The sequence below is a fragment of the Aptenodytes patagonicus genome, chromosome 1, assembly GCF_965638725.1.
Source record: "Aptenodytes patagonicus chromosome 1, bAptPat1.pri.cur, whole genome shotgun sequence".
Classification (NCBI taxonomy): Eukaryota; Metazoa; Chordata; class Aves; order Sphenisciformes; family Spheniscidae; genus Aptenodytes; species Aptenodytes patagonicus.
Genome location: NC_134949.1, coordinates 45,870,678 through 46,014,856, shown reverse-complemented (window position 1 = coordinate 46,014,856; position 144,179 = coordinate 45,870,678). Strand labels below are relative to the sequence as shown.

General features: G+C 37.4%; 2 protein-coding genes across 4 annotated transcripts; one reads left to right on the top strand and one right to left on the bottom strand.

The window, feature by feature from the left end:
* Positions 1-35,704: 35,704 nt before the first annotated feature.
* Positions 35,705-100,295, bottom strand: METTL25 (methyltransferase like 25). Of its 3 annotated transcripts, XM_076333796.1 has the most exons (13): positions 99,777-99,791; positions 98,987-99,687; positions 92,121-92,285; positions 87,199-87,299; positions 81,023-81,655; positions 77,509-77,653; positions 58,686-58,780; positions 56,139-56,168; positions 54,941-55,014; positions 52,367-52,460; positions 38,248-38,322; positions 37,557-37,628; positions 35,705-35,976 (listed from the first exon to the last, which is right to left on the bottom strand). In XM_076333796.1, the coding sequence occupies exons 2-13, from the start codon at positions 99,006-99,008 to the stop codon at positions 35,878-35,880; spliced, it is 1,605 nt and encodes a 534-aa protein (XP_076189911.1). In that variant the 5' UTR covers positions 99,009-99,687; positions 99,777-99,791; the 3' UTR covers positions 35,705-35,877. The 3 variants fall into 3 exon arrangements, with proteins under 3 accessions (XP_076189911.1, XP_076189902.1, XP_076189920.1); XM_076333787.1 differs by lacking the exons at positions 98,987-99,687; positions 99,777-99,791 and adding an exon at positions 100,037-100,295; XM_076333805.1 differs by lacking the exons at positions 35,705-35,976; positions 37,557-37,628; positions 38,248-38,322; positions 98,987-99,687; positions 99,777-99,791 and adding exons at positions 50,171-50,433; positions 100,037-100,295.
* A 132-nt stretch (positions 100,296-100,427) lies between these two features.
* Positions 100,428-107,491, top strand: CCDC59 (coiled-coil domain containing 59). Its single transcript, XM_076333820.1, has 4 exons — positions 100,428-100,572; positions 102,001-102,223; positions 104,648-104,747; positions 107,246-107,491. The coding sequence occupies exons 1-4, from the start codon at positions 100,443-100,445 to the stop codon at positions 107,405-107,407; spliced, it is 615 nt and encodes a 204-aa protein (XP_076189935.1). The 5' UTR covers positions 100,428-100,442; the 3' UTR covers positions 107,408-107,491.
* Positions 107,492-144,179: the final 36,688 nt, after the last annotated feature.

The following is a 144,179-nucleotide window of genomic DNA, read 5'->3' as shown; positions in this document are numbered from 1 at the left end:
TCTTTTTCTCCCCTCACTGTCTCTCATGTACACGCATTCAGGTATTCATTTTTATTCACACAGTGAATCCTTTATTTCGCCAAGGGAAACATAAAGAAGAGTTTGTGTCAATGAGAATAAAATCTTTGGTGAAAACAAAGCACAGGGCAAACAGAATGGGAGGAAGGGGAAACTGAAGAAAGGGGCAGCCTGAAGCAAAGGGTGAACTGTGAAGGGAGGCAGCGCTCCATGGAGGTGATGGTGCACATGGGCCAAGGCAGAGCGAGGACAACCGGAGGGGGCAAACGCGGCTGAGGCTTGCTGGCTTCCACCGCTCGAAAAAAAGTGGCAGTGGCTGGAAAGACCCCAAGGAAAAAGGCGGGATAGCTGGAGGAGGTGGGGAGAGGGAAGAATGATGACAGTGGGCACGAAAGTCTCCCACTAAAGCTCTTGGCTATGGAAGGGCCTGACTAACCCCTTCCGTCTTCCCACTCGCATGGGCTGATCCTGGCTCTCTTTTCCAGCTGGCCTTCTGCATTGGCCAGAAGTTTTACTGAGATGATAGTCTGCAGCTTAAGCCTTCTCATGAGTAATTTAAATTTAATTTTCAAGATGTCTCCCCCTTATCTCTCCCCAAAGAACATCCGTGAAAGAATGAACAAACTCTTTGATGTACGTTTCATTAGGAAACCTACTCACCTCACAGTCAACATCAAAGGAAAACATCCATGAAAATACAAATGACAGTGTAATGAGGCCCAACAAAAGTGCATCGAATAAGGCAGCTTGGGCCACAGGTGAACTAAAGGAGGAAAAAGGAAGAGAGGGAGATGTAATAAAGCACTCAAGCATCCATAGAAAACATGTGCAGCTCGAGAACCTACATGCAATAAGTCTTCAAAAAAGGGATATTGTGCAGCTTTACTGAGCGCTTCCAAAGCATTTGGAAATGATACGTGATGAAATAGAAAGGAGGAAAAGGCATCCATGCTCAAAATGGTTATAAAACTGACAATGTTAGATCACTACAGTATTGAGAACAGGAGGAAAAGAAGTCAAAGAAAGAAGAAATGTTTCAAAGAAAATATACTGATTACTCTTAAACTACCCATGCCCAGTTTGCAAAGTGGAGAAAATGAATGAACTAGGACAATTTTCATGTTCAGGACTCAAGCAGGATATGGTGGTAATCTGCAAGTTTATCTTGTGACTAACAAAAATTGTAGGAAAAGAGGAAACACATGATCCCAGAAAACCTAATGAAGAAACCTTAACAATGAAAAGTTAAAAGAAATTAGCATGACAACATGTTTCATTTGAATAAAATAAGAGATATTCACATACTGGAAACCCTAATAAAAGTTTATTAAACAGAGAGCTAGCTGTGAGGCTATTCTTTCCACAGTCATCTGTCTTTCTGGTGAGTCACACTGAACTTCTCCAGAATGTATATATAGCAATTTTTATATCCTCTTATTGAAAAGATGAAAAATTGATAACAGGGTCAGTTCTAAAATGTAGCTATATGATATCAGTTTGTGGAGATCAAGCAAATGAAACAAGCATAGTTACTGACAAATTGAAAATATTTTGAATAAGGCTGTATTTGAAAAATATGCAAAACCTGTTGTTAAATGAGCAAATTAACCCTTAAATTATATCAACTGCATAAATCAGAAAGAGTGTGTCAGTCTCCTTTCCTTTGACCATGCTTGTATGTCACACTTCTTCTAGCTCGTCATCACTCGAAGTACTGTAGGTATCTCAACTGACAGCAGTTTTCCACACTATAAACCTCAATAGTATACAAGTTCTCTATGTAGCCAGTGTAAATAATAGTCACAACAAGCAAAAGTAATAATAATTATTATAAATTAATTAACCTTTTAAACTTGGATAGAATTTTGCATTTGAGAGACAAAAGATAAATGGAGAAATAATGACTTTTTTACTGAGCTGAGTAGGAGTGGTCACTTATTAAAGCAACATGTTCAACAGCTCTTGCTGAGCTAGTAAGCCTGGCAAACTTTAAGAAAAGCATATTTTCCCAAACGCTCACAAATCTAGTTAACTTCTTAAAAATGCTTTCTATAAAACACATATAGCTCCTTATCAAAATGATTTCAATGTAAATGCATTCTCCGGAATATCTAAGTAGAAAAATCCTTATATGTCTAAGAGATTCCAACTTAAGCCCCTTTATTCATGATTTCAGCTAGAGGATAAGAGCTCTTCTGTATGCAGTTTTCCTGCCATAGAAACTCAATGATGAAATGTGATGGCAGGGAGGGTGGTTCTGATGTGTCAGAAAATATTAAAATGTGAAAAGCATAACTATCCTGAAGTCTTTTGAAATCTGTGTCTCTCTCAGATTTCTTTTTACTATTGCCAGGAGATACTTCCTCGCTGAGTAGCTGGCTTTGACATGGGATTCAAATGATACTTTGGCTTGTACTTTTTAGGGCTCACACTAAATGCAATGTACCTTCTCTTAGAGTGATACTGATGGGAAATTAGTATAAAAATCTGACTTCTGGAAAGTATTGCATTCCAGCATTAGAACATTGCTGGCAGGTTTGTTCACTGTCTACAAGGAAAACATTTTTTACCAAACGCTGGCCCTATGGATAGCCAGGCTTCCTGATGGTGGAGTCACCTTTTTTCAGCCACACCATATGGGCTGCTAAAAGGGAAAAGGCACCTTCTGTGCCCGGTGAAGAGGTTTGTTCTTTTTAATGCCCTGTCCCCAAAGCGCCATGAAGGGAGTTGGATTCATAAGATTTCAGGCCAAAAAGGAAACTCCAGAACTATCTAGTCAAGTCTCCTTTGGATCTTACATTTCATGTGCTTACCTTGGGTCAAACCAAGTAACTGCAGCTTAACAGAAGCCTAACTTCCAGACACCAATTTCTCTTGTGTTTACTACTTCCGTTTTCCTGTGGCTTGCTTCAGACCAAAAGAACCAAAGAACAGAGAAAGAGTAGATTTCCATATGACTCTTGCCTCCTTTTCCTAACTAGAAGAAAATGTCATAAAGTAACAGTCATGTTGAAAACCACAGATGAAGAGATGATAATTTTTTAAGTGTGGTTTAAGGAAGTATCTCTCTTCTAATTCTACTCACAGACTTGCCTAGCACTAAACCTACCTATGTGAATCTGAATTAAAGCAGACTAAATCCAGGGACTTCATGGAGTTCTTCCATAATACAAGGGATTTGTTTTCTATTTCATTTTGCAAAAGTGTTTTTTAGTACCAATCGAAAAGAGAGTAAGTGGAAAAGAGGAGCACGGTAGCGCATACGAACTTAGCACAAACATAGCAAACAGATTATTTTCTTTGTGATTCTATTCATCTATATAGGACTAGAGAGATGACCTAAGTATGTCCCATAGAAATGGACATAGAAGAAATCTACAACAAAATCAACATCAGTTGACAACAAGGGTGCAATTAAAAGATACAATCAAGAAATAGTTGAATAAATAGCCACTGTTTTCAAACAAGCGAACACATAGATAAATAAGGCCCTTTCCTGTCTAATGCACGTATTTAGTGTTGTCAAGAATATAGATTTTTTTTCCAAGGTCTAATGAACTGTAAGGGTTACAAGACTAGGTTCACATTGTTATTCTGCTTGCCTTGAGTAGCTAGATCATATACAGGCTTCTCTGGGATATTTTCATTAGGAAAACAAACTCATGATGGATCCAGATATTTCTTTATAGGCAATAGCCAGTAGCAAGGAACATGCTTTCACCCACATTTGTTCAAAAGGTTTTTTTCTCTCTCCTCTTCCAGTTTTTCCTCAGAGCTCTGCACTTGAGCCTATTTCATCTGCAGATTTGACTTTCGACTGATTCTTTGGTATTTCTTATGCTTCTTTCTTCCCTTTTTCTCTCTCTCATCACAGAGACACAGGCAGACAAACATGTGACAAACAGGTACACAGAGTAGTAATCTGTCCTGTGTCTTTCCCTTCTCTCCCTCTCCTTCCCACGCTTCTTAAATTCAGGCTCTCCTGGACCTGCCCAAAATAGTTTTCCATTGTTTCTTCTTTTGTTATAGGAAAAAAGAGGCAGCTTTTGGGCCTCTCATTTACTCAGAAGAGGATGTAGTTTTCCTTCCTGAAGGTCTCAGCATAGCAATGTGCTGCCCAGCATCCCTCAGTGCTGAATGCATTGCTTCACTTCTGCAAGTTAGCTGTAACTTCAGGAATCTTAACTGCACTGTGGTTTCTGTCTGATGCTAATTTATTAAAATTATTAAGAAATTGGGTTATTAAAATAAGCGTTGTTATGTCTTTAAAACAAATACATTTAATATTACAGAAAAAGCTGGTTTAAGATAAAGATAATGTGATAATATTAAGATGAAGGTATTTCAGTTAAAAAGAACCAGAAACCACAATGTCCTTATCTTATGTAAATGCTACATCGTGAAAATCCTCTCAGGCTTAGTCTGACTTAGCCTGTGTAACATTTCAGCTGTTATATTTCAACTGTAATAACAAGCAAAATGTAATCTTAACAGATCTTATCAAATCACCACAATACTTCCACACTCAAGGACAAAAAAACTCCTCATCAATGTTATGTTCTCTATATGTAGGGGGTTCTTTTGGGGTTTGGGACTTCTGTCTTCCCTTCCCTTCCCTTCCCTTTCTTTTCTGAAGGAACGAGAAGAGTATTTGCTAAAAAATAGCCCAGTCTATGTTCCTAGGAGCCTAAGAACGCTGTCTCCTTGTGGATTACAGCTGGCAGCTGTAAGGTGTAAAGTTTTACAATTTACAGTGCTGGGATTTCTTCTTCTTTTTAATCTCTGGTACGCAAAAACCTTTCGTTTTCTTGGCGTGCTGTGAAACTTTAGATTGCTAGTTAAATAGAATGTTCTGCCTGCAAATATTATAATGTATATATGGGCTAAAGGGAATGTATAGTAAATGAATGTAGAATGCATTAATATTGTCTACTTTGGGGAGAAAGGGTGAACTATAGGAAATGTTAAGCAGCTACAAGAACTGTCATAAGGATGAAGGATCATTTAAGATGTGAATTAACCTTTTTCTCTATTTATAGAAAAGTCCTGTTACAGTCAGTATAGAATTAGCATACACTTTTAGCAGAATGGGCATATTTCTCCATTAAATTCTTTAGATTGATTTTAGATATCTTTAGAAATGAGTTCTATAATCTTTTAAAATACTAATTTTATCAGAAAGAGTAATTTAATTTCTGTGGCATTCCACTGCATTTGTCTCATTAGATTCATTATCATTATTTTTTTAAATTATGTTTTATAACAGCTGGACCACATCATCCCCTTCCACGCTACAATCCTCAGAAGAGAGTCCTAGAAGACTTGATGAGGGCCTTTTTGTAGAGATGCATGCTCTCCCACTGGAGGGCCCAGGTTTTCCTCAGTCCAAAAAGGGCACTGCACTATTAATTTGTTCAAATTCTTAAGCAGCTGACTTTGTCTATTCCTGCTTGCTTTGGCCTCAGGCAAGCCTTCTGGCTTATTGGCAACGTTGCTGTATTGTACCTGTGCTGTATGGGATTTCCTCTGGCTCTGCCTGACCCTAATAAAAGCCCAAAGAGCCAGAGCGAAATAATAATACCAGAACCCTAAAGCAATTGTGGCTAGAATGGATGCTTGCCATTTCCCTAAGCCCCATCCAATTCACTTCTCCTTCAGCCTGTCCTATCTTTCTTTAATCCCCATGTAGGAACCGTGCCTCCTTCTGTCAACCCTGTCAGCAAATGAGTGTGTAGGACAACCTATCACTTAAAGAAAACCTCTGCGTGGAGATCCCACGTTCATACAGTAGGTGTCCAATCAGAGTTTTTCAGTGGAAAAACAGACATGTGTCGTCCCCCCGCTCCCCTTCCTTCTTTAGGAAAGAGATCCCACTAGTTAATTTCTACAAGTCTAAACTGATTGTTAACAGACTTTGCCCTGATCCCAGCTTTACCTTCATTTAAAGGAATGTTTCAGCGGTGTGCAACCTGGGGTTACTGCAATGGCCAAGCAAAAAACACTGGAGACAGGAGTTCAGAGAGGGTGGAACCAAATTGTTACCAGCCATTAGGTTTTGCATCCTTCTGCTCTCAGCCACAAAATAGATATGAAGCAGTCACTGTCTTTGTTAAAACACTTCACTCACGAACCATTTTTAAAATAACTTTCATAAATTAGCCATGGCTACAAATCTCAAAGTTAATCTCTGTGTCTCTGCAACTACTCCCTCAAGGTTCCTCACTGACACGTGCTTGGTCACTCCCTCTTCTTCAGCCTGACTGCTGTGCTTCTGCGCCAGTGTCAAAACTCAGCATAACCTAAGGACAGAATTTCAGCTGTATTTGCAATTGCCTCATCTTTATGAGATGAAGCCACACCTTCACTTCAGTTTAAAGCTTGATCTTCTTTCATCTTATGCTTGTTTAAAAAACAAATGGAGAAGCCACTTCAATCAAAAGAATTAGAAAAGATTACATACAAAATGCTTCACTCCAGTACTTTCAGAAAACATAAACCATAACAACTTAGTGTTAACAACATTTTCATGGCTATTGCATTAAATTATTGAGTTCCCCCCTTTAAACAAAACATAATGAAAACAATATATTGGACCTTATACCTTGACAACTGGCATAATATCAAAATCAGGAATTATTATATAATATAAGACTAAAGGAAATAAGGCACAGCTACAATGATTTAACCTTCCTTTTCTATTCACTGTTTTTTAAAATTGCCAAACTCATTTTACCTAATTTTAGGAGAAAAGTTCTTTCTATGTTCAAACTTGCTCAAAGTTACTCAAAACTGTTGAGTATGTGTTTCAGTCCATTTACATGGCACCACAAAAATGTTCTAATGTTGAAATAATGACTCTGAAAGCAGAATAATAAAGGTTTAATAAAAATGCATCATCCACACAAAGAATAAGGTTGAAATTGCAGTTCTGTTAAGTCAATATAGCTTCTATTGACTTCAGAGGGGCTCAAGATGCCATCCTATTCATTTTATAAATAAACCTGCATGCTTTTGCCATTCTTATGGATGTGACAGCATCAAAGCACAATTTACAATGGAAGGTATGAAGGCATGAATTTTCCCTATAATTTGTAGATATATTAAAGTCCTATGGTTACTGTTGTCCTTAGCCTGAGAACATCTCTTCTACAGACTATCCATGGAAATATCCAAACACAGCTGGGTACATCATGGTATCAGCAGGAAGTTGTACACTGTTCAGAAGGCAAGATACAATAGGAGAAGTCATAAGTTTTCAACTTTGTGAGCATATGTGCTAGTAAACATAGTTTACCCTCTTCTTCACCAGCTGGACATCTGTACTTAGCATCATGCTAGTTCATATATTACTTGTAATTGCGCTCAGCATGGAGCTTGAGCTTTACTTCAGAGCTAAAATGAACACATTTGGATTTAATTTTATTATTAATGAGTTTTAAAGGGCATGGATCAGTCATTTTACAATTTCTTTCAGAGGCACTGGACAAATTACAGGGACTGGTATAGGATGATTAGTTAAGCAGGGTAGTTTTCAAAAAAGTTTCAAATTCATGGCAAGCATCTTGAAATGATTATTAATTACAATCACTTTAATGTTTGTATTCTTTTTCCTGAAGTCAGTTATTGCTGCAGCACTTATAATGTCCCTCCCACCACATGTGGCCATTTGCTGTCTAGAACTCTTCGAGTTTTAGATCAATTTGAGCCAACGTCATGGGAATTGATGCCGAGCCCAGTTCCTAGCTGAAGCGTTGGAGGCTGGTGGAGCTTGGTGCATGGTGACCTCTGCTGCTTGTGCAGTGCTATAGTCGTAGAAGGCTCAACAAAAGCAGAGCACCGCAACAACTGTGTGTTTCATTGTAGAAACATAGACAGAATACTTTTTCTGCAATGCTAGCTTGGACTACTTTGAGACAGTCTCAGATAACCAGCTGCACAATAAGCCACTTGAGTCTAGAAAAAACAGCATATATCAAGGGGTGTGTGTCTCTCTCACAGATTTATAATGGAACTATATAATTTCAGCTGAAATGCTATTTATTGTAACTCCAGATGTTTGGCTGCATCTACTGTTTACCAGGATGAACATTGTGCACTTTAATGGAAATATACTATCTGTCATTTCATTTTGCGCAAAAAATTTACATTTATTGTTAATTTCTAAATTATAGATGCCAAGATTTAGCATGCAATAAGATATAGAAGCATGCTAGAAAGTATTTTCTCTGTGCAAAATGCTATCAACACCTTAACAGCAACCCGCAGATCCTCCGTACAACCCTCACTCTCACTTCACAATATTACCGTGGAAAGATAGCTGTACCAGTACAAAATTAGGACACCAAGGACTAATACAAAGTCTGACACAAATTAAGGTGACGCTTGCCAGATCCATGACATGCACTCACATATGTTCTTTTGCAACTTTCAGACTTTTTTCTTTTTTAAACCTGAAATGACAGCTGTATTGGAAGATGGGAGTACCCTAGTCAATATAAACGGTGCTACCATTTTCACCCTCTTCCTGGAACAAAAGGCTTTTCCCAGGCTACCTTTCTTTGTTCTTGTCCAGTCAGTAAAGCTATTTATATCCTTTCCCAGAACGTATGACACCACCCGATATTGAGCCAGATTCAGTAGCTGGGACTGTGACGTTTGTCCAGGACCCTTTGATAGATTCAAGATCAAAAACAACTTCTCTCGTGTTATATCTCTTCCAGGCACATTTTGTCATGCAAGGCCTGGACAATGTCATTTGATGTTTGGTAGAGCCCCAGAAAAAAAAAAAAAATTGGATAAAATTTGGTTCAAATCAAAACATTGTGAAGAACTGATGTTGCCTTTAAATTCCCAACTTTGACATTTGCCAGCTTTCTTCTTCTACCTGTTCCTTTCCCCTTTTTAAGTTACAAAAGAGAAAATCAAGAGAGCCAGGAAAAAAGGGGAAAAAGACAAGAACATTTCTAAGTCCTGAAACTCCCAGCCTGGCTAAGAGCTTGAGGTGCATGAAAGTTTCCACAATTTGGTTGCAGGTTAGTCCTTCATCGGTGTTTTAACTCCAGCCCCACTTCATCCAGTATAAAATAATGCTAAAGGATTACAACAAGGGCACCTCAAGATTCTTGTAAGACCCCGAAGGAGACTTCAATTGTGCAGCACCTCTAAAGAGCTAACAAAGGGTGCCTGGGACAAAGTTGCATCCCACAGATGATTCCATGCTGCACCATGGTTCATGAGAAAGCCTGGCCCAGGAGCCCTGGTGCTGTGTGCGCTACGGTATAGCCGGCTCAAACTGTGTGAGTGTGCTATGGCATAACTGGGCAACGCAGGGTTGAGAGCACATAAATACAAAATTTCAAGGTATGTGCTGTACCCAGAGTTTGCTTGTGGGGTTTTTGTTTGTTTGGTTGGTTGGTTTGGTTTTGGTTTTTTTTTTTAAAAGAAAACATTCACAGTATGGGAGAGATAAGGAAATATTTCCTTTAGAGAACCTGTAAGGAGGCTTTAGTGGAAGAAAGGAGTGTTTTTGCAGCACTTCTTTCTGCCCAAAGATTGGATATGCATAGGGTATATCACATTGTGAGAGGTATAGGGAAAGAAAGGTATGTTGCACTGATACAGAGGTATAACTGGGAAGAAACTGCTCACATCAAGATACCCTCTGAGCAACAACTGTAAATGAAAACTGACCAAGAAAACTTGTTTTGTTCAAACCTATTACAAATGTACAGTATCACACCTAGAGGATAGATAGTTTAATCAGGGTACTAAGCAAAATTGTGTGTGATTGTTATTGCTTCTGTCTTACAGAATACAAGTCAAAATTCTCTAGGGCTTTCCATAAAACATTGTACAAGTCAGTGCAAAAGCACTGCTCTAAGACACTGTAGCTACTTTTGATTAATAGTCTGCACTTAAATCAGGAAAAAAAAAACCAATTTTGGGAACATACAGTTATAATACAAGTGCTCATAGTTAAACTCAACAAAGAGATTTTCTTAAAGAGAATTTTAAGTCACTTTTAAAATAATAATTAAAAAAAAAAGATAGCGAGACTGTTCCTGTTAAGCTTCCCATTCAGACTTTCTCATGCCTGCTACTGTTTAGGCAATGAATATTCATGAACATAAACATGATTTGTAACATCTGTATACCAGTGGTAGAGTGTTAGCAAGATATTTACACTCCTTTGTTTGGGATATATACATGTATACAAAAAAAAGGAACTTTCCCTTGTGATCTTCTCCAGAGATGATTTCACAGTCCAAAGTCTGGCCTTAAAAAATTATAATGTATATCATATGATTCTGCAGGAACAGAAATGGAAGCAGAGTGTCTTTCAGCCCACAGCCAAACCCTTCTACCTTGCCAGAAAACAGAAATAAAAGTTTAGTTTGTGAATCCCTTTAGCAGCCTTCACTGCTCTTAAAAAGGTAAAAAAAAATGTAGACTGCATCTGTGTTTGTCAGTACATACAAAAAAACATCTTCTGAGTTAAAATTCCCTTTCTATATGGCATTTCTTTATTCCAGTTAGCCCAGCTGAGTTAGATGAGGTGGCAGGGCTTGTCACATGAAAAAGTTACACTGATTTACTCAACCATCCTTCCTTTAAGAATCACTTGTAACCCATGTGAAGTCTACTATTTCAGCTTCCCACTCCTTGTTTTGGTTCGTCTTAAATTAACTCAAAATTATGAACTTAATTCACCATTTTAAATTAACGCCTACCCCTTTGTGACAGGTCCCACAGGTTTAAATTTGCACTTTCAGTTAAACTAAGAGCTTATCTACATGGAAAGTTCCTCGAGGTAGAAATCTAATCTAAACCAATCAGTTAACAATAGCAAGGAAGGGTGGTATAATACTTCACGGTGTGAGGTGCGTTCTGTGATGTTCTTCTAATACAGACTAAGAAAACAACCACCTGTGACCTCATGACAGTGTCTTTGTGGGCTTCTGGTTCCAGCTAAACCGCTTAGAAAGTTTTGTCAGCTAGATAATATCCTCCCCAAACATAGGTGTGCATACACATACCTGAACATCTCATCTGCTGATGGTTATTTAAAGCTACCTGTCCAGAACAGCAGAACAGCATCTTGCTCAGTGGCTTCAACACACTTTCTTACCTTCTGGTCACTTTGTAATTATGTTCCTCTGCCCTGTTTGCATGTAAGAGCATAAATAATTTTGATAATTTTTTCCTCCAACTTACCACTTCCTTTTTTTTCTTTTTCTGGGCTAAAATAGAAAGCAAAGAATTGCATATTCGTACAAGACTCAAGTTTCATAAATGGAAGTTAAACTGGTCCTGAGTCAGCTGCATGTCTCAGGATCCTACCCTGTATAGAATTCTTTACATGTAGGTCACCCAGGAGTTCAAAAGCAGCTCTGATTTGTCTATTGACTTTTAGCAGTTCAATTGCTAACGTGAAGTGAGTTGGTAATTAAAGGTCAGTCACTCAGCTGGCAATCTCTCCTGACTCAGAAGTGAGAGAGAACTCACAAATTCAGGATTCATGGAAACAGAAATGCATGGAGTTATAAAATACTGATGGCAGAAGGCACAGTATTACAGAATAGTTAAACACTTTTTATCACTTGCCTGCATAGAATGAAATATAGTCTGTGATGCACCAAAAGGCTTCCGTGAGCGATTTGAAGTTTTACTGCAAATGTATGTCCGTGAGATAAAAAGCAGTCTTCCTGTGGTTGTTTTGTTTGATTTTTTTAAATCAAACTGTGCCTTGTGTTATTGTGGTCTACTATGTGATTCTGCAGTCAGCACATCCAATAGTCTATCCAATTTCTTTGCAAGGAGAATTCTTTATTGAGGATTAATCTTTAATTGGTAGCTGAAGCATTCCTCTTCTGGGATGAGGGCTGTCGCCGATGTGCTGAAAAACACCATTAAAAATTTCATCTGTCATATTCCTAAATCTTCATGTAAGAAATTGTCACATTCAGACTTCTCAGTCAGCATGAAAACAGTCCATCTCAATGTCTGTATAGATAAGATAGGTAGGCTTGAGTGGAACATTACATCTCTTTCTGGTCCTTAAGTGTTGCTACATACAAAATACAAATTCTTTGCTAGATATAACTACATGCTATGAACAGTCAAATGGCTCCAGTTATCCTACTGTGTCCACATTTCAGATTGACTCAAACCTCTTCTGGAAAGCCTGTAAAAGAAAGATTAATGGCAAATAGGAAGCTTTAGAAAACACAGACATCTGGAAGTAAAGATATCATAGTGGTGTAAGCCACAGTGGAATAAAACATTTGTTTAATTCAACCTTTAGACTCAAAAGCCAGTCAATAGTGAAAGAGAGCCAACAATTTAATGGCACACATTTGTTTATGTAAGGTCTGCTGTGTAGAAGAGCCATCCAATTTAGTTTGCAAACTCTCCAAAACAGCAGGTGCTGGGTGTGCTGAGCTGTCAGAGCACCCAGGTCCCGGGGGGTAAATACACGTCATTGCTCACATAATCCTTGAACCTCTTCTGTCTGGCTGATGATCTTTGTCACCTGCATAAGCCCCTTCTTGCTCAGCCTCTTGCATCAATGCAGGGCCAGAGAGGGACAGGGAGGAAACCAGCAGCACCGATACCATAGGGATGGCCCACATCTACTCCCCACTCCTGCCCAACACAAATCCTACAGCATATCTCATCTGGATGTGCAGCTGCTGCACTATGGTAATAGCTGGTATAGGTTGCTGCAAAAATTCAAGTGTGGATATGCAATAGTGTTAATATAAAAAGTTAGTAGCTTTGAATATTGGGAGCTATTTTGCTGGTGATGTTTACATTGTGCTGATTTTAATTTCCCACTCAGCAGGTTGAAATATTTTCTTCCAGACTGTCTTCCTCCTTAATCATATAAGTCTGTTTCTAACTGAAGCTGATATTAAAAGAAAGTGATTTTTTTCCCTTAATGTCATTTCATGCAGTGCATTAGTATTCTCAAACATCTTTTCTTGTACAGTAGCATCGTCAATAGGTAACAGAACAGCTATAAGTACAGTATTTCTTAGCATCCTGGTTTGCAACCAGCATTGCACCATGAGAAGAATCTCCAAACTCATTTGCACCGTGTGATCCTTTAGTGAACTGTTCTTCAGGTTCAGCTCAGTATTTTGCAGACTTTCTAAAAATGAAAAGACTTTATCTAGTAGATGACTTGGTAATAGAAAGTACATTAGAACATCAATAAATCACACTGATGGATGGAACCTTGTCAGCTACTGAATTTAACTTGTCTTAAAGTTAAATCAATTTAACTGTGTGTATAGGTGTTAACATTGCTACTGAGTACTATAAGATTATGGATCAAAAGATTATGGCCATTCTGGTATCCTTAAATAAAGAAATAGAGAAGCAACTGTGGAGCAACTGTGGAGCATGGTGTGATAAATGAGCCAAAAAATCTCTTTGCAAGGCATCTTTACATATGTGAAAGAACCACAGCAGAGTCTATTTCTTTTTGAGATGAAGACTGAAGAACTAGAATCGTCCAAGGTTTCCTCTTGCAAAAGATGTCTGTCACACAAACAAGCATTTGTATTTGTATGAAATCCTACAGCAGTCAGGGAGCGTCAGCTCCAGTCTCATAAAGCCAATTGCAAGCTTATGATTAATCAAGCTAAACTGTAATATGTATATTCAGGTTGGGAGGGAGAGAGGGTAAAAATATGCAAAAAGAGGAAGGATGCAACAAAATTGTATGGGGGGAATACTGAATGGGCAGCAATTTTCTAGCCTGAAGCTTGCAACAGAAGTTAGCAAATTTCCAGTGTAAACATAAGACTGTAACATAGACATAAAATCCCATTTCCTTTGTTCAAAAGCCTCCCAGCTGATTTGAAACTTTTCCTTTTATTAATTTAATGAAAAGGAAAAAAATAGACTACCAATAGCAATTAAACATTTTAGCATCCTAAACAAGTTCTACTTTATCTGCAAGAATGAGAATTTTTTTGTTTGAGAATATTTCATTCCAGAATATAACAGAAGACACAAGTAGCAAGAAATAACAAGTTTCAAAATGTATTAGGATGGACTGTAAACGATCTGTTTTACATTGAGCAATGACAGGTTTCTCAAAAGCATTGAGAAATTCCCAGCAAATGAAAGACAAGTATCATACACACTGAAACAAATGTATCATAACTTATACCTCTTGGTCAATACATATTTCAAACTATGGATGGAGACAATTTAGTAGAATTTCTGAAAGACTGAAACAACTTCTTCCTGAGACTTTATGTACACTACACACTTCTAGGGTAGCACATGGTTAAATTATAAAATGCCTTGGTGTTATCCATCTCTTTGAGAAACAGTGCTAGAAGGAATGTGATACATTTCCATTTTAAAGGCTCGAGAATGTCTTTGGTTTTTTTTTTACTTTGCTGAAAGGACGGTCCTTACCCCACAGCGAACAGAAGAGACTGTGAGACCCATCCTACAAGGAATGAGTTGCTGCCTCTTCTGGTGTCAAGCAGTCAAAAATCTTCTCTTGGAAGGAAGTCAAAAGTGCAATAGATAAATCAGATAATTTCATGATATAAGCAGGATCTCAGTAGAAATGTTATTGCTAATCTTCTCTGCTGAGTAAAAAGTCCAGTTTTATCTCCTTACACAAAGACTTAGTAAGTAGATTCTCCCTCCCACTTTTCTCACAGAAGTCCAGCTGAGACTGCTGTAAACTAGAAAAAGTAGCGAACACATTTAGAAATTATTTTTACACTTCCTCTTGCTTCATTCCCCTTCCCTTCTGTAACATTTCTATCTGCATGAAAGTCTTCCACCATCTCTTGAGAGCTATTCTTGGGCTTTATCTTTCCAGAAGTGCTTATATCACATGCTAATTGGCTTAATTAACTACAAGTCATAGCTCCAACAAAAGCATTTCCTATCTAGTCAATGTGACCATTAAAAAGTGATTTGCATTACATTTGGAACAGCAGACACTTAGCTTGTGAAAGGGGCTAATGAAGCATGTGTTCTGGGCACACAAATCAGGTGCTAGAGGTATAGAAAGCAATACACAATTCCTTTGCAGAAGCAATTTAAAAGATTTTAACTAGTGGTTTTCCAATAAAGACTGACATAATTTTTGGTAATGATAAAATATTTAAGAGGAAATGGAGAACATCTTCCTCAAGCAATTTGACAATTATAAGAAAAAATGCAGTCTTTATTTGTAGTAATTCACAGAAGTGATTCAGCATGTACTAGGTCAGAAAGATATTCTGTAAGTTATATTTTGAAAACAGAATTTGGAAGGGCAAGTGCAGCGTTCAAGTGTTGATAATGACCTGCAGAGCAAACCAGCACAAACACAGGGCTCTGCTCTTACATGCAGTAACAATGCAGCACCGCAGGCACCAAAAAAGGGCACTGTTTCAAGCAAAATTTAGGTCACATATAAGTGCCAATATACAAAAATATAATCCTGTAAATCTCCGCACAGCTGCTAACAGACCTTGGAATTGCTTAAGCTCTGTAGGCACTCTTGTTTTCAACACAGACTTTCCATCGATATATGTAGCTCTTATTCTTGGCATGTGCATATGTATTTCATGTTGGCAGGGCTGAGCAGCATTGCCTGCGCCTGGTGCTAGATCTAAATTAGGATTAGAGGGATGGGATTCGGAGCCCCTGCCCTAGGCTCCGGCACTGGTCTGGGAGGCATTCTCAGAGCACATCTGAAATGCCTGCACTCCACACAGCACACGAGGGAAAGCAGGAAACCCCTTCAGAACACGGCCAGGAGAAAGAAGTGTTTGATTGTCTCCCCCTCCTCATCTCCTTTTGCCATTGTTTGGCAGTTGTTGCAGCCCTGCAGATGTGAAGAAGGCTAAACTGAATTCCCACCACCTGCAGAACTCAAGTATTCTGGCCACTCACTCACATTATAAATGGAGACTGCTGCATCTTCTTCATTTTAGCTTTTATCTGACTTTGACACTAGCTCTGCTTAGGGGGCAGACCTCCAGAGGTCCCTTCCAGCCTAAATTATTATGTGATTATATCATCTGCTATTCTTATTTTAAAAAACAGCAGTAGCCCTTGCTAATTTTCTGCAAGAAAAACTGTAGACCTATTTTGTGAGGTATAGCCGGAACGGATAAGGGGTAAGTATGAATAAAGAATAAGAAAGAATAAGGAAAGTAAATCCTGTCTGTGGACTTTTCACACTGGTGGACTGTAGATGGGTGTACGATTCAGGCATCCCTTAACTTTTTCAGGTACTGCTTAGGCACCCAGATGTCCTAAATTCACTCACGAGCCAAAATTTCAGTCCCTAAAATTCAGACATGACACCAACAGGATTGCCTCTGGGGAAAGGGAACTCCAACTCCAGCTGCTCTGGTACCAGCTAATGCAGCTCAGTTTCTCACAGAGATCCATTATTCAGCAAGTCCTTTTCTGATTTTGCAGACGAAAAGCCTGGCAGAGAACTCTTTCACACCTGCCCCGTTTCGAGCCGAGCAGCAAGCCATGAACCAAGTCCCCGTGCCCAGAGGTTGTGGTTCTGGTTATAAAAGAGTTAATTGAAGTTTTAATTCTTCACCTCTCTTCTTCCCCAGTTGAACATAAACTGAAAATCAACAACTGAAAATCACGTTAATGCAGCAGAAAATTTCAAATTCTTGTCCAGCCTATCTGTAAGCTATCGGCAGACTGCAACTAGACTTGAGACCATGTCTGTGTTAAGAGGCAGCAGTAAGAGGACATACGTTCATGCTAATTTCTTAATGAAGCAGCCCTGGAGTGGTGTTGGACTGTGCCAACTGTCACGGTTTCAGATACTGTTGAGGGTGCCAGGGTGCAGGGGGACACTCGGGCTCCCAGGGGCAGCAGGGCAGGGCCTGGCATCAGGCCCCATCCCACCACCCCAGCCAGAAGCAGGGCAGCCAGGAGCAGCCCCAGCCCCGGGCATCGGGCACCTCCCTGGGGATGGGGCTGAGGCTGAGACATGGGCCTGCGGGTTGGCCCGGCTCACTGGGGCCCATGGCTGGGCAGGGCAGGGCTGTGGGGAGCTGGAGACCGGCCCTGCTGCGGCATCGCTGGGGCAGGGGCTGACGGCCCCAAGGGCTGATGTGGGGTCCTGGGTCATGGGCAGGGAGGGGCAGCCCTGGGGAGGGGGTCAGGACCCTAAGGACCCTGGTGCCCTCAGGACCCTGAAACATGGCCATGGACCATTCCAAATAGGAAAGGATGGATGAGGTTGTTTATTTCGGGGCAGAAGAGAAGTTAGCCTTGTGGCTACAGGCTTTGCAAACCTTCTTTTCCCCAGGCCTGAGCTCTCCCTTTTCACTAGAATGAAAAATAAAGAGACATAGTTGAGATATCATGTGGACATGTCCCGTGACAACAGCTGTTGCCTGTTGTAAGTTATTCTGTCATACATGTGAAGAAATGATCTTCTCTTAATAATCCAAAGGTTTGTGCCCTTAGTCTCATAGCACCTTAGGCCTGGGCCTTCTAACAGTTTTTAGAAGCCTTGCAAGGGGCTGCCTGTGTGCTTTACTGTGTTCATTCCTTGCTTCTGTTCCTTATGCTCAATTTAAATTGGGAGGTTTTAGATCTGTATCTTTGGTACTGTCTGGAACAATACAAAGCTTCTGGTCTTGCTCACATGTTTATTTCTGCCAGCTAAGATGTCTTGCGTGGATCCCTAACAGTAAGCAGATCTTTGCTGGAGGTGTGAACTGACAGTTCTGCCAAGCCTGGCATGTACTCCTTTGGGAAATACATTATCTCCTGGAAAGCATCCTTAAACTCCTCCTCAATATTTTGTTTCTCTCAACAATGCATCTCCTCGAGAAGATTATTTAAAAAAAGGAAAAACTTTTTTTTTTTCCCCAGAAACTGTGAAGTTTCCAAGTTATTTTTACCCACATACTTAGTTTTCTTCCTTTCTTAATAGGGGAAAGATCACTCCTATAAAACCCTGACTCTAACCATTTGCCTTCTACTAACTGTGGCTTTTCTTTCAGTGATAATATCATGGTTTCTGGCAGCACACAGGCTTGTGCACCTGTGTCCAACTTAAAATGAATAAATGTTTCATTTGCTTTTGGACTGGTGGTTAATTCATGTTCTGTTGCAATGATGTCCAAAAATTCCTGTTTCTTCATTCTCTCTTCAGACTCTCCTGGCACCGGTAAACTCTTAGAAAGTGATGTAATTACTTAGAGTTTCTGCATTTTCTTCTGAAGGCCAGGCATTGTGTTGTTTATTGCAATGCATGGAACTGTTTCATGTATGCTGATTTTCATCTCCACATTTTTTCCTTCCCCCTTATTGCAGTAAATTCATCTTCTTTTTCATCTTCTGTGTCAAAATTGTCTTCACCCCTTCATGCAGCTCAGCCCAGACTGGATGATGGCTTTGCATGCTCTGTCGAAGTAAAAATCTAAGTAAATTTTTAGAGTTGAAACTGGATCTCCTATTAATTACTGTCTTCTAATTCAGATTTCAAACATGATTTACCATACAGAAACTTAGCCTCCAAGGTTGAGGTGTTTCAGTCCTATGTAAGTTGGAAAGTTTTGTAAGTTCTCTTTTCATTCCGTGATTGAGAACACCTCTCTCATTTCACGTAACATGGAAGAGAGTATTCCTCCATTTCTGTGAAAGAGTTTCAGAGCTTGCCTTCTCTGTCCCGGTGTTTGTAAAGACAGTGAAGTTCTGCTCAAAGTACTCCACATCTCTTTAGAATTTCAGATATTTTTAAATAATTCTATTTATTATTCAAGTATTATTTTTAGTTTGCTTCCCTCCTGGCATCCTGCATCGATTAGGAATCATAAGAATCAAAATGCTTGACAAATGTCTGGCTGAGGCTGTAGTATCCCAGTCATTAACACTTGACAGATGCATTTCCAAATCAGCCAGTAATACATTTTTGATCCAGATCAGGTGTGGGCATGCAAACACTGTTTCGTAAGATTAAGAGCATGCAACATAGTGTTAATGCTGTCTTTACACTGCAGGGTTTTTGATCTTGCACTATAATCTCTAAACCTGTCTTTAATGTGTAGTCAGACCATGACCTCAGCGCCCGAGTTGTAAGCGTAATGTGAACCTCAGCAGAACACAATGCATTCCCTGCGGCTTTTGCAAGAATATCTGAAGTGTGTAACTCCCCATTAGTTTAGATGAGTTACACAAAGGAACCATGGTCAAAGATGAAGATGTGTAACCATGTATTTTTGTCCATACACAATGATATAGCACCTCTTGATACTAAATTTAAATATTTTTAAATTTTTTTTATTTTCTATTATGTTTCTCATTAGTCTGTCAATTTTTTCCCTGCCTACATGTTTCAGAGTCCAGAATCACATCATCACAATGAGCTTTGGGTCTGAATGCCAATTTAAATATACATTTAATGAATGTCAGTATATATTTAAATTGACTTTCAAACCCAAATAATTAAAATGCTCTTTAAATATTACCAATTTACTCTTACCTGTGAGGTATGCCTTTAACTTATATTGTAGTTTCAATCTATGAAGTCACTGTTGTAGACGAGCAGAAGGTTGCAGGTTAACCAAAGAACATTTTACTTCAGAAATCCTGTCATGAAAAGGTGTACGTAATTGTCCTCAAAGTGAGCAAGCTGACATACAGGAGGAGAGCACCTGTTTCTTTTTTGTCTCTTCTGCAGAGCACAGTTTATAATATTTGTCTCCATTCTCTCATTTACTAAACAAGTGTGGAAATGTATTTTAATATGCCTAGGGTCAGAATCTGGGAGGAAACACCTATGAGCATATTCTTTATGTCACTGAGAATTCCAGTACTAACCTTATTTCATAATTTGTGAAAGTCCTCAGTTATTGATTGGGGGATTGGGAAGATCTGAAACCTGACATTGTGGAAATTGCTGCTTCCAACAAGGAAAGTAAAAGTTTTGGAAGATGATACGCTGGGACAGAGACATAAAAATACGGGTCTGGAAAGGCTCTCAAGGGATCATTTGGCCCATTTGTTTCTAGTGGGTGAAGGTCACCTATTAGATTGGATATCAAGCTTCCCCAGAGCTGTGTTGGCTCTGTGCTAACTTATCACCTTCAGTGACATCATTTGTGCATAAAAGCATCCTAATGCAGTGGAGCCTGAGTGCCCTTGGATGCGTAGGATCCAAGGGGGACGGATCTATGCGTATGGATTCAGTGGGGGACAAGGATGAAGGGGTGGCAGTCTCACACGTGGAGGTAAAGTGGCAAGCAGGATGCAGAGACAATGCTGAACTGGAATAGGCTGAAGTGAGCACTCATCCCATATTAATGCTCATCTTCCCAGCGGCTTTGGGCTCATTACCGTATTCGTTGAAAGGCTGTATGCTGTGAGTTACCGTGGACAGAGCTGGAAGACAATTTTACAAAATATGGGATAGGAGGTGTGGAACCCTGCACCTTTGGAGCCGGATTGTATATAGAGACATGGGAGGCCTGGGGAGTAGGGTAGAAAAATCTGATTATCTATAATCACCAATGATCTACTGCACACATCACTATAAAAATAATTCTTTCCATCCCTTGTTAGATGGTCTTGTAACATCTCCCTTCCTTACTCTCAGAGGACAGCTCTGCAGATTTTCTCTGAACCTTCACAGGTATTCTGCCTGGATTTGGGGGAGAGAATTTGTGGATTTTGAACAGGAAACTTTCAGTTGTGAACAAAATCCATGTGCAAATGCTAAAATTTATATTCTGTGGGGAGCTAAATGGATTTCCGAGGTCTGCAAGCTTAGAGGACTGGAACATTGCCAGAAACCTGGCAAGGTGACATCGTCATCATTCTGCAATTACTGTGGTATAACATAATCTAAGTTTTCTTGAGGGGAAAACAATCCATACTGAGCTTGTACAATAAGCCTCTGTCAAGCACTTCCATTTTCGTGCCGCTGCAGTGTAGACAGTGCTTTGAACTGGAGTAAGCCACGAGGTTAACATGGAACCTGAGACCACAGCTGAACAAATTCCAGTGGACCAAGGGCAACCTCTAGTTCAACACTTTGAATTCATAGTTTTCTTTTCCAGTAAGACTTTTAAAGTCCAGGTAGGACTTTAAAAATATATAATAATACCACACATGGTTACACATACATAGGCACAAATGTGAAGTCTGAAAGAAGGGAAACCTAGCAGACAGAATCTAAGCTTCTTTTCTTGGCAGATGTAAGGATTTTACTTTTCTTTTAAGATAACTGTAACATTCCTTAGTTAATGTGGGGGGGGCAGGGTGACTTTAAAAGTTGATGCCTTGAAGGCTTCATACTCTGACACTCAAAATTTGTTTTATATGTTGAAAAAGATACTGTGCCAACGGGTTGATTTTCTACTTTTTTCTACTTATTATGACAATAAAAAGAGCATTTGTATTAAAAAAAAAATCCTTAATTTAACTTCCTGGGAAAAATGTATGAGAACTCGACTAGATTTTTGATACTTGTTTGTAATAGAAAATGTACTGGTGTCCTTGCTATATGCCATATAAAAGGTATTAATATCAGGAAAATTCTTTATATTTTCCACTGAGTAAAGGAGGTTTTGTTTATAGGTCACACAGAAAAGAACCATGTCCTCATCAGTTCACTTTTTCCTTTTGCATAGGCTGTACAGGAAATCCTGGACTGGTAGGAATACAGGTAGGAATGCTGATTATTTGGCTGGTGATTAATTTTCATACCAACAAAGGAAAATCTAAAAATATTTTAAGAAAACTCTAACAAATTCTTGAAGAAGAGCATGCACACAGAACTACATGAAAGGAACATCTTTCATAAGGTTCAGAAATCTCCTTTCAGTAGTTACCTAACTGCAGGAAGAACCTGAACTGAGGAATTCAACGACTTATCTCTGTTTCCCAAAAAAATACAAAAATCTTTGTAACTGGTCAAAACTTTGAAACTAACATGTATCCTTCATGCATCCTTGGTAGAAGTGGTTATAAAATATTACCACAAACATTCTTGCCTACAACTTGCTAACATGGAACACTTCATACATCAGGAAAGTCAAGGTGACTTTCCTGGTGCATGAAAGTTGTTTAACACAGGAGAAGATAGAGCCATAGACCTTGTGAACTCCATCCCTTTCTTCGTCTGCCAGTATTTTCTGCATTAAGGTGCAGCACTATGAAATCACATTTGGCAGTTTTCCTTGAAATGCCAGTATTTGGAGTCAAGTGGTTGCAAGAGAATCTCTTCTACTTTTTTAACAAGTATTACCCTACTTAAACAGTGACTGAGGTAAACCATGCAGTTCAGAAAGCAGAAGATACGTTAAAATAAACAAAAAAATAAATAATTTTTTTTGTTCTCACCATTAAAAATACTGACTTCTGAATGCCTGATAGTCAGAAAGAGAGAATAGGATGAAACAGTCTCTGCTCAGCTGTGAGTGGGAACAGCTCCTCCTTAGGTGTTTCACATTGTTAGTGCAGAAGGGCAATATGAAAGGACTCTCTCATGCCCAATAAATACAAAAAAGCATGCTCAGACACTAGCCGTGGATTTGTCACAGGAGTTATTAGGAAAAACAGCAGACAGAAAATACATTCTAAGAAAACCCAACAAGGATTTTCAACACTGCTCCTTCCCTGAGCGTTCCAGTATTAAAATAGGCTTGCATAAGAGGGTGGGAAATGGGAAGAAAAAGGCTCCTGGGATTACTATGTAATGACTTTTAGATTCATATTAATGATTGATATAATGGATTGAAATTGAGAAGATATTCCTTGCATGGCAGTATTACCTCATCTCACATTCAATAGAGAGCAGTGGGAATATTTACTAAAACAATACAAAAAGACAAGGTGACTTTCTTTTCCAGAAATGAAAAAAAAAATGAAATTGAAAATGAAAATAGAGAAACATGGGAAAACTTAATGGAAACTTTACTATGACTTTGCCTAAATTGCAACCTTCATCAAATCCTGACATATTTGTAAAAACCATGAGATATACATCTAGACATAGTAGAATCAATGACAGAAATTAATCATTCTGTGCTGTTCAAAGCACTGTGCTGCAAGGTATGTCTTTATACACCATGACAGTACAAGCACAATAATTTTTGTAAATCAATAGTTATATTCAAGCAGATTTGAGTTAAACATGTTGCCTCACATCTTTAACGCCCACTGAGTTGGCTTAGAGTTTTCCCATTAGAGATAATTATTTATAAAACTTTGTGTGTGTTGAGCATACAATGTGTAAAAATAGATGCACTAACTGGAAACAATTCTCTTTCCCATTCTGTTCAATTATTTTGGTTTACATTTGCTATGTTCCAAATGGTCAACATCTTTTTTTCATTAATTAATTAAATTGGTCTTGCTTTTGTTTTCTGTTCTAGCTAAACAAAGTCTAAAAATTTTCCATTGTTGCTGTTGCTGTGTTTCCAAAACATCCTGTGGTAAGTCCGATTCATGATATATTTGGCTATTTTTCATGCGCTTGCTTTGAATGTTCAGTCTGCATATCATGCAATGTTCTTTCTGGCATCAAATGTCTGAATTTCCTTCCTAGACTCTCTGTTATTGGTTCATGGTATACTAATTTGATCTTGATATGAATATAAATATTAAATGTGTATATTATGCATACCAAATTTATCTTGCAGAGAAGTCTGGGGTAAATATGTTTCAGAAATGTTTACTTTAACTATTGATTTGATTTTTAAAACATATTTCTTTGGCTTTGTTTGTGCCTATTTTGTGTACATGTTCCATAAATACTTTCGTAAATGATCTTCATTAAACGAGTAGTTACAACCACTAATTTTGATCAGATGCTTTAATAATTGCCAGAAATATAGTTCATAATTTATATTCCATCATTAATCCCCTCCTTCAATTTACCATTCTTGCTGTTCTAGCTCATGATCCTCTAAGATATTCCCCACTTATTTTTACTACAACGAAGTGCCTCATGACCTAAACAGGACTAAAGTAGTGAGGCTAAGCAGATGAGCCAATATCTGCAGAAACAGATCTTGCTTTGCTGCAGAAATTATCCAGTCAGAAAATGAAGCAGTGGAAAATGTAAATAATAACTCCATACCATTTGTGAACCATCTGCAGGCCAACATTTATTCCCTGAAGAAATTAATGTATATTTCAAGACAACAAATATGAGAAATAAATATGATCTGCTAGTACAATTCACATCAGGGGGAATTCAGCAGTAAGCAATGAGACAGAATCAGGCAGGCATCTTGCAGGCTGATTTTTAGCTCTTCAAATAAGGTTTATATTAGATATAAGTAGTTAATGTATTTTACACCTAGGAGTGGAATTCACATAAACCAAGTAAAAAGTTAAATTAACCAAGTAATCTGTCACAATGTTTTTCTGTTCTATGTAGCACATACACACTCAATGAAAAATATTCTTTTTACAAAGAAAGATGACATTCAGTCCAGAAAATGGGAACACTTTGTAGTATTCTTCTGATAGTGTTTACTGAAGCATGCTTGTTTTGTTATGGGAAGTAATTTATTACTTGTGCATTTTAGGGCATCTTTTTAGCAACAAATTGCAGAGGTAAAAACCCTGGCATTTTAAGACCACAGCCAAATACAGAATTTTTCAGGAACTGAATGTAAACACTTCTAAGATCACTTTCAACAGAAGATACATGGATTAGACACAAAAAGAATGAAAAAGAACTTTAAAATATTAATAGGGCTGTAGCTAGCTTTCATAACATTAGGGATTTCAAGTTTTCATTGATAAGTTGTGTCTTACATAAAACTGCCTGTCCTTGTTTTTTGGGAGAGTGGACCACTGGAATTCATGTTGCTCAGTACATCACTGTTTTGTTTTTGTAGGCCATACAAACTGAAGGAAGTGACTGCATATATTGGCATTGGAACTTTGTAAGTCTAAAACTGTAATAGGCACAGACATTCTCAGCATCTACAAAACAAATTTCAGATTTCTTTTATATATGAAAGCTTATTTAGATTACTTGAAAACATATGTTGCAAACTTTTACTTCAACTGGAAAATGGTACTTCTCTCCAACACTCCATTATCACACAACTGAAGAAAATAAACCAAAAAGAACAGGTGAAAAGTCCATGGAAGTTAAATATTAAAGATAAAAATGACATTTCTAGTACAAAAGGATAGTTTCCCTGAGGAGATGTTTCAAGACTGAAGGTCAATTTTTGAAAAGCACTTTAAAGAACATTTCATTTTGAAGAGGACTCTCAGAATGCAAATGTAGTGATAATGCAGATACTGTACATCCAAGGTGCTTTTCTGCCAACAAAGGGGAATGTTTATGATTTATCACACATAATAATACTCACCTGTCTGAACAGAAATTGGGTTTATTTATTTATTTATTGGTTCTTTTTAATAATGTCCTCTAGGCAACCTGGGAACGATAATATGCATTGCAATGTTCAATGGCAAGCCTATGAATTCGCTGTTCAAGGGAAGCACTCTAGTTCAGTAAAAAAACCCTCAGAACAACCTGGAATAGTATGCCCCGCCATATTGCAAAGCACAGAGACACTTCTCCTAGAAGACAAAGTAAGTCCTGCGACAATATTCCTGGGAAAGAAAAAGACAATTAGAGAAAATGAAAAATCATCCATTCTTTGCAATGAAAACTTAGCAGATTTTAGACAGCATTTTAATTTTGCTCCTAGAAGAGGTCCATGCACGTACTTTAGTTTTGATAATACATGATACATGTGCCTTTCTTGAAAACATCATTGTATTTTGCATACTGAGCTCTAGCTGTCACTGCCGATATACAGTAGTGCTCATATTCTTCCCCAGCCTTCCATGAGAAGAGTAAGTAGAAGAAATATGAAGGAAGCAAGAAGAGGAGAATTAATGAGAAATGATCTCCAAAATGAAAACTGGAGTAAGGGTTCTTAGACCCATGTTTTCCAATGGATACACCAAAGCATGTGTATTCAGTCACACATTTGTTCCAAGAACAGAATTGTTTTCTGATATAACACTTTTAGTTTTAGGAATGGAAAAGATATCTGATATTCAGACCTCAAAAGTGTTGTAATTGAAGATATCTGAATAAGACAAGGAGCCTTTAGATCACCAGATTTTTTTATTGCGGTATATTTGTGTTTCTGTCTATAGTATTTAGCTATTCTCTCACCAGCTGGACCCAATCACCTGCATGTATATAGAGAAAGTATAGAAAAAAAAATATATTGGCAGGTGAGTATGTGAGGTGCTCAACTTTCAGGACCTTAACAACTGCATGCCAAAACTTTCCTGGAGCTGAGATACACAAAAACTAAACCATCCTCGACATGAGCCGAGGTCAGGCATAGCTTGGAGCAGTTCACAGTGGAAGATGAGAACCGTTCCCTAAATGACTGACCACTCCACTGCATTAATAAGGCTACTCGCTGCAATGACTGGACATGTCAGTTACAAATCAGGCTGACTTCCACAACTGGAATTACCCAGCATTTGGTGGCAGCATGTCCCAGACACTAATTACATGAAACAGCTCTACAGGAGCCATGCTTGACCCGCTCATCAGCCACATGCATTGTGTGAGCTCTTCATTGCTACCCTTAGACAGTAAGAGAAAGCTCTTGGCTCAAAGTGCTTAAAGACATAACACAAGCAATGGGTGGGCGAACAGAAGTAATAAAGCTCTTCCTTCTTTATTCCTCTAGACCATGCTCCTGTCCCAAAAACTCAGACTTGATGCTCAGAGGATACACCTGCTCCTCTCCTGGACTATGCAGGAGTACAGCCATATCAGGGCAGCACTTCACCAGAGTCAACTGGCAATGCTGCAAAGAATTAATTTGGGGTAATACCATATGTCCTGGTTTTGGCTGGGATAGAGTTAATTTTCTTCCTAGTAGCTGGCATAGTGCTGTGTTTTGGATTTTGGATTTAGCATGAGAATAATGTGATAACACACTGATGTTTTAGTTGTTGCTAAGCAGTGTTTATACTAAGTCAAGGACTTTTCAGCTTCCCATGCTCTGCCAGCAAAGAGGTGCACAAGAAGCTGGGAGGGAGTATAGCCAGGACAGCTGACCCAAACTGGCCAAAGGGATATTCCAGACCATATGACATCATGCTCAGTATATAAGCTGGGGGGAGTTGGCCAGGGGGCAGCGACCGCTGCTTGGGGGCTGGCTGGGCGTCAGTCAGTGGGTGGCGAGCAATTGCATCGTGCATCACTTGCTTTGTATATTCTTCTATTATTATTGTTATTATTACTATTTTATTTTATTTTATTTCAATTATTAAACTGTTCTTATCTCAACCCATGAGTTTTCTCACTTTTACTCTTCTGATTCTGTCCCCCATCGCACAGGGGCGGGGGGAGTGAGCGAGCGGCTGTGTGGTGCTCAGTTGCTGGCTGAGGTTAAACCATGACACCATACTAACAAGCAGGCTTATGTGGCCTCTGGGACCCAAGGCAATAATATTGCAGTTTTACCATGGTGTAAAGCAGATCTAGCTTTCCTTTTCTGAGCTGGATAATCAGAACCTAAAGCTGGTCTCAAACCTTAACTGACTAAAAAGCAGTGAATTAAGTTGACATTAACTTCTGATGACAAACTGGTAAGGAAACTAAGTGCTTACCGTGAACCATAATCTTCTCTTGCATGTATTCAGATTTGTTTGGCAGCTGTTTTAATGGAGAAACACTACATTATTTACCATACCACAACACTCCTATTTCATTCAATAAAATTGCAGAACACTAATGTGTAAAAACATGAATGTTTTTAGATTTGCTCTTCCAGAAACTTAGATACAGTTTGCCAAGGAAAGATAAATAGCAACACATGAAACTGCAATATTTCAATAACGCACTAGAAGAGAATGAATAATTGTGATACATTTTACACTTAATTAATGTTGTCTTAAAGCTAAATGCTAAATCATAACAAACAGGAAAATTTTAAAAACTTATTCCCACTGACAACCTGAAATATTATTTTCATTCTTCACTGAGATCCTACCTGCAGTTACATAATTTTCAAGTCCTGCTGGAAAATATTTTCAATAAAATCACATTTAAAAAGGTTTTCCATAGAAATCCATTAGGAAATTACATCTTAAATGGAATTGTAAAAATCAATCAAAATTTATGTCTCACAGTCTACTTTTATAGGTTCTGTATTGAATTCATGGGCTATGCAGAAAGAGTTATTAATTAGCATGACTTTCTTTAACACATAGTTCATGAATAAGGGATGCGCTGCCTGCAAAGTGCTGATAGAGGTGGCTAATTGGGGAAACATACCATTTATATAAATTCAATTCTTTGTTTTACAACGTTGTATAAAATTTCTGCACAGAGGAAGGGAAGGAAGGGAAATATAGGTTTACAGCGAAATCTTGCTATGAAGATATTCTGTTAAAGTACTGTAACAAATGTTGCTTTTTGAAGAATTAAGGCTAAATCTTACTTTCCTTATTCATAAAAACAGTTATAATAGAGTTCATGGGAATTTTACCATTGGCTTCAGTGAAAGCACAGGCTGTGACACTTGAGTTATTCTTAGGAACAATAAGTGTCATTTAACTCTGTATTACTGTAATTAGTGCTCTCATTGTTAAAGGACCAGTGAGTGGAGAAAAGAAAACCCTGAGAGTTTTAATGCATTAAAAACATATTATCTGAAATAAAAAATAAACAAAAAGCCATTTGAGGCTTCTCTTACTATATGTCAGGAAGATTTCAATGATGAACCAGAGTTCACAATAATTTCTATACTGTTCAACTTCAATACGTATAGATAAAGGAAGTGTACACAATCACTTTGCCTTCACAAATGTACATTTGCAACTGTCTTTGTACAAAAGATATTTGATCAGCCACACTGCTTGTCTTCCGCAGATGCTTTTGTATCGAGGCCTGCTCCCATGGAAATCAACAGAAATTTGCCAGTGACTCAAATGAAGATGACCCAGGTCTTCACTATGTAAGCGTATGTAATGGATTATTTCGTATTAATATCCATTAATGTTTTATCTATGGACTTTTTGTATAATGCTGAATGCTTGGAATTGTCCTTCTTTTCTATATAGACAAATTACAATTATTCAAAGGATGTGGACATCTTCAGAAAAGTGATGATTTCAATTTCAAAGCTATTTAAATGTCTGATTTAGGAAATGATCTTTTCTCCATAACTCATGATTTCAATAACTGGTGTTTAGATAGATGGCATTAAACTTGATTCATGTGATTAACTAGTGCAAATGGAATGGTTATCCAAAAAATCACCTCTTAAACACACTTGTTACCTTTTCTCTCACTTCCGCAATACTGTTTGAGGATAAGCACAGGAACAAAGTGGCGCTTCTAAAATTTTTTTCTTTGAATACCTTCTTTTTCCAAATAAGCTCAATCAAATTCTGTTTACTGAAAAAAAAAAGTTCAACATCACTACAGAAGTGTGACTTTAAAAAGAACTATGACTTTTAAAAAAGGCAAATGAGCAATTCTCTAAAGCTCTTGTTGGCCAGACATTTTTTACTTAAATCAAGAATCTGTCTAGGGGTACTCTTAATGATATGCATTTTCACTACATGACTCTGTACCAGTATTCATATTCTCAAATTAAAACTAAAATTTCTGGGAAAGTAAGGGTTTACATGATTTTATTTGCTTTTATTTAAAATTTTTAATCATAAACAGCATAGCAACAATTTTGCTGAAATCACCCTTATAACCCTTGCTAGCTAATAATAGTCTGCCAATAAATAAAGCACGGAAGAGCTTAAAATTGATAAAACTTGGTTTATATGCTTTCCATTGAGTATTTTGTGAGTTGTGTTCTTTGAATTGATACCCATGCCTTAGAGTATAAAAAGGGTAACAAATGGCACATTTATCCAAGTAATGTACAGCTCATTCTACACTTTTTAACATCTGTGTGTCCTCTTGATGACTTCAGCCTTTCTAAGACTAACAAGTGAATTTAGGATTTATAGTTGAGAAACAGCATGGCTGCTTCTACTGTCAGTCTTTATTCATTACTCTAATAATAGGAGGTGTAATAAACAACATAGATTTACAACTGTACATTTTAGTTATTGTTTCTGAAGGTTTACATAATCAGGAGAGGTAATCACTGCTCCTTCTTATTTGGAATTTTCTCTTTTGGTGCCAGACACTACTGAGTTATTCAGTAAGCAGACAGCTTTGCTTTTTTCATCAGTGATTCATGAAAGAGTTGACAGTTTGTGTGTTAAGGCAATCTGAGCTTCAGTCTAACAATCTGATTTGTTGGCTCAGTAGATTTACTGCATCTTGATTTTCTTGATAAATTCCATGTGAAACCCAATACCAGCTGCCCTGACAACATCTTTATCTACATGAATAAGTTCATATTGGTCCAGATGCAAAGAGAAAGAGACTTACATAAAACCGAGAATTTTGTAATGAAAAGTTAAAAGTTTGCACAGGTTTCACATGCAGAATTTTTTAATCCACAGATGAACTATAGTTAAATTTAGAAGTGGTATTTTGCTTTTGGACAGTCTTTGTTAGTTTTAAACAAAGATATTAAATAATTGTATCTTGTTAGCATGTGTTACATACAAAAGGAAATGAAAAGTCCTTGCTTACTACACATAGCCACTGTGACTGTAATTGCAAAAGACTGAAAAGAGATAATTTAATGATAAACTATTTAAAAAAAAAAAAAGACAATCATAGACCAAAACTATGGATTACACAGCAGGTACAAAATAAATGTAGAAAATAGCTTGAATTCCTGGGGTGAACAGTATATCAGATTGTTGCCATAGAAAATTTTTTCACTTTTGCGGCTAGTTCCTAGATCATTAGGCAAGTTTAAAATCTGAATCTCCTGTTTACTTGCTGAAAGTTCATGCTTTCCTGTATTTCCATTGAATAAGATAATTACATTTTTTCCTACAGTTTATAAAGAATAGTTATATACTTTACAGTAACTGCAAATCTTTGAGATATTTTGTCCATATAATCTTGCCTATGTGTTTTGTATTCGTGAGTTTAACAAATTCTGGCCAACAGTGTGCCTCATGATGTAACCTGTACATATACTGTGCTTTCCTACCCAAGAACACACTTATGCAGTACAATTTCAATTTCTTCTAAATTTTACTGGTAACCTAGAAACCATTTTCTGATTTCCTTTGAATCCACAGTTCTGAGGAAATGATGGTATATAGTAGGATTCCACTTGGATAAAACAACTTAAAATTACGGTTAAATAAATAAATAAATAAATCTAGAAGTAGCTCCCACTCACAGCAATTAGTTGAAGTCATTTGGTGTTTTGATGAGTAAAAAACCTGTATTATGAGAAAGGTCCACCTGTGGAACATAAACCACAGGACAAAGTTTTGTAGACCTATTAATGGTAGTCAGTATTGACTGAAGTAACTAACAGACTGAACTGACTGAAGAAGTCTGTTAAATTGATTTCAATAACGATAGCTGGAGAAATCTTTGGATGTTGGACATACCCATTCTAAGAGTTCTGTTGCCTTTTAACACAAAGCAGAGAATAGAGTGTCATTCTCTTGCAGATTTCATAAACAGCATCACTGGGATGGCGAGACAAGTATCTATTCCTCTCCGGTTTGATACAGACATTGCAGCCTTGAGGAGGATGCAGGTGTATACTGGGAAGATTGGTGTACAACAGCATGTTCTAACAGTTTGAGGCAAATCTTCATACGTTGGTGGGTTTCCTTGGATGTTTGAGTTTAATGATAACATGCACTGGAATTTCTGTGAAGAAAATGCTTGAGAGCTCTTGAATCGAAAAAGACTCCTGAAGAGAAGATATTGTACATAGTATTTTTTAATAACCTATGCCTCTCAGGCTGTCTGATGCTTCTTAATCTGTCTGATCATCAGGAATTAATTTCAAGGCTTTAAGGGAGAAAGCAACAAGAAGCATAACTGCGGTGCAACTTCACTGAGGCTTCCTAAATCTCAGAAGGATTTTACTTCTTTTCTTGGAGGACTCTGAAATATAACATTGACAAAGATAACAACCACAGATAAGCAAATTCAAAGAAACCAACTTATTCAGCAGTTGCTTGGAGATAAAGAATACAGAGCCACCAAACTGAGTTGGTTATTTCAGATGAACAGGGTGAGGGAGCTGCAGCTGGATCCCAGAGAATTAGACCGTGCTCCCACCTGGCAGGAAATACAGGTATCTTGGAAACTACAAAATTTCAATGGATCTCAGAAACTAAGGAAGCTAAAGTCACAGTTCTAAGGGTTAGGTGGCCAATTTAAATGTCTGGGCAACTATACTTCAGTTCTGATTTGATTACGTGCACTGAAAATTCTTCATGGCTCATAGCCTAGTATGGATTCCTCTCCTTTCAGAGTACTAGGATACATATCAGCAAGAAGAAGGACATATATCAGTAAGAATGATAAGATGCATGGGATAAAGAGATTAAAGACGATAACAAAGATTGGGTATTCAGCTACTTCCCAGAGAAAAGAAAGTCTGAAGCACCATACTAAGTTGGCTATTTCACACATAAGCAGGGAAGACTTTCTTGGTGCTGGTCCTATTTTACTACTTGCCATTAGTATCAGTAATCTCTGGCAATATAATGACACACTTAGGATGGTTTTTAGGAAAAAAGTAACTCTGAACCAATAAGTACTGACAGGAAAAAATACTCCAATCATCAAAAAGACATATAGCTGCCACCAAGCCAAATACATTTAGCGTGCTTCCCCTGTGCAGATTTTAAACCATCATAGGGCATACAGATTTTGAGTCTCAAGATTTTAACTCCATCATGACATAGCAAAAGCATTTTAACTCTAAGCAGATAGTTGTTTTAGCAGTAAATTAACAAATAATGTCAATGAAGAAGATAATTTGTAATAAAAAATACTTAATATTTAATAAAAAAACCCCTTGAAACTAAAATCCCAGAAACTAAAACAGCGCAAAATTTTTTTGTGGTGTGATGTTCTAAGGCATGAATCAGAACTGCAGAATTAAAGTTTATTGTCACAAAAGCAGGCTTAGAGATCTTAGGACTACAACATACTCCTGGATATTAAGGTTGCACACATACCCTGCATATACTCTTGTTCCTCCATCCAAGAACAGGTTTCAGCCCTAAGAAAAACAAATAAAACACTCCAAATCTGCTACAGAATGCATAGGTGTGCAACAAACAGAATCAGGCAAACACCTGAGGGAAAGCAGGTATATCCACTACTCCTTAGGGAGCATATCAAGATAGATAGCTCTCTGTCACACTGAAAGAAAATGGAGATTCTTTTCTATCAAAAGACTTCATCATATTTAGGATACGGTTTACATTATGGAAGGACTTTTGGCAGTAACCATGAAGAAAAATCGTTTTATTCATCTTGATTACTGACAGGGATTTTTCCATTATGTAAACAATAGCTCATAGGTATTCAGGCATCCAAAGCTTTGAAACAGCTTTGAGAGCAGACAGCAACTGACTTTGCTGAATGCAAACTCATCATAAAAACCTCTTGATAGTTATTATTCTAAGAAGCACATTGCCTCTGTCCTTGCCTGCATAGACTACAAAGTGCGTAAAAAGTACTGAAAGAGCCTGAGAAGTTGCTGGGGGGGCATGCAAATTTATTCAGACCTTTTTGAATCAGTGAAAAAGCACTTGGGCTAATCCTAGAGATGTGCTTTTTATTCTAAACTGTTGCAAATCTCTTCTTAAGATAGTATTAAGAATTTAACTTTGATTTTAGATAGCATTACACACAATAAAATATGACACAAAATTAGCAATAGAGTATATACCCTATGCAATTTCGACTGTGTTCAAATTAAACCAGGTGGGGCTTACTGAAACAAATATTTTTGGGCCATAACAGGGTACTTTTAAGCACTTGCTTTGAGCGAGAAACTGTTCTTTCTTTGTTTGGCCATCATATATGCCCAGTTTTTAGTATTTGATCTGAAAAAGCAGAAGAATCAATTCATAACACAAAAAAGGCAATTTCATCCCCAAGTAAATTTTTCCAACAGCACATAAGATTGGGATGACACACTCTAACACTTCACTAATAATTAGTCATCATGTCTTAGTAGAACACCTATTTTTCTAACATTTTTTTCATCTTTTTTCTTTTTAACATCATGTACTTTAGATTGCCTCTTTATATCAGATATTATTGGGGTTTTTTCCTTCCAGATGCTTAGAGGTTAGGAAAGGATTTTATTTCTTTTGATTCCTCTCCTGGGAAAAGAATCTACCAGCTTGTTAGTTTCCTCAGTACTCCCTATATAACAAAAAGTGGCATATATGGAAGGCCTCATTTTCTTTTCTTAGCTCTACTCCAAAGACGCTGTGAGCACCTGCAACGTCTGTTAATTTCCTTGGGTATTGCAGGTGTTCAGCAGCTCTAAGGATTGAACGTACTGGGACCAAGCAAATGTGAGAAGCTCATACTGGATCCATGGAGCTAATAAGGACTGAGAGTCCTAAAATAGACAGCAGTGAACTTACACCACCAAAAAAAGAGTATTTCTTCCAAGTGAACACATCAAGAAAGATGGGACTTGTTAGAAAAATACCTTACTTCTCTTTTCTTGAATGGCCATGTTCACCAGCTCTCATTACATTTTGCAGACTGAAACAGGGTAAGATTTGTTCCTACTCACTTCTGAATCTCAGTCTGATTCCCATGGCTATTACGGTCACTGTACAATTACCATAAAAATATTTTCTGTCATTCTCATCTTCTGCCCACCAAAGTTGCATTCTCCCCTTTTCTTCTTTAATGCTGTATTTTATTATTTATTTGTTGTCCTTTTTTCTGTGCACTGCTAGTTAATTATGTTTTATATATGCTGGAAAATTCTAATAAAAGCACTCGGACTTAGAATAGAAACTTTTCTCTTTTTTAATTGATGGAAAATCTGCAAGTTTAATTAGGCAACCCATTGAGATAAATGCATCAACAAATAAATTTCCCACTCATGAATGCAGTACAGCCAACGAGAAACTGCCTAGCAAGTTTCAATTCACGTGGGTACCGAAGCATTTATACCCAACACATTTGGGCCAGATAATAGCTTTCTGATAAAACCCAAGGATTACAGAGTGAACTCCAGCAGGGCAGCTGATTCTTAAGCACTGGGAAATCTCCCACTGGATTAGAGCACACATATTTTTTTCTGTCAGAGTGACAAGCGAACAAGTGCATGCCAGGAACATGCCTGAAGGAAGAAGGGGTTAATACAAAACTGCTCTTTGCAGGTAGTTACTATCTAGGCTCTTCTAGGTTGCTCTATAAATAAGCTGGTCCCGACGACCTGGAGAACACGGAAGTACAAAGATCCTATTTAGTCTACGAACCTCTTGTTCACAGCGCAGGTCATTTTTCTGTTTACGCTATGCACCATCTCAATCCAGAACAGAAAAAGGTGAGGCTAGTCTGACACTGCTGCTGCCAGCCACTGGCAAAAATTGAGAAGGTATGATCTTGTGATTAGAAATATGAAGAGAAGTGATATTGATACATAGTATAATGCCTTAAAAAGAAGAAACATAAAAATTATTTTAAAATAATAATCACACAATACGGGTCGTAACTTTTATAATAAAGCCAGATGTTCAACCTTGTCTAATAACTGACATAAGGAAGCAATGGTATTTATAAAGGAGATCTTTATTTCTCATGATTCAAAGAGACATTGCACTTTTTACTTTTGCAGCTGAAAAGCAGTCAGTGTACTTGAGGAATCAATTAAAAATAACAGAATAAAAGTGAGGAAACAGCAGTATCAGCTCAGAGCTTTCAACCTATCTGCAATTTGCTTCCACTTAAAAACACGACTGTTTCTTCAGAGCAATAACTGCATAGCATCTGGGGGATTTCACGGGATCAAATAACTTCACAAGTCCAGACCAGGCAATGTTGTCCTGTAAAATGATATATGATTGAAGTACATAAAAATGTGTTTGAATTAAAAGCTAAGCCATGGTAATAGGTCCACATTTCGAAATACAAAATTGCAAAAAAATATTAAAAACTATCCTTAATGCAAAGCAGAAAAAACACTTACCTAACAATAAAATCACAGAAAGTTTCTTGAGAAAAAAGGATACCCAAACCAGGATGTACTTTAAAGACATTAAATTATTTCTGGCACTATCAAATGACAGCTTACCACCCCCTTCATCAATAAAGCTTTTTTTCAGTTGTACTAGAGCAAAGAAATTTAAGGATCAAATCCTACTCATTTTATACAGCACATTCTACTACTGAAGCTAATTAACTGACTTTTCAAATGAATAAGGCCAGCTGGATCTGGTCTTCATGTTGCATATGGCTTTTATCATTTCTAATTTTTCTTCTTAAACACATTTTGTGAATCAACCAGTACAAGATTAAATCAATGCATATAGTACATTTAGAAAAGGTACATTAGTGCTAAATGCAGCAAGGCTGATCTCCTGTCTTGGAAATCATACAGATCTCTATGTGATTTATAACTGGTTGGCATTTGGGAAAATACATCATTATTTAAATATTTCAAATTGCCTCTCTGTAAAAATACCAGTTAGAACAAAAGCATACATTTACTACAACTCAGTTGTTCCAAGTGCACTGTGGCAGAGAATAAAGTGAATTTTTACTTATGATAAAATGGAGCTGTTAAAACGGAAGGTTTATGGTGGAAAAACAGAGCTATTCACATGAATGGGTTTAAACTTTATTTTAAAATTTTATTTTGACTGTGGCCCAGAGCAGAAGCTGGAAGACGCTACCATTTCCTCCTAGCAAATTATTATTTGTCCAAAAAATATTTACTGGTGCAGAGAAAGTATGACTGCTGCTTCTGAGTTAATCAGGCCAAGCTCAAAATTAGTGTTAGAAGAAACACTGTAATATAAATCATTATGGAGTAAATGTAGTAGCATTTGCTTATTATATCCCAGGTCTGTACTTGTAAAATATATCCAGGCTGTATGTTAGTCAAATGTACCTCAGTTGACCCATACAGTTGGAAAAAGTGCACCCTCTCTCATCATTGATCTTAATTAAGAAACAATAAAAGGAAATCATAAACATTTTGGACCTAATTCAAAATTTCTTGAATTATATGTTCTAAAACATATTCATTGGAAGCTCTAGCATGTACAGAACAATGTTTGTTTAGCATTTCCAATATTCTTTTTAATTATTAAATATCTCAATATGTTGTACAAAATGAGATTTGTTGCATATTTAATTAATTATTTTTTTTACTGTCTATTGACTAGTAATTACCATACAATTAAAAGAACATAAACTTTACTGTTGCTGCTTTGCTGAAAATAAAAACATCTGCTGGGCATATGTTTATAGTAAATGGAAAGAATGCTTATACTTTTGCAAATATGATGAGAATAATATTTCTGCAACAGAGACTTCTCGTCTGCACAGTAATAAACTGGCTGAAATAGTCTCATTTCACTGATGTAGCCTTTAGGTATCATAAAATATAATGCAAAAATACCTGCTCCTTGAGGTAACAAAGACGATCCAGAAGTATCAAAACTTCTATGCAGGGAGCCAGAACAACCTTCAACTGAAAGAAAGATTAGATACTATAATGATTTTGGGAAAGAGAGCCAATACACTTCCGAATGGTTACACTTCCACAGAACAATTCCAGGAAGGTCAGTCATTTTCTAGTGGTTCTGTTGTACAAATGTCACTTTGCCAATTTTCCCTGTGGGATGGACATCTTCAAAACCGATTATATTAAAGATCAAAAATACATGGAAAGCCATAAAGCCAGGAAACTATGTTATTTAGTTGGTTTTGAGACGTTGTCCAACAAGAAAATGATATTATATGAAGCAGAACAATTTTAAAGAGGGAAATAATGAATTTTAATAAAAAGAATTTTTATGAAATAACTGCATGGAGACCAGTCTAGGTTTAAAAGGAGACTGACATTTCATTTTCCAGGGTAATAGTCCCTCTTGAAAAAGAATCTTCCATGTGTTCGCTTTATTATTTTACTGACACCTAATATAGTTTTGGAATAGGATATGCTCCAAAGTTTGGAAGGGGGAGCTGCTTTGTTTTTGAGATTGCATACCACAGCGTAAGACAGTCCACCTCCACATAAAACTTAACAGGGCTTTGTTCTAGACGAGGACATATATACAAGGTAATAGTATTAATCCTATAACTTTTACCATATTAAACGCTTCAAGCTCATTCATTCTGTGCTTGTATTTTTCATGGTAATCCATTATACAGCTGTCTGGGAGCTGCAAGGGATTAAAAAAAAAGATATCAGAGTTATTCTAGTTACTTTTTCAAGAGAACTTTAAAATGAAATATTTTTTTTCCTAATTGAAAGTCACACTACAAAATGAAATCTGTGTTTTGTTTTCAAAATGAGCACTTTCCTAAGTTTTGTAATAATTTTCTAATAGCAGTTTCTCAGTTCTCATTTACAATAACTGTTCTTCAGACAGCATTTTGCACTGACATGAAATACTGAGATACATTCATTATTCAGAAAGCTCTAGCCATTCTTAAATGAGTATTACACAGTAAAGTGGAGATAACATTCTCATTTCCTTTTCCATATATCTTATCCCCTCCTCACCGCCATCCCCAAGAGATTTATTTAAATAGCTGAGGAGTGGGTTCTGGTGTGAGAGTAACATGCTTCAGTCAGGACTCCTGGATGGTATTTTTACAAGGCCTCCATTACAAGGCCTGCTATCAGATTCTGGAAATAATACTTTGTTTCGCTGTGCCTCAAGTTACCCATCTTTAAAATAAAACTTTCTCTATTTGCTTTGAACTTCTACATGTTCCCCTCTTCTTTTCCCAGTCACCTGATGGAACGTTGCCAGCACTGCCACTATGACTGTAAATGCTGTGATTTGGGGCTGAATTTGATACAAAGGCAGCTCAAGAACTCAACTAAGCTAAATACCCCTTCCCTTTTCAGCCCTTAGAGGCCACTGCACCGCAGGTAGCTAAAGCTATGACCATAACGGCTTTTCATAAAGCCTGTTCTCTACAGGGCAGCCAGACCATAAAATTTTCCAGGTTTTAAAGGTCATGATGTCTCTATTCTTCTGCTGTCCACAGTCCTGGATGCTAAAGAAGACAGTTGAGCTGGCCACTTAAGGAAGCTGTCAGAGGAGTGGGAAGTAGGTTTGCAACGTTACCGGTGATGGAGGCTGCTGGAAAGAGTGGAGCTGAAAGAGCCTGATGTACTTCTTCAGTATTGGGAGTTTGCAGTACGGCTACTCTGTTGTGGCTATGGAAAGAGCTAGTCCACAACTTAGCAGAAAAGTAACGGTACTGCCAAAAGATGAGGAAAGCTGAAGTGTTTAATACATTTTTGCACACTTATTAGAAGAGTCATCTGAGAGCATGTGGCTAATCTAGTTGCAAAGACGTAAAATCTCAGCCTAAAATAGGGAAACAAACTAGAGAACATTTCCACAAATTATATGTTTTCAAATCAGGTATGTATTATGAACTTCATCCTAGGACAGCCAAGAAGGGAATGAAGTGACCTCAGAACTATTACTCATTGTCACTGAGAAGTTCTCAAAGATGGTATGTCAGACGGCTAGTTGATGTATGTCTTAGAGGGACTTTTTACAAGGGCATATAGTGATAGGACAAGGGGTAATGGCTTTAAACTGAAAGAGGGTAGATTTAGATTAGATAGAAGGAAGAAATTCTTCACTGTGAGGGTGGTGAGGCACTGGAACAGGTTGTCCAGAGAAGTTGTGGATGCCCCATCCCTGGAAGTGTTCAAGGCCAGGTTGGATGGAGCTTTGAGCAACCTGGTCTAGTGGAAGATATCCCTGACCATGGCGGGGGGTTGGAACTAGATGATCTTTAAGGTCCCTTCCAACCCAAACCGTTCTATGATTCTATGATTATAGAGCAGTCAGTTCAAATTCAATGCACTGAAAAAAATGGAACAAATAAAGAATTTGAAAACACTGAAGGATAAGCAGATGAGTAATAGTCAACATGAATTTGTGAAGAACAAATCACAAGTCAGTCTACTGTGCTTGTAAGGAGGGTGAAGGGATTCACAACAGTGAAAACAACTGGTTGTCATATATTTTGATTTCAGCAAGATTTTTAACACCATTTCACATAACAATTTCATAAGCAAAATTTAAGAAACAAGGTTTAGATTAAAGTATTATAAAGTGAGGGAAAACTGTTTGAATGACCATAACCAGAGAGTAGTTACTAATGAGTCTTTGAACAACTGAAAAGACCTGCTGGCTGAAGGTCCATTACAAAAAGCAATGTTCTCGTTAAGAACTCAGACGACAGAACAGAAACCACATTGACTAAGTCTGCAAATGCGCAACAGGAAGGCACTGCAAGAACTTAAAATAATTTTCAGAAATTGGAGCATTGCTTAGAAAAGAAGTTTGAAATGCTGTACAGAAAAGCAGAAGGGACTACACTCAGGCAGAAATAATCAGCTGTTCAGGATTGGGAACACCAAATGACAATCTGGAAGATATAGCAGATCACAAGTTGAGCGAGAGTCACAGTTGTGCTACTGCAAAAAAAAGCAATCACCATTCTGCGACATGTTTGGGAGAGCAGCCTGCAAAGCGCAGGAAGTAATCCTTCAACTCTGCTTGGCAGTGGCAAAGCTCTAGCTGGAATACTGCATCCATTTTTGGGCATCAGATGTCAAAGAAAGAAATGAACTGTCTGAAAAAGCCCTGAGAGAGGAAAGAGATCAGAGATCTAGAAAACATGACCTATGAAGAAAGACTGAGAGAACTGGAACTGATCAGGCTAAATTAGAGAAAATTGAGAGCGGGCATAATAACGGTTTTTACAAGGCTATCATGAAGAAGCAGGGAACAGTTTGTTCACTCTGTCTACAGTGGGTAAGATAAGAACTAATGCGCTTGCATTGCAGCAAAAAAAATTCAGCCAAAAACTTGAAGAAACTTTCTATCTTTGAGGTTAGTTAAGGATTGCGGACGTTGTCAGTCTCCTTCACGGGAAGCTTTAAGAAGAGTACACAAATATTTTTCAGGAATGACACAAAATTCTAACTCTGCCTTAAAACAAGGGGATGGGTTAGAAGAACTTTTGTAGTCTTTCAGTCTTATTTTTTTAATTTAGAAAGTACTTTTTCCCCAGTACAGAGGCAAGGTTGAGTAGCTGATCTGGCAGTACTAATGTGGACTAATAGGACATTTTTGGTCTTGTTGCTATTTTATTTTCAGTAAAGCTGTGCAAATATCTGAGGGTTTGTTTTTCTCTTCCCCTCTAAAGAGCCAAACCAACTAAAATACATCAGTCATGAGATAAACAGAACAGTTCATTTATCCTCTGCCCTATAAGCTTTTCATTTCAACTGAGAATTAAAAGGGTTTTAGTATAATGGATTTTTGAAATTACAGGCTATCTGGAATTAAAATACAAAGATCTGTATTTGTAAAAATGTGATCATGAAACCTTTCTGCTTTTGCTTCCTTTATGTTCTCCATTTTTCAATATGAAGCATTCAAATTAAAAGAAAACAAGCTGTGAAATGTTTGGCAAATAAAAAGCTGGGTCAAAAATGTCTCTTGGATGTTGCCATACTTGAGTACTTAGCCCAAATGCTTTTCCACTTCCTCCTTGCTTACTACACATTCTGACTGAACGCATCCTGCTGTCATGGATTGATTAAGTACTATTCCAAACTGTACCTCTATTAAAAGTTTGGTGGGTGAACCAATTCAGTGCAACAGTCCAGCTGGAAAAGAGAGAAAGTGTCCACCACAGAGCACCGATAGAAAAGGGTACCTGGTAGTTAGCTATATGGTCAATTTATTGGAAGACGACCAAAACCCAGAAAACACTGGCTTTGTCTGAAACTGCAACAGCTTGCCACCTGGCTTCAGTTCTTAAAAGGTACCCAACACAATCTTCAGCTATCCTTCCAAGGTGAAGTAGGAGTAAATTACTGTTTGCATTTTCAGGAACAGAATTGTACTTACACATGCAAAGCAAGCCCCATTTAGCCACCGGAGTTGTGCATGCAACTGTTCTCTATGCAGGGTTGCCACAAATTTGTGTATCCAATAAAAAATCTTTAAATCCATGCACTGAACTTTTTTCTTACATCATGATGTTGACACTATGAATTTATGGCCTGAGTGAAAATGCATGAAAAAAACCAAATACATATGTCATGCACTTGTCTTAATAATGATTCTGCACTCAAAGATCTAGCTTATGCTACCGATATTCAAGTAAGCTTCAATACATACAGAGAGGTTTTGGCCAGTATTTCTTTGCTGATTTAGCTACAATGTCTCCTGGTCTTTATCAGGTCGTGAACAAAAGTACCTCGTCACTTTGCACTGTGATGGTGGTGCATGCTTTCTTTTAAACTAATTTCTTTGTGGATTGGTGCGGTGGCTCAAATAACTGAAACAACCAAGAGGAACTAGAGGGCAGGAGGGTCTCCATTGACCTAGTTATAACTGTACCATATGTTGGAGGTGGCGCCAAAACGATACCATAGGCCAGACTCATCTGTTGTGAACACTAGGAGACTGGCAACAGAGCCCTGAGAGCACGTGAGATACCACACGCCTGAGCACGCCCGAGTTAGGCTGCAATCCCACAAACGTGCTGATTGAGCACGGCCTGAAAAGAAAACATTCAGGCACAAGGTGGGTGACAATTAGTGATACTATACTTAAAATTTCTCCAGGAGAGTGTTTTTTCAGAGTTGTGTCTCTCCCTAGACTAAGAGTGTTTTGACTGAATGAGAGTCTCTTTTACTGTCCAACGCTGCGCACGCCCTACAGGGGAGAGCCAGAGCCTAAGGATGCTGTTCCACAGTCTGTTTAAACAGACGTAATTCCTCTTTGCTGCCTCAGAGACTGCTTTCCCCTGCACCGCCTGCACATTTCCATGTTTCCTCTCTCTTCTTGTACCAGCATTATCATGAACACTAGCAAGAGTACAAGAAAGCAGTAAGGCAACCCTTTTAGCAGAGCAGTGTCTTAGATCAGTTCAAAACGCTTGGGAGACCATACCATACAGCAACTTTTTACAATCTTCCCATGACTAAGGTAGTTAAAAGTAACGTAATGTAATGTAATGCAATGTAATGTAATGTAGTGTAAAATAATGTAAAACAGATAATGTAATTAGTTAGAAACTTAAGTTTATTTAGAACTTCGTCTAAAATGCATTTCAAATTAATGCAATCTATATTATTTACACGTATCTAATTGAAGTAAAAGTCACATCTCTTAAGATTCCTTGTCAGACTAAAATGTTATGCTACCATAATTGGGATAGTAATTTGCCTGTTTGAAAAACAATTATACTTGAAAACAGCATTATGCACATATACTTTATAGGCTGTTTTACAAGTGTTACCCGAGCCTTTATTCAATATTTCCCTAACTAACAACTGAACCAGGAAATCTGTGAGCTGAAATTCCTTCTGTCCACGAAAACAGTTCAGAAAGTCAACTCTTCAACAACTGTAAAATGCAGTAAGTGTGTAAATTCATTTAGTGCCTTCCTTTTTTGACTGTTTAGACTCAGTTAATTGCTGTGTTAGAATTCATGGGAAAACAGTATTGTTTTGGCTTTGGCTTCATGTTTTCCCAATGGCTGTACACAATAAAAAACATCAAAATTAGAAATAATCCTAGCAAAGACCAGACCAGTTTGAAGTATTCACTGTTATTTAAAGATATGAACACTGAATTTGGTGCAGGGTAGATAAGAAATCTCAGGTTAAAAGTCCCTCTCTTTCCCAATTTCCGCAAAAATTCTCCTTTCTAGTTCCCAGTATAGTTGTATATAGTCAGGTTAGTTCATGTCTTAATGTATTATACAATTCCACTACTGACAGTTCCCCAGTCTTAAGTATGTGGCTTTCCCACACTTTTTAAAACAACAGTAAAATTAAGCTACACAATTATATTCTTCCTCTTACTTCTCTTTATTTGCCAGCTGCATTTTATGATATTCCACTAGTCATTGCTGAGGAGATATTACAAGTCAAGGGACACTCTATGGCAAGCTAAGAGAAGCACGGCATCTCCCTTTACCCAATGTCCTCTTCTCTGTCTTATTGAAATAGGTCGTTGTATGCAAGTCCTGTATGAAACACTGACCAAAATGATGGCTGCATTTTTTCCCATGCTGCCCATCGGTCATTGGTTCACATTATATCAATATTCAAATTTTTAGGCAAGCATGGAAACAGGATGCATTACGTGATCTACGAAGCTCAGAAAGATCCAGTGCAGATCCCACAGGATAGGCGGCACAATCTTACTGCATCACTGGTTACGAGATGTATCTTTATCTCTTTCAGTATCGCCCCTGGCTGACTTCCTATAAGCACTGTAGTTTGGGAAGATTGAAGTGGTGAGGGCTGTAACATACTAAGTCAAGGTTAGCATTTTATTAACTTCATAACAGAACACAGTGCAATGATGTTTTTAAAAGACACTGACAAATGCCAAAGAAGAGGGGAAGGTGCTCTTAAATGTTTTGTCATAGCAGAAGAGCCAGTCACACTTTTCACAGTAGCAACAGTGTAGTCTACCTTAATAATATTTCATTTCCAAGAAAGCAGCTTCTTTCAATGCAATTTAGCTGACAGAAATGAAAAAAAAAAAAAAAAAAAAGACTGTTACAAAATCCACCACGTTCTCAGAAAACATTTTGGTGGCATTTAGCATTCTTCCAAGAAATCTATTTGAAAACAAAATTGGTTTAGCCCATTGGTATCTCAAATAGCACACCACACTAAAACTTAAATTATGAATTTGCCACTAGTAATTCTGTAGTTAAGACTCAATTTTCAGAAACTGAGAAACATTACAGATGGGAAATGAATAACATATTCAGCCATTTGAATTTAGGAAGTTTAAGAAATCTATTGGTTAAAGAGTTCATATTTGTGCTGAATTTAAACTTAGAAATTCTTCACTCAACTAGTCCTTTGGGATAGGTTTAGAGAATGCCATGCTCCTTCGGTCAAAATCTTGTAAAGGCAGTAAGTCAGAAATTCATATGAAAAACTACTTTTGTCTGCAAAAATTTGAACATATCATCTACATTAAAGGTGGAAGAAGTAAACATCAGTCTATTACTTTAGAATGTTCTCACATGGCTGTGAAAACCTTATTAAGCATTTTCTAGGGAGGATGGAACTGCCCAAACACATAGTTTTAAAAAAGTGCAGCTTTCTAAATACTGCAGTGCAACTTATCCTAACAAGCTCCATAAGGACAGAGGCTTTTTATCTTGTCCCAGGCTCACCTGTTCATTTAATTACAACACTGCTTGACAATGATGTGTATAGAGCACAGTGTCTCTTAATTATATGCTTTAAAATTATGAAAAAACAGGCAAAACATTCTGTTCAGCATATTTTGATATAGTTGTGTTCAAGTTCAACGGATCAGAAGATCATCAAAACATCTGAAGCACAGCTGGTGTAGGACCAAACTAGGAAATATATGTGATAAATTGCAGACGGTATTGTACGACAAGCACAGATGTGGAAATGGGAAGGAATATCCTTGAAGCCTACTCATCATTACATGATTATAATATGATTAGGGACTAAAACCAGGACAGCTCGTGACACAGGTTGGACCGAGAGCCAACATGGGGAGCCAGGGCTTCCACCTGCATGTTCCTCAGAGGGACTACAAAGTTTGTAAAGGCTTGTCAGATGGCTCCTGGTTTGGTCTGGAAAGGAAGAATGTATGATCTTAGGGATGGATCCCAGGAAACTCAAGAGGCGTTTCCAAACATTTTCCCAGCCACTCACTGTGAAGCTATCTGCAAGGGACATTTACCACCACATTTTCACGGTGAAGCATTGATGTGATCAGGACACCTAATTCTCTTAGCAGGAGTCTTTGAAAGTCCCATCTTCAAGTTCTTGGCTTTGCAGTGCTTTAACGAAAGTGTTTCCATCTAATACTATAGGAATCTGAACACAGCAAATTGGAACTACTTTTGTATTAATTTTAAAAAGAGCACTATTATATAAATAAATGCAAGCAAGCACAGCATAATTTATGTCTGCTGAAAATTTATTCAGGACTGAGCCCAATACATTAAATACAGATTTAGCTAACATGAATAACTGCTTCATCCTAAAATAAGAGAAGACATCTCCTTAATCCATGTTCACTCTGCCATCTGAGCAATTATAAAAAAGGAAACATATATTAAAACTGCAGTTCTAAACTAGTGGTAAATCACTGAAACCTGTAATACAACCATATTTATGCTCCAAGTGTAAACCCAGTTATTTTTAAAATTAACATATCCTTATTTTATTTTAAAAAAGAATCAACAGAATCAGTTTTTTTTATTCCAGCCTCAGACCTTTAACTTTATTTTTTACTTGACAGTTACAGCCCTGAGAGATCACTCAGCTCAGCTGCTTAGTTTTCAGGCTTTACATGTATGCTAATGTTATTGTTAGGTGCTTGCTTCATCAAAATGAAAGCAAAAAGTCACATATGCATGCTCTTGTGTTTTCTTAAAAAGTATCACTGTTTTAAAAAAATCATTACTGCTATATGAAACATATATCAACTATTCACACTAACTATATAAAAAGTGTCCAAAGACATAAGAAAAAAAAAGTCTGACAAAAAATGACCGATCAGTGAAAAAAAATTTATTTTCACATAAATTCTGATTTCAGTATTATCTGCCAGTTTTACCACTCAAAATTAAATACTCTGGAGTTCGCAAAAACATGAAGTCGATGTAACAAAGGGAAGTCATTTAGGAATTCAAGTAAAACTGAACTAGCAAGCTCAATGTATTTCAGACATATTTGGACTAATTATATTAAAAATGCAAGCATAATTACTATAGGAAAAAGTTTACTGTATAAATGAATGATATGTAATAATTTCAGATTCTTATAAAAATAAGAAAAATTATATAAAATTAATTATTAATTATAAATAAACCTAAAAGTCTTGTTTATTGTAGAGAAAGAAAGCACTAACACGTTTATTTAATTAAATATGCTTCTAAATACATAACCTTTGCAGAATATACAGGACAATATGTCTTATATCTAAATTTAGCTACATGGCTACATCAAGGCTTTGAAATATTTTGAGTCTAACATCGCTAGACATAATATATCAAATATCAAAGTTGTTTAAATTACTTAAGATGATAAACGAGCTTTTTATAGAACATGAGTTTCTCTTACTGTGTTATTAATGTAAATGCTACTGTGATGGGTACAACTCCTCACAGAAGGGTCTAGTGCCCTTTACTGACCCGCCAGTTGAGACCTGACAGCTGTAAATCTTTTTGGGATGCTCTACCTGAAGCACAGGATCAGAAACAGACAAATGGGCAGCAGCTGTTTTTAAGAAGTCTGGTCAGGGTTAGAGCAAACGGGGATGGTGGAAACTGAGCATTAACCATCTGTTTATTGTTGCAGATCTCATCTCAGGTTGTTAGATGGGGCACCCGCCAAATAAATGACTTTTTCTGGGGGAAGAGCCCCAGCAACTTCAAGTTACGTGCAGACACTAGACTGTTTGAAAGTGAAAAACACCAGTCACAGGAGACTTGGAAGCTTGGTTAAACAAAGCCAAGTAAATCTGCAAGGACCACTCACTGACAGGCACATAAACTTCTCTTTGTGTGTGAAAGCTTAAGGTGGCCCTACCTCTGAAATTGCTATTGTATCTCCCCAGCATATGTCTACATCTGAAAGGGTTAAGTGATTTGTGAAGTATTTTGACTAAGACAAAGTAACTACCTTATATGCTATTAGCCCATAGCAGTAACTATAGTGTGACTATAGCAGGAGATGAAATCAAAGTGACTAATAGCTTTTCTTTGCGGATGTGTCAGGAGTGTTTCCAGCCCTGTATATCTTCCTGCAATCGGATGTGGCATTAAATAGCATTCTCTCCTTATTCCCAGCCTGCACTTTACATGAATCCTGGCCAGCTTCTCTTTGTTAAACAGCTCCACCCGCTGAGGCTCTCACTCACTAGCAGAAATGGATCCTAGCTGGGTCATAGATCACAAAGTCTGCCAGACACACATCCAGGCCTTAGCCTTGTAAGCACTTTCTCCCTTTAACCACCTTAAAGCCAGGCCCTATGAAAGATCTTTTGCTAATCTACCCCAATAAGTACAGGACACCAGGCAATTTAAGAAAGTTTTGGGTTTTTTTTCTTCAAAGACTCTAGAAATACATAAATACTTATGCAAGGACTTTTTGCTGTGGCAATGCCATTTGTAGCACTTACTGTCTTAAGCAGCAATCAAATATATTAATAAAGAGGCTTCGTTTTAAATCCATCTGCAAGGCAGCTATGAACAGAGCTGAAAAATGTTCTGCTGAAGAGGAAGGAGTGATTGCTCTTGCTGTTTGAAAGAAGCAAGGCTAACAAGCGTAAGAGTGGCCAGCTCCTCTAGGAGAAAGAACAGGGATGAATGCTTCATTCTCTCAAGTAAGAGTCCCACATTCATGTTAAATTAGGTAAAACAGTGAATAAAAGGGAAAAGAAATCTTCTGATAGAAAGGATTTCTCCCATATCTACGTGACACTGAATGCTCTGCCCATACAACAGGGAGTGTATAGGAACAGAGTGAGCTATGACAAAGAGAACAACCAGGAATAAAATATTGCCTTGGTGTCGATCCAGACCAATTACTAGAGCCCTGTGCAGGCATCCATGGCCCACAAAGCAATTCCATTAGTTCTGAAGCTAGAAGCAATATAATCATACCTGTGAAGCATCAAGCTCACACTAAAAGACCTCTCTCTGCCCTCACAAAATGACAGTATTTTGTCAGACATTCAGTAGTCACGGTGTATGTCTCAGTTTTACTACTGAGGTGGAGAGATGTGTGAAAGGAATGATCCTGTACCAAAAGGCAGAAAAAACCAGTTCATTTGCATCTCAGTGTTTAATCTGGACTTGACAGGCTCTTCCACATTGAAAAGAAACACAATGGAGGAAATTATTTTCGCTAAGGTAATAGGAAACTTCAGTCCCTGAACAGTAACTTGTAACAATGAATGGCCCTAGGTGATTGATAAACACTATTTTTTTGGTAGAAAAAATATTTTACTATTTTGTCTTACTCTAACTCACTTCTGATTGACAATCTTTTCATAAAAGCTCTGGTTCTTATTTCAAATAAGCAAATATCTTCACATCTATTTCACAAATGAAGGAGGCAGAGGGACTTGTTCAGATGAAGAATTGGCAGGATTAAAGAACTTATCTTTACTGAAAAACAATAGCAAAAATTAACTTACTGTTTGGATATTTATACCTGATAAGAGTCTTCACCAGTTCTATATTTAGCAAAAGGCATACACTTGCATTAATTAGTATCAAGGCAGGTTAGGTGTCTTATGCACTTGCTCTCTTTATCCTGCCTCCACATTTGTCCAGACTGGAAAACGACTGGATTGCACCAGGGCTACCCCTTGATCAGGAACAGAGGCATTGGTGTGTATAAAGGAAGCAGCTGCGGTGCTCATCATGCACCACGAGTTTGGAAGGATGTTTATGTCCCACAGTCCAGATTCAGCCACGGTGATCAAAAACATCCATGACTTTACCATACATGCCAAGCTGCCAAACCCTGGCAGTGACTCCTAAAAACTTAGTGCCGCTACCCCTCTACTTCCCCGTACATTTATTATCACGCAGAGATTAAACTCTCTTCAATTTTCTGATAAGCATAGTAAAAGACCTGAGACTCGCAGTTTTCTGACATGTTTTTTTAAAAAATATTTTAGCACATGTAAAACAGAGACTCGTGTGCAAACAATTTTTTCTCACAGTTCTTTGTTTGTACTACACAGCGTTACTAAGTTTTAGTTGTTTTTTTAGCATCACCTAAATAAATTTATGCATGAAGACAATGATGGCCTCCTTTTTTTGGAATGACCCGCACATTTTGGATTGTTCTGGAAATATTCTTCATATATGCTTACTCTCGCCTTGTATCCCCCAAGGCATCAGTTTTTGGCCGCTGCCGGAGACAGAGCAGACATTTGGTCTATGCAGTACAGCTGCGCTTTTGTTCATTTTTAAAAACAGAGCTTGAAAACAAATTCTGCATAAATTTCTCTTTGATTTTTGTTGTCTTTGAGAGCAAATGTTTAGGCTTCATCACATTTTTAGCTATGGAAGTATTTTTTTTCTGAAGAGAGGAATTTAACACATTCTCCAATATTGTGTAGATGTAGTGCTGACTCCACCATGAAAACTGCAGTGTCAGAACCGCTGTTGAGGGAGCAGTAACAACTTTCCTCTCGGTAGTATCAAAATAGCACGGTTTTGTGCTGCTGCAAATTTCAACATAGCTGGGAAATAAAAAATAATATTGTTTAGATCAGCATAAAATTCGGTCTTCAGTATGCAGCCAGCTGTACATAAAAATGAGCAGAAATTAAGCAAAAATGAGCATTTACTTGAATCGGGTCTTTAGCAACCACACAAACACGTGCAGCTTGAAGTAGTGTTGACAGACATCGTTCTCTCAGGGCAACTTGCATCTGTCCAGACCCTTTCCGGCCAAAGGCAGCGTGTCTAAAATCAGGTACATTGACACAAAGTTTCTATGCTTACTGGTTTTAAAGGAAAGAATGTATAACTCTCCACCAGCAGAGTTTAATCAATGATTTAGTAAACTGATAATTGCACAAACAATCTGCTATGGCTTTTGGGTGATTGCACACATACTGAGGAAGACACCATTTTAGCAGTCACTTTCAGCTGGCGTAAATGCAGGATGTTAGTGCCTATTTATCCAGAAAAGCAAACAGGTAACTCGATTTGCAAATAGAATTAAATATAATCCTTTTAAAACACAGTGAACTTCAGGCGTAAGTCTTTTTCTTAATGGTGTAAGCATGATTCCGATGTCATTTGCATTTACTTGTTTATTTGTTTTTGCGTTTTTCTCCTAGTTCATGGTTTGATGAGCCTGGCAAATTTTAAGTGATTTGACATTTTGACTACAGATTTTAAGCATTGCTTTTCCAAAGACTGCAACAACATTTACCTTAAATATTTTACACACTTGCCACTCCTACTTTTTTTCTTTGATTTGTACTAATTTTTTTAATAATCAGTCTAATACTCTCTAGTGTCTCCATCGCACAACCTGTTCTCACAGAGTGGTTGTGATCTTCACACAGTCATATTCCATGCCTAATGCTATGTTGCCATCTGTTGACCAATTTAGCAGTTGTAGTACTAAGACAAGACACTCAGGAACATAAAAATTCTCCAAAATATTTTCTAAGTTTAAATCTCAATTTTGTATTTACTTCTTTTTCTCTGTCTAGGAAAGTTATTTAAAAATCTTAGTATTTATCCTTAACATTTATTAATTTAAAGAAAAAAAAGTATTAGGCCTTTCCATACACAGAAGCTGCAGCAGAGAAGATCTTCAAAGGCTGCTTAAGGAGACTGTCTAAAGGCTAAAATAAATTGGAAATACTTTGGGAAGTAAATTGTAAGAGAAACATAGTGCATGAATGGAATTGCCTATCTTGCTATAATGTTACTTTTTTCAGTTTCAAAAGGTGTCCAAAGGGATCAAGATAATATTGCTGCAGAAAAAATGAAAATAAAAAGGGGTCAAAGCATTTACTATGTGATTCATTATTCATGGTTTTTTGGATCACGTTCAGTTTAAACTTAAGTACAGACAAAAAAGCAACAAGTTCGCACAGGATAGTATTTCAGCTGGGTTTAAAAGGGTGCAGGAGTTACTTTTATCAGGATGTATAGTATCAGCACAGGCAAGAAGTTCTTCATGCCTGCTTCACTCGGCATCTGAAAAGTATATTTAACTCTAAATGACAGCATGTATAAAACAGAGTATGTATTACATTTTTTCGCCTCCAAGGAGATTTGTAGGATTAACTTCATAAATACCGGAAAGGCTTTACAAAATTGTGATCATGAGCACCATGTATAAAAAAAGGATTCGTTTTATATAAAGTCATTAGAATAAAGTAATTTTAAAACAAAATCTTTTCAAGAATTTATACATGGAAGTCTATGTCCAAAAAACAAGAAAAACCCCAACTTTGATATGTTTTTTTTAATGCATAAAAATAAGCATGGATTGGCTCTATTAATATTAATAAAAATGAGAATACTTTCTATTTATACAGCAATAAACAAACTAAATCAACTCAATGGCTCAATCATTGCATTATGGTGCTGACTTCAAGAACTTACATGGATATAAGGATTTCATGCAGTCTCTATTTAGTGACTCACCTTTGAATCATCCAGTTCCAGCTTTTTCAGAGACTTTCTGACATAATCTATGAAGGAGGATGATTTGGAGAAAGTTTTTCCAACATGTCGATCACTGCAAATACAGCATTGAGATGCAGGCTTTTATACATCCAACAACAGAAATTTACAAATTTTTAATTAATTTTAATTAAATTTTTAATTCAGGAGAAATAAATCAGCTACTACTGCCAAGTTAGTGACAATTTTCCCTTCTCCTCCTTTTACTTAAAACAAGCTAGCTAATACTTGAAGAAATTTCTAGATACAGCAACTGTACAATTGTACTATGGTTATAGTACAATTATTATTTTACCTAAAAATTGGAGAGTTGAAGGTTTCTTTTTAATTTCTCCCTAATATTTTTATTTCCCTATACGAATGACAAAATTCTTATTTCCGCTGACAGATATCTCCTTCTATACTTCTACAATACTGCTATAATTTACTATAATGCTGCTGAAATTTATTTACCATCAACCACTGGACTGAGCAAATGCCAAGTTGGAGTAAAATTTCACTTTCGCTTGTTACCTTGTGTTCTTATCGTTGCAATTTTTATTTCACTAAGTGATGCCAGAATTTTCTCCTGTTTACAACTCAATGGCCTACTTCTGAAGCCAGCCAAAAATGTGGGCTGTTTCAAAAAACATGTTAAAATAATGCACGAAAACTTAAAAAACATATAGGAAGACTGAATCTTAACAGGCCACTTAAATTTGTTCTCTGTGTTTAAAATACCTTGGAGAAACAACATGCAAAGTTTTTGTTAGTCTGAATTCACTTTCTTGACTGTCTTAATGTAATTCCTCTTCCAGCTGTGCAGTGTAGGAGTTACGTTTTCAGCTACAGTAGCTGTTTGTGAGTATTCAATTACTTAAGAGGAAATATACTTTCCCCCCCGTGCAATACTAAATGGAAATATCTTTGTTTAAAACTTTTCCCCCTCTTTACTCTCAGTAAAACACCTTTCTCCTTATTTAAGGATCAGGATTATCATCTACTGAGGTCAACAGAAAGACTTTACTCGGTGGCAGTTGTAGTGCTGCTCAGCTGGCAGGGATCCCCACTCACTGAGAATCAACGCTCACATTTATTTTTAAAGAAAGAATGAATTTCTGCAGTCATATTTAAAATTTAGAAGCACTTAAACATTTGGGCTGATGCAGCCTGAAAATCAGTTAATGATGCTGCTGTTATGTCATTCTTTGCAAGACGGGCGTCTGCCCTCCTAAGCACAAGCTACAGGAGGAAAGATATTGTCTGGGTCTGGCTGGGATGGAGCTAACGTCACAGCAGCCCTGGTAGTGCTGTGCTTTGGATTTGTGACTAAAACAGTGCTGGTAACACACCAAAGTTTCAGCTACCGCCGAACAGTGATTGCACAGCGTCAAGGCCTTCTCTGTTTCTCTCTCTGCCCCCCAGGGAGCAGGCTGGGGGTGCACAAGAACTGTGGGGGGACATGGTCAGGACAGCTGACCCAAATGGACCGTAGGGATATTCCACACCATGTAACACTGTGCTCAGAAATGAAACGGGGGGGTGAGGAGGGGAAGGAGTCTTTCCAAGGTAGCCATTCCTTTTATTTCAAAAGTATGACTTTAATTACTTCCTCCAGATTATGCTTCCTTTAACAAATGAAACATACTATCATCTACTTCACAGTTTTTCTTTTTTTTACAATTTAGTAGCCATGGTTTTATGCGCTATATTTTATGTAATTTTAAAATAAATAAAGCATTTCTTCTTTCAGAAGTTTGATCTTCTGAAGGGAAAGCTGTCTGGCTCTACATTTAGCAAAGGATTTGGGGGTATCTGCATTAGCACTTATTTTAGATCAGGAGTATGCTTCTGAAGTGAATTTTCTGGTTTTGCCCACCTCTCATGCCTTGGTTCACACTGTGGAACAGGATCAGAGCTCAAAAAATGGGTTACTTTCAAATTAAATTAAACTGGAAGGTGTGCTTCTGGATGCGCTCCAAGTGCTCACACACATACATCCCACAGAATTAGATAAAATCTAACCCAACTACAACTCCAGAAGAGAGTATAGTGCAGATGTCGGGTCCGCAGCACCAGCTCTCCAAATCCCATCCTGCAAGGGCGCAGTACTTGCTAATGTAGGCGTAGGCAGTAAGTAGCTCTTCACAGCCATGCTGGCCATTGGGCTTTCAGCAGGTTTTCCTCAGGACAAATGGAAATGTCTTTTTGTCTTCTGCAGTATTAAAGCTGTCAGGACCTCTGCATAACAGGCTAGCCCAGGACTGGGTTGACTTTTTAGTGAATTTGCTGTCGGTTCTCTGGCGAAAATATTTTACCCATGCATCCAGTACCAAAGAGGACCTGTTTCAGCCATGGGTCAAGAAGGGCAATACATTTGTGATGTGGATTTAGGATGAAGAAACGTATCCTGCATTTTAATACCAATACGTATATACAGTCTGATAAGACTGATTCTTACACCCTTCTTCTTTCTAAGAAATACTTTCTCTACAGAATAGAGGTGGAAAAGAATCAGATCTTTGGTTTGTGTTCTGTGAATTCAGAGCTTCCTACCTTTTGGTGACACCATAAATTTCTTCTATAATAACCTGAAGAACAGCTCGATAAAACAATGATTCTGTAGGCAGCTGCAAAAAATTTTACAACAGCAAGGATTTAAAATTGGCATTGAAATTAAGGTCAGAGTAACAAAACCAGTATTAGCTTCCTTAACTACTTATTGGCTTGTATTCTTTACAATCAGTCATAACAGGTTTAAGAGGACAATTCACTAATGTTCTTGCATCCAGTTAAAATTACGTTTTTGGGTCAGATTCTAACATAACCATGAATGCAAGAAAAAAAAAAAAAACCCAAACTCTGAAGTAAAAGTTCAAAGGTTGGCAGAGGGAAAAAGAACAGAGGAAAAATGTACTGATCATGATCCAAATTCTACTATACAAAATAAATATAACAATTTACCTAAACTGTTTTAAAGACAAAAGGAGTAATTCCCTAGCTGAATCATCATACACTGTAGTCTGAACCATGCAGAAAGTACTAGGCTTATAAAAACAGAATACACTGAAAACTTCAGACCTTTGTGTATGAAAGATCTGTTTGCATAAAAATAGTTAATGCTTGCCAATTAAAAATTCATGGCAAAATGCATTTACAGTAAAAGACTACTGGGGTCAGTGGGCTTACATATGGAAAGAATAGGTCTCTCAGCCTTGCCTTTTAAATATTTGCACAGTTGGTATCCACCATCCCTGAAAGGATAACTTGCACAACAATAATTCAAAGTATTCACAGGGAAAAAAATATACAGGGATTAAAAATGAGAATGATGATGTTTCTAACAGGTTCAAGCTTTTGTCATAACAATTTCTATTTTTACATTAGTTGATAAAACACTGGGATAGAGTGATCCAAACCAGGGATATCAGAAGGACATTTGTACTGAATTTATGTATTAGCTGAAAGATAGAGAAAGAAGTTAAGATGGGTAGTTTTATGTCTTAAATTTTAAGCTGTGCTTTTTTTCCAGACTCTTAATTGTCAAAAGAAAACAGATTCACTAAGTACAATCACAGCAATAAAAATGTGATTTCATGATGACACATGCTATCTATCAGGATTTGATATAGTGTACGCTGGTATTTTAGATTCCAGAAATGCAGAAGTTCAATAAAAGTTCATGGATTAAGAGCATTCAAGGGGGAAAAACACATTTTATCTTAGAATGGCTAAAATAAACAATATTACTTACCATTTGGCCAACTGCAACTCGCTCCAAAGCCTTTAAGAGTGAAGGAATTAAATTGCTGGTATGTTTATTCTTTATCAGTACATTTTATAAACACATTGTATAAAAGTCAGAGGAGATGACATTTTAAAAGATTAATGGTGTGACATAACATGAGCTTGCACACTTTAAAGTGTTAATACCTTCAGGGACTCATAATCAGCTCACTCCTGTTATTTTGGTTTATTTATAGGAGAAGCAGTGACAACAAACTGTATGGAAATAGATGCATGCAAAATTTGTTTGTTTTTCTTAGTATTGTAAAAGAATTTCAGAGGATTACTTTCTGTGAAAGTGCTAAAAAGAAATGCATGTTACTTGAGTCTGATCCTACCAAAATACAAATAATTCACTTTACATATTCAACTATTTTAAAATAAATATTAGTTCAATGTACAATGTCTTTAAATACTTTTAGTCCCTAGTATTCAGATAAATTGAACTTTCGTACGTAAAGTCAAATAAAATAAAAACTTCAGAGGGACTGCAGTTTAAAATGCTGTGCGTTATCTTTCACTAGATTTTTCATACCATAAATCCTGATGCAGGTGTGAGAGCACTTGATTTTTATGATCCACAGTGACAAAGAATAACAAATAATTAGAAGCGTGGAATATTTTTCCACAGTTGAAAAGATACTGTGCCTATAAAAATTTCAACTGAGTATTAAAGATCACAGTAGAAATGAAGACAAAAATTCAGTAAATTATCTGACACTACAATAAATTAGATAGCAAACCAAAAATGCCTCACCACTTATGGGTCATCGTCACCTTTAGTCCCCAAACTCCACTACAGTAAATAAGACTGCTTGTCTCTGAATCACCCACTTCTCCTCCTCCTAGTTTTAGAACTGATCTTGTCTTTCAGACTGTTCTTCAAACACGGTCCAAGTAGTTGCAGTTCCTCCGTTCATGGCTTTGGCCGACTATCAGGTTTGACTTCTGCTGTATAAAGTATAGCTCTCATACCAGCATATATCTGCTGCTTCTTAGAAGATGGATGTGGGTTCTAACATGTATTGTAAGGGTCTGAAACTGAAACTCTCGTCCAGAACCTTTGGCCCTTGGCACTTTAACCAATTTCAATGACATGTAATAATGAACATCAGCAATAATGCTGAGTGTCATTGCTCAGCAGACTCAGTTTCTCCTAGCCAGCCATCACCCCTAGGAAGATGGGTGCCTAGCTGCACTGCGCTGTCTCCCTTGTACCTCCTAGAAGGCAAGGAAAATCCTAGTCATGAAAAATGCATAGAGAGAATTACAAACATAATAACAGTAGAAGTATCTGGTGACACAGGAGAACTCTTTGCCTTTCGTGAATGTTTAAACAAAAAAAGGTTTTAACTGCCAAACTTCTGTGATTTCTGTGAAATCTAAAATAGATATATATGGCACATTCAGTACTGTCTCTTGAGGGTCATTTGCTTACAAAATTTATCCTCCTACCATTGCTGAAAAACAGCCCAAACTTTTCCTTTCCAAAAGAAATGGAATGGGAAAGGAAATAGCTTATGTGTCAGATGAGGAAGAATTGCTATTGTATGACATCGACAACAAAAAGAGAAAAGGCAAATCCCGTTTAGAACGCACTTTTTGTGTTAAGTTTTACAACATCTCTAAAAGGAACAGTTTTTTTCTTGTACCTTGCTAAGGGTAACACATTTAAACCTTATGAATACTAAACAACCGTCCTGCTATACCTTCTCCTGATAGCATTTAATTACCCTGTTAGTTCAGGTTTACATAACCTTGATACGCTAGCCTATACCGAGTCTTTAGTCCACACTGTTCTCCGTAACGGAGGTACAGAGCTATCAGCAGAGGCTAGCCATAACCTGATGTGATTCATCTTGATACCAGAAATTAAAAATTAATAGAGGAAAGGAATAGTGGTCTTCTAACTGAAACAGTGGTTGAAATTTTCAGCGCATATCTGTTTTTTCAAATTAGACAACAGTTCATCATCCTGTCTTGATGATGCTAGGTCTTTAAAAGCACTTCATCTCTTGGTGCAATGTTAAAAGGATGTTTCCAGTCTCTTAAGCCACACGGATTTTAGAGCTCGTCTAGTTTTTGGAATAGGCAGGTTTGTGTAGGTTTTAACAGTCAGAGCATTCAATATTATGAATCATGAAGGCATTGGGAGAGTTAGTGATTGCAATCCTACAATTACCTTGTTCCTCCCTAAGTCCTTCGCCAGGAACTGTATTACCCTGAGGGGTTACCTTGTTTAGGTTTCAACAAAGGTTTGGCCTTTCTGTCCACTCTTAAAATAAATTTCTGTCAATACTCATTTTTTCATGCCTTCAGCAAGTATAAAATATATAAAGCTGGAAGGTCAATACTATTTTTTTAGATATAATTCATCATGCTTACAACATTAATGATGTTATTCTGTAGAGTCTTGGATTAAAGTCATGGCTCTAGGATTAGAAGCCAAAAACAATGAATCCTATAACATCTGGATAATGCTCTCAGTAGGAAAAAGAAAAGAGGGGAATCATACCAAGCATGCTGACATTCTAGCATTGCGACCACAGCACCAGCCCTTGTCCTTCAAGTACTGACACATGGGAAATCCCCACACTTCCTCTGGACAATCTGCAAAATGGAGAAAAAAAAAATAGGCACAGCTTTCATGGGCTATTTTTCTCTTATTTACAGAATACACAATGTATTGAGCAAGCTGATCAGTAGTTAATGGTAGCAGAAACGCTTAACTGTTCTAGTCCAGTATCAAAAACCGTGGTAAGTGTTATAAAAAAAGTATTTTCCCCATAACAGATGTTTTTGGTTTATGCTGAATTTCTGATAATTTCACATTTTCCAAAACAATTTTAATTGAAGGTCTTTTATGAATATCCACTGAAAAAACATTCCAAGGGACAAGAGAAGAGTTTGCAAATACTGATGGAACCCCATGCCATGCCAGGGGTCACAAGATGTAAGCCAGCAGTCGTTCAATGTAGCTGGACTTCAGTATCACTTCTCATTGGGTTCTTCTTCTATCATAAACATCTTTTAAACATCACACAGAACAATGTGTATTTGTTTATTTCAGTTCTGAAGGCCCGCGCTTTGCTGCAAGGCAGAATGTTTGTTTTCCAGAAAAGAGCAGCTGCAAAGGCTCTTGCTGTTTCTTTGTAACATCGAGAAGCATTGGCATCCCAATCTGTGCTCAGTTTGTTTCAGTATCATCAATATTTTGAATAACAACACAATTCTTCATGTTTAACAGTCATGCAAATGTGGGAAAACTAAAGTACGGGGATTACTTTATATCTGTTCATAATACCCAGTTTTAAATGTAGATGAACCCTACAATGTTTTGAATTTTCATTAGCACATTTGTCAGCTGGTATTTTAGAATGCTGAATAAGAATTACTACTTTCTTTAAAAAAAAAACAAAACAAATTGGCTAGGATCCTGGCCTTTTAGCATAGAAAGATGACTCGGGCATATTTAAAGATAAATCAATATAACAGGGTTAAAAAAAGGACAGTAGAAATATGACTCTTCAAATTTACCAAAAGTCTGGGATACAAACACATAAGTAGAATTCATTTTGTGAAAGTTAACCAAAGAAAAAAGGGAAATAGGAAACCATAAAGGATATGACCCTCCTTCCCACAGCAAAAGCCCTTGGTTTTCTAGAAGTAGTCCCCAGTCTTTGCTGATCTCTAGAGAGTAGCAGCAAGCAGGTAATCTTCTGCAGGCAACCTCACACTTTGCCCTCCTTTTACCCCTGAGAAATGTCAGCGGCTTTTAGGGAATGACTACTGGTTTGAGGACCACAACTTAAGAAAGGGAGGTTAGTTCTGGGTAATTAACATAAGGAGAAAGAAAGTTCCTTTAGACATACAGATGAAATTTGACAAAGCAGGTTGCAACTGGTTTCAGCACTAAAAATGTACTAAGAATTTGTAAGTGCCTCATGACAAGATATAGAACATTAATTAACTTCAAGTCTAATTATTGAGTACATGGAATAAAACTGAGTATTTCTACTACAAGGATGGTAATAAGAACTTATTAAATATATTTTTAGCAAAGGAAACAATGACTGCCATGGTTCCTATTGTACGAGTCACACTAATAAGTCCTTCTAGTACATATGTTAAAGTATTTCAAAATAAAAATTTGCAAATTGAGTTAGAAAGATGAAATCATCAATATTTTCAAGTTACCCCTTCTAATTTACACCCTGTCCTCTAGGCAAACTAATCATCCATGCAAGTTAAAGTTGCTACCTGCTGAGCTACAATCTCAATATTAGTGCACTGTACTCATGCATAATTCTGAAGAATTTATGACACATTTGAGACAGATAATCAGGCAAAGCACCATCTTCATTTAAATTATTGAAACAGTAAAGTAGGAGAAAAAGAGAGGGAAACCGATGCCCTAACTTGGAATTTTTTGTGTATATCCAAAGTTGAGCACATATCTACAATATTGCCTTGAGTTCTATTTATTCTTCCATATCCAGTCCACTCTCAAGCACACTGCTGACTAAAAAAAAATAAATTTGTAGGATGAATATATTGCTATAAAGTTCATATATTTATCAGCTACATTTTAAAATGCTGGAAATTCTGTTAATGCCTGCAACTATTTTCAGATATGTTTAATATTATATAGCTCACTAATTACCATACTGTGCTTCTATCTGACAACACAGCAGCTGTTCTAAACTGTATAAATGTCCAAAAACATTCAGGAAACATTTTAAGTATGGGTATTCTATGGAAGATTTCACAGCAAACAGGTCAACAGCGCATGAAGCAATCAAGTTATAATTCAATATAGAGGAGCCAGAATACTGCCTGTTAACAAAATGGAGAATTCTAGGTAATCATTTGATGAGCTGAACTGAAGCTATGCTGGGGTATAATCCTATAACGTATTAGTTAAATAGCTATTACTTTACCTCTAAGCTAGCCTCTTAAAAAGACTAGATCACACAGTTAATAAAACAAATTGCTGCAAATATTGCACCAAAATAAATCATTGCCAAAAAAATAGCAATTCTATTATGTTCTAGAACAAAATCTATAAACCACACTATAATTTTAATGTGAATCACTTACAGAGGAAGAGAACATAGGAAACATAATAGAGTTAAAACAGCATCACGAACAACATGAAAAGTTGTATCCTAGTTCAGCTTTGTGGAACAGGATGGTTCACTGGAAACCTACGCAGATAAAATACCGATTAAAGTAGCTTGAAGATACTTGTTATTTTTCACTGTCCCCATAAATGGGATACATCTGGTTGAAGTGAGGAAACATACTCATCAAAATCACCCAGTTAGTTACACATAGCAGGGTAAGACAAAGCATAGATTACACAGAAACATATAATGCTGAATAAAACAGAAAAGAACAATTCCAGCCATTAGCCACAGAACAAATTCCTATTATTTCCCTCTGACTGAGTTTAGTGACATTCATAGTTTCATGGAAGAGTTGTTTAAATTTGTATGTTTAAACAAACTAATTCTGTCCATAGCACTCTTTTTTGACAGTAAAGAACATTTTTCTGGTAACTATAACATCTCCTCTCCTAGAAAAAGATTTTAATAGGAACTTACCAAATTTTCACCACTTTTTTCCATTACAATTTTTTTAATCTCTTTTGAAAAACAAAGGAACTTTATGGATCTTAAAACATAGGTGGAAGAATCCTTTTAAATATTTGCATACTTTAAGCAATCCCCCAATAGATTTACTAACTCTTCTTGTGACCACAGGGATGCCTCATGACTAACTTGGCTAACTTCAGCGGCTAATTTCTCACTCCTCTAACAGGCAGGAATGCTATATGGAGAAGCTGTCTTGACTTCCGTTTATTATACACTTGAAATCCTGTGGAGGAGATTAACACTTTGGGAAATAAGTGCAAATACATCCAGATGCCAGCCACAACTGAAAAATATTCATAGAATTTTTCACTCAACGCTGTCTAGCAAAGGAGAATAGAAAGCCTCAGGTCTATATTGGTAAAACGTTTTAAATTTGAGTAAATGTAAAGTCTCATACTTTATCGTCAACTGAACAAGACTAAATATTCTATGAAGTATGTCAGATTACCTTTCCACTTCTTCTGGGAACCCAATACTACTACTGCTTTTGAATATTTTGTCAGAATGAAGTTCTTATTTCTTAACTTAGTCCTTGAAGTCATATGTTATTTCCTGTCCTCTAATATTTTAAGCCTATTTGTAAGACCTTCAGTAAATTGTTCTTAAGTTTTGTAGAGGAGTTGGATTTCCATTTTGTGTAATTTTTGTAATACTGCGATAGTAGCGGCATATACCATTTGGAGCACCTGTACTATTTTGAACTTTCTAAAGGATTTTCTCCCTTTCTATTGAACTTCCAAATGAAAAAAATGGCAATACGTATGGACGTCTGGTACACTGAAAATATTATATTGAGTAGTAAAAAAGTATAAAACACAACAAATATATATTTATAATTAGATCAACTACAACTTCCCTCATCATGATTTAATTCTGTCTGGATACAGAGAAAAGCTTCAGGCGAGCCTTATTGTTGTTACCATCCTATTCATGGATCCATTAAGACTCTTACTGGCTCAGCAGTGTTTCAAAGAAATTTTTTAAATGAGTTGTTTAACCAACAAAACAATTAAGTGTAGCTAGGAAACAGGATTTCCAAAACACAGAGCACTGAATGTTTTTTATTTATGCTTCCTTTTTCTGGTAGTTATAGAAAAAATACCTGGCAGTAGAAGTAAGCTGAAAGGATTTTACTGGCTAATCCTTCTGTATGTGCACAGAGGTTTCCGAGAAAGTTCAAGAGAATGGGACAAGCTTCTCCACTATCTTTAATATTAGGCCTTCCATAGCTCTTCAACTCTAAGTAAGATACTACAATTTCTAGTGTGTTAACATTTAAAATTTACTTTGTGCAGCTTTATGGCACTATATAGTTTCTATGAAACAACAGGACCAACAGGTTTTATTGTTGCTAGATAAATAAGCTTAACTAGGGTTCCATGTGGTCTTGCAGTTTCTCGTTTATCTTCCTTTGCTCACTTTTCATGAAAACATATTTGAATTTATGCTTCTCATCTTTTTACTTTCTTGCAATTCCCAACTGTTCTGAACTGCAGTTCCCAATATAACAACTAATTTGTTGTGTTTTCTGCTGTACCTTCTGGAAGAGAGAGTTTTATTGAGATGATGTATTGAACACTATTTGTTAAACTCATCCTGGCAGAAACAATCCAAATTTTGTCATGAAACAATGCCTATCCCAATGGTTAATGGATAATTAAAAAAAAAAAAAAAAAAAATCACGGTTTTGTTTCACTTTTGTGGTACAGTATAGATGATTGTAATGTCTGTTTTGAAATTCTTCATCTGCTCTTTAAAAACAAAGTAACACAAATAAGTTATTAAAAATGGCAAAGTACTATATAAAATAGAGGATTCTGATTTTCTTGAAATGCACTTTATCGTTCTATTCTATCTTTAAGATTTTAAGATTTTCTAGTATATACATAAAGACAACAGAAGAGATTTATTTTCTAGTAATGAAGTTCATCAGATTGTAAATAGTATATGGCAAAGAGAAGGCAGAAATATCCTTTTAGTGTACAGGCTGAAGGTCCCACTCTACTCATTGTATTTTGTTTAAGAAATCATATTCTCCTTAGAAAAACAAGCATCGCTTATTTCATTCCTAAACTTTATCTTTACTTAGGCAATTTATTATTGAAATGTTGTGAAACACCAGACTCTTGAAGTGTTTCAGCATGAGAACATAATTTCAAGAGAAAGAGAGCTTACTCTAATTTAGTACAGTTACACTGATTGTACGCCCACAGCTAGTGCCGTATGAAACCACTCACACAGTAGTTTTTAGTGACAGATATTTTAAACTTCCTTTAAAAACTACCATTAAGTCTGAGATCAGTTTCTGTATTGAACTTCACCTATCATTTTTTGCCATTTATTTTAATACAGAAATGTATTAATGGTTTGAAATGATAATATTAAAATGTTAAGATTTTTAAATGTATTTCAAAATGGTATAAGTACTATCAGTAGTTCCTAATAATATCATTCAGTGAGTTGTCACTGCAGTATAATCTTGTCAGTTCTAAATGCTTAAATATATCTTTGTCTCTTACCACTTAAAAACTGCATTGGATAAAAACACCTACATCTACATTTATTTATGAAATGTGATTAGTATCAGCCCATGTAAAATATTGCACGTAACAATGTAATCATTAATGTAGAAGTACTCCTAAGAGAACTTCAATTTCCTTTTTATATTTTACCTTTTTTTATTACATTGAAACAGTCACATTTCCTACTCATTTGCTATTATTTTGATATTAACATCTATTTCAGCTGCTTCCTTCCTGATGTCTTAGTGTCTCATCTTTGTCCATCCTCACAGACTGTACCCCCAATTTCCAAATTCCACTACAGTTACAAAGTATAATTCCCCAATTTGCCTCTCTACTTCAGTGTATGATTTAGGTTTTTAAGATGCTTAATTCCCACTGATTCATGGAGCTGTTTTTCAAAGGTTTTATTAATTTTTTTTCATTTTCTCAATTTCAAGGCATGAGAAACCTGGAGTTCAGATACTTATTAATTAACTTCAGTTGGATTTCTGTACTTCGCATCCAGTGCACTTGAATGTCTATGATCTCTTTCTGTGATCATGAAAGAAAAAAAAAAAGACGAAAATAAAAGAAATACAAGACTATATGAAGGCTCCATTCTGAACCACTCCTGGGCAGCTAGAGAATACTCAAGGCAAAAATAAAAGGAGTGCCAACTGTACAGAAAAAGCACAACTGACTGAAGATCAGATGCAGCTGTCAGTGTGAGATAATCGTACAAGGACTGCCAAGGACATTGAAAAGTCTCTGTATTAATCATATACTTGTTGGCCAACAATGCTTTGGGATTCTCGACAAAGACAAGTAGATAAGGGTAACATGACATGGCACCTAAAACCTGTACATGGCTGAATCCACAAGGCTGGCACTAAGATCTGCTCTTCAGCTATTTAATTCAAAGAGCAACACCTGAGAGGTAACAACCACAGGAATCATGTCCTTGCTTGGGTAGTTCCTGACATATTGATGGTCAAGATTCTTTAAAAATCAGATTCTTTAAAAATATTCTTATTAAAATGTTCTTTGTAGAGAAAGGGATTTTTGTATCTATTACTCTGAACACGATAACACATGATGAATAATAGAAACTTATCACCGAAAACTAAAAGGAATCCTAGAAGGGCAACACCAAGTGAAAGATGAATAAATGGTTACTGACAGTTTTATGTCAGTACTGGCATTTCAGTAGGGGCCACAGTACGGTAGGGAGGGACCCCCATTCTTCTAGACTCTTGGAAGGCCTTGAATGACTTACAATCTAGACAAATCAGAGAAGCAGAGTGAGGATGGAGATGACAAGCTCAGGCTCAAAAGTAGCTCGTAGAAGAAGAAGCCTGGTCTCCCAGGAGAAAACAAAGTTCATTCTAGTACTACCAACAAACCCAGGGACTGCCATAAAAATTGAGGTTAGTAGCTGTGACAGGAAATTAAAATAAATTCTTTGCTAACACTGTATTAAAATATTGCTTTTTAGACTTGTTACCTAATTCTAGGAAGTTAGCACTAGTCATATTAAAAATCAACAACAGAAACATGAAACTCCAACTCATCTTTACTGGTAAACGTGGTAAATGTATAAACTCTCTTTAGTGCAAAAATAAAATGGAATTATAGGATACAAAATCCATAAACTGCCCTAAAAATGTATAAGCTAAAGGAAGAGTATTTTTATATAAACTCTTTATACAGTGATCAAATATTTTTCTCAATTTTCTTATGTATAAAAATTTATTTTCTTAGACTAGACAATGGAATATTCTGCAGTTGCTTTTAATAAACTCCAGACAAAACGGAGATGAATTTCAACACTGGCAAAGGCTGTTTTACACACTAGACTTGTCTACCTCTTTCACTTAGAGAAAACTCCCACTGAAGCCAATTACCGCCTTTTCATACCACCGGACATCTCTCACAGCACTCAGTTAGCAAGGCGTGACACAAATTTAAAAAAGTAAAAGAATTGATATCCTAAATCAGACAAATCCCATTGGCAAAGTAGGAGAAAGAGGTATAACATATGCATAGACACAATACGTAGCTATCTTTACATATTGAATCTTTTAATGTAACCAGTAACATTAACAGAACCGTATTTTACACCTCCTACTTCTAATTCTCCTCATCCCAGTTGTCATTAGCTGGCAAATCTATGTCTTATCTTAGTGGAAATACGTCTTCCATAACAAACATGAGATATGCCTATGTAAGAACAGTAGGAGTGGATATACCATTATAATAATACATCAGAAGTCTTCTGCACGACAAACCCTGTAATATCCAAGTTGGAATTAACACTCAAAGGTCACACTGTACATTAGATTCTTCTCACCAAGGCCCTGAAATTGCAATACTCAGTGCAGAATACTATGCTTAAAAGGAACCCTGCTGAAGTCATTCAAATACTACAAATTGTTTAGCCTACTTATATGCTGTAGACTGAAGGATTAGAACATGTACAATTGCACATTTATGTTGACATTATGCTACAAAGATGTGTAAAAAGGCAATATGCTAAGACTTATAAAAATCAATCATCGTCACTAAAACTGTGGAAGATATATTAAATGACTTTGCAGAAACTATATTTCAAGATGGGAAAAAGTTTTCTGAAATTCTGTATTTGAAAATGGCCTTTGCTTTCAAAAGAAAGCTTTCTCTTTTTCTTATTTCCGTGTGAAAGATTTTTTGTATTTGTTCTCCCTTGTCAAGTATGACAATGTGTTTATTTGCCTAGTTTGATATAAAATGCACAATGTAAGAGATTTTATGTTGAAACAATTTTTTTGTTTCAAAAAAGGTAAATAGACAATTATTTGATACTTTATTTTTTCAAAAGACTATTATTACATTCCTGCAGATGTTACTGAAATAAGTGGTATATTGAACATGTGTAGTTCATCATTTTCATGATATTTTGTTTCCAGAGAATTTGTGTTAGAGTCCTTAATGACTGCTGGAGAAACAGGCATTAGTTCACATACCATAAGCTCTTTGCTCTTGACAAACAAAGGCTGTCACTATGCACAGACTCTATTCTTACAGAAGTCCGGGAAGAAATTACCCCATTCAGACCAGCAGAAAATATACAGCGACATTGTGCCTCAACAATGCTATAAATACTACCATCCAAATAGGAGAGTAATCTTGCTTACCAAGGATTTATAGCTTTAGTAATTCTTCTGCTCTCAGTATAATTAGTCTTTTTGCACTTGATCTCAATAAAAGTCATTATAAAAAAAAGTGAAGTTTTTTTTTCTTTTCAGCTATGTCATTTTTATTATGTTCTAAATATTCTGACTCCATTTCAGAGCATGAAATCGTTAGAGTATTATTCTGAATCTCCTTGAGAGAGCACAAGCTATTTAACTGTGTTCTGCACAGTGACAGAAGAAAAAAGGTTATTAACAGATAACTTTCTTACGTCAGTAGTGTAACTGGCACAGGCAAACAAAACATTTTTCTTTCAATGGCTATAAAAGTAAAAAATAATTCTGTATGTTCTTTTGATAATAATTTGTATAGACCTCAGTTTTTCTTTAACTTTAACCTCAAATCTCTTCAACCTTTTGCGGATATCTGAGTGTCTACAGAATTTCTTATATAGTAGCTATAGGACTACCGTTGTGATAAAGCTATAAAGGATTGCTCAAGGAAACAAAGCATGGCAGAAAAGCTAAATGCAGTTCTTAAGCCACAGTCCTGTTTCATAGAAGGAACTCGTCAGATGAAATATCTAAAATTGAAGGATCCCTAGAAGAAGTTATAGAAAAACAGAAGTTGTAAACATCAAAAAATTGCCAAGGCCATATGGCATTCATTCAAAAACTAAAACCAGGATGAAATTGCCAAACTGCAGTGAGCGACTTCTTGATTAAAACTCTTTGGTTCTAGAGAGCTGAAAAGCAGGTAATGCAATATTAATGCTTATGAAGAGCTCAAGGGAAGGTTGAGGGAGCTTCCAAACAGGAAGCCTTACATTTATATGGAGAGAAAGTATTTTAAAGAATAGAGTCATTGGATATATGAGCAAACATAACATAATTGGGAAGAGTCAACGTGACTTTCTTAAAGGGAAGTTATATCTCACAAACATATTGGAATTTTTTTTTAAGGCTTCAAGTAACACTTAGACAAGAAAGATAGAGTGGATTTCCAAATGGCATTCAACAAGACCATTAGAGAAACTATCAAAACACAGAACAAGATAAAAAGTATTCCTATGGGCAAGTAATTGACAGAAACAAAAGACGGGAACAAAATATCATTTCTCACAAAGGACAGAGATCACCAGCAGAGGCCTAAGGAGACTTGTGCTGGAACAGGTTGTTGATCAAATTCATAAATGGTCTGGAAAAGTTAAGAGTAGGCCAAAGTTTGCTGATGATCCTAAGCGTAATAAAAAACAGAGCCATTTCTAATAAAAATTAGAGATGAAATGGCATATAAAATTCAATGTAGATGAAAGTGATTCAAATTGGGAAAAATATTAACTTTAAACATACAATGAATGGCTTTGAACTGAGAGCTGACAGTTCAATGAAAAGACCAGCCCGGTACTAAGAAGAGGAAAAAAAAATATTAAGAATTATTAAGGAAAAAAACCAGAAAACATTATTATGCTACTACATAAATCCATGCTGCACCTGAATCTTGAATACTGTGTTTGGATTTGTTTTTCTCACCTCTGATAACAAGTAATACCACCCAAAAAGATGCAGAGAAGAGAAACAGGACTGTCACAAGTAAGGAACATTTTAATAACAGGAGCAAGTAATACGAAAAATTAAAGCTGTAAAACAGATATGGGGGAATGAAAAGTCTGTAAAATCATGAATGGGATGGAGAAAATAAATAGGGACAGATGTGTACTGGCTTTTACACCCAATTTAAGGGGTATAAAAAAGAAACATGCAGTTAGCGGCCCTAAAACAATTAAAAGGAAATGCTTCTTCGTACAACAAGCAGTTGATTTCTTACTGTAGCATGCTATAGGTGCTAAAAGTTTACATATGTTCAAAAGTAATCTGAAGGATTCAAGGAATAAAAATCCATCAAGGGCTATTTAATGCAAATATATCACTTTGTTCCAAGAAGCTCATGACCCAAAACATGCTGGAAGCATGAGAGGGTATTTGGAGGAAGCATTGCTATGCACTCCCTATCATTTTATACTCTTCTATACGTGCCTGCTATTGGCCTCTATGGAAGACAAGATACTGCAATAGAGGAATCTTTGATGTTAACAAATTGCATGAGTTCCATGTCTCTCTTATGGAGGCTGAAGCCAGGCTGTATGTTTATTTTGTATCTTCATTCTATTTTGTTATCAAAATATTATTTTATATAAAAATGAATTAGTATTCTTTCATATACTGATGCCACATCTGTCAAAAAAGGCCTGAGAATGTGATATAAGCAATGTAGACATTCGAACTATACTCTCAGGTCTACCAGTGTAGCAAACAGAGTGTGAAAGCAAGCTAATTCATTAACATATGAAATTGTACTTTGATAGCAAAGCAAAGAACTACAGATATTCATTACCTGTAGAAGTGGAGACAGAGAGAAGTTTGCAAAATTCTCAGCTATTTCAAGTACTTAAGAATCTTGAAAAACTCATCTAAAGATGTTTCTAATATAACATCATGAATATGATGGAAGTTTGGTGCTTATTTTAAAGTTGGGACTACCTCAGTGGATTTATGCCAACTTAAACTAATCGAAGATCTGTTTCATAGTGTGTTTCAATCATAAAAATAACATGAAAACTATGTCACTCAACCTTTTCATTCTTTTAATAAACTCCATTAATATTAATGAAATTACAACAAATCTGTATTCAAAAGTGTTAAGCTTGGATCATAACCAAGGGACAATTATTTATCTTTAGTGATTCTGAAATCCTTGAGGATTCATATTACAAAATGATACCAAAATCTTGCATGCATTTTCCAGTACTAGGACAAAGACACAGTAATTATTGAGTAAAGATTATTTAAGATGAGTAAGTAATTCCAAACAATGATATAAAATTCTTGATAGCATCTTCTGAGATTGTAATTAAATGGAATTAAATGTCATTTTTCCTTCCCCTGAGATTTTTCAGTGGAAAGTAATCTTTATCACCCTCATCAAAATCCTTCACGCACAGCCTACTTTGTCTCATTGTATACACACTGCCAAACTCAATCAAGGCAGTACTGAAACACAAATAACCCAACCTGTTTTAGGTCTTTCATGTCATCTATCTTCCATGACATAGTAGTACTTCAAGCTACTTCTAGGATTCCAAAGAAAGGAGAGGAACTGCTTAAACTGCCTTTTTCCTTCATGGGAAAGACTAAATCTTCCTTGGTCAAAGACTTCACAGTTCCTTGAGTCTGTATTTTTCCTAAAAATCCCATCACTAAACGGGATTTTGCTGGGGGCGAAGGAAAATGTTCTTCCATTTCAGGAAGTAGAATCAGTTGTCATCGAAATAATTTTCAAAACCCAAACCTAGGGTATACTTTAGTTACTGTGCATTATAGAAACCTTGGCTTTCTCAATTATAATATCTTACTGTGTACACACACAAAATTATAAACATAAGATAGTTTCAGGTTTTAATATATTTTTACTACATTTATTCATGAAAAATACTTTAATAACTTAAATAGGTAATGCTGTCATTTAACGTCTGTAAAACTTACCTAGTTAATATTTTTTCAACTTTCATATTTTTTTCAGGATCAATTTTGATAGAAAACATCTGGGTTTTAGTGACTAGTTAGCTCTGTCACAAATTCATGGAAATGTGCCCTGTGCGGCAATATCTAAAGATGCCTTGGAAAGGAAATCAAGCTTTTTGATCTTTTGCTTGGAAGTGTTTTCCTGTGTTGCCATGGTATCAGTGATAGCTATTTTAAGACATTGGCTGTGGAATATCTTCGAAAATATACCTAGACAACACATAAATCATCTGTACTCTAATACTTCTAAAACAGTGACTAATCTTTCCGTACTTCAGTGGAACAGAGTGATATGAAGCCATTATGTTTGTGTAAGGAATCCTTTAGAAAATTCAGTTTTGAAGTTTTTGACCGCTGAATCTACCTCATTCAAGGCCTTTTCAGTTTTCACAAATCTGTAAAATTCTGTATGTGAATTTTGACTACGCTTTGCATCCCTTTTGGTTCCCTTATGTTCACTAGCTTTTAAAAGTTAGAGCATAACAAATGTAGCCAAAGTTTGTATTTACATAACTTGAGAGTCCAAGGCTCTTACTCTCCTGGAAAAGGTCTGCTGACTTCTTCCAGAGTGCCTTATCCACAAGCTACTCCTCACAGCTTCCAGGATGGCTCTAGAACTCCTCCGCCCAGCATCTATCTTCTTCTTCCCAGAGCAGTGACCTGACATTGGAAATCCTTACAAAAGCTGGAATTCACGATTTGCAGTACTCAAGCTAACCTCAAAAAGGGTTTCTATCAGACAGCTATCATTGAAACTACCTATACAACTGCACCTATGCCTTATTTCAAATTATGAAATACTTATAAATAAGTAGCTCCTTAGCAATAGTAATGTTCACGTGTTTTTTTCCTCAAAACAGAGGATATCACATTGAATGGTTTCTAGACTGGTACTGATGTGTTTGGTGGTACAGAGGATGGAAGGAAGAGAATTAGAATACAGAAACACATCAATTCCTTTTAAGGGAAGTCAAGTCTTTTGAAAATATCTTAAATTTGCAGTTACTGTCTGTTAAAGGATAATCATAGTCCAGCTAGTACATTGCCCCAGAAATGTATTATAGAATCATAGAATCATAGAATCATTGAGGTTGGAAAAGACCTCTAAGATCATCGAGTCCAACCGTCAACCCAACACCACCATGCCCACTAAACCATGTCCCTAAGCGCTTCATCTACACGTCTTTTAAATACCTCCAGGGATGGGGACTCCACCACTTCCCTGGGCAGCCTGTTCCAATGTTTAACCACTCTTTCAGTAAAGAAATTTTTCCTTACATCCAATCTAAACCTCCCCTGCCGCAACTTGAGGCCATTTCCTCTCGTCCTATCACTTGTTACTTCGGAGAAAAGACCAACACCCACCTCGCTACAACCTCCTGTCAGGTAGTTGTAGAGAGCGATGAGGTCTCCCCTCAGCCTCCTTTTCTCCAGGCTAAACAGTCCCAGTTCCCTCAGCCGCTCCTCATAAGACTTGTTCTCCAGACCCCTCACCAGCCTCGTTGCCCTTCTCTGGACACGCTCCAGCACCTCAACGTCCTTCTTGTAGTGAGGGGCCCAAAACTGAACACAGTATTCGAGGTGTGGCCTCACCAGTGCCGAGTACAGGGGCATGATCACTTCCCTACTCCTGCTGGCCACACTATTTCTGATACAGGCAAGCTGAATTATTAGCTATTATATGATATATATTATATATTATATATATATTATATATATATTATATATATTATATATATTATATATATATTATATATTATATTATTATTATAGTATTAGCTAAATGTAAGGTAAAACAGCCCCCAAAAATCCTAAGAATAGCTCCTGAACAGAGGCATAGAGTTTGTTTTAACCTAAAAATCATTACCAAACTGATTTTTTCCAGAAAAACTGCCATAATGGCTCACTATGTAAATAGGTTTATGTAAAAGCTCTCTAATAAATAGTAAAATCCTTACTACTCTGATGTAATTGACTATCCGATGCAGTAACAGTGAAGAAAAACCCCAAAGGAATCAATTATACTAATGGCTAAGTGCATTTTATCCATAGAAGAATCTCTGTATAAACAGCCAATTCTCCTTAGAGAAAGCCAAAGTAAAACTACTTAGAATTTTCCAGGAGCTGTCATAATATTCCTTACTAACTGAAATTTAGTATTTGGTACTGCTTATAACAGCAGTGAAATTTAAAGACAGGTGTTAAAAGTCACTGGCTTCAACTTTTTTTAATTGAATTGAAATCTGACATTACACAGCACCTCTTGGTTGTTGCAGTTACTAATAAATCAAAACAAAGGCTTTCATGATGTTAAGAGTTCAAAATTATTCCCAGCATAATTGGAAATGTGGTCCCATTACAAAAATTTCCAGATGAATTTAGCTTATTTACAGACACATAGAAGGACACTGTATACTGATTGCAATATTCAACACTGTGACTACTGGCACCTACTTTCATCAGAAATGCTCCCGAAGTATTCACAGCGGGTCCAATAGCAAACTGAATCAGGCAATCTTGCAATAACTTTACTATTTTTAGAATATATGAGAAATGTAAGGCATTATTCCTTGTAGTTAGCTCCTCAGAGACAAAAAAACCCAAACTTGCAATAACCAAGGTGATTCAATAGCCCGCCAAAAATAGCATAATAACATTTTGTTCATATTTTGTCAACTCACCACCTCAGACTTATAAACACTACTTTAGGTATCAAAACAGGTAAAATTTCTTCCCATGAACATCAGTTGATTCCAGTTAATATGAAGTGAAAAAGCAATTTTTCACTTGCCTCAAACAAGACTGATCTTGGTATTAAATAAAACTTAACTGCCAAACGACATACAGCCTAGCCATCTCTCAAGTTATGGCAACCGCCAGTCCACAGCAGCTTTTTTGTGGGCTGGCACATCTGCTTCAACCAGGCTTATGGGAACAACCATCTGTATTTACATTAAAGAAAAAGCAGCAGCAAAGATGGAAAATGTGCTACTTTGGGGGAAGGAGATTTGAGGTGGACTTGCCTCTATGTTGTCCTCGAGAAGATAAAAAAGCTTTTAAACTGGGCAAAAAATTAATATAAATATAAAATAGAGCAATGAGATTATTAAAACAGAAAAGGCCTCAAAGCTACTAAGTCAAGATAAAATTAGTATAAAATGCTTTATAACAGAACTTCCCACTGTGTCCTCGCAGGCAAGCCCTTGCTTACTGGACTGATTTCAAACAAATAAGTGATTTCCTGTGTTGCAGCAAATTCTGCCCAATTCTCTCTGCTTCTTAGGAAGATCTTCTGTCCATCCCCACAGAGATCTAGCTCTAAGTCTGCATCCTAATACTCAAACTAGTCTTTCCACATAAGGCTTCTACAGGTCTCTACAATCTCTGGTTGATGCCTAGATTAGCCAGTACCTTCCCTGAGCTTAGTGTCAGAGCCTGGGCAAGTGAAGGACTACCTACAGTAGAGATTATATTGGCTCAGGGACCACACAAGCAAACTGGAAATACACAAGTGCATGTGACCAGGTGGGATGCATTTCAGGAAGCTGAGGCACCTGGCTGGTGTGACATGAAGGCCACACTCTATCATCTTTGAAAAGTCACGTCCATCAAGGGAAGTTCCTGATGACAGGAAAAAGGCAAACATCACACCCGTCTTCAGTCTAACCTCAGTTCTCAGTAAGTTTATGGAGCAAATTTTCCTGGAAACCATGCCCAGGCCCATGAAGAACAAGAAGGAGATTGAGAATAGCTGGCAGGAATTTACCAGGGACTGACAAACTTTATTGCCTTCTGTGATGCAGTGACTGGCTCCGTGAACTAGGGGAGAGCATAGTCATAGTTTACCTTGACTTTAGCGAGGCTTTCAGCAAGGCTTCCTTAGTATCTTTATAGACAAATTGGAATGATAGGACTCAGACAGATGGACTCTAAGGTGGGTAGAAAATTGATAGGAGTCTGGAGCTTAACAGTGAAGCCTGCAGGTTAAGGAATGTGATTATTCCCCCTTTTTAGCACTTGTGAGAGTGACAGTATCTAGAGTGCTTCTTTGGGCTCTCCAGCCCACCACGTTGACTTACTGGAATCAGTTCAGTGGTGGCAAGAGGACTACGGGGCTGCAGAGAAGGTCAAGGAGGGATCTAACTGCTGTCTTTGACTACCTAAAGGAAAGGGAACAGAAAAGATTAAGCCGGACTCTTCTTGGTGGTGCACAACGAAAAGACAATAGAAAATGCACGAGAGCTGCAAATTCTGAATAGATACGAGGAAAAAAACTTCATGGTGAGGGCAAACATTGGAACGGGCTGCTGAATCACTGCCCTTGGAGATATCCAAAACATGACTGGACAAGGCCCTGAACAACCTGATCTAAGCTGGCCCTGCCTTGCGCTGTGATCTGGACCAGATGACCTCCGGAAGCTGCTTCCAAGTTAAATTACTTCATCACGATTCTATGATTTGGTCCATTTTGGAAGCAGTACCAAAATTCACTTGCCTCAGGCAGCTGCAAAAGGAATTTGTTTACTTCTTGTACAAGTGAATTGTTGGATCCATACCATCTGATTAGTTACAGAGTCCTCTAGCATCCTCTAGAATGCTTTGTCAGTTTGAAATCCATGCATAGGAAGTGTAGACACAAGCTATAGTCCTAATTCTTTCCCATTTTCCCTTTGAAGAAATTTTAGCTCTTAGATATTGTCGGTCCTTGCGCTCTTACCCCTCCACTGTGCATTTACGAACAAGTTGTATAGTAGATGACTTTTCCAGGGGAATACAACAGCATTATAGATTTTAGAATATGTACCCTCATAGTAATATTAAAGAAAAAAATCAATTTTTTTATATGTACCCTCATAGTAAGAGTAAAAAAATCTTTTTTTTTGAGCATCACTGGAACTACTAATGTGTTCTTCCCCCCAAAAAAAAATACCGTAATTTCCTTCTATTCTGCCTAAAGGTTCTTCTTTGAGAATAATTTTTATCCTTCAAGCTGAGAAAAATCAAACAGCTAGAAATTCCAACATGTAATTTGGCTTCATTTCCATACTGCTATGAAACTGCAGTATCTCTTACCACCGTGCACGTACATCTGTTTGTTTGAACTTTGAATAGGTTATCACACGTGTTCCTTTGGTGGTGTCTGAGTAACAATAATTTAGTACAGCCTTATGCACCAATCTGGAAGAAGTAATCCTACAGCTAGAACAGGAAGTTGTGTCCTCTTTGCAATAATAAGAAACAACCAAATGTTTCAGACACACAAACTTAATGACAAGTGCCTGAAAAGTTTATCATTTTTTAAAACTCTGATGTAAAAGGAATTGTATGTATTTTACTAATTGCATTTCTATAACTTAGAAATTTCAATTCTGTTTTCTTTTTCTTCGTTTTTGGGGTGATCTGAAGTATTGTGAAGTAACTGAAACTAATACACTGCAAAAACTCTTAAAATTGTTGCAAAGCAAGACAAAAACAAGGTGAAAAGATCATTAAAGCAAGCAAGAGCTAGCATGTGTCGTGGTCAGTCTGGAGCTGTGCCTTAGCTGCCTGAGCAGCCAACTGTTAAAGAGCAGCAGCTGGGTTCCACCTGCCTTTCTGTCTGTGAAGTTCCCTGAAAGAGCTGAAATAAACTTTGCCAACCCGCTCCTCCCTCAAATTTGGTTGATATGATGATCAGGTTCTACAACTTTGGCAGACAGTCATTTAGACAGCTCAACTACATACCACTTGTCTCAGGAAAGCCAGCTACTTAATGTTTTTCAATATGCAGAATTTATCTTTCAAGTAAAGATACCAACTTTCTATCAAAAATGAAAAAGAAACACATTTGAAGGAAAATTTGCCTATAGTGTGAATCCCCAAATAATTTCCAGGTTGTCTCCCCAAGAAAAACTGTTATATATGTACTGACTGTTCCATAATGTTCTAAACTGGCAATGCCCCAGAGCACAGCACTCGGATGAGTGTTCTTTGGAGTAATAACTTACATTACAAGGACTTAATTCTGCTCATAGTTGTGTATGTACAACTCAACATAAATGAAAGCTGCATGCAGACAGCCAAGGGCAAAATCTGCTACAAAATATTTCAAAAGGATGAAATATTAGTCCAATATTTAGTCCAAATTTATTGGACTAAAAAAGCCTCCACATTTTACAAGTGAAGTAATGGAATAAAACCAGCTGTATTCATAACCACATAAAAACATTCCGCATTAATGTCCCTAATTTCAGTAAGAATATTAGGAATATTGGCGTAACAGAAAAGCTACAGGGCATCCGGGAGTGAATGATCCACATAATGTAATTAAACCCAATACTAAATATGCCACTGGAAAGGAACAAACACAAGGAGGTTATTAATTAAAAGGTATAATACTCTCAACATGCAAACTGGCAGCCACAAGTTAAGCTCGGAAGAATTACCTTCTTGGTTTTCAAACTGTTCTGACAACAGATGGTAGCAGCAGCCTACACTGCAAACTGCTTTGATTTCAGGCTTGGCAGTAAAAATTCGTAGTGTATTTGCAGCAAGATCGCCACATGTATGTAGACCCACCATCATACAGTCCTAAGAAGAAAAGGAAAAGAAAGCAACAATAAGGCATCTCCCTCTTCAACTGAAAGAGCACGAATAACAACAACAAACTCCAAAACCCAAACATGCTGCAAATGGTTACCGAGCTGTAAGGTTTAAATACACAACTCCATGAGGACTCCTGCTGTTCTGTTGTAGAATTTTTCAATGCATAATAAAAGCTCTTCAGTGCTAAGAAAACATCGTGCATTGCCTCTGTGGAGCGACAGACTGCTCATCGCTTTGTTCAGGTAAGGAACTACGTACGCATCCCTGCACTCTACCTTCGCCGGCCATGAGGAAGCAGAAGTTCAAGACTATGAATAACAGCTGATTTACCTGCATGGAAGGGAACATCTGCGTGGTGACTGGACACAGGCCATTTTCTCTTGTCTTTCCTAGCTTTCCTGTTATTGTTATTACTACCACTGCTACTTCCTTTTCTTACTTCAGATTTACTACTGTAAATCTGGCTGGACCTATCTATGGCATTTCTGCTATTTTAAGTTGCTGAAATCAAAACCACTTCCTAAATATAGATGTAATGTGAAGAGCAGGCTTTGTTATTTCCAAAACTGTAGTACTGCCGCAGTTTTGCAGTGTGCCTACTACTACTCAACAACAAATGGGCATTTTCTTCCATAGCACAAAGAAAGAACTTCAGCTTCAGATGCTGTTCTTCTGTCCATTCTATTTCTTGTTTTCCTTTTTCCTCAATTCCCCTTTTCCCTCTATTTCTCCATCCAAATTATCCCTCTTCTCACCATTCATAACAAGATACTTCCTTTCTGGCATTGTTAGTTGGAAGCTACATGGTAAACATGGTATTGCTTTGAATTTCAGCCTTATTTATTAACAAGGTTATCAACAAGAAATTAGCCCAGAGACATTCAACTGGGATTGAATTTCTATATTGAATTTCTATAATCATTCTGACTTTATATGCACATCTATTTTTGCTGCTTTACACCCAATTTTCTCACCCATCTGTATTATATAGTATATGTATGTGCAAAACAGTAAAACCTCCCCTTTCCTATCCCCCTTTTCACCTTCCACTTTGTGCTGCTTCTCTGTCCTTGCCCTCTCCTTGTCTTAGGATCCAAAGTTTTTAGGTGGCAAAAGTTCAGTTTCAGTCCAGCTTAGTTTTTAAAGACTTTTTTCCTATCAGTCAGCTTCAGCTCACCATTCCACAAAGCTTTTTTCCACATGCAATTACAGTAATAGTGGAACAAGACTAAAGTTCGGAAGCTAAGAGAAGATGTGCACTTGCAAGGGCAGGGTTTAAACCCCAGGACAGGAAAAGTTAGAGAGATTCTTTCAGGAGAAAGCTAGTGGAAGATGGCTACCACATGCAAGCTAGAGGAAACACATTACAATGCTCAAAACTTCTGAACAACACGAGGGCAGTCTGTCTGCATCAGGTACACTTTTAGACCGCCATTGACTTCAGTGAGGTTGCCTGGGTATAACTGAAAGTACTTTCTGGATTGTTGGCTTAAGTGTAGCAAAATTTGATATCTCAATATTAGTCCTGGGCTATATACAAACATGCATTCCTATACCCGTATTTCATCAGCAGATTACTTTCAGAACTTACGGTATAAATCAGTAACTACTAATTTTACCCATTCCCCATTTGTCCCCAGCTTAGGAAAATCTGAGGGAAAAAAAATCAATTTATGGTTACAATAAAAAATTGTAAGTATTTGTAAAACTATTTCTAAAAAATATTTTATTTCTAAAAATTCTCAAAATACTTTTAAAACATGTAAATGATTGCACATTTTAGTTTTTTAATTACACACATTCATCACACATAATGTGCTGTTCGATTATTACTATTTTTTAACACAATGAAGCTTTTACCTTTTCTGACAGTAATTTTTTTTTTTTTTTTTTAAAGAAAGGCAGTGATATAGGATTTCTTCTACCTTTTACATCACACAAATTACATGCTAAGAGAATACAAAATCCAACTGTGCAAATGTAAAGGCATATGCTTCATCAACAAACCCTGCTGCTCAGGGTGTCTTTTGCAGACAGACATGAGCTTGCTCCACACGTTTTCAGATACTCAGCAGGATTTATTAGCTCAAGTTATAGGGCCATCAGCACAAACCTATGGTCTTGAATCAGAGATGAATTACACCCCTGAATATAATAGTTTGGTTACTACTGAATACGGACAAGTTTTTATCTTTCCATAAAAGACTGAATTTATCTACCCAATCAATGTACGTTAGCTCAGGCATAGGAACTAAACAGCCACACAGCTTCTAGACGTGTCACTGTCTTTGGGCAGCTGAGCTTGGGCTTGGCCTTGTTTGATCAGGGGGATGGAACACCTCTCCTGTGAAGAAAGGCTGAAAGAGTTGGGGTTGTTCAGCCTGGAGAAGAGAAGGCTTTGGGGAGACCTCATTGCAGCCTATCAGTACTTAAAGAGAGCTTATAAAAAAGATGGCGGCAGACTTTTTAGCAGGGCCTGTTGCAACAGGACAAGGGGGAATGGCTTTAAACTAAAGGGGGGTAGATTTAGACTAGATATAAGGAAGAAATTTTTTACGCTGAGGGTGGTGAAACACTGGCACAGGTTGCTCAGAGAGGTGGTGGATGCCCCATCCCTGGAAACATTCAAGGTCAGGTTGGACGGGGCTCTGAGCAACCTGATCTAGTTGAAGATGTCCCTGCCCACGGCAGGGGGGTTGGACTAGGTGACCTTTAGAGGTCCCTTCCAACCCAAACTATTCTATGATTCTATGATTGTTTGTGTAGACACAATCCCTGCCAGCTAGTAAATTACTAAATGAACTTAAAGTAACGCTGAAAAGTCAAAATATAAAAAAATTATTTGCAAATAGGGCTCTTTACAAACTTTTTATGCTGAGTACTAGACAAAATAAATTCTCCTATGCCTTCAAAGTTTAATTGAAATTACAAAAATATAAAACTTAAAAAATAAGAAATTTCAGGAAAATTGAAATTCCAGTGCTTAATATATCCATCTACCTGGTAAATATAACTCTCTTCATAATAATTAAAAGTTATCTATAACCACAATTGTAAAATACCCGAATGTGCTAATATGTCTGCTGTTAAGTTTGACAGCTGATTATTATCTACCCCGTAAATTCTAAAGGATGGTTTACATATTCAAAATAATCCCAACAGATATATTAAAATAGAAAAACAATGTGTATCTGCTAGACATACTTCTGCTAACTGGCTGAAAAACATTATTGGGCCAGAATATTCATTTACACCACTGATAGCACTCTATGTACACTCAGCAAACATTATGTACATATGAAAATTGCAATATAAAGACAATGGACAATCTACTTCAAATATTAGTAAAATAACCTCCAGATCTGTTATGATGTCACTGAGTTCTGTTTCTGCAGTGATGCAAGAGGTCAATGGAAAATACAGGTTTGATTCACTCGACTTGCTTGCTTTAGCCTTGAGAGATGCCATTTTTCTTTGCGCCCTTTCCTCTTCACAGAGTTCCCCACAGCTACACTGAGATGAAGAAGAAACTTCTACAGCATCAGCAGGCAGAACATTTAGAATAGCAAGAATCTCTTCAGAAAGTTTGCTCTCATCAGATTGTGTCCGAGTCACCAAATCAACTTCAGTTTGTTTGCTGGTTTCAGATGTAGCTACTTCTGTGAAACCACAAGAAGGAACTAAATCTTGGATAGTCACTTGGTCCTGACTTTGAAGACTGCTGTCGTTATTTAAGGGCTTTTCACTGATTGCTTTACATTTAATTTCACTTTCCACTGGCCTGCCATTTGCCTTTTCCAACCTCTGGCTTTTGAGGTTTGCTCTTCCTCGACTCTGATATGCTCTCCAGTGTTTCTTCAATTTTCTGTTCCTTTCATGAGCACCATTAGTGTTGGTGTTTGAGGAGTCAATTCCATAAACTTTTAAGTTATATTGCATGGACAAAAATGAACTCAGGTAGCCTTTTCCAGAACCTATATCAATCACCTAGGTAATGGGGAAAAAAGAAAATAGAATTCGCTGTATTAATGAGCAACAAGACACGCTTCAATCAAATGCAAAATAATTCCCTAAAAATTTAAGCATGGATTTAATAGCTACCTTATCAGTATCATCCCTCTGAATACACTTAGTTCTTTTGCTTTGTTGGTCCACTTTTTGACTTTAAAACACAGAATTAAGTCTTAACTGATTTGCTCCAGAAAACAGACACTGCAATGCTTATGCAATGCACATGTCCTGACTCTTCTGGGAAAGACTTCCAGTATATATTTTGACACAGAACTTCCCTCTGCTAAAGAAAATAACCATAAACCGTCACCACCACCACCTGCCCTTGCTAAACTGGGTCAGGATATAGAGTTAGCAAAGAAAGCGTTCACAGTATTTAGCTTTAGGCACCCAGCTCCCATACTGAGGAGTCTACTACCACTAGGTGTACAGAAATAAGCAACTTCAGATTCAGTGCCTAACTTAATCACTTCAGATGTGACCTAAAGACAGGTGATATTGATACCCCCTTTTATGTTAGAATGCTTATTTATACCGCTTTCCCATTCTGTGAAAATGATCCATACAGCTTTGATTAACTTGAGGATGCTTTTGTAATAAAACAAAGGGGCTCATATGTCACATGTGCTTCCCACTGCCTGTTCTCGAGGAAGGAGTGAATAGAAGGGATAACTAGCTGACAGTTTAGTTCGTCTCATAGTTGATAGCATGTGCTAGTTCAGTGACTGATATAATGCAGGAAGGAAAACACTATACAAGAGTAATAGCAGAAAGAAGGGTAACCTGAGACCTTTAACTACATAATCACAGCTTTATATCATGTGTGTTTTAATTTGTAATAAATATATAACAAAATATTTTACAAGAATAGGCAGTGACATTTCTCTAAGGAAAGAAAATTATAATGTTCGCTTCTGTTCAGGTATCCACCAAAAATTATACTGACTAGATATAATGACTTTGTAGATGTTCCTGAAAGTGTTTAATTCAAGAATATCTATGTCTTGTTCTTGGTCTGTCACACGTTCATAAGAAAGCTTACACTGATATTTGTAAGTCCAAATAGCAGCATACACTACATGGATCCATCTTAAACTCAACTGCATAGTTTTTTACCAGGTAAGAATACTCAGTACAGCAATACTCTTACGGAAACGAAAAAGAAAGATTTATTCCTTATTCTAAGAAAGTTAAAGATTTATACAGCCATGGAATTAGGAAGAAAAATTTCAACCAATGTCAGTAAAGACTACGTAAAACAGTGAAGAATACACACTATTAGGTAAAAATCGTTTACCCAGGCTGCACATGGCTTTCTCACCTGCACTCGTCATGTGATATTGCTGCATATTTGCCATCTAGGTATGCTACAATCCTCAAATTTCTTGAATGAAATCAGTGCAGGAATGGATTTAGTGAAATAGAATTTATATAATCTAAGCATACTTTTTGAAAATGTCATTTATTTGTCACATTTATCACCAATATTCTCCTAAATTATTTAAAGGTGAAGGAAATAAAAGTGTTCAAGGAATAATTTTTCCCACTACTTTATGTAACATATTACTATTATGCAGAATATGCACACCTCCACTTCTACAAGGTTTTTAATTATTTCTGTGAAAGGCAGCATTTGGACACAAGAGTCAGCTAGTGAATTATTCCTAACTCCTACATGTGACCTCTAGTGGCTGTAAAGACAAACTGCTGTTTGGGTAAGGTTTTTTTAGTTGTTTCCAAGTAAAAAGAAAACAGTAATATATTGTTAAATTAGCACTGGGAGAATAGTTTTAAAACGAAAGGAAAATTTGACTAAAAATAAGCAGGCAATGATCTTGTGCTAAAAAAATAGACGGCATTAAATTAATCCCTGCTTTACCTTCCCTTGATTACATAAGGAAAGGTAATCAGCAATCCATAGCGTATCTGCCAAGCATGAACTTTTAAAATGAAATTTCCATGATATAATGAACTCCAAAGGTCTTGTCCATAGTGAGTTGGGTACTATGTTTAAACACAGTTTCTGGCACGGCGCAATCAAGAACTTCGTTTCCAGAAGCATTCCAACATTTCCCAGCACCAAATCACAAATTTAATGGATGCTGAATGCAGAATTATATCATACTTACATTACACATTGCAACTGTTGCTGCACATGCTGCAATTTCCAAGGAAAACTTTCACAAATACATTAAAGAAAACAAATGTGCATTTAAACAAAGAATCATCATCACTGGCTTCTTTTCAGAGTTTAATCAAGAACTTCTTTATAAAATAAAGGTCCACTTGTATAATAGGAACAATGCTTAAAAGGGGCAGTAAACAACTGAAAAAAACGCTTTAGTTAGTTTGCTTTGATGTTTTAATTCAAATCATTAACCTAGAAGTGATTACAGTAGTAATAAAATTTCTGCTTTTATTCTCATTTTACTATTTATTATACTACATTATAAAATACCACAAGAGAGCAATATCCTCTACCACCCATTATACATCATGGGTATGGAGGTGAAATGGAGGGCATTTTTCAAGCCGCCAGCAATCTGTAATATCTGAAAGAAACACCCTGAGGACATGTGTTGTTGTAAAACATGTGTGGTGTTTTCATAGCTCTAGATTGTTTAATTAAATGCTGCATATATTTTGTTTTGCGAGAAGGATAGAAAAAAATCAATACGGAAAAAACTCTCCTAAAACTTTACAATTCCTATACTTTTTTAAGTTGAAAGGTAACCAAAACAAAAGGAGTCGCTTTTTTAATAACGAGAAGGAGGCTTTTCTTTTTTTTTTTAAATGTAACTGGAAAGCTCTTTTCATATATTTGGGATTTGTAACTTTGCACAAATAAATTTTGCTACAGTGACTAAAATGGAAAAAAGTTAATATAGAGCAGTCAGCATTTCATATTCAGTGATATACTGCAATAATATTTTTCATTAAATGTTACAATTCTTTCAAAAAATAAACAGAAAATAATCCTTTGTCTAAAGACACTCCAAGCCATCTGATAGAAGTGCATAATCACTGCATGAAATTGCAGCATATTGACAGATACTTAATAATGATTGGTTTGAGATTTTATTAGTAACCAGCTACATTGGGGCTTAGGTTAGGTCATTAAGGTGGCTCTACTCTTTTACTCTTTGAATATGGGTTTTCCTTTCCTTTCATTCCTGAATCTCACAGGAACTATTTAAAATCTAAATGAAAATGCTATATGAAACACCACCTTCCAGCAAACGCAGAGAACATTCAGTATTGCATTATAAGCAAACTACACTCTCCTACAGCTTTTTCAGTACGTGAATGTCTTCAACACTTGAACAACTAATACTTGCCTGAAGCAAAAGGTAAGCAAGGCAAAAAACATGCTAATGATAGAAGAAATTACTTTCACAAATCTGCTGCTACTGTATTTCTATTCTTTACAGAGTGCATCCACTTTATGGCTGTTGAGGGCACCCACACTTGTCACCACGGCCAGCTCTTGAAAGAGCTGCTGGAGAGATCGCCTTCCATCGCTGTAAGCATAGATGCTCACAAATTGATTGCGCCTCATTCAGTAATATTTGACCTTAATTGCAGCTATTTACTTGGTAATCCCAGTTGTAAGGAGAAGACTGCCTAAAACTTTGCCTTCATCAGTCGTTCCTCACAAAACAGATGGTCAGGATTCAGAGCTTTGATCTCTGTTTCCAAGGATGCCACAAGCCTGACCCAAACCTATCAAGGGTACTGCATCTTATACCTAAATTAAACTCAGTCTGAGCCAAATAACTTCCTAATCAAAGTTCAGCTTCAGCAACTCAGAGCTGAATCCAAGTTTTGGCGCCTGCCCTTCGGTCTACGGTGGCAGCAGCAGCAGCAACTCAGGATGCTGCAGTTACATCTCCACCACTAAACTGAACAGAGCACGGCCATGTACTCTACCCTCGGCACACGACTGGCCACACCATTAATTTTTAGCAACCCCCCTGGTGCAGGTATGAAGCAGGCCAACTAGCGCTCTCCCATTACAAAGACCAGGCACAATATGGGGGAGAAGATATATCAGAGACCATAGTAATACAGACTCGGCGTGCCCACCTGCAGCTGTCTCTTCCCCCTTACCCAAATCTGACACGTTGATCTTAAACTATACTCAGACATATTTACTTAGGAAAAAATAAAGGCTCAGAGGGAATATGTTCAGCATAAAACCTGGGCAGATACCTTATTAATCTTTGGTTTTAAACAAATATAGTTTGTCCAGCACAAATATTTGTGGGAATTAATATTAGGCTGGAGGAAATTAGTCTCCATTTACACTTGCAGCTCCTTGCACAGAAAGCAAGTGCAGCTCAGATGTAGAAAGGAATCAAATGCAGTGTCCAGAGCCACTAGTCATCTACAGTTTAAAGCGAGGATGAAGCTACATTAGCCAGTTACTAGCATTATAGATCTTAAAATGATTAAACCAGCTCAGTTCACCCAGATACTTACAAATTTAGTCTTACCGCAACAAAGATCTAAGATATGGAATCTAACAGAAAGTTTAACACTGAAAAAGCTTACAGAAAAATTACATGTATGTCAACTGAGGAAATGGTATTGGTGTGCTTTTGTCTAATAGAACGTGAAATACGATACTCAAAAAAGTCAAGTATTGTTGTGATGCTTGTGTTTTGTCAACAGATCCACAAGTAAACGTCTATGAGGTTTTAATGCAACAGTGATCGAGTGCACTGTGCAATCATAACTACATGTAAAAAAAAAAAAAGGGTAAGTTACAATCAAATTTGAGAAAGGAATCCTGCAATTCTTCACCATCCAAGGATGAACTTGCCATCTGATGTATGAAACGGCCAATTCATAGAGTAACTGCTGGGTGATAATGGTGTTGGGTTTCCAGATCTCATACGTGTTCTACCAAATGTAGAACTCCACACATAAATCTCTGCTTAATCTGGTCTCTCTTCAAACTAAAAAGGTCATAACTAAATTCCTAATTGATAGATCTCAATCCATGTTAAATAAAGGTGAACGGCATTAAACAATAGGAAACACTTTAAATCTCTTGTGCCAGAATAAGATGAGCTTTCAAAATTTCTCAGATTTTCTGCTTTGGTTTCTATGTGGCACTCTTTTGTGCCTGACAGAAGGAGAAGAACGAAGTTTTGCTCTCCTACTGATGGTTATGGTAAATTGCCAGCAATATAATACTGATAAACATGGCAGTACCCGTGCATAGCAAAAAAGCAGTACAATTTTTAGCTGCTCAACATATAGAGGATGATTATAATTTCTTAACATTTTTCATGAGTCATAAAATGACTATGACTCACTGAAAGGCAGCTCCTTTGGAACAATACATTTGTAAACAAAATTGTCCTTCAGCTTGGCCCTAAAGGCTCTTCTTTAGCTATTTACAGAAAAAATAAGAACAGCAGCAATAGAACATCAAAATGATGTATTGGAACACAATAAGGAGAATAATTTGGAAGGTACACAGTAAAATACAGTAAGAAATGCTTTCTTACCTGCTTTATACCACAATAATTCGCTATGCTGTCTACCAGCTCTGACATCACCTGCACTTCATGTGATTTCTTATTATTCATAAACTCATCAGTTTTGATACCTGTATCAGATTAAGAAAATAAATACACATTAACACAACCCATAATGATAAAGATTTGTGATCAATCAGAAAAAATACCAGCCTAAAAATATGCTATAATATTTTTATATTTTAAGGATCGTAATTCTTAATTAAAAACTCACTATATTATTACAAGACTAAACTTCGGAATTACAGATGAATTAGTAAAATTCAACACACTGTAAAACTTAGTACTGTTAGTGTAGTTTTTTAAGATGTAGCATATCTAATACCTGACCAGATAGCAGACAATAATTACTACTATAAAACTGTACTATTTCTTCCTGTTCATCAAAAAATACTTATTTTTGTGTTGTTTACCATGTTTACCTTTACATATATGAAATATAAGGGCAGGGACAATTAATAATCACACAGTACGGCTTGTTAATTCTGCAGATTTGCTCACAATATCAAGTGGGAGATATCCAAATAAAAGTTATGAGCAACGCTGGGGAAATTCAAAGGAAAATGAACTTTTATTTTCTTTATTTACCCTATGGATGGGTTATGGAACTGTTACATGTTTACGGCAGAAAATCACTCATTTTAGTGTTGCTGGAGAATGTGTTAATGAGATGGAGACAATCTCTACCACAGGTTTACTGCTTGTGGAGAATACCAAGCGCCCACTTGCTAATCTCTACATCCCCCAACCAAAGGAGGAGCTCAGAAGTCGCTCCCTTGGGAAAAACCCAAACATTTCTCTTAGGCGACCAACACTACAGTACACTTGGCTCTAGTTAAATTGATGGAAATTTTTGCAAGTCTGAGCGATGGTAGAAGAAATTGGACCGTTACTGATGAGCACGCTCCTAGAAAACAAGACTTTTCTACATGACTAGGCAGATTAACTTTCCCATTCTCTGCTTTTTGCACAGTATGCGTTCATCTGTCCAGAAACTGATCATTAGGCAAAAAACTATGTTCATTCCTTGATCAGATCATGCTGGGAACAGAGCCAAGAGTGTTACTCCTTTAAAAGAGAGTGGGGAATTGAACTGAGCTCATGAGAAACCTAGTGTTTTTTCTATTTTTCCCAAAACCCACAGGATGTCTCTATTTCTTAAACATCTGGTTTTTTATAATAAACTGTTATGACAATACTTAAAATCTAATATAGACTCTATGAACTGACAAAAGAAAAAAATGGACTGAAATACTTTTAAACAAAACAAATAGCAGAAACAAGTGTTTGTCATTTCACTAAAGATTCTCCTTAACTTTAAAACTGTGAAGATTACACGGTGTCCTAAAAAACTCTTAATTTGTAAGCATTTCAAATGAAAGAAAAAAAGACAGGAAAAAAAAAAAAGAATAAAGGTCTCTTTTTTTGTTTATATTTGAACATTTTTGTCTGGATAGGCTCATCAGGTAAAGAAGCAGAACGGGAACAGAAAGAAACAGACATTTAACTTCTTGACAGAAATAAAAGTTGCTTGACTGTTCTCCAAAGCAGCACTGTCACCACATATTGCACCTTTTACTCTTTGCTATAGTAAGAATTCAAGAGACTGTGTGAAGTACCATTTCAGAGAGTACTTAAGCCAAATTAAGTATTTTAAACATGAAAGAAATCCAGAAATCCAGAAACCAGACCCAACTTACAAAAGCTGAGGTTCCAGCTAGAAAAATCATAGTTTGCTTATACCTACATATATAAAGCATTTATCACCTTAGCTACTAACATTTCTTAACCATTTTTAGACTTCTTTTCCTACTTTTTGCAGAATGAACACTCTGCTTATATTTCAGCTCAGGGAAAATTATACTGTTTGCAGAAAATTATGGATTTTTTATAAAGCTGCATTTTCTGCAAAATTCTGATAGATTTTTTTACATCATTTTTAAAAACAAGCAGACATATTACAATGTAATAGAAAAACTGTATTTGGGGACTGTCTTATATTGCCAAGACAACTGCAAATTTGAAAAAAATATGTACACTAGTTTTAAACAAACTGTGTAAATTCATTCTGCTATCACAAAATTACTTTCTTCAGACAAATAATTATACATGTAGATTTCCTTATTATGTGTACAACTGATGCAAACAGAACAAATACTAATCTAAAAAAAACATAAGAAATTTAGAGATCCATCTTCTTTTGTGATGAAAAAAGAAAGTGGGGTTCGAATACTTCACAGAAGTAGCCTGGATATAATGGAGTAACAGAAAGCTTAATGTTACTAGTTTTAGCTGGTACTAAAATGCTGCTTATTTCCATTGTGAACCCCTAGCACAGGTAGCTGTTGTCCATTTGAAAAACTGCTTCAACTCTGCAATGCCATTTACAGCTACATCTGTAGTTGTGAAGCTGAACAAATTGAGGAGAGACTGTCTTTTCTACAGGGCTAATGCAGATCTTCCTAAGATCTCCTATGGCAGGGTGCAGGGGTTTTATACCCCAGCTGCCTGTGGAAATTCAGATATACCAGATAAAAAAAAGAAATTCACAGTCCACACCAGACAACACCACCTATACAGAAGCTACACTACTATGATTTAATTCCATAAGCCAGAGTGAGGGACTGGGATAACCGTATACTAAAAAAACATTGAGGCAGAGTGATATTCCAGTACATGGAATTTAAAGACAGATTCGTAAACAGTCACTGCATGACAACAACCTTGGCCATAAACACATTGCAAAGGTAGAGAGTACTCTTAATCCAATACTCTGGCAACCCTCGCTTCTTGTATCAGATATGAACCTTGCAACAAGAGAAATTCTCCCTGCTGGCTTCCTCCCCTTGGCCAGGCTCTTCTGGACCCGTGTGTTCAGTGCAAGCAACCTGATGGTGCAGAAGGGACCACAGTGACCTTCGTTAGGAAGCAATGGAGAAAGCCCTTTAGACTCAGAACTCCACTCTGAGTAGCTGTGTCTACAATACGCCTAAAATGTTTGTGCTTACCAATTGTCCCAAGGAAGGACAGCAGTATGTCTACATTAAGATGGTGAAGAAGTTAAGAGAACTACGCAAGTATGCAAACTGTGGGAATAGGATCATAAGCATGTTTGTCTCAGAACAAGAAAATATATTAAAAACATCTGAAACATAAATGGAATTATCCTGATGCATACTTTTCAGAATATGAGCAAGGCCATTGTAAGGATGCCAATTTTCTCAGACTTACACTTCTCTTGACTTGCAAGCTTTAGTATGTCAGGAAATTAATATATTTTCTGAAACACAGAATTAAGTCCAAAATATCTAAAATAGCTTAAAGTAAAAAGATCACAACTTTCATTTGCCAACTTGCATGTTATGAATCCATAATTTGGTATTTTGCTTCTGCCAAACGATTACCAGGAACTTCAATTAAGTTAATTTAACTGATACTTACTGCCAATTCAACACAAAGGTTTTGAATTATAATACCATTGTATACATTTGGAACACGTTTTATTTTTTCTATGAAGTACAATTTAGAATTACTGCATCACAAACCCAGGCCCCAGTTACCCAATCGAGCAGCACTCCTGCAAGACACAGAATAAAATATTCAGCAATTGTCTTATTCCTGATGTTCCATTCTGCATGACAAAAAGATGAAAGAATCCTTGCATTTTTGTCTAAGAAAGCTAATGCAGGTATGAACTCAAATATGAGTATAACAAGGTAGAACTACAGAATTACAGAAAATTAAGCAGGGAATGAGAGCATAATAAAAATGAAAAGAGCTAAAAAGCAAGTGAAAGAAAAGCAGCATACAGTTGTCAAACAAGAAAAAAGGGCTTCAGATGAACTAACAGCAGAAAGAAAGAAGCCAGAAAGTAAACTTACAGTAAGACCAATGCACAACAAACCATTAAGACTATCTTAGCTATGGCATTTTAGTAATTCTGAAAAAAATGGAAAACTGGGGAGTCAACCATGGAAAATGGCAAAATTGGAAAGAGAAGATAGCTGTAGAAAATGGGAGAGATGCCCAACATATATAATGGTGTTATCACTTAGGATAAGAAATGTCAGTTTTAACATATTACAGAGATAAAACACACTAGAAAGCAAAGGCGGAGAGCTGCTCAGTCTGTTTCTGAAAAACTAATGAGAAATCTGAAAGACAGTGACAAATCTATAATGACTGAGGACTCGATGAAGAGCACATTTTCAGTGAAAATGACAGCAGCCAAAGTAAGTATAAATACCAGTTTATCATCTGATACAAAAAGTATAATCAGGGGCAAGACTTCCAGTGTCCAACTTGATGCCAACTTGAGAGTGATTTAATCCAATTTATTTAACTACAGAAAATGAAATTATTCTAGTTTTATGACATATATTTGGTATTGGTCCAAAACATACTGAATGAATAAAATCTTTTTTTTTTTTGAGACATCAAACACTTATTGGGCCATATTCAGCTAAACGCCAAAGCACATACTTAATATTAAACAAAAGATGTAACAAAGAAACTCGCTTGCCAGATTTTAGGGTGAGACTTTTAAAAAAAAGCAGTAATAGCAACCATGATTCCTGCCACTCAGGGAGAAGAGAAACAAAGAGAATTAACAAGACAACTCAAATAATAATGTGCCTGCTGGCCTATCTCATCCCCTTTAAAACTGAATCTCAGGAAGGGTCTATAGGTACTGAATGCTGTGACCCCTCTGCTCAAATTTTAGCAAGAGAATCCATTTTCTTAACAAAGACAATGGAGAAACTATCTAGGAACAAATGAAAAATGAAGTGAGAAGCATGTAGGGGGAAAAAAAAACCAAGCCACCCTCCAAAACCAAACCTATGCAGGTCCTACAGTGAAAAATAAAAATTTAAATACAAATGTAAATATACCTGTTGTTCCTTGATTGTCTCCTCTCAGTGCTTCAAGTACGTCTTCTAATGGGGTACACACTCCAAGGTCAGACAAAGAATAATACTTAGCAGCCAGGGCAAATAAATGTACATTGATAAGCTTCTTAGAGTTTTCACAAAACACATTGGAAAATGTGTCATCATCTATATGAAAAAGAAAAGATTTCTGTTAACAGGGCTTAATGACTCTGTAATAGTGCTGACAGAGAACTACAAGTAATAAATACATGGTATCAGACAGAAGTAACCATTTATTTTGCTTGCATAAGTGGGAAAATTCATTATTTTTCTTCAGCTGTATTCCCCCTTCAGAACCGAGGTCAAATTTTGCTCTTAGCTTAACTAGTGTAAATGTGGAAAAAGCTATTATTTTAGCAGAGCTACTTTAGTATAATCGACAAGAGAATTCAGTCAACATTATCACTTCTCTTTGTTTACAAACTTGCTCATTATTCATTTCCTAGTCACCCCATCTGACAATATATACTACTAGATTTTTTAAGAAATACAGCTGTTCAATATGTGAAATATTTTGATTTACAATCACTATATTGGCATACTTTCCAAGCTGCTTTGTAACTGATGAATCTACTGGGAGAATTAAATTAGTTTTTATTACCAGTCAGGTGTGAGCCAAAGTTAGATTCCAATGCATATTTTGTTTGACTCAGGATGAAATGCTTCAGTTTGGTATTACTTAGTTCTTAGTTTCAAAAATGTACATTTATTTTTAAGTGAAACATATTGGTATGAATAATTGATTAATTCTGAGATTGTTTTGTATTGTCTAATTCCTCTCTCTTTTAGCTAAAACTATTGTGAATTCTACATAGTTTTGCTAATAATTTTTAAATATTTGTAATTCTTTTAAAATATACAAAAGCTAGCAAGTCCAGCAAACAAACTGTTAGAAAGATTTAGAAAATGTGTCCTGGTTTGCCTTTTGTCTCATGGTTAGATACTGAGCAAGTGCATACCTAGCACGGTAGCTTTCCTGAATCTGGCCTACCCACCTGCACGGCAACAGATACAGCTGTTTTTATTGACCTCACCTCTAATGCTCTTAATTTTCTTGCATGACCACAATTACTGGTCATGCATATATTACAATTTATTGAAAACAGTCCCAACAGTGTCAACACATTAATTTTCATGGTATTACACTACAACGGCGTAAGTCCAGCAAACAAACTTTGGACCTAAGAAAGAATAAATATTGTCTAAACTATGACCAGAATTAATATTATTTCAGTATCTCCATGGCGCTTCTCACTCTACTTCTCTCTACTACAAAATCAAAAAAGAAAGCCACCTTTCTCTATAAACGACTTTCCTGTTTGAACTTCTGAACATCCAGTAACTTTTAGCTAGTGAACCTTCATGAAGGATAAGGGTGTAACATGATACTAGAGAACAGAAATAAAGAGAAACACTAAACCAGAATAAAGACTGCAAAGTTTTTAGGAAGAAGGGGTAATTTTGCTTCCAATGTCTCTTTAAGATACGTTCCAGAAAGACAAGAAATTAGATGTGTGCATTTTGAAATGACTGAAGAAAAATAAATTTCCTTTCTGACAATACCTTCAAATCAAGCAAATAATGGAAAAGACTAATATAATGGGATAAGATAATCAAACACTTTTGGACAATGTACAGAATTATGCTTTTTTTTTTTCCCCAAAAAGATTTCAACAACCATAAAAGGAGGTGAATACCTACACACAAAGAGTGTTATTGCTTTCTGCTGGGCAAATGTTATGCAAGGAGTTCTTACAAGAAACTGTCACAGCTTGAGTTATTGCTGAAGAAGAAAATTTCAGTTTATTTTTAAGGGAGATTCACTCATTTAACTTATTGTAGATTTTCTGGGAATGAACAGCATTCCAGAAAATTTATAGACATTCGCAAAATTAATGTAGTCTGAATCAGTAAAAATGCACAGAAATCTTTAGGTCTGATGCAGTGGGAAGAAATCACTGATCTGTCAAGAAAGAGAACAAGGTTTAAAAGACTCAACAAGCCATTATAAGCCAACAATTATTGAGAAAGCGATAGACATGAGACATTAAGTCAAAAGGTGCAGAGGGATATTTTGACCAGCCAGCTGTTCAGCAGTTTCGCCAGGTGAAGAAGAAATCTAATTTTCTTGATGAGAAATAGGTGTTCCACTTTGCTTCATGCATTTTATGACCTCTTTGAATTAGTATAGTATTTAGTATGGTTTGGGTTTGGGGTTTTTTTTTCATTTTAGAAAACTGGAGCACATAACACTGAAACATACAATCTTTTTATCAACTGGCACACATTTTTAAATATACTGGCCAATATTGTATGACAAAACAAAACAAAAATCAGTCAAGCAAAAGCCTTTCCCCCAAAATCCACTTCTTTTCTTCATGACATAACATTATATGAAAGAAAGGAGATTTGAAAATACACTGGAACGTCAGCCTGTTACAAAATATTTCTTTAACATATGTGAGATGCATGAGAAACATCTGAATAAAATTTGATTTTTGTAATTTTCATTTTCATACATGTATATGACATGTCACATACACAAACGTATTTTGGTTTATAAGCAGTATTTTTTCAAAATGTCTGGCTAGATATTGGGTGGTCTTAATTGACCTTTATCTTTTAAATACACTGAACTGTATCACTAGTAGAAAAAAATGTGCTTTCTATCATTACAGTAGCATCAGATACTTGGGGGTGCAAGAAGAAATACTGCCATGCTTCCTCCATATAACAGGAAAGCAATAAAATTCACGAAAACATGTCACTTTCACATAACAAGTCTATTAGAAGATGCCTTTGTTGACTCCAAGTGTACTGATATAAGTATTCTTTCAGTAATATTAAGCAGCTTAGAATTGTTCTTAATGTCAACTTTCTAGTGGTATTAGTAGAAATAAACAGAAAAAATATAAACCAACCTGAAATCCTATAGGTATCATAAATATTACATTTATGTATTTGCTTTAGTTCAAAAGGCAGAAATGAATGCAAACGTTATTGACAAATTAGGTACCTATATGTTGTTTATAAACATGATCTATTTCGATACTTGAGACATTTGTTTCGCTACAATAGGCAGGATCTTTAAGTATATTAGTTTCCTTTATTGGAAATAAACTCACTATGCCAATGTTAACACCAGCCCTCCGATGCATGGTACCGAAATAGATACTGGAAAAGGTTTGTTTCAAAGCATCAGACTTGCCTACCATCTCAACTCAGAATGGCATCCCAGTCCAACGGAAGTTTCTACAAGGTCTAGGCCAGCATATAGATCTCTCCATCCAGAAAAGTCATTCTGAGCAGACAACAGTTAATTAAAAAAATGGGCACAGATACGCACACAAGGACGACATGCCTGCACGAGCTACCACGAGTTAATTATTTTGTTTAGGTAATTACACTCCAGATGTATCCGGAGTGAAAGCTAGGGCTTTCTCATCCATTTCTACCGCAAGGTCTATAATCATCTTTCTTCAAATTGGATCAGCATCAACTCCTTGGATACCGTAATGGCCATACCCTTAACATCTACCAAATCACCAAACGCAAGAATGCCATTGACTAGACACTCGGCTTCCACAACACCAGCCATCATCCAGAACACAGCGAAAACAGTATCTCTCATCTCCTCTGTACGGAATACATACTGTACACCTCATTGGCAACTTTCACCCAACAATCACTGTGGAAATAAACATCACGTGAATTACATATACAAACTTGCTACAGTACAAAAAGAAAACTATCGTCAACCATGCACATACCCATCTTACACCACACTACCCTGACACTGATGTGGCAACTCCTTAAACCTATGCCCTTGAAGAAATTTATCCTTACTTTTCCCATCTAACTTTCAAACAGCTCACCAAGATCAACAGCACAAGCAAATATTCCGCAGAGTTCACAATATTTAGTGACCCAATCTTCCTTTCACCTTACTTCCTGCCGATCCCGCTATATTGCACAAATACAACTTCTCTTGAAGCATCATAACTTTCCTAGGTTAAAGACTGATTATTGAAATTTGGAGCTTTCTCCCGCTTTGTCAGTACTCATGAAAAGCTTATAAACCCACTGCTTGCCTGCTTTCACTTTTTCAGCACCTGACATAAAATATATTAACTCTCCCTACAAATCTCACTTAACTGAAATTAAATGCAGTAATACCCATGTTCTATAACTTCCCTGAATTCAGTTATCTGATGGAAGAACACGAACAGAACTAGTAGGATCTCATACAAGATCACTAGTATATTGTCTGTAATAACAGTCCTACCAAATTTAAATTGTTGTCCCAGCTTGCCAACTAAACGAAAAAAACCCAACTATATTAAGGTATCTGAAGCATGACTTCAAGCTATGGAATGGCAGTTGTCGGACTACATATTATTTATGAATATTAAAAATGTTAGTTTACTCAAAATGTTTCTACTTTGGTTGCTCACAAGATGAAATCTAGTATGCCTTTTAAGCAGTCAGTCCATACATTTGCAAATAAATCTTCACAGGAAAGAAACATATGCCAAAAAATTGGAATTATAGTACAAACAGTAATTTACAGTAAAATATGAAAATACTTAAACACAGATTTTTCTGTGCCTGTGTCCAATTTACAGCAATGACGTGATAAACAAGATGCAATATGGCAAATGTCAGCTTTTTGATGTATAAAAATATAAAACAGTTTTCTATATCTAAAAATGGATCTGAAATTTTTCTGTAGGGTACAACTGAAAGCAAGGGTTCCACCCTTTATATGGTCGTTACAGTGAAATATCATCTGATGAGCATCTGAAAATATACTTGAAACTGATTTACAGAACATGTAACGTTCTGTAACATGATTATCTTCTTGCATATAATACTGTACAACAGAACTGTAATTTCTTGCTTGCTAGCTTTGAAAACTACAATTCAGCATGTGTATTTGTCAAAAACCCTATAGTAACATAAAATACTGTTCAGAATAACAGTTTTGTGCCAATCTGCAATAATGTTACTTTTCAGTTTGCAGAGCTATGTGTGTATGAACTGACAACTTCACATTTTCAGATCAATTCTGTCAAATGTAGCTTATGTTTCCCTGTAATTTAATTTGAGATCCCTATTAAAACAGATTCTAGAAAACTTTTCATAATAGTTTGGGGATTGTTAATGTATAAATTCACAAACTCTTCTCAAACTCTTAGGAAGCAAAGGTTTTACCATGTGAAATCAAAATGTCATTTTACACATATTTTGAGTAAGGCATTTGGGGTACATGACCACAATGTCATTTGAGCATGCAAAATCAATCCATTCTCATAGCCACACTCCAAAAAACGGCAGTTCTATGAATGATAGCATGTTATGAGAGCCTTTTGGTACTCATTTCAAGGTAAATCTGGTAATTTTGAAGAACCACCACACATACAGTTAATATTTTAGAAGAATATAAGGACGAGTAATTTCTGTTTATGTTGGGTTTCAAGATCTCTAATGGTTGGTTTCTGATCTCTGATGTTATTAAGTTGTACTAACGCACTCAAATAAGCTATGATATAAGTTTCCCAATCCTAATTTTAATGCAGGCTAACAGTGCATTCATTTTCAAATATAGGTAGATGTTTGCAGGCATCTTCACTGAGAAACTCATATTCTACTACGACATACTTTCATCGTATGTCTGGATGGACAGATACCATGCAGTCCAACGAGTCAGGCATGAACCAAATCAGCAAGCACATGCCCATTCCATTACAGTGCCTCCAATTTTGTCACGATACTGGAGAAATCTTGAGAGTGTCTCAAAACCTTCCAGATGTTAAACAGCATACTATAATTTTGAGGCTAGGAAAAAAGAGCAATTCTCTTTTTTTTTAATGAGCAGAAATAACCCCTGCAGAAACCGAAGAAGAAATGTTGTATTTTAGCCACAGCATGAAGGCTTCCTACCCTTCTAAAACGCATGCTTCATTTCAGCCACGTGTCTTTTGTTCCAGTAATTTCTGTGTCAGATTCTGTAACACGCATTTTGAAAATAGATCATGAAATGATTTCCCAATTTTAAAATCTACAAAACAATACTTTGCCTTTCGGAATCTCTTTCTACTCTACAGGCCACCACTTCAGTGTCTGAATAATTCCATGGGCTTTCCCATAGAAACAAGTAAGATCAGGGCAATTTTCCTTTAGTGTTTTCTTTTTGATGACTTCATCTAGTAATTAGTTTTGTTCCAGCCTCCATTTACATTTAATTTTATGTCCCGTTCCTCTGAATCAGTTTTGACTCTGACATTCCCTGTCAAAAACATTAGAAGTTTTTCCTTGCTGCTTCCCAACACTTTTGCTTGCTGACTCGATCACTGTCTTGTTTCCATCTGGCTCTTGAAGTTAATTCATAATCCAGTGTCTTTTTCACGCACAAAAAAATTCTGTGGGGTTTTTTCCCAGATACCTCAACCCTTTAAAAATGAGTCTTACAGTTAATATTTTGAAGGTCTTTAGATCCAAGAAAGAAATGTTACAAGTGATGTAGCAATTCACAGTTCTTCAATCTCCTTCCAAATCCAAACCATTGTCTTAGCTTGTCTTCTATGCCAAAAAGTACACAGCTCCACATGCTACTTTCTGCGGACCCTTCTGTTACACTCGGTGTGCTTTCCTGTCTCACGTGTCATTTCATGTAGCATTTCAGCGCTAACGCTACGCGAGAGCTATCTACGCTCCATAAGCTTTGGCACGACGCAGGTTTTTCTCGGCTAAGATCTTTGTCAAAGATTCTACCTTAGTTTTGAAACTCTCTCTTTGCTGGGGCTCAGTCCCCCCAAATAACATACCTTTCAGATGCTTTATCTTCATTTCTGTGCTCTGCCTGAAAGCGTGTTACTGGTATGCTTCCCTTCTACTTGGACTGCCGTAAATTCAGTAATACAGTTTCATAGCTGGCCTCCTCTTGAGTTACTTGAAAATTACTAAAAATATGAAGTGCTTCTTAAATAGGTCTTGTCAGAAATAAAACTGCTTTCTGTCTTCCTTTGCCAGACACTCACTATTACAGACATATAGGAAAGCGGTGTTTAAGCCTTTTCCAGCTGTCCTCCACATTTCCAGAGTTTCAACATTTGGAGGACTTTTAACTGTTACATCTTTCCATTCACGTGGTTCATTTCACTTCTGTTCTTCAGAAATTAGCCAGCGCGAAGGAGTCAGACAGTTAGAGGAGTTTCATTTCATTTCTAAACGAACAGGATTAAATTTATAAAATGAGACCGTCACCACAACCGTCGCTACCGAGAGCCTCCTAAAAGTGCAATTCCTCTCACCACGGCTACGCTTCATCTGAACCGTGACGGTATCAGACCAGTGCATCCCGTCACCCTGGAGAAGATGAGCGCCGCCGGTGCAAACGCAGGCACGAAAAAGCAGAAACGGCTTCAGCTGAAGGCAGACTAAGGGAGCGACACGGGAATGGCCGCAGGACGGGTCAAGACGTAGGGGGGAAAAAAAAGGCAGCTCAGCAGAGTGGTGTGAAATTCCCCTGTTTTATTAAAGCAAGGAAGATAATTTTAAAGATAGCTAGGAGGACAACGAGGAGGTCTTAAGAGCGAGAAAAGAGACCGATGTCACCTGTGGAGCACGAGGCGGCTGGAAGCGGGGAGCCCCCGAGAGGCCCACGGGTGGCCCCAGCAGCCCACGCGCAAGAGGAGGCCGCTGCGCTGCCGCGGGAGCCCGCGGTGCCCCAACACCTCTGTGGGCCGTTACACCTCCCCGAGCAACGGCGCCGTGAACGCCACCGGCACCGCGCCCCGACGGCTCCCGCCCCCACAGCGGGGCCCCCCCGCGGGGCCCGCGGACCCCCGGGCCCCGTCCCCGCCCCGGCGACTCACCCCACAGCGCCGCCGCGGCGCCGGAGGCCTCCCCCAGGGGGCGCCGCAGCGCCAGCGGCCCGGCGGCGCGCAGCGCCTCCAGCACGTCCGCGGGGCGCGGCGCCACCAGCCGGTCCCACAGCCCGCGCGTGTAGAACTCCACCGTGTGGGCGCGGCACAGCGGCAGCGCGCGCGCCAGGAACCGCGCCACGCGCCGCAGCGTCCCCGCCGCCGCCGCCGGAGACGGCTGGGGCGGCAGCGCGCCGGGTGGCCGCCACATGGCGCCGCGCAAGGCCGGGGCCTGCGCTCGGCTCGTCGGGGCTGCTGGCCGGGCCGCCGCTGCCGGCTGCGGAGGCGGGTGAATCGAGCGCCGAGTGGTGGCGGCGCAGCTCGGTGACGTTTCTCGCTGCGCGACGCCGGGAGAGCGATGGCGGCGGCGCTGCGCGGCGGGCCGGGACCGGCGGCGGAAAATGCGGGCGCCGGCGCCCGCGGTCCCCGCCGAAAGCGGCTGTGGAGGCCCGTCTTGTTGCGCGACGTCATGGGCAGCGTCCAGGAGGGTGAGTCGAGGGCGGGGAGCAGCCGCGACTGGCCCCCGGCGGGCCTGAGGTGGCGTCGTGGCGGGAGAGACGGCGCCGAGGGAGGCCCGGCCCGGCCCGGCCCCGCTGGTCGCGGCCCTTGGCCTGCCGCCGCGCCCTGAGCTGGCTCGGCCCTGGCGGCCCGAGCCGGGGCCAGCCCTGCCCGCCTTAGTGAGGGGTTACGTGTCGCCGAGCCCGGAGACTCGTCCTCGCGGGCTGCCCGAGGGGTGGTTAAACGCACGTTACGCCAGTGGAACGTCATCGGCGAGGGGTGCTCCGTGGCGGCTCGGGGCCGGTGGCTGCGAGGCTGGCTGGGGACAGCCTGTGTCCAGCCGCAGCTCCCGGACCGCGGGATTGCCGAGCCTGCTCGTTTTTGGTGGTGCGCTCGGGACGGGTAGCGATGGTTCTCCGTTTTAGGACTCACTTGCGGTTTTCTGTGAAGCTGTGTATTTGAAGTAGAAGCATATTTGGAAACAGCTTCCGACTGTTGACAGGTAGTTATGCAAATGTAAAAATAAACGGATAGCAAAAAGAGCATCGGCTTTTGCAGCACTTTCCTGAAATTTCAGCTTTGGTGAAAGAATCAAAGGAAAAGTTGGCACTAATTTGGACTTGCTGCCTTTAGAAACTATTTTGTTAATGAATGTTATAAAAGTCAGTAGCTCTTAAGACTAATGCGATAAAAATTAACACATTAACATGTTAGGGAAAAAACATGTTTAACTTAAGATTGCTAAGTGGTTATATAATGATTGAGACTGAAACAACCATTATCTGATGTTTCGTTTAAGGCTAAGTCACTCTGTGATGTCGCATACTTTTGAAGTTGTAGAAAAGCTCTTCCTGGACAGGTGTAGAAAGAAGGTAGTAGCAATAACAACACTATTTGTGTGAAAACATATAATGGAATATTAATATAGTATAATACAGTGATTTAGTGACTTTTTTCCCTGTGGCATTACAGTTGCAGACTACTTAAGCAGCCAGCATTACTATTATCGTTGTCTTCTTGAGAATATCTTTAGGAATCTATCTTGATGTTGCTTATGAAGCTGTCAAAAGTGGGAGAGAAGTGAAATGTTAATACATCTTTTCACTGGATTCGAAAAGCATCGACAAAGGTGTATAATGTTGAGTGTGCATTAAGTAGTACGTTTGCAATGACATGTTCTCTCAAGGGTTTAGGCGATAATTTTCAGTAAATCCGTACAAGCTGCAATGCGACAGTAGGGGACAGATCTATAACAGTGTTTTTTCCTTGAATTTTTGACTGCTCCTTATTAAAATTAGCACATATAGTGTTTTTGTCTGTTTTGGAAAGAAAACGGATTGAAATGATCCTGGCAACAATTGAATGGTTTGGCACTACTTCAATGCAGGTGTATTTAACCCTTTTTCTTATGTTTTCAGGACGAGGATTTGCATTTCGGAGAAAACAAAAGATCGAAAGACAATACAGGAAGTTATTGAAAAAGGGAAGAAAGGTCCATTCACAAGAGGATAATCAGTTTACCGATACTTATCCAGAGCACTTGAAACATCTTTACCTAGCGGAGGAAGAAATGCTTAAGAAACGGCGCAGAGCTCCCGGCGATTCAGTTTTATCAGAAGAAAAACTTAACAAAGCAGTAGAGTAAGTTTTTGAAATACGTCTCTAGAAAAAAGTAATTGTTTCCATCGTTCAAGAAATTTTTTAGGTCTTATACTTTACATGGACTTCAGTACAGTGATGTGCTTTACTAAAAAAAATGCCATTAGGTCTTAAATGTTTTTCCTAATTTTTAGAAAATTTAGACATACAGCTTTGTTGTATTTGCATCAGAATCAGAAAGCAAAATTGGTGAAGTTCAGGGCTTGATTCCACAGAAATAATATGACAGTTACCGTTGTACTTTAAGGATAGGGTTCAGCCCAAGAGCAGTATGTGTTCGGCCAATTTCTTACCATGTCTACAAAGAGAAGAGCCTGCATTTCAGGTAGTGTGCTTTTGAGTCTACAGAGTTTTCCTTTGAATTGATTCTCAGTATTTTTAAATTAATGTCATTTTTCAGGAACATTTTTTACATTATCTTTCTCTTCCCAGTTTGATAAGTTTTTTTCTTCATATTGCACTGGTTTTATGCTAGAATGAGCGATATTACGTGCAGTTATTCTTTTGTGGTATGGCTAGTTTTGGGGGGATTTTAACTGTGAACTTAAAAAAAAAATGAAAGGGAGGATTTAGTAAAACCTTAAGGCAGTAAAGTGTTCTTGATGGAAGTAATAATTTTAAATAATAGAGATGTCATAATAGTTTGCTAGTGGTGTTTGGGTTTTTTGGGTTTTTGTTTTGATTTAAATTTACTTACAATAACTGGGAAAAGTCAAATGGAGTTTTTAATTTGCGGTCTAACAAATGTCAGACAGCTTAAACCATTTTTTCCCCGTGTGACAATAACTCCCCCTGAAATCTTGATTAGGTATGTCAGTAAAATGAAAAGCAGTAGTCACTCAGGTCTAACATTGTCATGGCAGTGTTTTTAAACAGCGTTCAAGTGCAGTGATTGAGATAATGCCTTTTTGTCCCCAGTACAAGGAGTGCCGAAAGGCTTTGAATCCCAAGGTGTATCTACATCTAAACTTTCCTGGGAAGAATGCTCGGGAGAGGGGGGAAAGGCAGTCAGATCTAAGCCCAGCAGTGGGAGAAAGGTAGAGTTTTGTCTGGAATAGGCAGCTTATTCGTGGGGATGTCTGAAATAGGACTGTTTTTCTTTAAACCAGAGGGGGTTTTAATTTTGCTTAAATTATGTTCATTGTGATTGTAAACCAGAATTAATAATTCTGCAAAAATGTGACTGCTAATCTGTGAAGTGGGGTGATGCGTAGAGTATTAGGTAGACTGCAGTGTTCTGTGGGGATGGAAAATAAGACTTCGGTTATGTAATTCTATTTTAGCATATATTGCAATTAATGTAGTTTTGTACTTCGGAGAAGATGAGGTGTCATTACACAGTATCGCCACAAGATGGAGATGAGAATAAGGCAAAGATTTTTTTTTTTTCTTTCTCCTGAAGAGAAAGTGAGTAGATACCTTCACTTTCCTTTTTGATCATCTGTCTGAAATGTCCTAGATGATGATGGCTAGTTCTCAATTTCTTGCAGCGTGAGTAATAGAGTAATCAAAACCTTATTTTGTGAACAGCTGTTAACTGTCTAGCAAAGCTTATGTTTTTCAAGTGTGAAATGTCACTGGTTTTGTAATGGCTTTATTGTAAATCAGAAAAAAAGTTTAGAACTAAATAACCAGAAAAATCCACTCAAAGTAGTGTGACAGTAAATGCCAGACAAATGGCACCGGTTTTCTTTTGCTGTTTTCTTAGAAAGATACCTGGGCAGCTTTTTATACTGAAATTGGGAAGGAAAATTCAGTTCCTAATTTCAGAACATTAGGGACAATAATATACCATCTCCTTCAAGAAGAAACTTTTAGAAAGGCTACTGTGCTTTTTCACCTTGCCGTGTCAGCCTGACTTCTCTGGCAGGCAATCTGCTAACAGCTGGCTGTCCTTATGTCTCTGCAGTTGCATCTGTATGTCGGAACTAGAAAGAGATAATACTGCTCTAAGCTAGTGCATTCAGTTTTTCTAGCTCTGAAGAGCGAGTATGATGGGAAAAACCCATCTTTTAGGCACTCTCTAAACTTCGTGAAACACCATCCATGTGAAGATCCAGCAGGTAAGGTATATGTGTTACTGAAAGTTCCGTGCAGTCCAGTCTTCAGCGCACTTGGCATTGGAGGAGTTCAGTTTGCTGTGTTTTCATGCTAGACGCCCATTACATGACGTGTAGTGGTGTTGGGTATCATGTAAGAGTAGTGCAAATAGGTATCCGTTCAGTGTAGAGGGATGAGCCTTGCTTGTCACTTAGGTAATCTGTGTTTCTAATTAACTTCCCCAAAGATGCAAAAAACACTGGAAGAGTGGAAGACTATACTCTGCTTCTGCAGTGGCTATGGGATATATGGTTATGTCTGCTTGGTGATAGTCCGTATCTGGAGTACATGTACTTTTTCTCATAGGTCAGTTATGACTGAAGGGAAGTTTAAGAAGAAGACGTCCAATCAGAAGGCGAAAGAAGAATATGAGAAAATAAAGGCTGAGCGTGCTAGAAAGAGAGAGGTAAATCTTAAACAGAGATCTTTCTTGATTGTAGACTAGATTAATACCATTTCTGCCTGTCAGTCTTCCATCTGGATCCAAATAGGACCATAGGAGAGGAACACAGGTATTGGTATTCTTTCAGTCTTTTTCAACTTGACAGTAACATTCAGGCATGCGGGTGTTCAAGGTTATCATTGTCTTTGTTCTTACTGTTTTTGTCTTGCAGTTGCCATTAATGGGATTTTATTATGTCAGTTGGTACATCAAGAAAAACTTAGAGCTTGATCTGCGTATCCCAGTGGATTATACTAGGCCTCTTAAAATATTGTAGAAGGGGAAGTAACAACACCACCATCATTTTGTGATGAAAAATGAAATATCCATCCTATTCATTATGGTGGTACCATAACGCAGTCTTCATTTTACCTTTTTATGTGCTTTGACCAAGAGTGAAACAATTAAATGTAATCGTATCCATGGCCAAAATCTTTAGTATTTTTTCCCTCGTTCTAATTTAATGGGACTTACTCTTACAGGGCGTATCTTAATATTATCATTGTTGAATAACTCAGTTGAGTTGTTTATTTGAGACATCCTTATTTAATTAGTTCTGTTCTCTCCCAGTACGTTGTTCGTTGCCCTGTAAAATGGCACACATTGTAACATTGTAGAAGTTGTGTAACTTGCTGCTCACAAACTAAATTTCAGTAATTGCTGTATAAATATTAACATGAATACATAGCTGGATAAAATATATTATTTCTTCAGTTTAGCTGTATTGAAAACTAGAGTAGTTTTATGCAAGCTGATCCGTGATTCTGGGCGAGTTACATGATTGTTCAGCTGCGAACTTCTTTTTTTGAATCATGCTAAAAGAAATCAATACTATGACCACCTTATTTAGAGGAAATAGGAACAAACAAAAACCCAGGAAGACTGCAAGGAATTTTCTTCGAGCAGCATGTAAGAGTTGCCTGAGGGGAGGTGTTAGCATTTTTGGTCTTACTAAAGATATTTAGGCAAAACAAACAGTAGCTAAGTGCCACAATAACAGCAATCATTTATGTGGAATACTGGTATGGTGATCGCATACTTTACCGTCATGTATGTTAGCAAACACTGGATTTACTGTTATTTATTTTGGGGAAAGAAATAAGCTTAAAGGCACAGTTTTGGCCTCCACACTGTATAAAAAAGCTAGGATTTAGTAGAGATCAGAAAAAACACAAACGTAAGTAACAACTACCTAAGAAAGATGAATGTTTTTGCTTTGAGTAAGCATTTGGTCGGTAGCTTAAGTGAATGTTGTTTACAACAGTATGCCAAGCAGCAGTAAAATTATTAGATAGGAAGTGAATTACAGGTAAGTTAGTTGATGCTACTCTGTTTTGTTTTGTTTTTTTTTTTAAAAAAGGAATGAATGATACTAATCATTGTTAAGGTGAAATACGTGAAGCATTCTGAATGGAGAGATGTTATATTTGCAGATTTGTTTGTTTTTTTCCCCGCCCCCAGAAGCCTCTTAGATTTCTATTTAGAAGTATTTTCTTGGGTCATTTCTGGTTAATTTTATATTCTACGTCACAGAGCATTCTTACTAATTTTTGTACATCACAGAAGCCAGCTATGTCATGGAAGACAATAACATAATTGTGATGTCTTGCATATTTTGGTAGGACATAAGTGAAGCAAGCTAGTTAGCTTGCTTGTTGTGGATGTTCGCCCAAATTACTAAAATTAGGACACTAGAGAAGGGGGTGTAAGCTGTTTGATAAAAACTGAACGTAGTATCATGATCATTATCCATATAGTGTAACTGCCTCCATTAGTGTCTTGGTTGCATGTGTGCTGTCTCCTCAACACAGAAAGTTTGTACGGTTGGAAATTTGGTTAGGGTTTTTTTTCTCTCTCTCTTAGTAAAGACAGCAGTCTGTGTTGCTTCGAAGAGGACATGTCACTAATAGTTTGGTCCTGATTAAGTTGCCCTGGGTAATGCTGCTTGCGATGCTGTCCTAGTATCACAAACTTGCCCAGCTTCCAGCCCCAGATATGTCCCATATCCTATCTGCCAGTCCCATGCAGATGTGGCCAGTATCCTAGCACATCTGGATCAGCAAGACATTTACATGGGGGCCGCTGGATCAAACTCTTTCTTTCTTTCTTGCACTCAAGAGGAGAAAGTGGGAAATTTTTGTCACTGTCATTTAAGGAAAAAAGTCAAAGAGCTCATTTCGCAGAAAGGAAGTAGTACGTATTTTAGTGACGAGCCTTACTGTAGGATGTTCTCCTGAAGAAAACTTGGCTATTCTCTTGAAGCTTTAGGCAATACAATACGTTTTGATTGCAGTATGCGCTGAAAGAGAGTCCTGATTAAGCTTTTAAGTAATGGTGTTTCTAGTGTCAGTACAATACCTAGTTGCCAGTATCTTTACAAAAAGAAATTTTATTGCTTATAGATAGCTTCATAGTTACAGAAGGTATGTAATTGTTTCATAATCGTATCTGTTTAATTTCAGGAAGCAGAAAAAAGAAAACAACAAAGAGAAGCAGCTCAACGATTGTACAAGCAAAAGAAAATGGAAGCTTATAAAATACTGAGTAAGAAGACGAAAAGAGGACAGCCAAACCTAAACTTACAAATGGAGTTTCTTCTTCAGAAAATACAGCAAAATACATAAACTTCTGCATACATCTTAGTTACAGGTCTTGAGTTACTTGTGGACATTTTATTAATTTTAATAAATAATGTCTTTTTGCTTCTATATGACTTCTGTCATTGGCTTGATTTAGCTCATCAGTCCAATAGCGGAGGATATTCATCCTGAAAATATGTATCCTATGCTGAGAGTGAGAGAGATCTGGTACCTTGAAAACACATGGTCTGTATTTCTAAACTTAAATTCTATTAGCTATGCAATATCCTGAATTCCAAATTGTTAGAGCCTAGTGCCATCTCAACATAAATCTGCATAGTGTAAAGCATTTGTTTTCTAGCTCTAACACTTCCTGCGGTTGTGACTACTAAAATTACGCTTACTTGAGTAAAATGATACATGCTATGTAATTGGTATATCATGAACTGCCAAGGCTAGGAGTGTGTTTTGTGTGCTATCGGGTAGGGTTTGGCACATGAAAACAAAGAACATAATCTATACTTGGATGGCTATTATTTATCCTTCTCCACGAAGAATAAAACTTACCAAAGGTCCAAAAATGGTTTGAATGTGAAGATCGTGTAGACTTAACATATACTTTGTGCTTGGTGACTTATACTTTGGTGATTTATTTTGTTCATAAACTAAGTATAACTTTCTAGCTATGATGGATCAGGTAGATGGGTTGAGGTTTTGGTATGCTGCATATATCAAGTTTCTAATCTTTGTTCTTCAGAACATTTTAGAAAAGGAATTCTTTTAAATCTTGATTTGGAGATGCAATGAGTGATTTTTGGCCTAATAAAATGAAAGCATTCTTAGTAAGACTAGTAAGTTTGCAGTAAAGCAAGTTAACTATTTTCCTTAAGTTTATACAGGAGAATACTATTATACTTTGCCTTTATCTCAGTCTACTTTGGCAGCCAAGGAATAATACTGAGGGGTTTTTTCCATATAGTAAAGACTGTTTAGACATCAAAGTAAGGAATGCCTTGGAGTAAATTTCTCAGGACATGCTCTGTAAGATTTGCAATACATTTACAGTATTACAGTATTAAATTGTTTACTGTATTAAATTATCTCATTTAGAAGTCGATGCCAACTGCAAAAAAAAAATCCTTATTTAAAATACATGGAAAAAATAAATAGTTTTGAACTGTATGACAAGCACTGTTAAATGAGGAACAGTTTAGGAGTTTGAGTTATCTAAAATGTTTCTTGTGTCAGTATCCTGAGGCTTTTTCAACCTCAGCTTGTTATACTTTTTGCAAGGCTTTGAATCCTTGTGCTGTGATGTCATTTAGGAAAAACTGAACACAAGTCATAAGGTAGTGCACCGACAGAAAATGTGGGTGCTTTTCTTGAAACGGGCATGTCCATTCTAGGAGAGAAAGGGAGTGTAAATTTGACATGCTTACTCTGTTTTATACCTTTCCTTCCATATTTTTTCCTGATAATTACTGTAATTGCCAATTTTGAATGGCTTCATGCTGAAATATTAAAGAGCAGAAATCTGCAAGGTGCCCAGAAAGTGGGAAGGCAAGTTTTGGCATACACAGTCTGTTTCCATTCTCGTCATTCTAGGCTGTCAGCTTTTATTTTAAAAAATGCAAACCGCAACTATTTGCAATTATTAGGTTTTTTTATCAGTAACGCAAAAGACTTAAAAAGTTAGCTTCGTGTACCTTGTGAATAACATGAAACATCTTCCGTGTGAATTCATGGTTGAAGTTCTTCCATTTTTTGTTTGCGTGTGTCTGCGACTCTATATGATCTTTTATCATTCTTTGGCTAAGGAAATGCTAAATACAAGTATTCTGAATTGTCATCTTAAAAAGACCTCAGTTTGCCATCAGTTCACTTACATACTTACTGGGCAGATGTTTGCCATGATGTCAGCTGTCTGGAAAGACTTCGGAAAACCGTAAGGCTTAGACCAGTAATTCCATTGGTCAGTGGCCATCCTGGATTACTGGTATCGCTATAGGTACTGGTATGCAGTCTAAGTACCAGTACGCTTTTAGATACGGTGTTTATCTGTAAAGCATTTGGATGAAGTTTCAGTGATGCATTTGAAATCCAGATTTTTTTTTTCTCGTGTTAAATTGAATGAAAACTTTACTATCAAAATATTCCATATGCTTGATTCTTCCTGGAGAGTAGGCTAGGTAATACGAGCTAGTAAGTTAATTACCCTTTTGGTTTTTTCATTCCTCCTTAGCAACAAGAAATCTCGGTTGTTGATCAGTGGAAAAGAACAGAATTCTGCTCTAAAAAGAAATCTCTATTTTTTTTTACTTGTGTTATTCTCTGGTTTTGTTTAAGAATTAGAATTTTGAGAGAAATTCAGGATTCATAGTATCTGTTCCACAGTACTGGTCATTAAAATTTAATCTTGCCTCATTCTAACTTTAATTGTTGCCCTTCTCTTCAGTCTTTATTCTGTGTTCTTGGTGATAGTTAATATGAAACAGACCAGGTTTATCTGATTTTCCTGAAGAGGCACCTGAAAATGCCTCCTTCTTCCCTCAGCGCTTCGGATAACCTGATCAGGCAGAGCACTGTCCTGGTTTTGGCTGGGATGGAGTTAATTTCCTTCCTAGTAGCTGGTACAGTGCTGTGTTTTGGATTTAGGGTGAGAACAATGTTGATAACACACTGATGTTTTAGTTGTTGCTAAGCAGTGCTTACACTAGTCAAGGACTTTTCAGCTTCCCATGCCCTGCCAGCGAGAAGCTGGGAGGGGGCACAGCCAGGACAGCTGACCCAAACTGGCCAAAGGGATATTCCACACCATATGACATCATGCTCAGTATATAAACTGGGGGGAGTTGGCCAGAGGGCGGTGACCGCTGCTCGGGAACTGGCTGGGCATCGGTCGGCGGGTGGTGAGCAATTGCATTGTGCATCACTTATTTTGTATATTCTTTTATCATTATTATTTTTCCTTTCCTTTTCGGTCCTATTAAACTGTCTTTATCTCAACCCATGAATTTTACTTTTTTTTTTTTTTGCGATTCTCTCCCCGATCCCACTGGGGGGCAAGGGGGAGTGAGCAAACGGCTGTGGGGTGTTTAGCTGCCTGCCGGGTTAAACACAACAGCACTTAATCAAAACCCGGTGCGGTATCTGACCTTAGCCCCAGCATTGCTGGTTTGAAGGAGGAGAGGGAGTTTCTGTCATTTCTCCCCATCACTTTCTCTCCTCCGTAGCTTTATTTGATTTGAAGATAAAAAGGGGCTATGACTAAGCCCAGCTTCTCACAGACTCTCATACGAGAGACCTTTTTTTCCACCAGAAGTGAATTCTTGATTCTAAAAGGAAGAAGTTAAAATTAGGTATTTCCTCACACTGTCCTTTACTGATTACCATGAAGTAGCAGCCCAGGACGGTAGTCACGAGGAGCCGGTGCAGCCCAGTGTCTCAGCTGCTTCCTGAGCCTGCGCTCCTGCACTGTCAAGCCTCTGAAATTAATTTGGTACCACTGGAAGGCAGCGATGCAGCAATGATGACGCTGGGTGGCTCGAGGTCATACAGGCAGAGAAGGGAATTGAACCTTTGCTTTTATTTACAGAGTAGCATGGTAACAACTGACCCGTCATCTTTTTATGGAGAAAAGCGTGGAGAATGGAGGGAAGGAATGTTTTGAGGAAGGAAATAAAGATCTAATTACTTTTTTTGATCTGGTGATCACTAGGAAAATAGTCCAATAGCAATTATATGAGTTTATGGAGGCTGCCTGTAAAAGCTGCTGCTTTCAACTGTGTCTTAATTTGAAACATACGAGAAGTTAGTCCAATGGGATATTAAACTTGTACTGTGTTTTATTAAACTTCGCTGTGAATATGTAGTGAAGATGTTGAAATGTGAAAAAGAGGAACGTAAGTCCTGTTGCCGGTTTTTTTTTCTTTTTTTCCTAGTCACACACTCAACTTCTCTAGCAGTTTTCTATTCTCTGAAAGCCTGCAGATCTCGCATAGTTATGTCTTTCCAGTACGTCTTCTGAGTAAGATGAAGTGGAAGGGATAGGGCTGCACAGTTTGAAATTTTATTCTTTAAGTTGGATAGTCAGTGAATGCAGGCAACTTCAGACATGTCTTTTTTCCTTTCATTATAGACCAGTGAAGCTGTGAATCAGAAATAAGGGAGGGAAGAAAGCATCAGGTACAATACGTTCATTTTCTCTTTTTGGTTCAGAGGAACAGAATGTGAAGCTTCCCTTGCTCCTTTTGCAGCTAACTTCTTGGGAAATCGTAATAGTAACTTAAATGGATCGTCTCATTAAGCTGGCTTTGACAGTACAGGGACTGTCTCACCCCGTACCCATCTCAAAAGACTTTTTTTCCTATTGCCACTAATAGGAAAAACAAAACAAAAACTTTCATCCGTTAAGATACTGAGGCTTTGGAAATGTGGGACAATGTAGACTTTGGATTTTTTTACCTTTACAGTCTGATAAATTATGCCTGCACTAAGAATTAGGTGAAGAACATTAAGTTAAAAACCTGATTGTAATCTTGGTGTCTATTTCTGCTTTCACAAAGTAATGTTTTAAGTCATTAATCAAAGAGTTTAGAAGCAGTTCTAAACGGATTAATGGACCGAAGTGTTGTGAGCATAAGAAAAACGGAAAGGCACTTCATTTAATAAAATCAGTGAGGGCAGGACAGAGCTCTGAAATACCAATTTTCTGCAGAATTTTTATTAACTTATGCATGCCTTCTGGAAATTGCTGAGTGGGTAGTTAATAATGAACTGAGAGCCATGCAGCTAGCTTGCTGACTTTCCCCTAAAGAAAACCTTAATGGGATGTGAAAAAGAAAAAAAAATCTGAAGTAGTTCAGTCAGAACTCTTGGTAAAATAATTGTTGGTCCATTCATAAAGCTGCTGTGTAACTGGACCTACAACACGCTGATTGCTCTACCTTTTGTGTATAGCTTTGTCATGAACTTTGTTGTCTTCTACGTAGTTTTTAATTAATAGCAATTTGGATCGTTATTTTCAAGTCTGGATTTATTTATATATTTTCCCAAAAGAGAGATTATCCCCACATTTGTATCTATTTTTTTAATATCTTGCTATCAACCCAGTGGAGGAAACATGTCTGTTGAGAAACTATATTTGAGGATCCCACTTTGCAAATTAAAAAAGAAAATAAACATTATAAAAATAAACTAGGCTAGCTTAATGTTTTACTAACCTCTTCAGTCCACACTTGCTCACTAGATAACGTGATAAGAAGTGGCACATAAACTATCTATATGCAAAAATGCTGAATTTTATTTTGTCTTCTAACTGCCATGAGTCAATTTATGTCCCAAAACCCCAAGTTCTAAAAGCAGAAAGACTGTTTCCCTAAGGAGAGTCTCTGGCTTCTGCTCGCGGTAGGTGCTCTGGTGCTGGAATCCAGGATCTGCAGATGAAATAGTTACGGCTCTGCTGCACCGATCTGCTTATGGGGTGTCAGAGTGGGCTGAACTCCCCATTGATGTGCTCCTCGCTGCATAAATGCCGTTCTTTGGAACGAAACGAGAAACAAACACCTCTCTTTTTGACCCTTGATAGTTACCAGGTTATGAGAGCTGATACTGTGTTTTAAGACTGTCCCTCTAATCTAAGAAACAATTTATTTTAAAACGAAGAAAAGAAGAGTAGTACTATTCATTACATATATACACAGCATTGAACATAGATATCTAGCTACAAGGACAGTGCCAAGAGGAGAAATTATAAGTTCATGTAGATACCGTTATTTTATCAAGTCATTTAGTTTTTCTTCCACGTTACTGAAAATCTGTAGTCACAAGTAACAGCAGGCTACAGCTAACCGGTTCTTTTACGTACTTTTTAGCGTGATGATTGCTTTTATCCATTATGTTTGGATAGCTCAGGGGATTAAGGAGAGTTCTAGAGATTGGAGGTCAGAGTCTGACCTTTTCATTTAGGTCCTGTGCTTATATTTATTGTGACCATAGTGGCTAAACCCTTTTCTTCCTGAGGGCTATGCAGCAGCTAGAAATTTTTAGTGGTAAATGTGCCCTGTGTCATGAAATCCTACAGCTCGTGTTTTCAACTGAGAAGTCCACAGAAGTGCACAGAAATGGAATAATCTGTTTAATCCGAAGTGACTTCAGACAATGCTGAAGATGATAGAAACTGCAGAAGGGGTATGCATAAGAGTAGTGGTTCTGTAGCTACCAGCAGGATTTCACTTTGAAGTAGCTGTCACTAATAATTTGGGAAGCGGTGAACAAATAAAAGCATTATGGAAATAAATGCAGGTGTGTGCATTCAGGAGCTATGGATGCTAATTCTTCTGTAATACCCATAAACAGTACAAGTGTTGAAACATACAGCATACAGGGGTGACTGTAATGTAGTAGTCTCACGAATTGAAGATTTATGTCCATGGGCGGTCTCAAAAACAAGAGTACGGTGCAGTATGGGCTTGGGTTGCCCTATGACATTGATGCACTTTTTTCATTGTTCCTGTGTTTGTTACTTGGAAAAAAAACAACACATAAGGGAGCTACAAGAGCGTTGTTTATTATTTTCGTGTATTTTAGAGGTCACGGGTTTACATCTGATGACCCTGCCGTGTAGTGGAAGGTGTTCTGAGACACGAAAAGTAGTAAGTAAAGACAACGATCGGGGAATTCCTGAAATATTTTTTGACAAACCGAAGGCAGTTCTATTTGTCCTGTTTTAAGAATATAAATGTAACATTCTAACTCTAATGTTCTAAAGGTTTTCTGTAGTCAGTGAGGATACCATCAGGGGGCAAATAATCTCATCTGAACATAAATCACAGGTATCACTCCTAGAGATACATACCTATCCATAGGGAGTTTATGGTGACTAGTTCTAACATCTACTCTTCCAGGGGTAGGTGAGATGAATCCTGTCTTGTGTCTTGAAGAAGCCTTTGCAAGGGTCATTTGGCAACAACACTTAATTAGGAGTCCATGATTCACAGCGCAGTTCTGTTAAAATTTAGACACAGAGTGAAAAATGCTTTCTGAGCAATAGAACAGTAGAACAGTCCTGAATGTATCACACACAGCTGACCAGGACAGGGCAGCAGGGTACCGTGTTCCTTGGCTCCCTTTGAGCAGGGTGCTGTTAATTTTGTTACGGTAGTTTCTCTTTGTCCCTAGATTATATATATCTCCTTTTTTTTCAGTTAAACAGTAATGATTTACAATAAGGTAGGGGTTTTTTTTTTCTTTTTTCCCCTTTTCTCTCTTTTTTCCCCCCTCTCCTTTTTTTCCTTTTTTCCCTCTCCTTTTTTTCTCCCCTTTTTCCCCTCCCCCCTCCCCCTTTTTCCCTCCCCTTTTCTCCCTCCCCTTTTTCCCCTCCCCTATTTTTTTTCCTCTGCTTTTTTTTTTTCCATTTTTTCCCTCCCTTATTTTTTTTTCTTCCCTTTTTTTCCTCCCCTTTTTTTCCCTTATGTGATACAACAAAGTACTAGGACTTAAATTAACTGCCAACAGCAGGCGGAAAGTACATGTCCTACAATTGCTGACATGTCATCCTAATCTAAAAGTCAGAGGCATGCTGCCATGAAACTAGAAATAATTCTCCTCCTATTTAACATTTAAAAAAATTAAAACTGTACTGTAATATGTAGTATATTTTAGGACAATGGCCAACTCAAATCAGTTACACATATGGCTTAGATTGCTTTAAGGAGACCCAGGCGGTGAAACGTGTACAGTAGCAAGATAATGCTAGACTACAGTAGGGCCTTCATGTTTTATCATTCAGTTGTTAATATTTATGTTCAATTTCTTTTATTGTCCAGTTAAGTTAGATCAAATATAAGGTAAAATAAATAAATACACTTTTTTTTCAGAATAGAGTCCCCAGTCGAATACTTAACAATGTATTTTTTAATTTGTTCTTAGTTTCAAGGACTGGTTGTAGTTTTGTATGTAGAAGTATCCACCAGACTACTCAGGCTGGTGCTGTTAAGTGTTCTTTCCCCAAGAGCTGTATACACCAATTGAGTGTTTATAATTAAAACAGTCTTCAGGCTGATATAATTTATGTTTCCTACCTACGCCAGTTTTAGGCTTGCTCCCTGATGACAGGGCTGCTGTATTTTTGTTGAGGATTTTCCGGAGAGGAATGGAAGTAGCTGCCCTCCGCAGATGGCTGTCTCATTGGCAGGCAATTCATCTGGTCTCAGCATTTAGGATTTACTGTGCACATACAAACTCTGCATTCAGTGCACACACAGTATGTCTGATCTGGCCCAGACTCGTCAGATTTATGGCAGGAAGCTTTACAGCTGATCTGTACAGATATTGAGCATTTGAAGCTTCTAGAAATTTTACTGCATGTTTACATACATGGCACAAAACTAGCTTGCTCAGCATCCCTGACAGTTGGCAGCACAGTATCCAAGTCTGCATCCACGCTACTGGGTATTTAAAAGCAATCTGAAAATGTTAGGTCATCAAACTTCATCAGACAACATTACTGGATACAAAAGTCCACTAACACCAAATATGTCATAACCCTATCTGTTAATAAATTAAAGCCAAGCTTATTTTTCATAAGTGCAGTTGCTTTTGCTTCGGTGTCCTTTTTCAGTTTGCATCTTATTTTCTGATGACAGCTAAAAAAAGGCAACATTCTGCACTTAGGATCATGGAGCATATATCTGCTGGAGGTAGGACGTCTTCTCTCAGATATAACGCTGTAATATATGATGTTTTATATTCCACTATAATCATTAATGTGCGTTTTTGTCATCTCAGAGAAATATGCTATAATATAATTTCTGCTTTTGAATACGGCACATACATTTCATTCTTCAGAGACAATGCAGTGAAAGCTTTTTTCATGCTGTTTTGATTTCTCCAAGTAATGGTCCATCTGTAGAAATTATAGGTATAAAAAGCATGAGTTCATGCTGTGTCACAATTTCTACTGATATTTATGATTTTTTCTGCTACTTATTTCATTTTAGGGTTTTTTTTTCTTTTTTTTTTCCTTTTAGGTAGTATAAATAAAACTGGTACCTTAGGTGGGAAATGGTGTTTGGGTTTAATGAGGTAGACAGAATTCCTCTTAAAATAATCTGGTATGCATTAAAATACATTTAGCGGTTGATAAACCCATACACATTAAAATATCAATTTATTCAAAGTATGATTTTTATAATTGTCGTATAGGTGTCAACATGTTGAATTGCACTGCAGGTTTTAAAACACAAAACAGTATTTCATATGCACTGTGCTCAAGATTAAAGCAAAGGAAAGGGGATATAAGTTACACATCCATACCCACACCTAGGTGTATCTGTAAACACTGGTCTGATTTTCAGGCAATTCCTTAGGATGTTAAAACTATGTCTTGTTGTTCAGGTGGTAGTGATTGCTGTTGTCAGTGTTATTTTAAAACCAATTATATACATCATTTTGTGGTAATTTCACTTTCTGAACCTGTAAGTATATGAGCTGTTGCTCCTCGATCCTTTTTTACAGTATTCTGCTCTGAAGGCAATCTGTTCTTTAATGGACGGAGATAATGTGTGGAAGTACACTGATAAATTGCCTTTGCACTAAGAGCGATGAATCATGCCAAAAATGGCAAACACTTTGTATTTAACAAATATTTTCACTGGGAGTGCACAAAGGGGACAAAACACAGCTACAACATACACGGGAACACCTTCCACTTCTGCATCGTACTTAGTAGTAGAGCAAGTTGTCAAATTTTCAGCTGCATAAGCGGGGGCAGGACAGCTCTTCCAACCCGCGTCCTCACTGCCCATCTCAGCTCAGAAGCAAGCACACTTAGGCATGGGCTTCACGGTAAATCAGTGGGGCTTAAGCACATGCTTGAAGTTAATCATGCAAAGTAAGAGAAACTAAAAAGGAAAATAAGAGGCTACCCCGTCCATCCTCTGACCTCTTATGTTGGTTGGTTGTTTTTCTGAAGTCGGAACCTAAGTCTTACGATTTGTATTTATTTCTGGCAGAGCACTTTTCGTTACGTCACACCTGACTGCACCATAAAAGCAAATGAGCGGTTACGTGGTGGTAGGCAGGCACAGCGGGAGCTCGTTAAGGGCAGTACCATGTTGGAAGCTTTCTGAAACACCAGATTTTTGTGTGCGTTGTCAGATGATGTCAGAATTAAGCGTATTTCTGTGGGAATCCTGAGTTAGCACAGGCAGTAAATAGCAAGCAGGAGGATTTTTTTCATGAATATTTTAAATTTTAAGTAAATTCTGAATATTTCTCATACCTTCAGCCTTCACAACTGGTGAAATTCTAAGGTTTTTTGAATAGAAGGTGGACCTACGTTTAATACTCTGTATGTGAGGAAAACGAAAATCGCTTGCCAACTTCCTTGGTTCTGAAAGGTAGAGGTATTTTGCAAAAATAATATATAGGCACAACTTTGACAGTAGCACCCTTAATTTTTTAATATTTTTAACTTTCTGAAGATTCGTGGGCTTTATTGTAAACTCTTTTACGATAGGTCATCACCTTCCTTGGATTTGGATTTGCAAAACAAAAACATTCGTATGGTGAACTTTGAATATTTACTATTTAAGGAAAAACTTGTAACTGAAAAGCAAAAAAAAGAAAAAAAACTAATCAGAAGTGAGCTTAACTTGAAACTATAATGTGCAGGTAAGACTGTCATAGTTTTTTATTTCCTCAGAATGTCATTTGGCAAGTGTGAAATTAAGCTACCTCAGGCAGCTGTAAAAAAACCCACAACACTGCAAAACAAAACAACAAAAAAAAAACAAAACCAAAAAGCAGGAACAGCTAGAAGCATCTCTGTCAGTCAGTTTGCATTAGGTGTCTCAAAAAGGTGTAGTCTCCTAAAAATTATGAACTTGATACAGAAATTATTCTTTGACCTGTGCTATAAAAAAAAGAGTAAATGATTAGTGTATGACTTGTTTGCAGTTTGAATTATTATCTAATATGTTTGGGGTGTTATTCCTACTCCACCAAAATCTAATTTGTACTGAAGACTGCAGACTTTTGCATCTGTTAACGGTTGCAGATTAATTACAGGCTGAAAAGCTTTTCATTATCCCTTAATTTCATTGCCTTTTAGTTTCAGTTCTATGGTAGTATTACTAAATCGTACACAGTTCTTTGCAGATAGTAGCAGGGCTATTGTATGTGAAAGAAGAGATTTATTCTGGAGTGGTTTTGGTATTAGAATGTGCTGGTTTTGGTTGGTATAGAGTTAATTTTCTTCATAGTGGCTAGTATGGGGCCATGTTTTGCATTTGTGCTGAAAACAGTGTTGATAACACAGGGATGTTTTCGTTATTGCTGAGCAGTGCTTACACAGAGTCAAGGCTTTTTCTGCTTCTCACCCCACCCCACCAGGGAGCAGGCTGGGGGTGCACAAGAAGCCGGGACAGCTGACCCCAACTGACCAAGGGGATATTCCATACCATACGACGTCATGCTTAATGTATAAAGCTGGGGGAAGAAGAAGGAAGGGGGGGACGTTTGGAGTGATGGTGTTTGTCTTCCCAAGTAACCGTTATGCGTGATGGAGCCCTGCTTTCCTGGAGATGGCTGAACACCTGCCTGCCGGTGGGAAGTAGTGAATGAATGCCTTGTTTTGCTTTGCTTGTGCGCGCAGCTTTTGCTTTACCTATTAAACTGTCTTTATCTCAACCCATGAGTTTTCTCACTTTTACCCTTCCGATTCTCTCCCCCACGCCACTGTGGGGGAGTGAGTGAGCAGCTGTGTGGTGCTTAGTTGCCGGCTGGGGTTAAACCATGACATAGATGTAAGGAAGATGCCATCGTTAAAGTGATGGGGGATCAGAGAAGTGTATTTTCTACTTCTCTAACCAGCATGGAGGACGAGAACTTGTTCTTCCTGGTTTGGGACAAAAGCGTTTCCCTAAACTGTGTTTTCTTCTTTAATGTATTAAGAGTGCACTTTCTCATAAGCCTTTGTTTTTTAATGGAAGTGACACATCACAGTAAAGTTGGGGGCCCAACAGAAGAGAAAGGGGTGGAAGGCGCACACAGGTGGGAGAACTGATAACAACTATGTGTGTTTCTTAATGTAAACAATATTCAGAATACAGGTTCAGATGAACCACTGTTTTACAAAAACAGTGCATATATGTAATGAAATAACTCACATAATTTAACAGATAAGTTCACATTTACAGAACTTCTTTTATCATAAGCATTTTAGGGTATATATCCAGGATATTTCTTTCAGTTTAAAACAGGGATGCCATTGCAAGTAGCTAAATAATCTCAACTGGAAAAAAAATGTAGAAAATACTTCTCCTTAGTTTAAGTGTGGAAAATACGTGCTACAAAGCAAAGGGTTATTTATGACCAAAAGCCAGTGTTGTAATCTGTTTTGTATTTATTTTAAAACATGAAACTAATTTCAGGTTTTTAGATTAAAAAAAAAACACTCTGAAATTTAAGTTTTCACTGGTGCCAACTGGCTTTGGATGTTTCCCAATGACTGTTTCTATAGCAACAGCAAACATATTATGAAGATAATTTAAAAACATTTTTAAACATCTCACGTTTGTGGCTATCTAGCTTCAGAAGGTAATATCAAATACCTGTCTACATTTCAGCTGAGCCACTCCACAGAAAAGATGGAGAGAAATAATTTGCAGCACCCATGCTTCCACTCGTATTGCATATGTGCAAGCACTTTTCAGGGGCTCTTTTTGTTCTTGGTTAAGAAAAGCCCACTGGGTGGAGGCATGGAGCTGAATTTCATCAGGAGATAGCAATTCATAGATTAATAAATGTAAAAAAAAACGGAAGGGACATTAAGATCAAGAATGGGTAGACTTGTTTAATGAAGTCTGTAAGACTTGATTGTTAATTGAAGTTGGGCACACCTTCCTTAAAACCCACCAATCATAATTTGAAATTACTTCTGGCATTAGAAGATCCATGGAAAACTTTTGTGAACTGATCAGATGTATCCCTTATTTTTAATTTTATGCTGTCCAGTTACAATTTTGGCCATATCCTGCTCTAGCTTTGCCGGTTACACAAACAATACTGTAACAGTTACATATGTAATTACACTTCCTAATCTACATAGAAGGAAACCCTGAAATCTTGCAGTGTAGAGTCTACTTTAGTAATTTTTTTGCTCTTCTGAGAGTTAATTGCCATTTTATCAACATTTTTCTCTTAATAGGGGCACCAAAGCTGAGCAAGGCTAACTGTTCCACACCCATTGTAGGTTGCACAACACCTTGTTTTCCACTACGTTATACACTTATCCCATGCTAAATAAGAGACTTGGCCACAACCCCTCAATTTCTCATCTGAACTTGCTGCCCGGCTAATAGTATCAACAAACAGCCCTTCTTGCAACAGAAACTGAGAGCAGCAGCAGACGATAACCACAACTCCACAGCTTCCCTGGGTTCAGCCTTCTCCCACAGGTGCTGCCAGCTGTGGCTGCACATTCTGGTGGCCCCAGTGTCACAGGCAGCTCAAATGCTCTTAGCCAGGTGGGCCTCTGCTCCTGGGGACCAACCTGAAATGACACACAGGGTGTGCCTCCATCCCCCTGCAGTGGTTCAGCCGGAGGAGTTTTCAACAGGGCTGGTGACCTCGCAGACAGAACCGGGGGTGGAGGGCCAGAAGCAGTCTATTGACATCCATTTCATACATGTACAGGGATTTTTAATGGAGCGCTGTGAGGTGCTGGGATTTGCTAATCTCTGCCTAATCTGCTTTCCTGAGCCTTGGACACAGTTTCAGCCCAGGACCTCTATCTGTCAGCTGTAATGATAGTGACATCTGCCATTGACTGTTCCTCTGTTGATATATCTCAAAACAACTTTGCATGAGGTCTTCTCTGTGGAACTGTGTGGGAAGAAAAAACAATGTCAAATAAGACCTAGTTAGAGGCTTGACAAATATCCTCGTAGTCAGCTCTAGTTAATGGAGGCACAAGTACCACAAGGTCAGGCTTCGTAATTTTGTCTCTAGATGCCTATTCTGTGCTCCTTCTTCCTGGAAAATGCTTGGAGAAGGTCTCCAGAGGAATTCCAATTAGTAAGTGTAATCTTGGCAAATATTGACCCATCTGTGAGACAAGTCAGTGCGCTAAGGTTAACCCAAGTGACTGCCGTGCTGCTGCAGTGTTGTTATAGCTCTTCTTTGGGTTGGTTCACTCACACATCTTCAGCCAGGCACAAAGGCAGTCTGCAGTCAGGATATATGCACCTTTAAAGTACAAAGCAAAAATTTATTGGTTAACATATAGCAGATAGCTAGGAGTTAATGAGCTGTTAGTCTAAGCATCAGTGTGCCCACCACCTCTGGCATGAAGAACCTTTGCTGAGAGGCTGGCATCAGTCAGGAGGGGGAAGGGTTGGACACCACTACACATCCTCTGTGCTTCAAGTTGCTGTCTGCCACTAGCCGCATCAACCCTGACGACACTGGCGATTTGACCCAATGCTTCACAGCTAGTTCCCAACTGAGCAGACCAGCCTGACTAGCCTCCCTGCTTTTTTCCCATTAGGACTTTAAACCTTTCCATGCTAGTGTTTTCTCTCTTGTATCTTTGAGCTACGAAGGATGCTGTCTCAACAATCCCACCCCTGGATGAGACTTTTGTCTTTTCTGTCTCTTTACAGACCTTCTCACAGCACTTTCACGGCAATCTGAGCCCAGGTTATTCTGCTGCATCACATGAGAGCTGAGTCTTGGATGCCTGGTCCACTGGGGAGAGTGGGGGCAGCCTTTGGATGGGGTTACGGAGGGAGGGTTTCAGCCTGTGCACTGACCCAGGGACAGGTGGGCAGGAGTTCATTCCTCTGGAGAATTAAGTTAATTGTATTACTGGTCCTACTCTGCTGCTCCTTTTCACAGCCCAGTGTAAATTACAAGAAGACTGGGAATTTCTTGTTGCTTGAAGTCACTCTGGACCATGGAAGCAGCGTTTTCATCCAGGTCAGGGTGCTCTGCCTTCAAGTTCAGGAGTTAATCGTATGGTGTGGTATCAGGTTCTTCCAGCCCAGGTCCAGGACTCCCATTTGTCCTTGTCCCTAACATTCTTATTTGCCCATTCCTCTGGCCTGCCTAGGTCTGAATCGCAGCCCTGCCTTTGAGCATGTCGATTGGTATCCCCAGTTTGGTGTCCAGGTCACTAATAAAGATGTTAGACGTGATAGGTCCCAGGACAGACCCTTGTGGTACTCCACTTGTCACCGGCTCCAGGTAGCATCCCATGACCCTCTGAGTGCAGTCATCCAGCAGCTTTTTACCCATCTAGTAACTTGTTTAGTAATCATTTTTTGAATGGGAAATATGCAATGTGTATCTCATTTTGCTTTTTCCCCAGGTAGCGAGTAGAAATATTTATTGAAAATTTGGGCCCTTTACGATTTTTTTAATCCATTTGTTCCTGAAATAGCGTTGATAGAATTTCTTTTGTCCTAAATAAACCTTAAATTAGTTTTATTTTCCTTACTGCCAGCTATAGAGCTTCCTTTTTATCCTTTAATTTCCTCTATTGATTTTCTACAATTCCTTATTGATATTCATTTCACTATACTTCTTGTTTCCAGCTCTCTTGAACATAAAAAGGATTTTTTTATTAATCTGTACAACTCTGTGATGTATATCTGTAATAAAAATGAAAATGTAGAAGTACTAATTTATGTGATAAATTCAGCTCATTTAGTATTATTGAAAATAATGAGCATCATAAAAGAGGCAGTGATACTCCACATAAAAATAGTAATAGCTGTTATACTTGTAACACCTAACAATCCTGAAGTACAAGAATATTTTCAAGAGTATTTTTTACTGTTTCCTAAAATCCGCTATGTCACCCTGGAGAGCTCTAAATGTATAGTACCTAGGGGGGGAAAAAAGGCCTTTCCACTGAAGATTTTAAAACCAATGTTATCTGCTGTACCAAGACTATTCTAAAAATCTTATATAATTATTTTGGAAATAGTTTCACTCAGCTCAGTAATATTAGGTCTTATCCTTCATCCTGACAGATGATGAGTTACATCACAGAATTATAAATTTTTGTAGCTTAGTTCCAGTGATCATGACTTGATTATATTTGTTACGTGCAAAATACATACTGAGGAAGCAGCAAGCTTACAATACTTCAAAAAATACAGTACTACCCTGGCATACACTTCCTATTCAGGGATCTCTCAATTCTAGCAAAATACCATAAGGTTATTACAATATAAGGTTGTAAAATAGCTAGATAGCTTGTTTATGATTTCTGATACTTTTCTTTTGCAGATTTATGACAAACTAAGCCAATCCAGAAATTTCCAAGAAAAAGTGCCCTTGTGCATTTATGCAGATTTTTTCCTGGCTGGTCTTCTCCTAAGACAAAATGTGTAGTATACATAAATTGTGGCAACTTACAAATTTTATTTTTCTCATGAGTTTTATAGGTAAATGGATGTTTTCCAAGTGAATTCATCACCAAGAGCTTGTTTACATAATTTGATTGACAAACACCTTGGTACAATTGCTTACTTACCGTGGAAAAATTCCTGGGGAAAAGCGTAATTGAAGGGATTATTTTGTTTGCTGGAGCTCTAGCAGTATTCTAACAACAACAGTGTATATACAACAGGAAATATTTTATATAGCGGTGAGCATTTTTTAAATGTCAGGTTTTGTTCCAGATGGCTTTTTGAAAACAGTAGACCACTGAATTTGAATTCTAGGGATTGTGATTTCTTTGACACTCACTCAGGATAATTATGCTTATTTGTGGCTGGAATCCGTAGGCTAGAGCCATGCCTGAGGAAGTAAAGTAGCAATTCATGCAGAGCTGGAGTGAGGGATGGTGAAGAGGGCCCACCCAACCTGGCGGTGTAGTGTCTGTCACGTGAAGCTTGAAGGGTCATCTCAGTTTGAACAGGGGAGAGGGTAAGGTAGTCGCCATCTCAGCTCCTTTCTGTAAACTCCTCCCTGAAAGATAGTACCCACCTGCTAACATTAAGGGGGGCACATAATAGGTAGGAATGACAATGGCTTGGCACTGCTCTCTCCTGTGCGGTGTAGATACTCCTTTTGTCTTTGAACAGCATCCAGCAGAACCAGTCCGTTAGTGGGCAGCAGGAGAGAGTGGGGCAAGTAATGAGTGACTCCCCTGTTTTCTATCATATCAGTTATTCATCACTGTTTACCAAATGCTTTATGGAAACACAATTCAGCCTGCATGTTATGCACATCTTCTTCCATTCATGGTGCAATTGAATCTGATATTATATATTTACATTCTGTTTGTCCTACCAAAACATTTTAAATAGCAGAATGATTGATAAGTAGTAGGTAACAATGATTTTTTTTCCTGGTGTACCTTCGTAAAATGAATATGAGTATTTTAGGATTATCTGTAGCATTACATGTTCTACAGTCTTCAACATCTCTGCAGTTTTGACCTGCAGAGAGAGAGAGAGAGACTAAAGAGACACTGTGTGTGTGCGTGTGTTCATGTGCATGTGTACGTATTTAAAATGTGAAGATGTTACATTCTCAGCATTGTTACATACTTTCCATTGTCTGATTTTACCCTGGATCCGTAAAGTAATTAATCTGTTTTAAGAATGGTCAGTTCCAGGGAAGTAATCGTGTTCTTTACACAAAGGGATAAAATAAAGTTTTAAAACAGATATTAAGAAACTGCAATAGAGTTGAAGCCATACCCCTGAACTACTTGATCTCCTTCTTTGCCCATCTAGCTTGAAGGCTGTTGTTATTTTTGTTGCAATACTCAATACTAATAATGTTCGGATACTTTCACTACATGAAAATTGGTGTTAAGATTACTTCAGCTGGGCTTGTCATAGCCTGGAATTGTTCTGTTGGAAATCAGGAAAACTGATGTTCGACACTGAAGATACTGCTTCTGCACTCTGACCATCGTATGAAGTACTAGTTTGAACCTTTTCTTAGCCTGTCTCAGAGGAAAAGTAACTGTCAAACAAAGGCTAGCCTCTGGGGAGCAGAAAAAGAAACCAAGAATCTTATGTGATATTTCTGGTAGCTGGCTAATTTTCTTGAGTGAATAGAGTATTCTTTCCAAGTCAATATCTCAATTATGCTTCTTGATTTGGGGTTTTACTGGCCTCCAAGGTAAAAGAGAAAGAACACCAACTTTCTTCTACTTTTCCTGTTAATAGCCCTTTCCCACAGAGCTTTGCAACAATATTTTCCCCAGAGAGCCTTAAAACAATACATCTTTTCCAGACCGGACAGCTTTCTTCTCGGTGGTTCCTCTTCAAGTCAGCAAAGCCGGCCTTCTTGGCCTCTGCCTTTTTTCAACATGGAATAAAGAGAAATCTCTAAGTAATGAAGCAGACTCATATGAAATCGATCCCTCTTACAATTTTAGCTTTGCAATTTACTGGTGTGCAGCCTGAACCTTGCAAAAAAAAAGACTGAAAAAACAGTGCTGTGAAGTAACCTCCCTGGCTTCAGTCTCCACTGCCAGATCCGCCAGCGCTCCTCTTTGCAGACACATGGATCAAGAGAGGAGTCCGTAGTGGCTCTAGTCTCAATGTAAGATCAGGCCATTACTCGTAATGGTTAGATTTCAAACACCATAAAAGTCATACTAGGTAGCAATGCCCTGTGGATTTAGCAACTTGTTTATCACTTTATATGTTAACATCGTGTAACAATTATGATACCTCCCAGAAAATAAAGTAACAAAAAAGAATTTCATTGTTCTTAAACTCATTAGAACTATTCTAATGAGAAAACTTCGGATTTTTTCAAACTTGTTTTGCTAAAAGAAAATTAAACTTCTGTCATAAAGACATAGTAGTAGTAGTAGTAAAATTATCCAGATACTTTAATATTTAAAAAATAGGCGTACGCTTAGGTGTGATGATTAGTCATAATTGAAGCAGCTTGTATTAACTTTATTGTATTTAACTGATTCCTGGAGTAAAATTTTGATCTATTGAAGGCAATCGGATTTTCACCTCGCATTTCCAGCATGCCAAATTTTCTCCCCCCTGTTTCTTTTGTTAACCTTTTTTGCCCTCATTCCAGTCTTTCATTTCTTGAAATGATAGAGTTCAAAGATCTGATCACAAGACCTATCAGGTCTTGTCTGACACATGACATGACCAGATCTTGTGGACCATAGCCCTTAATGTCATGTGTCAGTAATTTTCAAGCTGTAAAAGTAAGCTTGCTAGATCTCCAGACGAACATATTTTATTTCTTTTTGCTAGTGTCTGAGGATGGTAACACCAACACAGTGCCTGAAGACCTTGCTGTCTCTGTGATAGAGAACAAACAGATTTTTATGACCTCAAAGAAAAATGCAGTCAATTCATGTCGAACCACTGATTTCTCACTACTCCCCCCCCCACTCCCCTTTTCAAATAGCTACAGCTAGAGACTTCTTCCTCTGCTTGGAAATAACATGTATCAGTGCACAGGGAGTAGTACATCCTGTAACAAGCATAAGTCACCTTCCCTCTGGTGTTGAGGAACAAATACCTCATGTCAGATGTGCACCCAGGGCCATGTCTTTGAAAGGCAAATCTGTTTGGTGGTGTGACAACGGTACAGGAAAGCATTTTGTAGAACCTGCTGCTTTCATGAAGCATGCAGAGGGCATTTCAGGGCATTTTGGAAAGAAAGTAAATTCCAGCAACTCCTAGTTTTGATGCTCTCAGTTCACTTCAGAGGCAGATGAATGAAACTTTCTTGTATCCTTTACAGAAACTATAAAGTACAATCTTAGCAGAAATCATACAGTTCCAGATTTCCTTTGCACATCCCAAACAACTTTTTCTTGAGAGAAAGCCAAAATGTCATTTCAAAGCACTGTTAACAAATGTATAGTCTGAATAAACATGCATCTCTGCATTCAACCATTAGGTCAATAAAACATTTACAAACCTCAGTTCTAAAAAAAACCTGAAAACTTCTACAGAGGAAGCTCAATACTTATGTAGTTACTAATTTTACTACTTCATGGGTTTAGATTCACCGGTGGATTTCAGGCTAGTGTAAAATGAAGCATAAGTTCAGTCAAAAATAATAATATGTCTAGGTTATTTATATCCTCTAATGTCATCAGTTTCTATTTATTACAATCCTACTATAGCACACCATTGCATTATGGGAGGTGTGGGGTGTGTCCAGTTGTGGACTACATGAATTCTTCCAGTGATGGCATAGAATACTTTAGAAAAAAAAAAAAACAGACACACAGATCAGTGAATAACAATATATGGCCCTGGTTTTTTTAAGTCACGTTTTGTTAGTTCCCTAGAAATAGTTCATGGAACCTCAGGAATGGGTGGATGACAAGCCAAAAAGCAATCTTTACTATTGAGCAATCCTCCTTATAACTGGGGTCTGGATGCCAAAATCAAGTCAGAACCAGCTGAGGGTTGGAAACCAGCAGCTACAAATCACGTGCAAGAAGGAGGGAAAATAAAGAGTCAGGGCAGTATATCAGACTTTTAGCTACATCTTCTGACTAGAAGTCTTTCCAGATGTATGCCTTTTAAATCAGCCTTTTCTTAATGTAGTGGTTTCATAAACATTTTGCCCTAATACAGTAGGCAGGATTTTCTGAGGAGAGGCCATTCAGGTCACCTGGAGTAGGGAGAGTCACTTCCCAGTAGGAGGATTTATTTATGGGCATTCACATGGCAATAATAAGGAACAGAGTCTAAAGAAGAAGAGCTGGATATGCTCTCGGAGTCCTTCATCACATCAGAAAACAGTCTGGGAAGTCTGGGATTGCTTGCAGGAAAACATCATGTATTCTTTTTGCTGAAGAAGGGGAAGAGTTGGTTCTTTCACACATCCCTCTGCACTGCTTTACTTAAGACCCTCCTGCCATTTGCATGGGCCATTTCTCTTTGCTAAATGTTTTGTTTTTTTTTTTTTCTGTTGAAAGACCTTGCTATGCCACTATATGATACTTGACACTTCCTCTCTTTTGGTGAAGCTTTTGATTTCTTTTTTCTGGCACCTAGCTAAAACTTCCAGGATCCAAGAACCTCATGCAATATCAGGAAACACAAGCTGTGGATGAATTCAGATTTAACAGACCTGAACTTCTGTGCAACTAATCTGGTTTTATTCTAAACTAGGAAATGCAGGCAACATTGCAAGCAATACATTTACTGCTCAACAATGGTGTCAGGCTTTCAGCATTTCTAAAGTTGTCATAATAAGACTGTCTTCATGCCATAAAAAGGATTGTTCAGTAATGACATATGAAGACTGTGAGGAATATAACAATTTCCTACAAGATCTGATTCCATCAGGGTCACTGCTGGTGTGACCTTTTAAAACCCATGGAAGAATTTGTTTGGAACCAAACCCTGAAACTGGATATTCATGTATTATGGTATTGCATTTTAAATTGTGATAATAGCAAGAAATGCTGCTTCTTAAAGGATTTTCTGCTTACATTTCATGATTCAAATGTTCATGTTGGTTTATATTTTCTCTTGCCTTGCCTGCATGTGGAACAATTAGAGAACTAGTGAAAAATAGGGAAGGCATGCCATATTCTTCACTGCAATAATGCCCTTCCTAAGAGGATATTTTTCCAGTGATAGAACCAGGTCATTGGCAAAGAAACCTTGTTTTACTGTCTGTATTTTTTATAACAAACCTGATTTGGGCCTTCTTTAGACAATTGCTTTCCGTTATGTGGATTCCTTAAATGTAACACATAAGAATAAACAACTCTTAAAAAAAATTCTTAGCAGAACTCGGGACCTTGCTTATTAATAAAAAGTTGTATTTTTGAAAGGTTGTATTTCCTAACATAATGACAGTTCACACATGACTGAGATCAACAGTACTTTCAGTCACTGACTGGGGAACTGCAGAGTCCTTCTGGATGCTGTGTTTTAGGCAAAAAAAAAAAAAAAAAAATTTCTTCCTGACCTTACAAGTATTTCTTTCTTAGTGAGAGTTCAAATTATGTCAGATTTTGTCAGAGAAAACCAATAGAATAAATATTAGTAACATAAGTCAGTGAGCTGGGAATGGAGAAAGAACCGATATAAGGTTCAGTAAGTGTTCTTCACAAAATATACTCTGTTTCCAAAGAGGGGCTTCACTTTAATTATTTTTGCTCCAGATTTCATGCATTGAATTATGAATTTCTTACAAGAGACTTAAAAAAAGTGTTTCACTTCTCCAGAGAAAACAGCAAACTGTCTCAAATAATGAGCTGCTGGATTTGTGGAATTGCCTCCTTTGTTGTCATGGAAACTAAAGTTATGAAAAATTGAATGAAAGAAGTTGATGATGCCTCCCATAGTTTTCCTATAACTCTTGGAGTTGTTAATGTTCCTTAACACAGATAATTATTTGTAAATACTTTGGAGAAAAGGATGGAACAATATAGAGTTTTGTTGAAGAGTAACTGAATATTTACATGCATAAATGGAGCATACTAATGCTTGTTAATGAATATCTTACAGAAGAATATTACAAATAGTAATCCCAGTGAAGTTAGTGAAAATTTACCAGTGAAAGCAGTAGGAACAGAATTTGATCTAAGTGATGAAGAGTTTTTGTTCCACAAATTCCTGGGAGTTTCCACCATTGGGAATTAATCTCTTTCTAAAGGTTAACTGACAGTTATTCTAGGACTAAAACATTCTTCAGCTGTTGTTTCCACAAGGTTCGTGTACAAAACTCTTCCAAAAAAAGCAATGCACTGTCTCCTACAACACAAATCACCTGAACAAAATCAAGTATGTATTTTGTTTAAAAGAGCCGTCTTGTGGGATCAGCCCAGCAAAATCTTCTGGGTCAATTGGTCTAGCCAGTTTATAGCTATGGTCTTAATTATATCTATAACTGGCTTCTGAAAAAAATCCTGTACTTTAGAGTACTCCTACAGTTCATTAACATGGGCATTTGACTTTGGTAATCATCTCGATCAACTTCTTTATTAAGAAGGTATCTTGTATCATTGGGAAAACAGCCAAATCAGAGGTACTTTGCTCTTGAAATATACAGATGTTTGTTGGGCGTCAACCCAAATCCTAACTCTGGTTTATCTTTTCTTGTTGATTTGACAAGTAATTATTGTCTTTTGTTTGTCACGGGAAACTGTAAGCAAATGTCAGACAACCCAGTTCTGTTTCATTCAACGAAAACCAGCCCCCAACCCTCATAGACTTCTTATCAAGACTACCAGCAAAATCTAGTTCATTACAATTTCTGTTTTAATAATCTTAAAGGATCTGGGATTTATCCATGGATTCTCTACAATTATTCTAAAAAGTACTACTTAAATAGATACCTACAGCTCAAAAAAATGAAAGAAAGGAAGAAAGAGAAGGAATAGAAGTCCATGCATAAGCACTGGCTTTCTGAAGTTCATATTGACAGTTCTTTCAACCATCTCTTTCAACAAATTTAATGTTATGTGTTTTCACTACCTTACAAACCAATACAATTAGTAGTACTTAAAAATCAGTCATGATGAACCCCACCTTTTACAACATACCAGCATGTGATACCCCTTTCTATATAGTGAATTAATGGTTAGAGCACTGGATATATAGCTAACATCTTGGGTTAATTCTCCTCTTCCACTTAAAATGATTCAAATCTAAACTAAGATACATTCTGTGCAAGTCATTTCATTCCTTGTTTAGAGGCTGGGTGAAAATACGCTCCAGCTTTTCTGTTGAAGCTGTGCATTCTGCAGCAATTAACTTATTCTTCTCTTAATAGTGAATGGACAGGAGGACCATGATGGGCCATGATGGTTTGGGTGTTCCCATGTGAATGAGTAATCAAAGATTTTTACCCTCTACTCCTAAGACTGATTGCACTTTTCATTAAAAATGAATATATGGCAGAAGCATTTCTGAGAAGAGGACTCTAGTCCCAAGACACGCCTCTGTTTTCTGGTTGCTGTGTGAGTATCTGTGCCTTCTGCCTCCTGATTAGTCTGGGGAGCTGTCTGCTGACTGTGCTGGCAAGTTTGCACTGGCCATCTCAGGTGTCTAACTCGTCCCAGCAACTCTATAAGCAAATTGCTTAATTAAAAGCTCTTTTTTTTATTTTCAGACATCAAAGAATTAGTATTATAGTACTTAACATAATGTCTGTTTAATGTACCCAAATCTTTTATTGAATCTGACCCCTATTTTTTTCTGCTTTACTTTTGCACTGTTAAGTGATGATATTACTGTTATATTTCACTGCTATTGTTCACAAAGATACTTTAGAAAAAGCCTATAACTTGTGAGTTGCTCAGGTACTAAATTAATGATTGCCATAAAAATGAAGTAGATTAGATAAGAATAGATAAAACAATACAATAAAATATATCATCATTTCAATTTCTGAATCTTAAAAATAACTTCCATAAACTAAAAATCCATTAAAAGTTATTCTCATGCAGGCCATGAGAATAGTATTTCATATGAAAATACAAATGGTAGTATTAGCAGATAAAATATAGGAGCAATAGTGCAAAAATAAAACTGTTTCGTTCATTCTTTATGAAAAGGATAGGTTATTTAGAAATGAATAAAAAATATGCCAAGTGCAAAAGAAAAATCCATTAATATAAATAAGACTTTTGTGTTGCTTCCAGAGAAGACAGGATTTTGCTTTGTAAGGTTCTTCTTCGACTTCATTTTGACTTTATTTAGAGTTGTTCATCCTGATTCAAATCATGCTCAACTTTTTAACTCTTTGTCTTTGAAATCTAAAGCCAGGATTACTTGAAGGACATGTTTGAGTGTTTTCCCTAAATCATACCTTTGCCAAATCTCCTGGTTTGATCACATTGTTTTTCCAGGACCATCTCCTGGATTTGTGTAGTTAAGTAAGAGTTTCAGCTGCAAGGTTTTTCTGTGTGTCTTCTTTATTAAGCATCCTGTCTTTATAGAAGCAGATAAAAACTAGAAAATATGACTTAAAAAGCCCATAAAGGCACACCAGAAAACAAATAAAAATAACCTCAAAGGGTTCTTTTTATAGCCGTTCTTTGTGACCTGGACTCTTTGAGGTTATACCCACAGTGATATAGGATCAAAATCTCAAGATACATGTAGGAAACAGCTATGTTTTTCAAGACAGATATAATTTTGTTTCAGTGGAAGGAAACAGAAAGCTCCCCGAGTCTTGCATATGAATGTTTTTTTTCATTATAAAAGCAAGGAAACTGTTCTGTTTAACCTTAGGAAGAATGAAGACATGAGAAGTGCTAACTTAGGTTACATCCTGCATATAATTTGCACTATCCAGACAATTTATGAAGGTAGCAAATTTTAAAAGATATTCTTTCACCTTAGGCAGTCTGTTTATCTACAAACCAAAATGTGCTTGATATATGACCACATATAATTCTTTTTAGCAGGATAATAATATCACTAATATTGATAATTTAATAACCAAAAGTTGAATGGCTTGGAAATCTTACATTTTTTTAGAGATAAAAGGAACAAAGAGGCTTTTAAACATGAACATGTTTGTTAGGACCATTCTACACACAATGTTAAAATATAATCACTACAAGGCCAACCTTCTACTCTCCGGTGTTTCTTCTTTCATTAGCATAATTTTTTGCACTATTCTGGGGTGAAATTAAATTAAATATATACCGATACATCTAAACATAAACATATCTCGACAATCTCAGCATATCTCAGATCAGATGAGGAAGCTACATTTAACCACTGGAACGTTTTATGAAAGCTCATTCTCCACCATTGTAAGTTTCCAGGAGGATCCATGAAAGAATTACTTCCTAGCCCTGTATCTAATATCTTTCTCAATACCTGCAGTTCTGATTCATCTCTAATTAATTTTGAGTTCAAGATTTTTTTTTTTTTAAATGTATGCTCTCATTCAAGTACTACTATGTGATATGATAGAAAAATTAATTAAACCCTGTGGACTATTAGTGCAATTCTGAAAATCGGAGGGGATTAATCTCATCCAACTTTCAATTTCTTAAATTTACGCACCCAGTCTAAGATAGTTGTTTGGTATCCTTCTATATCCCATGAAGAAAATAGGTAGCGCCAGACACTGGGGCCTCCTGCTGTAAGATAGGTCTCTAAGGCAAGACAGATAGAGTGCTTCCTAGCAATACCTCTCCCTCTCTCCCATGATTAACTGTGGTGGTATTTGGATGATGAGCATTAAGCAGATAATGCCTAAGTTTTTATCAGTAAAATGAAGGGCAATGAATCTCATTCTGTAACAAAGTTCTCATCACCGTAGTATTTCAACACCAGGAAATTCAGATTCTGTAAGGCGTGTTTCTGTGCTGTATCCCGGCACTGGAGCGGCACCTTTCCTAGCTCCATAGCTCCTCTCTGCTGGTGCTGCTACCTGCTCTCCTCCCTGCGGGCCGGCAGCTCCCAGCTCCACCTCTGCTGCGGCTTGTGGGGCCATGCCTGCCTCTGCCAGGTGCCAAGCAAGAAACTCGCTGCCTCAAAGGAGCAACCTGCTGCATCCGGGGGTGGGATAACACAAATTTGGCTTCTAAGCAGATATTAGTGGTCCCTAAGGGGAGAGGAGAAATTATGGAAGGGCCAAGAGAGAGCTTGAAGGAAAAAGCCTGAAGGGAAATGAGAAACAGGAAAAGGACAGCTGTAGCAGAAGAAACAAAATGTGGGACTCATCTGTGTATGCATAAAACCAAGCTGATATATAAAGAACCATGGAGGAAGAGGCTGTTGGAACACAGAAGGAGACATAATTCAGATTTTATTTTTATGATGGACTTGAGTTGTCTTCAAACAGCCTGGCTTGTGAATAGTTAAACTGAATCTCTTGAATAACCTATAGAGTGACATTTGTTTCCATAAATTATTCACTGAATACCTACAAATAACAAATTCATTTGTTGTAACTGGCTTTCAAGCAAAAAAAGAGCGAAATTTTCAATACATTATTCAAACAGCTGGAGTTCAGATATGTTTTTATGTATGTCAGCCACAAATACACTTGAGGTGTTATTATATAGCAAGTGTGATAAACCGGGCATTTCCTTTGCATTAAATGCTATTGATTGCTGAGCTCAGAGAGCCATTGTCTGCTGAAAATGTGGAGTATCTGAGCTTTTGCCAGTTTCTTGTTGCTGAGCAACGGCATTTGTCCCTTCCAGTTTCTTGTGTGTATGTAGCTTGTACATATGGATTAAACTGAATGTAGAACGAAAACTATCTTAACTATTTAATGACCATATAAAATATTCCCTCTGTTTAAAAAGTAAGAGCTGCCAAGCAGTAAATTTTCTGGATTTTCTTACATGGCTTGGGCTAGGGAGAGGACACGGCTGTCAGGGAGCAGCCAGAGCAGAGACTGAGAGCGGGGAGCCCAGGAGTCCCTGTGCCGGCCGGGCAGGGGCTTGAAGGCAGGGCTCAGCCCCACAGCCAGGCGAGGGAGCCGTGCAGACCCAGAGATCATGGCCAGGCCCAATCAAGGGCCCAGATCATAAGACAATATCATGGTGATGAGGTGGGTCCAAGGTCCAGCCAGGACATCGGGTCAGGGGCAGACGCGACCCAGGGATGGTTGGCCAAGGCCATGGGGATGGCGATGGGCTGATGCCAGGCCAGGCCTTGGGCCCGCAGGTTGGCCCAGCTTAATGGGTCACATGGCTGGGCAGGGCAGGGCTGTGGGGAGCTGGAGACCGGCCCTGCTGCGGCATCGCTGGAGCAGGGACTGATGGCCCTGGGGGGCTGACATGGGGTCCTGGGCTGTGGGCAGGGTGAGGGAGCCCCGGTCTCCCCATGTCCCTGACAGTGGTGTTGGTAAACATCTTTAGTGAAAGTCACATGTTCTCACTGCTGTGTCTGGATTATTTTATAATAGTGAATTTCTGGACAAAAAAGTAAAGACCTTCTACTACACTTTATGCAGTGTCTGCATTTTTTTCATTCCATAAAGACTGTGCAAGCAAAAAAATTAGTATTCATTAACAATAAGCATGTTCTCTCAAGCTTGGACTGTCAACAGCATCTCACCACCACGGGAAAATGAGATCATTTTTGTGAGATCCACAGATAGGTAAAAGTAGGATTCACATGACAGTGCTAAAGATTATTTTGACCTTTTCATCAGTCACTTTGAAATGTCAGACGTTTTCAACTGACTCCACACAGCACCTTAACTCCATTAAGCACCTGTTTTCTATCTGATATTTTAAATTTTAATAATGAGTTTAAATAGCTGCATGTTAATTAACACAACAAAAAGTGATTTCCCTTGTATTTCCAAATGGGAAACCTATAGGTAAGTACAAATTCACTTATGTTCAAGTATGAAGTCATCACTGAACCCAGCTTTCAACTCTTTTAGCTCCTATGGACTCCACAGTGCTTAATTAGAGCATTTTTGTGACTCACCAATGAAGGTCAACAGCAAACGTCTTAAGTGTGATGAGAAACAGTCATGCTGGATTGAGTTACTCATATCTGCAAGTGTTTTGGTTAAACTCTAATTCATCTTTTTTATTCTAGCAGTTCTAACTGGAGTCTTACTGGTGTCAGCAATGTAACTTTTGCCTGCCAGTTAAAAAAGTAATTAGTAGTAGTAGTACAGCAGATGAAGACTTTTCTAGAGTATATCTGATTTGATAACTAAAGAGAAACATTGGCTTAAACTTAAATTCTGAAGAGCTATTACAGATTTCCATTAAGAGGTAAGGTTGGCCCAGGAAACGCTGGTCATCATTTTCTTTCTACGTTCAGTGCTGTCTGCAGCAGTATGTAACTGGGGGCTGCTGTCTCCTTCAAGAATAGTGTTATGTGTACATGAAATGTAACTTTACAGGACGACTGTCACAGTAAGTAAAGTAAGAGAAGAAATCTAGTCAGGTGCCAAGGTTTTTCTATCAAAATGCCTTTTCAGGATCAGAACAAGAGACTGCAAAGGATAGGTATAAAACAGTGTTTAACAAATGAAGAACACTTTATTTTTTAATTTCATGAAAGCTGCAAGTCTTCTGTTCTTCCATACCTCCATATTGAGTAAATAAAAAAGATATGAAAGAATTTCTCATATGCAGATCATTCATGAAGATGATTTCTATATGAAAGTTCGCAGAAACTTATCACAAATAAGTTAATTATGTACATCTGACTTCCTCAGCCCCTCTCTGGACACAAATATACCTTCTTTGGATGTATCATAGCACCCCAAATCTTTGAACTGTTTCAGACATTCATCAGTTAATGTAAAACTTACTTCCTTCCTGTTCTAGTCCAATGCCAAGAACAGGCAAGGTTTAGGCCTGCATCTGTTATCATTTTCTCCAAGGCAAAGAAAGCTCACCCAGAGTATCTTCTGGAGGAGGCTGGTAACCAGAAGTAGAGATTCCAAACTACCCAGTAATGTCCATGTTTTCCCCCAAGACGGTGATCATCCTGTGTGTGGAAAGCCCTTTTATGTTACTTTAAGGAATGTGATCGTTCTGTTTGAACGCATGCTGCTTGAATTCCTAAATTTTAAGGAAACTGGATTTTTTCAGTGAGGAGTGTGAAAACAGGTATGTTAAAACCACTCTTTAAATATTCCTATTTATATTTCCCTAAAAAAAGTATTGTGGTTTTCCTTTTTTTCCCTCTAACATAGGTGGCATATTGTAGAATAAGTACAGGTATATTATAAGATGTTTATAAATAGCCATTTCTGTTCACCTAAACAGTTCTGCATTCGGGGTCTCCCAGACCCCCTTGACATTTCTTGCTGTCAAGGGTGCTATGTTCTTAGCTATACTTATATACAAATATAGTCTGCATATGTACTTGGATTTATATATACATGTATGTGTACGTATGTGATACATATGATGATTCAGTCATGCTCTGGAAATAATTGGCTTCATAATAAGGTTTCATCATAAGCTTTAAATTAAGGTAGTGTCACCATAACTGATCTATTATAGTCATGCCCTGATAATATAAGTTATTAACATATATGATTCAACAACGGTATTACTCTGTAATAAATATAGGAAACCGTAACTGGATGGGACACATTAGGAAATTAAGCTTTGGAGTTGATAGGTTGAAACTCCCAGTAACAATAAGCAACTGGTACTTTTACATTTCTGTTAGAGAAATATAATAAATCATGCATAGTGAAAGTAAAATATGGACATAAGGCTGATCCTAGGTAATTCAGATTAATATTATTACAAAAGATTTCTGAAGAAAAAGGGTATGGCTGCTGAATTAATAACATCATTTCTTAAGCTGATGTGTTGGTCTCATCCTCTGATTTTTGCACAGTGATTTTGTGTGCAGTTACCTGCGTACTGAGTTCCTTTCTTCAACACTAAGCACTAAGCAGCAAGAGAAAGGTCTGGAGAAGTACAGAAAGTAACAGGGATACAGATATCATACAAATAATACAAGTGCTATAATTCAATATTAATAATGAGGAAACAAATTTTTTTAGCTGAAATAATCTCAAATCCTTGTTAAATCCTAGAAGCAGCAGCAACCTTTACCACAGCAACACTATTGCTACAGCACAAAACTAATAGAGGCATTCAGTTCTGCAATGTGAGTCTACCAGCAGCCTTGCCGAAGCCAACTTCTGTGAAGAGAGTGCTGGAGTGCTACCTTAATTGCAGATTTATCCAAGCATGGATTTACCTACTGAGTCAGATCAAGGTTTCATATAGTTGAGTTAGCATTTACCTAGAAAGTTAATGGAATGTACATCTTCCCTCCAGTCCCTCACAGTCATTATTTTGGATCATGCTGCATATATTTCTTGGTCATATGACATAGAAGCTCCTCTGATGCCCCACAGGATCTGCATTAAAGCTGGTATTTAGTTACTTGTGACAGCATCACCAATTGTGCCAGGAGAACTGGAATGCCACTTACCTGACACAATTCATACTTGCAGCCAAAGTAATTTTAATTTGCTTCAGCTGCTCCCCAGAATTTGTGCTAAAACAGATAGATTATGCAAAGTTCAAAGATGTATGTTCAGAAATGCATCCAGTTAATGGTCTTATGAAACTAATATTCATATGGCTTTGCAAAGCCAACTGGTTTGCGGCAGTATGAATGGAAGTAACAATCAGTGGTGAATATTTTGGTACAAAGTAGGCATCATTATTTTAAGAACTTACACTTTTTTGATAAGCTTGCATTTATAACCAATGTTATTGAAGGAACAGACTAGAAGGAAGCCCCTGCATTTTACTTTGGTTTTGGAGACAATATCATAAAACTCTCTTCATAAATGGAGTAAACTCCAAGTTTGAAAATCGTGAAGTTGTTTAACTCCCATTACAGCCATAAGAAGGCTATTCTGGAACTGCACTTCTGCGGGAGGCCTTCTAAATTCTAACCAAAATTTATTCATGGCCAGTTTGTTTCTATTTGTTTTTATGCCAACATTGTCCCTTAGATTACATAGTTCTTATTCCTCTCCCTTGTTTATCCCCAAAGTGTTTATAGAGAGTGACTGTATTCCCTCTCAGCTTTTGTTTTGCTAGGCTAAACAAGGCAAGCTCTGTTGACAGATGGTTGGCCAGAACCCAGCCAGGCGAAGCTGACACACCAGCTTCAGAAAGCCAGGAGCAATCGCTCTTTGGAGGCTACCTCCAGACTCTAATGCAACCCATCAGAGATTTGAGAGCAAATAAACATTCTTTTGGGCTGTAGCTGTCTCACTTCTTCCCATTCCCAATTTTTTTTTTTTTAATAATTGTCAGTCAGAAGCTCAAACCCTTTTATAGACATGGGAATTGTAATTGTAGCCTGAGTTGACATAACTGGACTACTTTTGATCTAACTAACTAATTTGTACAGCAAAATAAATGAAAGATGAGGAGTCTGAAGAGGGGGCAATAAAAAGCCGACACAGATCCCGAGTTCTTATTTCACAATTTGAGATATGGTAAAGTCCTTGCTATCGGTGTTATTTCTTCCTCTATTCAAAATGAGCTTTCCTATATATATGTGTGGCAGTCATACTGGTGGCTGCTGTGCGTACATATTTTCCCCTGATCCTTAAAAAGAGCTCTTCAAATGCTTGTGGAAAACCAGAAGTGTACAGAAATCATTGATAAATCCTGGATATTTTCCCCCCTCATTTCTTTACTATAGACCTGGCAACAACAATTAATTTCTCCTTTGGAGCCACAAATGTCATGGCCAAAATTCAGACTAAGGTACTTACGTGCTGCCAATATAGAAAAAGAATTGCTTGTTTCAGATTTAAAGTTACTCTTCTTCCCCATCTTGAAAATATTTTGCAGTCATGAAGTGGCTTCTTACCAACGGTGCTGGTGGTGCTGGCTGCTTGTCAACATGGATGAGGTAATCCCTACATATAGCGCTCAAAATTAGGAACTGGCTAATCTCCAAACTGTAAAAATGAATAGGTTGGGCTGCTGAAATAGGCTTTGAAATCTTGTTCCTGTAAATCTTACATGGGAAAAATATGGGTTCTGCCACCTATGGATAGTTTTATGACTAAAAAATCTGGTCAAGATTTGCCCCATGCATGTTTTGCTTTTAAAGAAGTCAAATCTAAAAGGAGTATTTATCAGGACCAATGATCCATACTTGGCTATCTGTTTCCCTCCCTCCTGTTGTCAGCTCCTCCCATCCTTTCTTCCTTCCTCCTCCACACTCCCTCCCTCTCTCCTCTCCCTTACTCCCTCAATCCCTTCCCTCCTTGCTATCCTCTTTCTATTACCCAGGTTTCTCTATTTTATCACACATCGTGGGATGATTTCTGCTGCTCAAATGTTTACGTGTTTGAATGAATCAGGGGCATAGTTTTCAGTGCCAAAATAAGTCCAGTAGCACATTTTCTTGATTTATTGGGATATATATAATCTGATTACTTTATGCTAAGATTTTCTATGTTCAATTTATCCAACTTTTTCTTTTTCAGCATGATTTTTCCTTACTTCCTAATTCTTCCTATTTTTCTTTGTTTTCTTGTTAAAACTGTATTTAAAGGAATTGGAGAAATATGACAATTGAGAACATACATTCCATTTGACACTACTGACACTTTGCTTATATTTTATGTCATTTTCCCATATTTCATCCTTCATGTGAGTGAGCATGATTAAATCCTTCAGCAGGAACTGAAGCTTTGTTGACTGTGGATGGACTTTAGGCTTTTCAATGCTATCGTAATATGAATAATATATTTATTCATTACACCGCCCTCAACAGAGAATGCTGCTGCACAGAAAAAGAACTTTTACCTTACACAGGGGTCTGTTAACTGGGTTTTTGCATCTGTATGAAGTTCCATTTCAGTAAGGATAGCTGCAAGAACTGGACCCAAATATATGTTACATCCAATATCTTAGTAAACATTCTTAACACTATCAGTTAAAATGCTGCCTTTTTCATCAATAAAATTCATATTCACAGGTATTCAAACAGCAGCCTTTGGTTGGAGACTTCAATATTTGCAAGGGTAATTTTAAAATAAAACCCAATTTGCAGGAAAGCCCTGCAAAATATCTAACCAGTTCACTTTGAAAGCTGAAATTCTTTAAAGTATAACATGGCATTATAACATGTATAAGACATTAATTAAAACATGTCTGCTTGAAATGCCTCAAATCTTTAGTGTGCATGTGAGTGTGGGGGTAGGGACTGGGTAAAAGACTAGTGCAGGAAAGGCAACTGCTACCAGTGGAGAGGAAGAGGGAGAGAGCAGAGAGAAAAGATGGGAGAGGAGGAAAGGAAGACAAAATATCCCAACCAAACAACTTTCCGTCAGCATCTTCAGAGCAGTGGTAATGAATGGCCTGAGCTGAGTGCCACAAGAAACTGGGACTTGACAGATGTACAAAAAAATCCATCAAATGTAAGAGCAGTGCTAACCTGGCTGTGTCCTGGTTGACACGGACAGCGAACGACTCAAAGTGATTCCTTACATACAGGTATTCACAATGCCACCATACGCTTACTATTCCTTCTTTAATGTTTCTCTTTGCCTGACTGGATTTCCATATGTTGTACTCTGCCTTACTGCCATATGGTGCGATGAAATGTAAAAGCTTCTACATAAAGTTGCATGCAAAGCATTCCTTAATCAGCTGAAGGATCACATCGCAGTTTTCCCATTGTGAGTAGCCCTGTCAGTTTCTGGATGACCATCTAATGTGATTTTTATTCTATTTACCTTGGCTGCAAATGGGTATTACATACTGACACCATTTCTTCCCATTCATATTTTGAGTGGTTTCTTGGAAATATTTAGCTCTCAAAAGGATACTTTTGCTACAGTTATTCATTGTTGGCTGTTGCTGGCTGGTGGGTTTTTTATAGTTATAAGGACCTATTTTTTTAATCTTGGTTCTTCATAATTGTAAAGTTAACAGGGTGCTAAAGTATTTCAGTGCTTAATATTCTCCAGTGATGAGGTTTTAGAATTTTAGTGACCAATTCTTGATTATTACAGTTTTAACACAAATGTGTTATCTTAAAAAAGAATGAAACTCCAGGAAAATAATGAAGAAATGACTGATCAAATAGAACCATTTATATGTTTCATTTTTTGTATTTTCCTTGCTTTAAAACTTGTTCAGCACAGCTCTGTACACTTTTACTATACATTTTATCATGCATATATATGTTAGCACAATAACTTCCTCAAATGGGACAGTGAGACATGCTGTCACTGGGAGGAACGTGCCATACAGGCAAGGGCAGTTTATAGTAATTCTTGAAGAAATAACTGCTAGAGGCAAAATTCCTTCCAGGGGCTTCCTAAAGGTGATGTAGCTCTTTTTAATAGTGGGTTAAGTGTTTTTGTATGCAAGAAGACAAGGTCCTATTCTTGTGCACTAAGCTGCCTCTTGAGTCTGGCCAGGGACAAAACTGAAACATTGACGGAAAGACCTCACTTTCAAATCAATTCTGTTTTGATAGTTCAAAGCCAATATTGAAACAGTCAAATCTGCTTCGTCTGTCAGAGCATAGGAAAAGAGTATGGCTGGAGTAAACATGCACATGAGCAGAATGTTTCTATGCTGTAGATAATCCTGAATTATTAAGCTTTATGCAACCCCGAAATGGGTTACTGCTATTAGTGGAGGTGGAAAATGTAAAATGACAAGGTTTTAGAAGACTTTTTTTTTTAACTTGCATTCATTACATTTCAGTTTGACTATAACCATGGTGTACTGTGGAGCAAAATATCAATTTCTTGTTCCAGTCATTCTGGAGAGGAGAGAGTGTGCTTTGTTCCTTTAGAAATTAATGTAAAGGAATTTTTCTACTCTTTCTTGTTTAGAACTGATAAGTATAAATAGTAATGGATTTTTTATAATTGATTTTACTTTTCTATGCTACCAGATTTTGCCTATATATCCCATTGCAAATTGGTTTGCTATACCTCTGTCAGTATTTGCTCTATATTTATATTTGAGTTTGTACCTTTTTCAAGGTATACTCTTGTTATATTAGGATTACATGTTTAGTTTGACTGATTTGCTATCTTTTTATTGCTAGTTTTTCAGATTTAGCAGGTAGCATATACAAGATGTTCATGTTGCAAAGACTATGTCTTGCTGTGTTTGAAAAGCTTTCTCAAGGAAGATTTTGTAGCTTTTTCTGCAAAGCACAGTGCTTTAGATTTACCTTCTTTCATTTGAAAGTTTCTCCCTTTACCTAAATCTTAGAAACTCGGGACATCATACTCAATGGTACTTGTAGATTTAAGGTGTTGTATCCTCTTAACATTCAATCTACCAAGAAAATTCTCCTTTCAGCACTACTTGCAGTCACCTCTTAAGGTAGTTCCTTAACTAGTGCATGACTTTTACAATACAATGTATGTTTCAGATTTAAAAAGTAATGTGAAATTTTTTCCATGGTTTACTTCAGACAGAAGGGATTCACTTCATTTCTTTTGTTTTAAAAAAAGAGTTCTCTCTCACATTAATTTGGCATAATTTAATTCTGCATGTCCTCTGCTGCATGTTGTTTTATTTTTCTCCAGGTATTATTTTTTCTTGCTTTCATAATTTGTTCTAATATCTTTCATAAAATTGAAATCAGACTACAGGGTGTTAAGTCAATGACTGTCATATCATTTTTCTTCCTTCTCTTTAACATTTTCTGCTTTCCAGTTAAACTTCAGTTAAACTCGGTAGATCTCAGACCATATTTTTTCAGAATCCTGTGATGTAAGTAATCACTGAACTCTTTCAGTTTTAATCTGCTTTGGTTGAATCAGTCCTCTCAGTCAAGAACATTTTATTAACAGCCATCATATGGACTTTGTGATTGGAAGTGTCATAGGTGAGCAGAACCGGCTCCCTAATTCACAGACTGAACCATGGTCTTTAGATAGCTGGCTCTTGGGCTATTAATAGTTCCTTAAACATCTATTGAGAGATGACTGGGCTATGGTCAGATAAGACTGAGCTCAATGTTGTCTTAAAGATATAATCTTAAATATATGACATATATTTAGGAAATAAATGACCGCTTTTGTTTACAGTGCTTTGAGTGTTAGCAGTTATTTTTCATTACTCCCCACTTTATGAGGTGTTAAGGTGTTAAATGACAATGCAAAATATGGTTTTATATGAGAATATTGTAGCTCATGGCTTGTGTCTTCCTTTAATGTCCACAAAGAAAGTGGATGCACTGGAAAACAATGCATATATACATTCATTAGTGTATTAATTCAGGTAGTAGATATTGCAGTAAAACAACTAGCTCTCCTATGTCGCATGCAAGCTTATTTAACCACTTTAATAATTCTGTAGATGATTGAAAGTTTCAAAATACTGAAATGTTTATTGTAAATATAA

Coding starts and splice junctions, on each gene's coding strand:
- CCDC59 (XM_076333820.1), top strand. CDS start 100,443: ATGGCGGCGGCGCTGCGCGGCGGGCCGGGACCGGCGGCGGAAAATGCG. Junction 100,573..102,000: donor CATGGGCAGCGTCCAGGAGG/GTGAGTCGAGGG, acceptor TTATGTTTTCAG/GACGAGGATTTGCATTTCGG. Junction 104,748..107,245: donor AGCGTGCTAGAAAGAGAGAG/GTAAATCTTAAA, acceptor GTTTAATTTCAG/GAAGCAGAAAAAAGAAAACA.
- METTL25 (XM_076333787.1), bottom strand. CDS start 100,295: ATGTGGCGGCCACCCGGCGCGCTGCCGCCCCAGCCGTCTCCGGCGGCG. Junction 52,461..54,940: donor ATTTATGGTGTCACCAAAAG/GTAGGAAGCTCT, acceptor CTGTATTTGCAG/TGATCGACATGTTGGAAAAA. Junction 37,629..38,247: donor AGCTTGAAGCGTTTAATATG/GTAAAAGTTATA, acceptor TCTTTCTTTCAG/TTGAAGGTTGTTCTGGCTCC.